Source organism: Tachypleus tridentatus, chromosome 3 (genome assembly GCF_004210375.1).
Source record: "Tachypleus tridentatus isolate NWPU-2018 chromosome 3, ASM421037v1, whole genome shotgun sequence".
Lineage (NCBI taxonomy): Eukaryota > Metazoa > Arthropoda > Merostomata > Xiphosura > Limulidae > Tachypleus > Tachypleus tridentatus.
The window spans coordinates 43,509,149-43,621,827 of record NC_134827.1 but is presented as its reverse complement, the minus strand read 5'-3'; the positions used below and the strand labels follow the sequence as shown (position 1 = coordinate 43,621,827).

The following is a 112,679-nucleotide window of genomic DNA, read 5'->3' as shown; positions in this document are numbered from 1 at the left end:
CACATTCCACATGGAAACAAAATAATGATTTATATGTGTACTCACTATTAGCACCTCACATATTGATCACAGAAACATTAATATGCTACACATTAATATACTACACATTAATATACTACACGACTCACCCACTGTCGCTACCTAACAAGAACAATAGAGCATTCCAGAGAATAAAACTGAATATATGTTACTTCTATCAGACGTAAGAATATTCTATTACACTAAGCCTTCTTTCATTCGATATCTTCAAAAGCCTGTACTAGAGGGTCGAGTACGTTTGTTTGAAATATGTTAATCACCATTTCACGTGACAACTTTAATGGCTAGAAAGTCTCGGATGTAATAATTTGTACAAGAATTGTAGTATTATATTCTTTGGCGTTTCGTAGCAGCCATTTTCCGACACAAAATATTGAAACGTTCAGATGATTTTAAAAGTGTTTAAATTTCGTATTTTGAGTTTCTAAGACGGGTATACCCCTTGTATTTAATAGAAATTATTTGAAAGCAAGAAATGTGAATTAACGTAGGACACCTGGACCATTTACAAAGACAGGTGAAATGAGTCATATTCCAGCCATATTAATGAAAGTGCGACGTCTTGTACCAGACAACAGTCGCAACATAACTGATACACATCTTTATTTAGAAAATAAACTAACAAAGTATTGTTCTATCAAGATAAGACCTTCACTCGTAACCGTCGTTTAATCAAGATAAGACCTTCACTCATAACAATCGGTTCATCAAGAAAAGACCTTCACTCATAACAATCGGTTCATCAAGATAAGACCTTCACTCCTAACAATCGGTTCATCAAGATAAGACCTTCACTCATAACAATCGGTTCATCAAGATATGACCTTCACTCATAACAATCGGTTCATCAAGATAAGACCTTCACTCCTAACAATCGGTTCATCAAGATAAGACCTTCACTCCTAACAATCGGTTCATTAACAATTGGTTCATCAAGATAAGACCTTCACTCCTAACAATCGGTTCATTAACAATTGGTTCATCAAGATAAGACCTTCACTCCTAACAATCGGTTCATTAACAATTGGTTCATCAAGATAAGACCTTCACTCCTAACAATCGGTTCATCAAGATAAGACCTTCACTCGTAACAATCGGTTCATCAAGATAAGACCTTCACTCATAACAATCGGTTCATCAAGATATGACCTTCACTCATAACAATCGGTTCATCAAGATAAGACCTCCACTCATAACAATCGGTTCATCAAGATATGACCTTCACTTATAACAATCGGTTCATCAAGATAAGACCTCCACTCATAACAATCGGTTCATCAAGATAAGACCTTCACTCGTATCTCAAACAGTTAAAGAAGCAAAGTTTTTTTCATGCTATTCAATTTCATATCACTCTTCTTAAGAAATATATGGATTTTTATGTCATCTGTCATCCTCATGCATCACATGTATTAGGGGAATGAAGACTGTTTGTTTGTTCTTGACATTACTATATTTTGACGAAAACTTTTGAATTGTAACTACACAATCAAACTATCAGATATAGCATGACCATTGTAACTACATTGTCAAACTATAAGATACACCATGGCCATTGTAACTACAGTATCAAACTACAAGATACAGCATGACCATTGTGACAACACTGTCAAACTATCAGATACAGCATGACCAATGTAACTACACTCTCAAACTATCAGATATAGCATGACCATTGTAACTACACTCTCAAACTGTCAGATGCATCATGACCATTATAATTACACTGTCAAACTATCAGATGCAGAATGACCATTATAATTATACTGTCAAACTATCAGATGGAGCATGACCATTGTAACTACACTGTCAAACTATCAGATGCAGCATGACTATTATAACAACACTCTCAAACTGTCAGATGCAGCATGACCATAATACCTACACTCTCAAACTGTCAGATGCAGCATGACCATAATAACTACACTCTCAAACTATCAGATGCAGCATGACCATTATAATTACATTTTCGAACTATAAGATACAGCATGGCCATTGTAACTACATTGTCAAACTATAAGATACACCATAGCCATTGTAACTACAGTGTCAAACTGACAGATACAGCATGGCCATTGTAACAACACTGTCAAACTATAAGATACAGCATGGCCATTGTAACAACACTGTCAATCTATAAGATACAGCATGGCCATTGTAACTACACTATCAAACTATAAGATACAGCATGGCCATTGTAACTACACTGTCAAACTATAAGATACACCATGGCAATTGTACCTACATTGTCAAACTATCAGATGCAGCATGACCATTAAAACTTCGCTGTCAAACTATAAGATACACCATGGCAATTGTACCTACATTGTCAAACTATCAGATGCAGCATGACCATTAAAACTTCGCTGTCAAACTATCAGATGCAACATGGCCATTGTAACAACACTGTCAAACTATAAGATACAGCATAGCCATTGTAACTACACAGTCAAACTATAAGATACACCATGGCAATTGTAACTACATTGTCAAACTATCAGATGCAGCATGACCATTGTAACAACACTGTCAAACTATCAGATACAGCATGACCATTGAAACTACACATTTTAGGCGTTATCTATACACCTGTCTATCATGTTATAGTTCAGGTGTTAATTATACATCTTTCTATGATGTTATAGTTGAGGTGTTAACTAAACACCTTTAAATCAGAGAGGATTTGACAGGGTTCGAACTAAATAAACTATGCATTAATTATAAACAAAATCCATTTATTTAACTTAAGATAAACTGCTTAAACTGACCAATTTTAGCTGTCGATTAATACGTAGATGTAGATAAATGGAGCATACATTGTTCCAGATACGTTCCTATACTTCATCAATACGTAATAATCTGGTAATCCAGTTGAAGCAGCTGATTGAGAAACACACTCTTCAACCAATAGCTGAGTTAAATAAAAATTAGGCTTAAAGTGGTTGATTAGAATATATTTAAAATTTTCTTTGAAGAAGTCATTCATTTTGACCTAACAGATCTGAATGGTTAATCAATACGTTTTTTATTTCATCTCAAGTGAAAAGTGGTAGCACGTGCTATTAGTTTACACACAAATAATTTGCACAACCTGCCTTTAACTCTGCTTCGGCGTCATGCGCAGTTGATTTCTTCAGCACAACGCTGCCACTCTCAGAGACTGGGCGTCCTGTATGTTAGAAGTCCTGTTCATGTGTAGACATACTTTTAGTTCGTGAGACTCTAGAAGTTCGTTTCGCTCGTCATGAGAACTGACGTTATTACAGTGTTAACTTGTTTGGTCTTCTGTTCGCTTGGAGGAGGTAAGAGAAATAAATATTGAAAATTGGGGTTGTTATTTCCGTTTGGAAGTAAAGATCTTTTCCACAGCTTAAAGTACATGGATACGCGAAACCTGGTGTTACAATTTATTATTCAGCTAAACAACTGGTTATATATATAATGTTTAATTCAAGTTCTTTATCAAAACGAAAATTTCGCTAAAGGAAGATGACGTAAAGATGTCCTCTGTCTTTTGATTGGCTAATTTTGTTCCCTCAGACTAATTTTGCTAAATTCACGGCTCATCATTGGAAGATAAGTTAATATATTACAATAATGATATTTTATACAGTTTTAATGTATGGTTTTATTCATTTAATTATGACGTAATTACAATAGTGATATCTATACTTCTCTACTAACGAGGTAAGTGTAATGAATATGTCTCAGTTGAAACTACAATCATCCCTAATGTCTCAGTTGAACTATAATTATTCACGAGGTTTAATATGATACTAAAATTGTTTACATAAACATGAGATCTAATGGATCATCTATCAAAATTACCCATCTTTAAACTTTCAAAAAATATATGCCACAGAACGTATAGTGACCGTCACTCTGCGAAATGGTAATGAGGTATTACAAACCACGTTGGTTCAGTCAATACTTTAAGGATATTTCTTCCAGAACAGTCAGTAAGAACAAACATATGGAACTAGTTATGTCAAGTCGTTCAGAACATAGTTCAATGTAAAGAAATACAGGACCTCATCCAACAATATTCACATCAATAATTCCTGGAGGCAGCTTTTAAAAGTCACGCAAACTAAAGGATAAGTTCATTCCATTAAGTCAAAACACGATGTGTCACACTCAGTTATCACACATACAATAAGTAACAGGAAACAATGTCTCTCACTTCGTTATCAGAGATACGTTAAGTAACATTAAGTTCAGAAACGAAGTCCCACACTCAATTATCATAGATATGTCAAGTTACTTTAAGTTCAGAAACGAAGTCCCACACTCAGTTATCATAGATATGTCAAGTTACATTAAGTTCAGAAACGAAGTCCCACACTCAATTATCATAGATATGTCAAGTTACATTAAGTTCAGAAACGAAGTCCCACACTCAGTTATCATAGATATGTCAAGTTACATTAAGTTCAGAAACGAAGTCCCACACTCAGTTATCATAGATATGTCAAGTTACATTAAGTTCAGAAACGAAGTCCCACACTCAGTTATCATAGATATGTCAAGTTACATTAAGTTCAGAAACGAAGTCCCACACTCAGTTATCATAGATATGTCAAGTTACTTTAAGTTCAGAAACGAAGTCCCACACTCAGTTATCATAGATATGTCAAGTTACATTAAGATACAATGTTTCACTCTCTGTCATCAGTTTCCAGGAAAGTTGATGAACCGTTTCCAGTCTTCACAATGGAACCGCCGAGCTATGTACCTTTTCTCAATTCCACTGGAATGGTCATCTCTTGCTCTTTGGCCGGACCTCCGGCGCAAGTAGTGACCTGGAGTAAAGCTGATGGTTCGCCTGTTACAAATATTCCTGGATTACGATACATCCGATCAGATGGAGCTCTTCTTTTTCCACCTTTCGGAGCAGGAGATTATAGACCGGAAATACACAGCACCATCTATCGGTGTATTTCTCGCAGCATATTTGGAAGTTTAGGATCAAGGAATGTCCGTGTGAGAGGAGGTAAGGTAGTCAGAAGGTTAAATATCTAACGTAAAATTTAACCCTAACTTTACAATATACGGTTTATTTTCAAAGTGTTCAGTGATTAACTTCAAATTTATTGTTTATAGCTTAGAATGTTTTAAATTGCGCATCATGCGTTTATAATACTGTTTGTTTGTTTTTAATTTCTCGCAAAGCTATACGAAGGCTATCAGCCCTACTTGTTCCTAACGAGATGGAAGGCAACTTAGTCAACACCACTGTATGAACGACGCATTAGAACGTCACCAATAGCGAAACGGGGAGCATATCAGGTGACAGGTTTCGATCCCACTACCGTACACTTCAGGTCAAGTGGCCTAACCTTTCTAAATAAATATAGTTTAGAACAGCATTACAACTCGAGAATTCAGCATATGAAGCAGGGTGCGGTTGTTAGCGAGGTTTTCATTATCACTGTTGGGGATCAGGTTATGATACAAGAAGAGCATCCGTTCTAGGGACCGTCTCTGTGATATAACATTCTCGGTATTTACTGTTGGGGATCAGGTTATGATACAAGAAGTGCATCCGTCCTAGGGACCGTCTCCGTGATATAATATTCTCAGTATTAACTGTTGGGGATCGGGTTATGATACAAGAAGAGCATCCGTCCTAGGAACCGTCTCTGTGATATAACATTATCACTATTAACTGTTGGGGATCAGGTTATGATACAAGAAGAGCATCCGTTCTAGGAACAGTCTCTGTGATATAACATTCTCAGTATTAACTGTTGGGAATCGGGTTATGATACAAGAAGTGCATCCGTCCTAGAAACCGTCTCCGTGATATAACATTCTCAGTATTTACTGTTGGGGATCAGGTTATGATACAAGAAGAGCATCCGTCCTAGGGACCATCTCTGTGATGAAACATTCTCAGTATTAACTGTTGGGGATCGGGTTATGATACAAGAAGTGCATCCGTTCTAGGAACAGTCTCTGTGATATAACATTCTCAGTATTAACTGTTGGGGATCAGATTATGATACAAGAAGTGCATCCGTCCTAGGGACCATCTCTGTGATTAAACATTCTCAGTGTTAACTGTTGGGGATCGGGTTATGATACAAGAAGTGCATCCATCCTAGGGACCATCTCTGTGATATAACATTCTCAGTATTAACTGTTGGGAATCGGGTTATGATACAAGAAGTGCATCCGTCCTAGAAACCGTCTCCGTGATATAACATTCTCAGTATTAACTGTTGGGGATCGGGTTATGATACAAGAAGTGCATCCGTCCTAGGGACCGTCTTCGTGATATAACATTCTCAGTATCAACTGTTGGGGATCAGGTTGTGATACAAGAAGAGCATCCGTCCTAGAAACCGTCTCCGTGATATAACATTCTCAGTATTAACTGTTGGGGATCGGGTTATGATACAAGAAGTGCATCCGTTCTAGGAACCGTCTCCGTGATATAACATTCTCAGTATTAACTGTTGGGGATCAGGTTATGATACAAGAAGAGCATCCGTCCTAGGGACCGTCTCCGTGATATAACATTCTCAGTATCAACTGTTGGGGATCAGGTTATGATACAAGAAGTGCATCCGTCCTAGGAACCGTCTCCGTGATATTATATTCTCGGTATTAGCTGTTGGGGATCGGGTTATGATACAAGAAGAGCATCCGTCCTCGGGACCGTCTCCGTGATATTATATTCTCGGTATTAGCTGTTGGGGATCGGGTTATGATACAAGAAGTGCATCCGTCGTACGGACTGTCTCTGTGATAGGTCATTTTCAGTATCATTGTACAGAACCTTTGTCTTCTGCATATCTGTCATTTCCCTCTGTGATCACCCTGCACGCAATGAGAAAGTATGTAATGTATTATACTTCACGAGCTCTGCCACGCCCTGGCTGTGTTGAATTTACTAATGACAAAAACCTATGATACAACTGTATTATCCAGGATATGCAGATATAGGGTTATCTCGCTCAAAACAACACAATTAATAACAAAGGCCTATGTTTATAGTTGTAATATCTGGGATACGCAGAGATAAAGTTACCTCACTTAAAGTAAGATTTTATAAATGAGAACGTACTAACATTACAGCTGTATCATCTAGGATATGCAGATATGCTTTCTTCTTTCAGAATAAGACAAGTCAGTTATATGCGTTTCATATAAATCTTCAGCAATGATAAATGATATGAAACTAACACACTGTTGTATCGTTATGAAAATAGTCCGAATTTCCCTGGGGTGTTGTCAAATATAGTGCGTGACGTCACCTTTCTCCTCTTATTTCAGGCTACTTGACACTAAACATTTTAGCTCAACAATTATGCACATTTAAAGTCATTAGTATTTGACGTTGAGAATTTGTACGCCAGGTATTGTAGCGAGGAAATGTTTCTATACGACAATGTAGTTTATTATGTACGATCGATATTTCAATTTAACAACATGTACCTCGAATATTCACTTATTACAAATATCCACCAATGTAAAAACTTTGTATGCGTTTTGAAACAGTAGATTTCAAAGGAAATGGACATGGTTTTCAGAAGTGCACGTGTATATAGTTTTAAAGAATGACTTTAATTTAGTCGTACGAGCAAGACTGTAGGAGATAATAGCATTAATTGACATGTTGCGTGGACTTTATAGTGTGATTTCAGCTCCTTGCACTTAAACCCTACATGTACGTGTATTTATACGTATGGATTTGCAGATAAATGTGTGTTTATATATAGATATTTGTGTACTTGTGGATGTATGTTTACATTTATATATGTGAGAATAGTTGTGGATATATGTGTGCACGTGAGTGTATACGTATGCATGTATATATACATGTATGGGCACAATGAAAGTTCTACTAAAACCAAAGGACCAACTTTGGTCTAAATAGCGTTTGAAACCCCTGGTGGTATGTTGTTTGCTTAGAACAGCAGAGCGCTGCAGTGAAGCCATCTTTTGTATGACAATGTACACAGTACTGGCTCGGATTCTGTTTTCCATTCCAATAGAACTTAGTTCGCTTGCTTAGCAGTTAAGTTATTTGACGAGTGTTGACTTTCGTTAGACACGACGAGGCCCCGAGGACGCTTCCTTTAAAAGATCTAAGCTCGAATTTCTGGTACGGCGAGATGTTATGAAATCAGACCAGCACAATGTGCAATAAGTTAAAAACGACACCCATTCTGTCTGTTTGTTTATCCTAAATACGGTGACGTAAACTTCCGTTAAAGATCATGCGAAAGAGTAAAGAAAAACATATAAAGCTGCAATTATTAATATTGTATAGAAAACAAGAAACGAAACGTTCACATAAAGCTACAATTATTAATATTGTATAGAAAACAAGAAACGAAACGTTCACATAAAGCTACAATTATTAATATTGTATAGAAAACAAGAAACGAAACGTTTTCTTAACAGTACTGTTCTTTATTCTGAAAATATACATTAGCAGTACAATGGAGTGACGTAATACGTAGAAGAAAAGTGTATTAATGTTTAGTACTGTATACGTGCTAAAAGTACGCTGTAGTGAAATAATACATAATAAGAACTTAGTAGTGTTTAGTACAGTATAGGTGCTAGAATACATGTCTGTCGTTTCAAAATGCTGCGTTCTGCCTATGGTTATTACGTTATGTTGCTTAGCAACAGCAGTATGTGTTTTTTGACTATTGTATGATGATATAAAGTGGTATTTTTATTATTATAGGATATTATAGAGGGCTTTGTTTATTGTGTGATGTTATACTATTTTTAAGCTTTTATGTGATGTTATAGAAATGTTTTTACAACCTTGTATTATCGTTAGTTTACATACTTTGATTAGACAGCGAAACTGGAAAAAGTATTTATCGATTTCTTAAATTGATAAATAGCCTTAGTTGAAATGATTTTTCTTGATTTTTCAAATCTTGTAGATAAAGTAGCAAATGGTTTAATTAAGAAATCATTTAGATCTAAAGTTGACTTTGCGTTTTTCTACATATGATTGCACACTGTCTTCAATTTAGGCCTAACTTCAAAAAATACTATATTAGGCTTACTTATCACATCATGATAGAAATAACTAACACCTTAATAATTATATTTTTATACGCGGTAAACGAGCATTTCTAAGATTTTGAGTTCTAGAAAGAAAAAAGAAACACTTTCCCTGAATTTGTATGAATAAGTGTTAATTACGATTGTAAAGAATTGTATGCCATTCGTTTCTAAGCAAATTAGATTGAATACAGTATTTGGGTCCCTATGCAATGGGTAATTCTTGCCACTGGATTCCCCCAATTCATAAAACCCAAATATTCTTGTCAACAGTGAATTGTATTCAGTATAATTTAATTAAAACTGAACAGAACGCAATTTTCCTTATTGAAATGAATTGACGAAATATGGTTATAAATGCCTCCCTCCTTAGACAACCACGCTGTATATATGTTAAATTTGATTTGTTTTGAATTTCGCTCAAAGATACACGAGGACTATCTGCGCTAGCCATCCCTAATTTAGTAGTGTAAGGCTAGAGGTAAGACAGCTAGTTATCACCACCCATCTTCAACTCTTGGGCTACTCTTTACCAACGAATAGTGGGATTTACCGTAACTTTATAACGCCCGCACGACTGAAAGGGCGACCATGTTTAGTATGATGGGGATTCGTACCCGCGACCCTCAGAGTAGGAGTCGAGTGCCTTATACACCTGGCCATGCCGGGCCGTATATGTTAAGATCCAAGACATTTATTTATCATTACTTTTAGAATAAACTATCATTCATTTCCTCCAACAGCAATATGCTAGTTTTATTCATAATATAATTCATGTTTTGTCTGCTGATACAATGACTCATACAGACATATGTATAACAGAATCAAGACCAATTACAAGGCCTAGCACTTAGTAACAAAAAACCTGAAGCCTGGTAGACACGTAATATATACATATTATAACCACAAAATATTCAAGCTATAATCCAAAACACATGAACATGAAATTTAAAAATAATAATAATTTTTAACACGCTGCACATTTTCTTTAAAAAAAGGAATCCCAGGATACAAGCTACGACCTGGGATTATAAAATGTATCCAAGATTTTGGAGGTTACTTCCATGTACGACCCACATTGCGGTGGGGACACATCGTCCTTCAGTCTTAACCTCTTATTCGTTAGTCTCACATGAGAAAATTAAGAGAGAGAAACATGGGTGATTAAGCCCACAACGCCCCACATCTATATCACCCTTTACCGCCTGCAGAAAGTTGTGGGAGGTGACTGGTCTGCCAAGTTCCAATAAGGAAAAGATTAACACAAAAAGGCAAAAAATACATAAATAAAAATTAAAATAAGGTACTGCCATCTGGTGGTAAGTAAGATAAATCTTACCTCTTAAAGTTAGGATTCATAGCATATACAAAAATTGTACGATAATCATATGGAATGAAATAACAAAAACAACAGAATATACAATATATACAACTATGTAAATGAACATGAGAATTACAAAACAATAAATTGAAAAAAATACACACACACACAAAATATTAAATTTAAAAAATGAATCTCTGCATAACAAAATAATATATACTGGTATGTAGATGTAATTAAATTCAAAAATAAACAAACTACAAAAATTGAAGTTGAAAATTACGAATAATTAAAAATACTTACAAAAAGAAATGAAATACAAAGAAAATAAAACTATAACTAGGATTTAATTACAAAGAAAACAACCGTACAAATAAACATTATACAGAACATACAATATGTACATAAATATTAGAAAATATAAATTGTAGAATACAAAATAAATAAATATTACAAACAAAATAGATAAACAATAATAAAAATACAAATAAACATTAATGACATTGAACACAGACGGTCTATAAAATTAGCCTAATCCTCAAGCGTGCACACCGGCAAGACATCCGAACGCCAACGGTGATATAAGTCCCTCGGACTCAGTAACCGATAGTCCGCGTTAAGACGCAGTAACAGTTTGCACCTGGCCTCAGCTGACATCTTAAAGTGCGATACTGGAGCCAGTTCAAAAACAGATTGGTTACGGGTAAGCCAAATAACGTACTTAAACACCTATAGGGTGTGGTGAAATGTAAAGTCCGGGTGACTGGGAACAGAGACCTGCACGTGATACAAAATGGTCTCAGCCGAGATCGATGGGACACGGAAAAGGTGAGTCACCCTTTTCCATATCCCCTCCGATGTAGGACAAAGAGTCTGACACAATGGACATGACTCGGTGACACTGATACCGGAGAGGTATAATCGTTCTATCTCTGGCAGGGTGTTATGAACGACTCACCAGTTGAAAGGCTGAAGATAACTATCAATATGGCACATTACTATCCGACCCCAAACAACGTCCCACGGAAAAGTGGGGTGGTGCTGCTCTATCCTGCGAGTATAGTCCGGACTATAAAAAGAATTGGAGTCCGCCGGAATGTCACGTAACATAGCGTCTGATCTCCGTAACAACGTCAGTATACCAAGTGGGAAGATCAAACCTCATTGGTTCAGTCAGGCCTGGTGAAACACCAAAACACATGAGCCAGTCAGGAAACGAACCTGTTGGCTATAGGAATCGTACTCTCAAGAGAGAGACAGCGATTAGTGGTGGACAGGAAAGAGAAAAATACTTGGCCTGGACACATGGGATGTCCAGTCCTCCCTTGTGGGACGGCTTAACTAAAGACAACCGAGACACTGCCTCAATCTTACCACTTCACAGGAAGGTGTAGATAGCTCGCACACAGCGGTTGTTCAGAGGCAGAATCTCACCAAGATACCATATCAACGAGAGAAGCCTCCTCTTTACCACCTCTGCCAAACAAGTTAGCAGGGCTGTAACAATAATCTTGAACTGACACGTTGCACCATCTCTCTCCAGGCAGCCTCAGGACTCGCAAGGAAGCGAATCTCAAAACATCTGACTGGAGAGGAAGTCCATGCCAGACCTAATGGAGTGTCTGCAGAGGAAGCCCACTTGCCCAACCACCGAGCACTAGATTTAGTGCTCTAGATTTAGACTTGAAGTATTTGTTGAAAATCGCCAGTGCTGAACCCAAGGATGTTTGGTTTTCTAGAAGTAGGTTCACATCACGACTATCTTGATGAACACCCCACCCGGAAAATGAAGGCCACGCACCGAAACTGAGTTTGTTGTGGGGACGCATGGGATGCCCAGTTCTCCTTATGTTGTGGGGACACACGGGATGCCCATTCCCCTATATTCTGGGGACACATGGAATGCCCAGTTCTTACTTGTGTGGCAGCATAACTGAAATATCTATAATGATATCTTTGGTGTTCCTACTTAACCCTCATAGTAATGTTCCATACCCATCCGTATCTGAGAACGGCTGGTATGGGTATTAACACCTTTATTGATAAGAAGAGAACAAAGTTTCGACCTTTCTAGGTCAGGACGTTGCAGTTGGATGTTAGGTTAGTAATTAGTATAGGTATGATTAGTTTAATTTTGGTTTTAGTTGTATAAGTAGGGCTTCTATGATTTTAGGGTTTTTTGTATTTGTTTCACTACTTAGTATCTGGGAGTTTTCTATGGTTATGTTGTGTTTATTTGATTTGAAGTGATCAAAATCATGTGAAGGTGTTTTTTTTTGTGTGTTCTTTGAATCTAGTTTCTATTTTTCTGCTTGTTTCACCAATATAGAAGTCGTGGCAGTTGTTGCATGGTATTTTATAAACTATGTTGGTGTTGTGTTTGTCAGTGTTGTGGATAATGTCGTGAATAAATTTGGTGTTTACTGGAATGTTGGGTTTAGTTAAGTTTGTTTGTTTTTCTCTTAATGTTGGTTCTTTTTCCGCTTATGTCAGGAACACATGGTATACAGTAGTGGAAGATTTTGTAGTTTGTTGGGATTTATTGTTGTTTGTTTGTTGTTAATCTCAGTGTGTGTATAATTTTTTCCACAGTTTTTTGAAGAAATTTGTTAATGTTGATGAAATGTTGTTTTATTTTGTTAATTTTAACAGGTGAACATAGTTTTGTGGTTGTATATATTTTGTTTCTTAATATGTTGAGTTTTTGTTTTGTTTCATGTGCTGAGTCCCAGGGAATGTATAATCCAGTATGGGTGATTTTTCTGTGGACTTCTGTTTTGAATTGTGTATCAGTGCTAGTGATCTTAAGGTTAAAAAATGATATTTGGTTAGTTTTTTCCTGTTCACAGGTGAACTTAATGTCGTAGTGTATCAAGTTAACGTGGTTGAAAAAACCCTGTATATGTTCTGTAGATGTGAATCCAGCAATTGTATCATCAACATACCTGTACCAGTATAGTGGTGAGTGTAAGGTTGAATTGATCACTTGTGATTCAGTCTGTGTCATAAAAATGTTGGCTAGAACTGGTGACACGGGATTCCCCACACTTAGGTAATTTATTTGTAGGTAGTTTTGGTTATTGAACATAAAGTTAGTTTTGGTGGTAGTGAATTTTATAAGGATTGTTTTTTTCGTTGCTGGAGATGTGTATCAATGGGTTAGGGTCTTGAATATAAAGTTCTAAAGCTATCTTGCAGACTTCAGTTGTTGGGACTTCTGTGAAGAGGAAGATTACATCAAAACTGGCTTTATGATTTAGTTGATTAAGAATATATTTAAAGTTAAAAGAGTCTTTGAAAAAGGACCGGCTGATGTTACATATTTAGAAAATGCCCACGCTATATATTTACCAAGGTTGCAGCTAAATGATTCGTAGGTCAATATTATGAGTCGTAGTGGACAATCAGGTTTGTGGGTGCCATATAGTTGTGGTGTGCGTGAGTCGGTCTTTTGTAGGTAAAAATAAATGTTTTCTGAGATTGTGTTTTTTTCATTTTTTGTAGTATTTTGTTTAATTGAGTTTCATGTTGTTGTTTTTTTATATTTCTTTTCCGTGAAACTATGTTGATAGTTTTGTGTGAAAATTCTTTGGAAAGGTTGTTTAAAATACTATTTTGAAGCGTTTCAGAGAAATAGATGTTTTCAGTTCTACCTGGAAAGATAGGTTGTTGAGTATCGGTGGAATTATTGTCAAAGTTGTCTTCTTTCTGGTGGTTGTTTTCCGTTGTTTTGTTGGTGTTTCTGTATAGAGTGTATCACCAGTCCTCTCGCTAGGTCTTCCATGTCGGCTGTCATTCCGACGGATGGAATATTACTATGAAGTTGAGTCCTTTGTTCAGTAGATGTATTTCCTCATTGCTTAATTTTTGGTCGGATCTCTTGATTACGAGGTTCGTTGGTAGTGCGTCGTGTTGGTACCTTAATTTATCTAGTTTCTTATTGTGGTGGACCTTGTTGCTCTTACTATTGAGTTGATTGACGTTATGTTGTATGAATAAATAAATATGTCTCCTCCAATGCAGCAGACCAATTGATAGTCTTCATTCATTTTTTGTTTCTGTAGGTAATTTAGTTCATTATATTTCGAGTTCAACATGGCTTTAAGTAGTTTTTCTGTAAATTATGGATAATGTTTGTGTAAAGTCCTTCGATAGTTTTATCTTAACCAAAGAGCGATTAGTTTTCCTTTCTGCTATTGAAGAATTTTTTATTTAAGTTTCTTGGTTTCGTTAAGACTGCACGAGCGTGAACGGTTACTAATAGAGTAACGTAGGTAAGTTCAAGAATAATGAAGTTTAAAACAGACAGTACAATACACAAACAAACACCCACCTATTACAAACATTATGAAGTTTAAAACAGACAACACAGTACACAAACACACACACACCTATTACAAACATTATGAAGTTTAAAACAGACAGTACAATACACAAACAAACACCCACCTATTACAAACATTATGAAGTTTAAAACAGACAGTACAATACAAACACACCCACCTATTACAAACATTATGAAGTTTAAAACAGACAACACAGTACACAAACAAACACCCACCTATTACAAACATTATGAAGTTTAAAACAGACAACACAGTACACAAACAAACACCCATCTATTACAAACATTATGAAGTTTAAAACAGACAACACAGTACACAAACAAACACCCACCTATTACAAACATTATGAAGTTTAAAACAGACAACACAGTACACAAACAAACACCCATCTATTACAAACATTATGAAGTTTAAAACAGACAACACAGTACACAAACAAACACCCACCTATTACAAACATTATGAAGTTTAAAACAGACAGCACAATACACAAACAAACACCCACCTATTACAAACATTATGAAGTTTAAAACAGACAACACAATACACAAACAAACACCCACCTATTACAAACATTATGAAGTTTAAAACAGACAACACAATACACAAACAAACACCCACCTATTACAAACATTATGAAGATTAAAACAGACAACACAGTACACAAACAAACACCCACCTGTTACAAACATTATGAAGTTTAAAACAGACAACATAAACACAGTACAAGAACGACACATCAACCAGAAAACATGTGGACTCTTGAAGTAATAAAACCATGATATTTTCTCTATTTCACTGTATTAACCAACCAAATCACAGGTGAACACATAAACACTTGACATGGACGTGTACAGACACCAGGACAAGGATATGTCCACAGAGACCGGCTATACACCTGACAAGGACGTGTCCACAGACACCGGCTATACACCTGACAAGGACGTGTCCACAGACACCGGTTATACACATGACAAGGACGTGTCCACAGAGACCGGCTATACACCTGACAAGGACGTGTCCACAGACACCGGCTATACACCTGACAAGGACGTGTCCACAGACACCGGTTATACACATGACAAGGACGTGTCCACAGAGACCGGCTATACACCTGACATGGACGTGTCCACAGAGACCGGCTATACACATGACAAGGACGTGTCCACAGAGACCGACTATACACCTGACAAGGACGTGTCCACAGAGACCGGCTATACACCTGACAAGGACGTGTCCACAGAGACCGGCTATACACCTGACAAGAACGTGTGTTGTATTTGTGTGTTATAGCCATGTGTTGTAGCTGTGACGGGTCTCACGAGTTAATATTCTAACGTTCTTTAGTGCACAGTTTACCTTCCAGGTTGGTTGCTATGGATACGGCCATCTGGCCCTATTCCGTTCGGCCCTGGTCGATTCGTTTTGTGGTCCCCGAACTCGCTGCCGTCAGCGGTTTTTGACGTTGTATGTGGTCAACTGGGAGGTAATGTCCTTGAATGTTTACAACACTTTAGTAGTGGACGCTATTTAGCGTCACCGTCTTTCCCCGCCGTTGCTCATAAATTATCGACCAAAGATGACTTTAACTTTACCTTTAATAGGACTCTATCCATGTTGAGCCAGCGAAACAAAACACCAAGTGGTTGACTGTACATTCCGCACCTTATGAACTAACCCATGACTGCGCCAGGATTGCGACAATATGGGGTGGTTCTAAAAATTGAACACGAGTTCTACCAGACTCACCCTGGTGTGTGTACTGGTAACAGGAGGGTGTGCTACCAGACTCACCCTGGTGTGTGTACTGGTAACAGGAGGGTGTGCTACCAGACACGCCTTGGTGTATGTACTGGAAACAGGAGGGTGTGCTACCAGACTCGCTCTGGTGTGTGTACTGGTAACAGGATGGTGTGCTACCAGACACGCCTTGGTGTATGTACTGGAAACAGGATGGTGTGCTACCAGACTCGCCTTGGTGTGTGTACTGGAAACAGGATGGTGTGCTACCAGACTCGCCTTGGTGTGTGTACTGGAAACAGGATGGTGTGCTACCAGACTCGCTCTGGTGTGTGTACTGGTAACAGGATGGTGTGCTACCAGACACGCCTTGGTGTATGTACTGGAAACAGGAGAGTGTGCTACCAGACTCGCCTTGGTGTGTGTGCTGGAAACAGGATGGTGTGCTACCAGACACGCCTTGGTGTATGTACTGGAAACAGGAGAGTGTGCTACCAGACTCGCCTTGGTGTGTGTACTGGAAACAGGATGGTGTGCTACCAGACTCGCTCTGGTGTGTGTACTGGTAACAGGATGGTGTGCTACCAGACACGCCTTGGTGTATGTACTGGAAACAGGAGGGTGTGCTACCAGACTCGCCTTGGTGTGTGTACTGGAAACAGGATGGTGTGCTACCAGACACGCCTTGGTGTATGTACTGGAAACAGGAGAGTGTGCTACCAGACTCGCCTTGGTGTGTGTACTGGAAACAGGATGGTGAGCTACCAGACTCGCTCTGGTGTGTACTGGTAACAGGATGGTGTGCTACCAGACACGCCTTGGTGTATGTACTGGAAACAGGATGGTGTGCTACCAGACACGCCTTGGTGTATGTACTGGAAACAGGAGAGTGTGCTACCAGACTCGCCTTGGTGTGTACTGGAAACAGGATGGTGTGCTACCAGACTCGCTCTGGTGTGTGTACTGGTAACAGGATGGTGTGCTACCAGACACGCCTTGGTGTATGTACTGGAAACAGGAGGGTGTGCTACCAGACTCGCCTTGGTGTGTGTACTGGAAACAGGATGGTGTGCTACCAGACACGCCTTGGTGTATGTACTGGAAACAGGATGGTGTGCTACCAGACTCGCCTTGGTGTGTGTACTGGAAACAGGATGGTGTGCTACCAGACTCGCTCTGGTGTGTGTACTGGTAACAGGATGGTGTGCTACCAGACACGCCTTGGTGTATGTACTGGAAACAGGAGGGTGTGCTACCAGACTCGCCTTGGTGTGTGTACTGGAAACAGGATGGTGTGCTACCAGACTCGCCTGCCTGTGTGTACTGGAAACAGGATGGTGTGCTACCAGACTCGCTCTGGTGTGTGTACTGGTAACAGGATGGTGTGCTACCAGACTCGCTCTGGTGTGTACTGGTAACAGGATGGTGTGCTACCAGACACGCCTTGGTGTATGTACTGGAAACAGGAGGGTGTGCTACCAGACTCGCCTTGGTGTGTGTACTGGAAACAGGATGGTGTGCTACCAGACACGCTCTGGTCTGTGTACTGGTAACAGGACGGTGTGCTACCAGACTCGCCTTGGTGTGTGTACTGGAAACGGGATGGTGTGCTACCAGACACGCTCTGGTCTGTGTACTGGTAACAGGACGGTGTGCTACCAGACTCGCCTTGGTGTGTGTACTGGAAACAGGATGGTGTGCTACCAGACACGCCTTGGTGTATGTACTGGAAACAGGAGGGTGTGCTACCAGACTCGCCTTGGTGTGTGTACTGGAAACAGGATGGTGTGCTACCAGACACGCTCTGGTCTGTGTACTGGTAACAGGACGGTGTGCTACCAGACTCGCCTTGGTGTGTGTACTGGAAACAGGATGGTGTGCTACCAGACTCGCCTTGGTGTGTGTACTGGTAACAGGATGGTGTGCTACCAGACTCACTCTGGTGTGTGTACTGGTAACAGGATGGTGTGCTACCAGACTCGCTCTGGTGTGTGTACTGGTAACAGGATGGTGTGCTACCAGACTCGCTCTGGTGTGTGTACTGGTAACAGGATGGTGTGCTACCAGACTCGCTCTGGTGTGTGTACTGGAAACAGGATGGTGTGCTACCAGACACGCTCTGGTGTGTGTACTGGTAACAGGATGGTGTGCTACCAGACTCGCCTTGGTGTGTGTACTGGTAACAGGATGGTGTGCTACCAGACTCGCCTTGGTGTGTGTACTGGTAACAGGATGGTGTGCTACCAGACTCACTCTGGTGTGTGTACTGGTAACAGGATGGTGTGCTACCAGACTCGCCTTGGTGTGTGTACTGGTAACAGGATGGTGGGCTACCAGACTCACTCTGGTGTGTGTACTGGTAACAGGATGGTGTGCTACCAGACTCACTCTGGTGTGTGTACTGGAAACAGGATGGTGTGCTACCAGACTCGCCTTGGTGTGTGTACTGGTAACAGGATGGTGTGCTACCAGACTCGCCTTGGTGTGTGTACTGGTAACAGGATGGTGTGCTACCAGACTCACTCTGGTGTGTGTACTGGTAACAGGATGGTGTGCTACCAGACACGCTCTGGTGTGTGTACTGGAAACAGGATGGTGTGCTACCAGACACGCTCTGGTGTGTGTACTGGTAACAGGATGGTGTGCTACCAGACACGCTCTGGTGTGTGTACTGGAAACAGGATGGTGTGCTACCAGACGCGCTCTGGTGTGTGTACTGGTAACAGGATGGTGTGCTACCAGACTCGCTCTGGTGTGTGTACTGGAAACAGGATGGTGTGCTACCAGACACGCTCTGGTGTGTGTACTGGAAACAGGATGGTGTGCTACCAGACACGCTCTGGTCTGTGTACTGGTAACAGGATGGTGTGCTACCAGACTCGCTCTGGTGTGTGTACTGGAAACAGGATGGTGTGCTACCAGACTCTTCCCTGGGGTGTGTACTGGAAACAGGGTGTGCTTTAACATGAAACATCCTGTGCCAAACTACCTCAAGATCAATAACTTTACTGTCTTGGTGAACTACCCTGGCATGCGCCGCAGGTGTCATCGCTGTGGCCTCGAAGACCACTTGTCGGGGACTTGCAGCACTCCTCAGTGCCAAAAATGTTTCGTTTTTGGACACACTAATGACTCTTGTGTAGTAAAGCGTCCCGTATGTAGTGGAGATCACGCGTCTTCGCTGTGTCCAAGGCGTGTGACCTCGTATGTTTTAAAGGTCGCGAGACACAAACTGTTACAGCGGTCATCTTCCACACCATCTTAAGCACTGGTGGGGAGAAGGACTGGTGTATCTTTGTCAATCTGAGAGGGGTTGGAGCCTCTGACGAGGTTTAGGTCTCTTCTCTGGCCTGCTAGGAGTCAGACGTGTGTGAGGTTTCTTTACATGGTGAGAGGGAAGCCTCTGAGGAGGTATAGGTCTCTTTCCTGGCCTGCGAGGAGTCAGACGTGTGTGGGGTTTCTTTACATGGTGAGGGTGAAGCCTCTGAGGAGGTTTAGGTCTCTTCCATGATCTGCTAGGAGTCAGACGTGTGTGGGGTTTCTTTACTTGGTGTGGTGGAGCCTCTGAAGAGGTTTAGGCCTCTTCCATGGCCTGCAAGGAGTCAGACGTGTGTGAGGTTTCTTTACTTGGTGGGGGTGGAGCTTCTGAAGAGGTATTGGTCTCTTCTCAGGCCTGCGAGGAGTCAGACATGTGTGTTTCTTTACTTGGTGGGGTGGAGCCTCTGAGGAGTTTTAGGTCTCTTCCATGGCCTGCTAGGAGTCAGACGTCCGTGGGGTTTCTTTACTTGGTGGGGGTGGAGCTTCTGAAGAGGTTTTGGTCTCTTCCCTGGCCTGCGAGGAGTCAGACATGTGTGTTTTTTTACTTTATGGAGTGGAGCCTCTCAAGAGGTTTAGGTATCTTCCCTGGCCTGCGAGGAGTCAGACGTGTGTGGGGTTTCTTTACTTGGTGGGGTTGAGCTTCTGAAGAGTTTAGGCCTCTTCCCTGGCCTGCGAGGAGTCAGACGTGTGTGGGGTTTCTTTACTTGGTGGGGTGGAGCCTCTGAGGAGTTTTTGGTCTATTTTCTTTGGCCTGCGAGGAGTCAGACATGTGTGTTTCTCTACTTGGTGGAGTAGAGCCTCTGAAGAGATTTAGGTCTCTTTCATGGCCTGCTAGGAGACAGACGTGTGTGGGGTTTCTTTACTTGGTGGAGTGGAGCCTCTGAAGAGATTTTGGTCTCTTCTTTGGCCTGTGAGGAGACAGACGTGTGTGGAGTTTCTTTACTTGGTGGGGTGGAGCCTCTTAACGGACCCCCTTGTCGGGTCATGGGCTGGTTGGGGCCTCTGAGCAGTCTCAGGCCCCCTTGTCAGGTCGTGGGAAGGGTGTTATATTTGTACACAAGACCCATTTCGCCTCTATGAGGGATCGTTTCTCCTTTGTGAATCTTTTCCTGTTCCCTCTTTCTGGTCATTTGGTTGACACATACATGAAATATGGAAACTCTCTTCAACCTCAACTTTTCAGAAAGTATCCTCTCATCACATAGTGATGCTGAAGAGTGGGTTGTGTATGTTAATGTCGTCATTCAGGGTTGTAAAGTCTAGTTTCTTAATGTCTATGTGCCTCTCCAAGGGAGGAAATTGAAGATGTTCTTTTCCTCCTCAGACAGGTTCTTGATAATGCAAGTCGATGTTGTCCTTAGTGGGCACTTTAACTGCATGTTGGATCCCACCTCAATAAGACTGGAGTAGATCCCCTTTCTAGTGATCAACAGGCACAGCATCTACATTCAATGTTGTCGGACTTTGACTTCCTTGATATTTGGCGTGCACTTTACGGGAATACTTTTGTTGCCACTTGGACTGGTCAGGGCGTATCTTGTCGCCTGGACCGTTTCTATGTGACAGCTGCCCTGAATCAGTACCTCGCTAAATCTGCGGTCTATGGGGTTGGTGATGTTTCGTTTCATGTGTCTGACCATCGAGCCTTTTTTATTGTAATCCAAGATTTACCCCTGTTTCTGGGGTCCTGGCGTGTTGAGAATCAATGTTTCCCTTCTCTTTTAGGACTAGATGGAGAATAAATTGATAGCCTTTGTCCGAGGCCTCTGTTACATTAACGCCATTAATGATAAGTGGGCTTCAAGGAAGCCTGTGCCTCCTTACTGAGGCAGGCAGACATGCGGCACTCGCAAACTCGCCGTCTTGCCCTGGGTAATAAACAAGACACCTTAACAACCTTGCTTAGGGGTAGATCAGTAGACCAGTGAATAATTGCAGACATTGAAAGGCTCAAAAAGGACATTGACTTGAAATATGCCAAATTATTCCGAGCTGAGAGCGTTTTCAGTCCGAAGGAGTCTCTTGATCCCAGAAATGTTACTAGGTTCCACCGTGTAAGGCACGGGAGATGTATAATGTTGAGGGAAAATGGTGAGATGTCCTCGGACATTACTGACACCCTCAACACGTACCTTAACAGCTATAGCCGACTACATGGGGTGTCCATCAAGATAGTCGTGATGTGAACCTACTTCTAGAAAACCAAACATCCTTGGGTTCAGCACTGGCGAATTTCAACAAATACTTCAAGTCCAGTGCAGCCCGGTTCAAACTACACTAAATCGGTGGTTGGGCAAGTGGGCTTCCTCTGCAGACACTCCATTCGGTCTGGCATGGACTTCCTCTCCAGTCAGATGTTTTGAGATTCGCTTCCTTGCGAGTCCTGAGGCTGCCTGGAGAGAGATAGTGCAACGTGTCATTTCGGCAGTTCAAGATTAATGTTACAGCCTTGCTAACTTGTTTGGCAGAGGTGGTAAAGAGGAGACTTCTCCCCTTGATATGGTATCTTGGTGTTTTCTCCCTCTGAACAACCGCTGTGTGCGAGCTATCTACACCTTCCTGTGAAGTGGTAAGAGTGAGGCAGTGTCTCGGTTGTCTTTAGTTAAGCCGTCCCACAAGGGAGGACTGGACATCCCATGTGTCCAGAACAAGTATTTTTCTTTTTCCTGTCCACCACTAATCGCTGTCTCTCTCTTGAGAGTACGATTCCTATAGCCAACAGGTTCGTTTCCTGACTGGCTCATGTGTTTTGGTGTTTCACCAGGCCTGACTGAACCAATGAGGTTTGATCTTCCCACTTGGTATACTGACGTTGTTACGGAGATCAGACGCTATGTTACGTGACATTCCGGCGGACTCCAATTCTCTTTATAGTCCGGACTATACTCGCAGGATAGAGCAGCACCACCCCACTTTTCCGTGGGACGTTGTTTAGGGTCGGATAGTAATGTGCCATATTGATAGTTATCTTCAGCCTTTCAACTGGTGAGTCGTTCATAACACCCTACCAGAGATAGAACGATTATACCTCTCCGGTATCAGTGTCACCGAGTCATGTCCATTGTGTAAGACTCTTTGTCCTACATCGGAGGGGATATGGAAAAGGGTGACTCACCTTTTCCGTGTCCCATCGATCTCGGCTGAGACCATTTTGTATCACGTGCAGGTCTCTGTTCCCAGTCACCCGGACTTTACAGTTCACCACACCCTATAGGTGTTTAAGTACGTTATTTGGCTTACCCGTAACCAATCTGGTTTTGAACTGGCTCCAGTATCGCGCTTTAGGATGTCAGCTGAGGCCAGGTACAAACTGTTACTGCGCCTTAACGGGACTATCGGCTACTGAGTCCAAGTGTCTTTTATCACCGTTGGCGTTCGGATGTCTTGCCGGTGTACACGTTTGAGGATTAGGCTAATTTTATAGACTGACTTTATTCAATGTCATTAATGTTTATTTGTATTTTTATTATTGTTTATCTATTTTGTTTGTAATATTTATTTATTTTGTATTCTACAATTTATATTTTCTAATATTTATGTACATATTGTATGTTATGTATAATATTTATTTGTACGGTTGTTTTCTTTGTAATTAAATCCTAGATAATGTTTTTATTTTCTTTGTATTTCATTTCTTTTTGTAATTATTTTTAATTATTCGTAATTTTCAACTTCAATTTTTGTAGTTTGTTTATTTTTGAATTTTATTACATCTACATACCAGTATATATTATTCTGTTATACAGAGATTCATTTTTAAATTTAATATTTTGTGTGTGTGTATATTTTTTCAATTTATTGTTTTGTAATTCTCATGTTCATTTACATAATTGTATATATTGTATATTCTGTTGTTTTTGTTATTTCATTCCATATGATTATCGTACAATTTTTGTATATGCTATGAATCCTAACTTTAAGAGGTAAGTTTTATCTTACTTACCACCAGATGGCAGTACCTTATTTTAATTTTTATTTATTAATTTTTTGCGTTTTTGTGTTAATCTTTTTCATATTGGAACTTGGCAGACCAGTCACCTCCCACAACTGTCTGCAGGCGTAAAGGGTGATATAGATGTGGGTCGTTGTGGGCTTAAGCACCCATGTTTCTCTCTCTTAATTTTCTCATGTGAGACTAACGAATAGGAGGTTAAGACTGAAGGACGATGTGTCCCCACCGCAATGTGGGTCGTACATAGAATTAGCCTCCTTAATCTTGGATACATTTTATAATCCCAGGTCGTAGCTTGCATCTTAGGATCCCCTGTTTAAAAAGTTTTTTCTAAATTTCATGTTCATGAGTTTTGGTTTATGGTTTGAATATTTTATGATTATAATATAATTAATCTGAGATTGGGATTTACTGTTTTTAATGCAGTCCTTCCTCATGATTTTGGTTATTTAGAAATAAATTATTTAATTTCACTAATATATATAGAAATTAAAGCTTTACGTGACAGTATTAAGGTCGTTTATTTGCATTTACGTGTTTCATGCTTCGCTGCGTTATAAAATGGCGGGAAAATACAGAACGTTACAATATTCGATTGCTGATGAGAACGTCATCAGAGTCACGTGATTTGTAAAGTTTATTCTACCACTATTTTAGAGGAATTTCATTTAATTCTAGCTTATATTTTTGGATAAAATGTTTCTCCATAGTTTTTCTGGTTTGCTCACAGCCTTTTCCAAACTCATAGAATAGTATTACACTGAAATTTGGGTGTCTCTCCTTTGCACATTGGTCTAAATATTTACTCGATTCGATTTGTCTCAATTTTGGGTGATTTATCTGTTGTCTGTTGATAGTCATTCTGTTCTTTAATTTCTGCCGAGATGGAATTATCTGCTTAGATCTTTTATCAGTACAACAACGACACATCAACCAGAAAACATATGGACTCTTGAAGTAACAAAACCATGATCTTTTATCAGTACAACAACGACACATCAACCAGGAAACATGTGGACTCTTGAAGTAACAAAACCATGATCTTTTATCAGTACAACAACGACACATCAACCAGGAAACATGTGGACTCTTGAAGTAACAAAACCATGATCTTTTATCAGTACAACAACGACACATCAACCAGAAAACATGTGGACTCTTGAAGCAACAAAACCATGATATTTTCTTTATTTCACTGTATTAACCAACCAAATCCCAGGTGAACACATAAACACTTGACATGGACGTGTACAGACACCAGGACAAGGACGTGTCCACAGAGACCGGCTATACACCAGGACAAGGACGTGTCCACAGACACCGGTTATACACCTGACAAAGACCTGTCCACAAAGACCATCTGACAATTTTTTTCCCTTTTTACAAATTTTGGTTCCCCACAATAAAAATGATTGGCTGTATTTTATAATATTCAATAAGTTTTATGTGGTGGAATAACAATATTATTGTGGTTTTATACAATAACTATAGTAAAACATTAATATTTTAGCTTCATTATTTTTATATATTCGAGTACATCTATACCAACTTGACTGTTTCAGCGAAGAAAGAAGCGCACTTGAAACAAAACACATTCATCCACATCTTTCTTTATCCACACCAAACATTCAGAGTACCAAGATGTTTGGTACTTGAAACAAAACACATTCATCCACATCTTTCTTTATCCACACCAAACATTCAGAGTACCAAGATGTTTGGTACTTGAAACAAAACACATTCATCCACATCTTTCTTTATCTACACCAAACATTCAGAGTACCAAGATGTTTGGTACTTGAAACAAAACACATTCATCAACATCTTTCTTTATCCACACCAAACATTCAGAGTACCAAGATGTTTGGTACTTGAAACAAAACACATTCATCCACATTTTTCTTTATCTACACCAAACATTCAGAGTACCAAGATGTTTGGTACTTGAAACAAAACACATTCATCCACATCTTTCTTTATCTACACCAAACATTCAGAGTACCAAGATGTTTGGTACTTGAAACAAAACACATTCATCCACATCTTTCTTTATCCACACCAAACATTCAAAGTACCAAAATGTTTGGTACTTGAAACAAAACACATTCATCCACATCTTTCTTTATCTACACCAAACATTCAGAGTACCAAGATGTTTTCATCTTCTTTATCGAATCAAGAAAGTAAATTTCAATAATTAATTTGGTAGTTTCATTTGAAAAACTGTTTCACTCTTTCATTCCAGGAGTTGACAAATTCGAAACAGCCTCTCGTAAAGTAATATTTTATTTATTTGAGCGAAAGAAAAACTTCAGTTTGTTACTTCTCTCTAGTGGTTCCTGTGTCGTACCTGGTGGATGTGTCTGACAGTATCGTGACAAGAACCAATACTGCAGTTGTCAGATGTCAGGTTCCCACTGGTGTAAGTCATTATGTGGTCGTATCTGCTTGGGTGAGCGACAACGGACATTCTATTCTACCTGAGGCTGATCCAAGTATGTAGTTTTAGACGTTTATTTACAACTGAGTAGGTTTGATGGTTGTTTTACGCTTTAGTAAGTTAGCTTTTGTGTTTTCGTAGGTTTTTATTTATTTTATGTTATATTAAACTAGTTTATGTGTTTTAATAGGTTTAACAGTTAGACGTCTTTAGTATACTAATTTTTGTGTTTTAGTGTGTCCAATAAGCCAGATTATGTGTTTTAGTTTCTTTAACACTGTTTTATGACTCGCTAAACTAGTTTAGGTGTTTTAGTAGTTTTAACATTGTTTTATGATATACTATACTAGTTTACGTGTTTTAGCAGTTTTAACATTGTTGTATGATACACTAAGCTAGTTTATGTCTTTTGATAGGTTTGGATGTTTTACACATGACACAGTTGTTGGGCTAATTTCACAACTCATATTTGGATGTTTTACACATGACATAGTTGTTGGGCTAATTTCACAACTCATATTTGGATGTTTTACACATGACATAGTTGTTGGGCTAATTTCACAACTCATATTTGGATGTTCTACACATGACATAGTTGTTGGGCTAATTTCACAACTCATATTTGGATGTTTTACACATGACATAGTTGTTGGGCTAATTTCACAACTCATATTTGGATGTTTTACACATGACATAGTTGTTGGGCTAATTTCACAACTCATATTTGGATGTTTTACACATGACATAGTTGTTGGGCTAATTTCACAACTCATATTTGGATGTTTTACACATGACATAGTTGTTGGGCTAATTTCACAACTCATATTTGGATGTTTTACACATGACATAGTTGTTGGGCTAATTTCACAACTCATATTTGGATGTTTTACATGACATAGTTGTTCGGCTAATTTCACAACTCATATTTGGATGTTTTACACATGACATAGTTGTTGGGCTAATTTCACAACTCATATTTGGATGTTTTACACATGACATAGTTGTTGGGCTAATTTCACAACTCATATTTGGATGTTTTACACATGACATAGTTGTTGGGCTAATTTCACAACTCATATTTGGATGTTTTACACATGACATAGTTGTTGGGCTAATTTCACAACTCATATTTGGATGTTGTACACATGACATAGTTGTTGGGCTAATTTCACAACTTATATTTGGATGTTTTACACATGACATAGTTGTTGGGCTAATTTCACAACTTATATTTGGATGTTTTACACATGACATAGTTGTTGGGCTAATTTCACAACTCATATTTGGATGTTTTACACATGACATAGTTGTTGGGCTAATTTCACAACTCATATTTGGATGTTTTACACATGACATAGTTGTTGGGCTAATTTCACAACTTATATTTGGATGTTTTACACATGACATAGTTGTTGGGCTAATTTCACAACTTATATTTGGATGTTTTACACATGACATAGTTGTTGGGCTAATTTCACAACTCATATTTGGATGTTTTACACATGACGTAGTTGTTGGGCTAATTTCACAACTCATATTTGAATGTTTTACACATGACGTAGTTGTTGGGCTAATTTCACAACTCATATTTGGATGTTTTACACATGACATAGTTGTTCGGCTAATTTCACAACTCATATTTGGATGTTTTACACATGACATAGTTGTTCGGCTAATTTCACAACTCATATTTGGATGTTTTACACATGACATAGTTGTTCGGCTAATTTCACAACTCATATTTGGATGTTTTACACATGACATAGTTGTTGGGCTAATTTCACAACTCATATTTGGATGTTTTACACATGACATAGTTGTTGGGCTAATTTCACAACTCATATTTGGATGTTTTACACATGACATAGTTGTTGGGCTAATTTCACAACTCATATTTGGATGTTTTGCACATGACATAGTTGTTGGGCTAATTTCACAACTCATATTTGGATGTTTTACACATGACATAGTTGTTGGGCTAATTTCACAACTCATATTTGGATGTTTTACACATGACATAGTTGTTGGGCTAATTTCACAACTCATATTTGGATGTTTTATACATGACGTAGTTGTTGGGCTAATTTCACAACTCATATTTCCAGTATTAGCGACTGTTTTACTAAAATAAAAATAAACTTATTTTTACTATTTCAAGGGTAAATGATCAGAGAACTAGAAATAAAATGACACTAAACTAACACTATTTACAATAAATCACAAACGTTTCTGTCACTGAACTCGTGTAATACATTTGTATCCTTTTTCTCGATGTTTTATATCATCACTATGACCAGCAGCTTCCTCTATAAAACAACTAAATTACAATATAAAATATATATCTTAAAATGTATGTGTTGATTTCTTGTAATTTGACGTCAGTTCTTCATGCTGACTTTACCATAAACACGTGAAACTAGAGGTTATTTTAATTCTGTCATAGTGGGGGCACATCTTAACCCACTTTTCAAGGGGGTTTAAATCATACTTTTAAAACATTTAAGTTTATTATATGTTAAGAAAATGGGGCTAGCACGTCCAGAGAGTTCGTCTGTCAATTTTTAAAACGAATGTCTGTAGTTTTGAGTGAAATTCTTTTTTATTTTCTCAGACTTCAGTGGAGACAAATATTTAGGCTTCTCAACGGGTGAATTGCACATTCATGATGTCGGAAATACAGACAATAAAAAACGGTTCAGATGTCAGCTGACAAACATTCTAACCGGAGAGAAAGCTTTCAGTTCCTCGTGGGCCAAATTACTGGTAGCAGGTTGGGTATAAATACTTGTATCTTACGTTTGGTCTTCTTCAGGAATCTAAAACTAAAACCGAGAATTCGCAGAATGTATACATTTACTTCGTTGTCTGATTTCTAATAAATGAGTGAACTTCCAACATTTTATAATTTCGGGTTATGTTGTTTCCCTGTAGAACCACGTGACACATTCGCGCCCACAATAGACGAAGAAACTAATGCGGTGGAAGTACATGAAAAACACATCGCTAAGCTTGCATGTGTTGCACGTGGCCATCCTAGACCAGAATATCAGTGGTATCGCCTCGAGAATCTAAAGCTAAGGCCAGTCGATTTGGGGTCTAGGGTGAACCTCTTACATGGGACGCTGATCCTTCGAGACACGAGAATCAGTGACAGTGGTGACTATATATGTGTTGCTAAAAATATCTTGGGAGAACAACGAACACAACGAACTCTTGTGGTAAGAGGTAAGTGGTTGTCTTACTTAAGTAGTGTTAGGTGAATAGTTATCTTACATAAACAGTATTAGGCACACGTACTGTTCCTACATAAAGAGTAAACTTTATGTAAACAGTAAATACTGAATAGTGTTAGGTGAATAGTTATCTTACATAAACAGTATTAGGTACACGTACTGTTCCTACATAAAGAGTAAACTTTATGTAAACAGTAGATACTGAATAGTGTTAGGTGAATAGTTATCTTACATAAACAGTATTAGGTACACGTACTGTTCCTACATAAAGAGTATGTTTTCTTTACTGTAGCTAAACTAACTGTGACAATCATACCGAGATTTCCAAGACTGCTGGTTTTGAGGTACGGTGAAAAAGTTAGTTTGAATTGCACAGTCCAAGGAAACCCTGTAGAAGCGACTTATTGGGTAAAAGATCAGACTGTGAAAATAAGACCAGCTCATGATAGGTGGCTAGTAATAACATCTTTCACAAAGGAAGACAGTGGTGTTTACCAGTGTTATGCCCAAAATGATGTCGACTCTGCCCAAGATCACGTGATCCTGAAACTTGAAGGTGAGTTAGACATTCACGTAACCGTTAAAATTAAAAATGATGTTTGTTTTCACTGATAAAACTTATTTGTATGATGTTTGTTTTGACCAAGACCACTTATTTGTATGATGTTTGTTTTGTCCAAGACCACTTATTTGTATGATGTTTGTTTTGACCAAGACCACTTATTTGTATGATGTTTGTTTTGTCCAAGACCACTTATTTGTATGATGTTATTTTTGACCAAGACCACTTATTTGTATGATGTTTGTTTTGTCCAAGACCACTTATTTGTATGATGTTTGTTTTGACCAAGACCACTTATTTGTATGATGTTTATTTTGACCAAGACCAGTTATTTGTATGATGTTTATTTTGACCAAGACCAGTTATTTGTATGATGTTTGTTTTGACCAAGACCACTTATTTGTATGATGTTTGTTTTGTCCAAGACCACTTATTTGTATGATGTTTGTTTTGTCCAAGACCACTTATTTGTATGATGTTTGTTTTGGCCAAGACCAGTTATTTGTATGATGTTTGTTTTGACCAAGACCAGTTATTTGTATGATGTTTGTTTTTTCCAAGACCACTTATTTGTATGATGTTTGTTTTGGCCAAGACCACTTATTTGTATGATGTTTGTTTTGACCAAGACCAGTTATATGTATGAAGTTTGTTTTGTCCAAGACCACTTATTTGTATGATGTTTGTTTTGACCAAGACCACTTATTTGTATGATGTTTGTTTTGACCAAGACCACTTATTTGTATGATGTTTGTTTTTTCCAAGACCAGTTATTTGTATGATGTTTGTTTTGTCCAAGACCACTTATTTGTATGATGTTTGTTTTGTCCAAGACCACTTATTTGTATGATGTTTGTTTTGGCCAAGACCACTTACTTGTATGATGTTTGTTTTGACCAAGACCACTTATTTGTATGATGTTTGTTTTGACCAAGACCAGTTACTTGTATGATGTTTGTTTTTTCCAAGACCAGTTATTTGTATGAAGTTTGTTTTGACCAAGACCAGTTACTTGTATGATGTTTGTTTTTTCCATGACCAGTTATTTGTATGAAGTTTGTTTTGACCAAGGCCACTTATTTGTATGATGTTTGTTTTGACCAAGACCACTTATTTGTATGATGTTTGTTTTGACCAAGACCAGTTATTTGTAAGACCTAATAGTGAAGAACATGTTCCATAAGTAGTTATATATAAATAAGTTGAAGTGCTCAACACTGATAACACATAAGTGGACACAGACTATTATTAGAACATTCACACGATAAGTTTGTCAATTTCAAGAGAGAAGTAAGAGAGAATTTCAAGGCCACTTATTTGTATGATGTTTGTTTTGACCAAGACCACTTATTTGTATGATGTTTGTTTTGACCAAGACCAGTTATTTGTAAGACCTAATAGTGAAGAACATGTTCCATAAGTAGTTATATATAAATAAGTTGAAGTGCTCAACACTGATAACACATAAGTGGACACAGACTATTATTAGAACATTCACACGATAAGTTTGTCAATTTCAAGAGAGAAGTAAAACTGTTTTCAGGTTCAAAACGGACCAATACGGGGTGAAGGTCCCCCAGTGATAGGACATTACATACAAAAACTGACTATGACAAAACACATCAAATATGGTTTAATTTAAGTTCCATTTCAATATCGAATATGTTTACTCACTTCTTAATGTTTCAATTCTGTACTGATGAAATAATTTCCGTTTTGCAAAGATTTGGTTGATTGAGATACATTTTGTAGTTGGTGTGAAATATCCAATGACTTTAACACTGGTACAGTTATACTGTGATCTTCTTTACTATTTGTAGAGAAACCTCCCATGTTCACACGAGTGTTCCACAAACAGTTGCTAAAGCCAGGATCAGAGGTGTCCCTCAAGTGCGTGGCTACAGGATCACCCCTTCCACAAGTGTTTTGGACGCTAGATGGCGCTGCCCTACCGTCCGGCAGACGATTCCAGACGGGAGATTTTGTCGACGAGAACGGTACTCTCATAAGTTTCGTTAACGTGAGTCACCTTCGTGTTGAAGACGGTGGAAGCTATCAGTGCGAAGCTAGAAATCAAGTGGCCACAGTCAAACATAAGGCTAGAATTGACGTGACTGGGCGTCCTTTCATACGTCCAATGGAAAACTTAACCGTTGTAACTGGACGCTCACTTGAAGTTTCGTGTCCTGTGTCCGGCCACCCTATAGAAGAGGTCTACTTCAAGAAAGGTCAGTGAGATTTTCTAATGAGATTCTGAAGTGAAGACTATCTTTAGTTGAACCAAAGTAAACAAATAGGAAAGGAAATGACAGTCTTTTCTCTGTGAATTCTGGTTTTCTATGTTTTAATTGTCCTCTGCTGGTTTTTAGTAACGCACCTTGCTCTGTACAGTTTTTGTTGTGTGCCTTGTTTGTTCGGGCAATTTATTCTGTATATTGTTAGGTCTTTACTTTTTTTTTGTTTTGTAGTTTGTTTGATATTGTTCCGTACCATGTTTTTGGTACATTGTGTGCCCTAAATTTTATTATTTATTTCAGTTGTCTCTTCTGACAAAACTTGACTACCTTTCATATATTTCATTCCGTAGAAACACATGGTTATGTTCAAACCGGTTACCATCATAAGGTAAAATACTCATTGTTTGTTAAATACTTCCAAAAGTCTGTATAGCTTGTACGTATTTACGTTTCGGATACGAACAAACTCTTGTTGTTGGGAATGTGTTTACACTTCTCTGTTTCCATACACTGAGTGTTTACTACTTGAACGATTTTACAAAAATAAGATACTTCACTCATCAGGATGGCCTACACTTTCCAGGTTCGATACCTTTAATACCTTGTGATTCTAGTTATAATAATTATTAGTTACAGTTAACACTGAAAAGGAAAATATACAATTTTATATTAGTGAAGACAAAGTTCGTTAGGTTTTATACCCAACAATTCTTTAATAACCCGAAGAGTTAATTTTAAATCGTCAATAGTTGAATTTCCTCCTGAGCTTGCGTCGTCCTTTACTAGTTTATCTATATGACTTTACATTACCACTCGTCTATCTAGTTTATCTATATGACTCCACATTACCACTCGTCTTTTTAGTTTATCTATATGACTCCACATTACCACTCGTCTTTCTAGTTTATCTATATGACTCCACATTACCACTCGTCTTTCTAGTTTATCTATATGACTCCACATTACCACTCGTCTTTCTAGTTTATCTATATGACTCCACATTACCACTCGTCTTTCTAGTTTATCTATATGACTCCACATTACCACTCGTCTTTCTAGTTTATCTATATGACTTCATATGACCACTTGTCTTTACTAGTTTGTCTGTGTGACATCATATAACCAACTAGTGCTTTCTTCATTGTTTGTATGACAACCTGTTTGAAAGTAATAACTTGTTTGTTGTTGATTCGAATGTTTGTACCTTTCATTACAAGATACATTGTTAACCCTTCAGATGGACGAACTATTCCAACTTCATCTCGAGTCAACAGTCAAGACAGAGTGCTTACAATCCATGAAATAATAGCAGAAGATGCTGGACTATACAGCTGTATTACTGACAACGGTCAAGGAGAAAGTGCAGTGAAACACTTTGAGTTGAAAGTTCTCGGTGAGTTGAATATCTTAACTTTATTATTTTCATTTCTTTTAGAACCATTACAAAAATAACTTTTCAAAAGTATGATTAGAATAAACTAAACATTTTCAAACTATAAATGTCTGGTAATCTTCTCTAATATGAAATACATTTAGGCCTCTCCTAAGATTATTCATATAACCCCAAACCTACTTCTATCTTGTGTTAATATAACATTATACACATTATTACTTCATTATCACTCCAAACAATTTGTAAACTTACGTAATTTTTATCTTCAGATATGATCACAAAAATCTAAACGGAGAATAATTAGCACGCGCCAGCAGGTAGTTTTTACAACTGTTTATAAAATATCTTTAACATGTAAATAGATATCTATTATTGTTTGCTATTTACTTTGAAATACAACACGAGAAACATTTATATGTTTGAAGAGTATATATTTTAGTATATAGGTAATACGTTGTCATAATCTGTTAAAATTTGGCAGTTCAAATAAATAAACAATAAATACAGTTTCATATGAAAGTCTGTGTGTGTGTGTGTGTTTGTTTTTAATTTCGCGCTACTCGAGGGCTATCTGCACTAGCCGTCCATAATTTAGCAGTTTAAAACTAGAGGAAGGCAGTTAGTTATTGGCACCTGCCACCAACTCTTGGGCTACTCTTTTACCAACGGATAGTGAAATTGACCGTTACATTATTACGCCCCCACGGTTGAAGGAGCGAACATGTTTGGTGTGAAGGGGATTCGAACCGGCGACTCTCGCATTACGAGTCGAGTGCCTTAACTACCTGGCCATACCGAGCCGTGTGTAAAGTATTCTAATAAATTAAGTAATAATTACAGATTTAAACAAAAGTGTGTGTGTGTGTGTGTGTGTGTTTAGACGCTCTGAAGTCAATGTCACTGATATAGACCCGTGGGTCTATATGGCTATATAAGTGGGCCCTATAAAATATATAGTAGCTATGTAAACTTGGTAATCAGTGGTCCTGACACCCACATTTATATAGCTACTATAAACTAGCTAACCAGTGGTCCTGAGGCCCACATTTATATAGCTACTATAAACTTTGTAACCAGTGGTTTTGAGGCCCACATTTATATAGCTACTATAAATTTAGTAACCAGTGGTCCTGAGGCCCACATCTACAGATCCGCTATAATACAAGTTTAATTTATTTAACTAAGTTACAAATGGTGAGTAGTAGTCTTACTTATTTATTAATCTAATATATCACTATGTCAAATATGGGCTCCACTTTTGGAGAATCTCCGCTTTCCCTGAGGGATTGGACAAAATCTTTTTTGTGCGAACCTGGAGGCCGAAACAATTCGTTTGTTACCATTTTACAAGTCGTTGAGCCCTGCAAGTTAGGATGAATTAATTCGTGATGACGAGAAACCCACTTGAAGTGAAAATGTATCTCGCGACTGCTGGTATGAGTTACGTGACACACATATCGTTTTTTAATATTACTGTATACATACTAGCTGCGATAGTTTTCAAGACAGAAGATGTCAGATCGATAAATACTGTTCTGGGGGCTTATAACGCTAGAAACCTGGTTTTAAAACCCGTAGTGCGTAGAGCACAAATAGTTCATTGAGTAGGATTGTGTTTAATTACAAATGAACAAACCTCAGATAATCTGACAAAATATTTACACATAGACAGTGACTTCAACTACACGTAAAGTAAACAACAGAATATAGTAATGATATTCTTAAAATAGTACAGACAATAAACTAGTTATGAGAGTTCAGTGTATCATATCGTTTCACAAGTTCAAACAAACTCGCAAAAACGAATAATAAAAGAGATCAGTAAACAGTAGCTGAAGAGTGTTTGTAGCAGTTTATGAAACGAACTGAAGCTAAATTATTGCAAAGTGATGTAAATGTAAAGTTGTAATGAAGGCAAACTTAGCTGAAAATGCAGAAACGTCTTAATGCGTGTTTATAAAGTGAAAAGCATATGGTTTTGAACGATATACGTATGCGTATGTCAGACCTAAAGAAGTCAAGAAAGTCCATAACAATTGTATTTATTGTCATTTTCTCAGAAAATTACACACTGGTTAAGTGTTTTTCTGTGAAATACTTTGCAACTAAAAAAACTAAGTTTGAAATTGAAGCCGATCGTCACGTGGTAACAATAACATTGTGGACAAACAAAAAAGATAAAGTGATCATGGATGTAAACCCAGTATGCAATCCGGGCTCCTTCAATGAAAGCCTTTCTAACGATATGAGACTTGAATTGTTTGTTAAAGAAATCTGAAATAAAAAATATAGGCAGGCAAACACAAAGGTATTAACTGTATATATCTGTGTTTAGAGTTGATTCTTAAAAATATATAAAATATTTTGTAATATTCTGTTAAAGTGTGGAAGTTGTAACACTTGTAGCATGATAAAAAACGTTTATATTTAAAATTTAAACTGTTTGAAATGTATATATTATGTTTAGAATGTATATATTATGTTTAGAATGTATATATTATGTTTAGAATGTATACACTATGTTTGGAATGTATATATTATGTTTGGAATGTATACATTATGTTTAGAATGTATATATTATGTTTAGAATGTATATATTATGTTTAGAATGTATATATTATATTTAGAATGTATATATTATGTTTAGAATGTATACATTATGTTTAGAATGTATACATTATGTTTGGAATGTATATATTATGTTTGGAATGTATATATTATGTTTAGAATGTATATATTATGTTTAGAATGTATATATTATGTTTGGAATTTATACATTATGTTTAGAATGTATATATTATATTTGGAATGTTTATATTATGTTTGGAATGTATATATTATGTTTAGAATGTATATATTATGTTTGGAATGTATATATTATGTTTAGAATGTATATATTATGTTTAGAATGTATATATTATGTTTAGAATGTATACATTATGTTTAGAATGTATACATTATGTTTAGAATGTATATATTATGTTTAGAATGTATACATTATGTTTAGAATGTATACATTATGTTTGGAATGTATATATTATGTTTAGAATGTATACACTATGTTTGGAATGTATATATTATGTTTGGAATGTATATATTATGTTTGGAATGTATACACTATGTTTGGAATGTATATATTATGTTTGGAATGTATATATTATGTTTGGAATGTATACACTATGTTTGGAATGTATACATTATGTTTGGAATGTATACATTACGCTGTCGTACTCCCATGGAAATTGAACAAGTCATGCTTAATATCCTATTGTACACATTATTAGCTTGGAGAGAAATTATGACACTTTAATCACCGTTTGAGATTGGATTTTCTACAGTGTCTTCGCTACCGGCCCAGCAAGTCCAGATGGTTAGGGCGCTCGACTAAATCATATGAGGGTCGCGGGCGGTTTCGACTCCCTGTCACACCAAACATGCTCGCATTTTCAGCCAGGAGACGTTATAATGTGGTGGTCAACTCCTCTATTTCTCGGTAAAAGAGTAGCCCAAAAATAGCGGTGATTGGAGATGACTAGCTGCTTTACCTTTAGTCTTACACTGCAAAATTAGTGACACCTAACACAAATAGTCCTAATGTAGCTTTGCGCTAAATTCTAAAATAAACAAAAAACCTCAAGTAACTCCCTCTTTCTTTTTGAAAGCCATGAATTTTCACACTCCACTTGCTATTCACGACGGAAATCATGTAGGGGAAGGAAGCTTCCAACTAGTATCTCTCAAATGGAGAGTCTAGCATCATGATAACCAAACCATATTCTTAGAATTTAATGTATCTTACCTTATATTACATAATAAAGCATATAGACTGTAACTTCTAGTTCAACCATTCAGCTTCTAAGTGGTGTCAGGGTTCTGACTGAGCTACTGCTAGTTCAACCATTCAGCTTCTAAGTAGTGTCATGGTTCTGACAGAGCTACTGCTAGTTCAACCATTCGGCTTCTAAGTGGTGTCAGGGTTCTGACTGAGCTACTGCTAGTTCAACCATTCAGCTGCTAAGTGGTGTCATGGTTCTGACAGAGCTACTGCTAGTTCAACCATTCAGCTTCTAAGTTGTGTCATGGTTCTGACTGAGCGACTGTTAGTTCAACCATTCAACTTCTAAGTGGTGTCATGGTTCTGACAAAGCTACAGCTAGTTCAACCATTCGGCTTCTAAGTGGTGTCAGGGTTCTGACTGAGCTACTGTTAGTTCAACCATTCAGCTTCTAAGTGGTATCATGGTTCTGACTGAGTTACTGCTAGTTCAACCTTTCAGCTTCTAAGTGGTGTCATGGTTCTGACTGAGCGACTGTTAGTTCAACCATTCAGCAGTGGTGTCATGGTTCTGACAGAGCTACAGCTAGTTCAACCATTCGGCTTCTAAGTGGTGTCAGAGTTCTGACTGAGCTACTGTTAGTTCAACCATTCAGCTTCTAAGTGGTGTCAGGGTTCTGACTGAGCTACTGCTAGTTCAACCATTCAGCTTCTAAGTGGTGTCATGGTTCTGACTAAGGTACTGTTAGTTCAACCATTCAGCTTCTAAGTGGTGTCATGGTTCTGACTGAGCGACTGTTAGTTCAACCATTCGGCTTCTAAGTGATGTCAGGGTTCTGACTGAGCTACTGCTAGTTCAACCATTCAGCTTCTAAGTGGTGTCAGGGTTCTGACTGAGCTTCTGCTAGTTCAACCATTCAGCTTCTAAGTGGTGTCATGGTTCTGACTGAGCTACTGTTAGTTCAACCATTCAGATTCTAAGTGGTGTCATGGTTCTGACTGAGCTACTGCTAGTTCAACCATTCAGCTTCTAACTAGTGTCAGGGTTCTGACTGAGCTACTGTTAGTTCAACCATTTAGTTTCCAAGTGGTGTCAGGGTTCTGACTGAGCTACTGCTAGTTCAACCATTTAATTCAAAAGAGACAGAGGAGGTCTAAGACTGGGCCTAATAATACAATATATGGAAATCATATTCAACAATTTACTTTCAGGTGTTTCTACCGTGTATACTTTAGTAATATTAATTCAAGAGTTGACTGTTAAACGATACAAATTCCTACAGCCACACAAACACAAAAAGTAATGTTAAGAGAATTATATAGCTGTCCTGAATATTGTTTAAAACTAAAACAATGCACAAAGATTGTATGACCGTCACTGATCGTTGTTTAATCTGAAACAATGCACAAGGGGTGTGTAGCTGTCGTTAAATGTTAAAACAGAAGGTTGAGTCTTTTAATTACTTTCAGCTGCTCCAGTCGTCAGTCCATTTTCATTTCCAGACAGTTTAGAGGAGGGAATGAGAGCAACAGCTTTGTGTACAGTCCTGTCCGGAGACTCTCCAGTGAGACTGGCTTGGTATAAGGATGGACAGCGTATAAAAGACGTTAGGGGGAACATAAGAACTGTGTCTATCAGTGAATTCATCCTCTCTCTTGTCATCGACATTGTTGACCGACAACACGCTGGAAACTACACGTGCGAAGCAAGAAACAAGGCTGCGTCTGTTAATACTAGTGCAGCTATGTCTGTCAGAGGTAAGATTTAATAGACTATCCTACTCTCTGTCAAATCTGCACACGAGGTGACTATTTTAACCTCTACTACTACTTGTACCTCAATTAGTTTTATGTACCAAGTTAAATATTGGAGACTAATTCTAGTTGACACAAGCTTCATATGTAAAGATATTTGTTGGAGACTGGTATTAGTATCCATCAGTATCGTGTGCAAAGTTAGTTGTTGGAGACTGGTATTAGTATCCATCAGTATCGTGTGCAAAGTTAGTTGTAGGAGACTGGAATTAGTGTCCATCAGTATTGTGTGCAAAGTTAGTTGTAGGAGACTGGTATTAGTATCCATCAGTATCGTGTGCAAAGTTAGTTGTAGGAGACTGGTATTAGTATCCACCAGTATCGTGTGCAAAGTTAGTTGTAGGAGACTGGTATTAGTATCCACCAGTATCGTGTGCAAAGTTAGTTGTAGGAGACTGGTATTATTGTCCATCAGTATCGTGTGCAAAGTTAGTTGTTGGAGACTGGTATTGGTATCCATCAGTATCGTGTGCAAAGTTAGTTGTAGGAGACTGGTATTAGTATCCACCAGTATCGTGTGCAAAGTTAGTTGTAAGAGACTGGTATTAGTATCCACCAGTGTCGTGTGCAAAGTTAGTTGTAGGAGACTGGTATTAGTATCCATCAGTATCGTGTGCAAAGTTAGTTGTAAGAGACTGGTATTAGTATCCACCAGTGTCGTGTGCAAAGTTAGTTGTAGAAGAATAATCCTTCTCTTTCATCTACATAAACAATAACATTTTCAAATAATGTCAAAAGATTTGTTATACGAGGTATTCTTTAGTGAAACTATGTTGACTCTGAAATAAACTTGTAACATTGAAAAACATTTTACCAGACTAAAGTAGAGTTCATGTATCTGTAATTGAACAATTTCTGTCACTTTTCTTTGGAAGAAGGGTCACATTAGTCAGTTTACAATTCTATGGAACCTGCCCAATATTCAATAACTGACAAAAACTAACTGACTAACATATCCAATCTTTCAAAACCCGTGGGGTAACTTTATCTGTCCAAGGAGCCTTATTGTGTTGTAAGCTTTCTAATTATTTCTTAACCAACTCAGAATTAATGCAGCCATCTTGTTTCCATTTACAGCCATCTTGTTTCCATCTATCAAATGTTCACTGATTAAACTTTCTTTAGTAAAAACTTAAGGAAAATAAATAAATTTAATAAGCCAACCATCAAATAACCATCTAATAACCTTCAGTCTTTCTTTATCAGTACCTAATCTTCATTCTAACATTTTGTTTACTATTAATGTATTTTCTCATACATCATTTCTGATTCACTAATTTACTGTTTCACCAACTTTCTTGATCTCCTATAATCTTCTAAATCTCCTGTTAAACATGTCAATTTAAATTTCTTAGGTTTATGATGCTTACCTTTAGTTATGTCTTTTATAAGATTAGTGATCCAACCTGGTTTTTTATTTATCAAAACGTTCACCTTGAATATTTAAAAAAAATATTATCCACATCTCATCAGTGTCTCCATATAACTGAGATGTCCAAGTAAAAACAGATAGTTCAGTGTCTCCACATAACTGAGATGTCCAAGTAAAAACAGATAGTTCAGTGTCTCCACATAACTGAGATGTCCAACTCACAACAGATAGTTCATTGTCTCTGTATAACTGAGATGTCCAAATCACAACAGATAGTTCATTGTCTCTATATAACTGAGATGTCCAAGTAACAACAGATAGTTCAGTGTCTCTATATAACTGAGATGTCCAAATCACAACAGATAGTTCAGTGTCTCCATATAACTGAGATGTCCAAGTAACAACAGATAGTTCAGTGTCTCCACATAACTAAGATGTCCAAATCACAACAGATAGTTCAGTGTCTCCATATAACTGAGATGTCCAAATCACAACAGATAATTCAGTGTCTCCACATAACTAAGATGTCCAAATCACAACAGATAGTTCAGTGTCTCCATATAACTGAGATGTCCAAATCACAACAGATAATTCAGTGTCTCCACATAACTAAGATGTCCAAATCACAACAGATAGTTCAGTGTCTCCATATAACTGAGATGTCCAAATCACAACAGATAATTCAGTGTCTCCATATAACTGTGATGTCCAAATCACAACAGATAGTTGTTGTTGCATTCCCCCAGAATTTGTAACCAAAATATTGTTATTCCTTATCTTTATATGCAGTTGTTGTTTTTAATTAAACACAAGCTACTCAATGGGCTATCTGTGCTCTGCCCACCACGGCTATCGAAACCCGGGTTTTAGCGTTATAAGTCCCCATATGAAGCAAAACATCAAATCTAATACAGCAATGACCACCTGCATCCATATGTTCTCCAGCATCCATTCTCTCAATCATTTCTATATTTAACGTTAACATTACATACATAAAATAGCATTGTTCCTAGTAGGTTTCTTGATTAAGTGGTGAAGAAAACCCTTTTGCACACTTTTCTAAACCTTTCTCTCTCACTGTTTGATTCTAGTGTTTCCAAATAAGTATGTATGAAATTAAACTAAATCATAATTATGACTTCATTAACAGCTGAAATCTTAATCTCATTGTAAAGTTTATCACAAATTTCATCATCATCATCAGATGATCTGTTACAAATTCCACTAAAAGTCTTTTTACTTAATATCCACGAACAAATGGATTCAATATCCTCACTGTTATCTCTAATATCCTCAACAGGATTTAATTCACATTTTACATATAAGGCCACTACCCTCTCTTTAACACTCTATCCATATTAAATAGCCTGTAACATTGTATTTAAAAATATCTGTCATTAAAACCATCTACATTTAACCATGTTTCGGTTATTCCAATTACATCAAAATCCTCCATTTCTACTAATGATCTAAAGTCAAATATTCATTTCATATACTTCTACCATTACAATAGTAACAATTAAACCTATCCTTATAACTAATATAAGAAATGAATATTTGACTTCTACCATTACAATAGTAACAATTAAACCTATCCTTATAACTAATATAAGAAATGAATATTTGACTTCTACCATTACAATAGTAACAGTTAAACCTATCCTTATAACTAATATAAGAAATGAATATTTGACTTCTACCATTACAATAGTAACAATTAAACCTATCCTTATAACTAATATAAGAAATGAATATTTGACTTCTACCATTACAATAGTAACAATTAAACCTATCCTTATAACTAATATAAGAAATGAATATTTGACTTCTACCATTACAATAGTAACAGTTAAACCTATCCTTATAACTAATATAAGAAATGAATATTTGACTTCTACCATTACAATAGTAACAATTAAACCTATCCTTATAACTAATATAAGAAATGAATATTTGACTTCTACCATTACAATAGTAACAGTTAAACCTATCCTTATAACTAATATAAGAAATGAATATTTGACTTCTACCATTACAATAGTAACAATTAAACCTATCCTTATAACTAATATAAGAAATGAATATTTGACTTCTACCATTACAATAGTAACAATTAAACCTATCCTTATAACTAATATAAGAAATGAATATTTGACTTCTACCATTACAATAGTAACAATTAAACCTATCCTTATAACTAATATAAGAAATGAATATTTGACTTCTACCATTACAATAGTAACAATTAAACCCTATCCTTATAACTAATATAAGAAATGAATATTTGACTTCTACCATTACAATAGTAACAATTAAACCTATCCTTATAACTAATATAAGAAATGAATATTTGACTTCTACCATTACAATAGTAACAGTTAAACCTATCCTTATAACTAATATAAGAAATGAATATTTGACTTCTACCATTACAATAGTAACAATTAAACCTATCCTTATAACTAATATAAGAAATGAATATTTGACTTCTACCATTACAATAGTAACAATTAAACCTATCCTTATAACTAATATAAGAAATGAATATTTGACTTCTACCATTACAATAGTAACAATTAAACCTATCCTTATAACTAATATATGAAATGAATATTTGACTTCTACCATTACAATAGTAACAGTTAAACCTATCCTTATAACTAATATAAGAAATGAATATTTGACTTCTACCATTACAATAGTAACACTTAAACCTATCCTTATAACTACTTATATACTTACTTCTTATGCTAAACGTTTCTCTGACTCTTATTAGTTTTGCATTTAGTTTTCATGATCCTAACTGCTGACTATTAACCGCTGTCTATTCCTAGTTTAAAACTTTTCTCACAACTGAGTTAATAGTCTGATGAAATAAAGCAGCCTCTACCCTATTTAAATGTAAACCATCCATTCCAAAGATATCCATCCTCCTCTGAACAGATCCCACACGTCCAGCCTGCGAAACATAACTAAGTTTTCTCTAAATGTCTTCATCAACCACTTGAATTACCTCCTCTGACTTACCTTTATTATAAAATCTGCACCAGTTTTATGTAAAAAGATTCATAGAACTACGTTTTCCAGTTTTACACGAAAGTATTTAGATTAATCCATTCCTTATTAGGTCTGTAGTTGAGGTGAGTAATTTTTTATTTTATTAGACAATTTTAATATTGAGTACTTTGTTAGTCTAAATAATCTCTGAATGGAGGATACACAGGGTACTTTCTAGACATGAGATGAAGTTCAAAAATATAGTAATTATTCTAATCTCAGTTCATGTATTATATAATATTTTTTGTTTCTAATTTTAACTCTCTAAATTTATGATCAATATAAGTTTTTATCTGTCCTTTTAACTGTGCAGAAGGCTAGATAAAATATTTGTCTCTAGATTTGGAATATTAGCTTTGTTGGTATAAATTGACAGTCTTATAAAGAACCTTAAACCACTTGTTAAAAATATGATTTTTTTCTCTCTTTTAGCGCCTCCTCGATGGAGAATCAAACCAAAGGAAACACATGTTGTCTTGAGCCAATGGGTAAGACTCGACTGTCAGGCAGATGGCCAACCCAGCCCTGTAATACGATGGAAATACAGTAGAAGTAAGTTGTTTAATTCAGCTCTGTAAGGGCCCGGCAAGGCCAAGCGTGTTAAGGCGTACGACTCGTAATCCGAGGGTCGCGGGTTCGAATCCCGGTCGCACCAAACATGCTCACCCTTTCAGCCGTGGGGGCGTTATAATGTGACGGCCAATCCCACTATTCATTGGTAAAAGAGTAGCCTAAGAGTTGGCGGTGGGTGGTAATGACTAGCTGCCTTCCCTCTAGTCTTACACTGCTAAATTAGAAACGGCTAGCGCAGATAGCACTTGAGTCGTCTGTAATGCGATAAAAATTCAGTCGAACTACTTTGTTTAACCCAGCTCTGTAATACGATGGAAATACAGTAGAAGTTAGTTGTTTAACCCGTAACAAATTATTTTATTCACTGTTTCCTTTAAAGTTAAATACTTAAAATTTAAAACTTCTTTTTAACTTCCAAAAGTTAAACTGTCTTTCCTTCAGAAAGGCAATTTTCTGACCATATAAACTTGAACGAATTATTCAGTCTTCCAGTATTATTGAGAGAAATTTATACATTCAATTCTTAACTAAATGTGCAATAATTTTGTCTAATATTTTCAGAAAGAGGGTCCTCACACTATAACAACATAATCAGTGGACCACACAAGCACGTGCTAGAGAATGGTTCTCTTACAATAACAGGAGTTTCCAGTTTGGACTCAGGCTACTACATGTGTGAGGCAAACAACGGTGTTGGTAACTCTTTAACCGAAGCTGTTCCACTTGTAGTTCATGGTAGGTTGAAAACTCTAGAAGAGAGTAGTCTAATATTGTTTTACTAGTAAAGTCCAGAAGAGAAAAGTAGATTCCTATGAACTAAGTATAGACCATAGGAGGAGAGTAGACTGGGAAGAATTTACTTGGTAAAGACTGGAGGATGAATGTACTTAGTAAAGTTTAGAGAAGAAGAGTAGACTAGAGAGAACAATGGTGTTATAGCTTTAAGTAGAAAATGAGAAGGGAATAAGTCACCTGGGAAATGGTAGGGAAGTATATTTTTTCAAATATCTCTCTGAATACGAGCTCGGTCTATTTGACCAACCACGTGTACAGTTAGTACTCTTTTAAAATCTTTATACATTTGATACTACTAACTTACAATATAGTTTGTACATCTTTACGAAATTTGGTAGTCTATCAGAAAACTTTAGAACTCTTTCACATAGTTATATTTTTAGTGAAATGTTTTAATAAATTTAAAATAAAGGTTTGTCAATGAATACATTGAGTATTTATTTCGAATAATCCATGTGTAAAATAACTTCCGTGTTAAGATTAAAATTCTTTTTTCTTCTCAAAATTTCAAATTTCCTTTCTGTAATTCCTAAAACCTTCTTAATACATTTCAACAGTTTGTTTTCAGTAACAATTTATATCCTACTCTTATTTTCTCTACCCTATATCCATACAGATCGATTAATTTGACGACATCGTAACCACCAAAAGATCTAAATAAATTTAAATTATCTTTTTTTTCCTAGAATGAATTCAGTTTTTAACATAAAAATACATTCGTTTATATTAAGTACTTGTGAAATCCCAACAGTATAAGTGTATTTATAATTAAAATTTTTTGTTTCATTACCAGTTGAACTGTCTAACAAATATTCGTTTCGTGCCATTATAGCTTGTAAATCACTTCGAAAACGCTATCAAATTATGTTACCCACGATCTGTTCTCGAGCATGCCTCATAAAACATTTTTTATTTTATTATTGTTTATTTTACCTAATCTGATTTTAAAAAAGTAAAGAGATCCATATGTTTACATTTTATTACTTTTATAATAATAAATAAAGAATAACTATGAAAACCAATAAATAATATACTCGAAATTAATTAATTTTTTGCTGTTGACTGTCGATAACACTTAACCAGACTTTTTTATGCTTATGGAAATAATTTTGTTTAATCGAATAATGCACCAAAGAACATTAAAAAAGCAGACAATTTCCTGTCATTCTCAAAATTTTCTATTTTTCTTTTGATAGTTCTGCACCCAAAAAAATTAAAGGGTATAAAAATACGGTTTGTCTGAGATATTGAGTAAATTTAAATTTCGCACTTACTGGAGGGATAATGAATAAAAAGGAAAGAAGATATGCCTAAAGAAAATATAGCACTTTTCAGACTGGTGAAAATTGAGGACGTTTTAAATATTGCTTATAAAATAAAAACTTAAAACTAATATGGATTATTAGCTGCAGTTGTATGCTGTAGAAACTGATATAACATAAACAAATGTAGTTTAATAAAATTTTGAATGTTAGCCACCAAAACCTCGTGGCAGGCGCAGTACATGCTTCTCTAAGCATATGGAGATATATGACATCACACTTTGTTAGTTAATGTCCTGTGATACGTTTATTAATATTGTTTCTCAGATCATCCTTTGTACAAACTGTCATTAAAATAGTTGTAACTGATACAAGTAACTGTTGTGATTGCAGTTCCTCCTCAGATTCATATAAATCATGAGGTCGTGGAAGTTAGGAAGTCTGAAGAGGTTATTCTTACGTGTATCATTCATGGAGATGATCCGCTCGACGTGGTTTGGACGAAAAACCGAAAAGCCATCTATACATATAACATAATTCGGTAAATCTGCCTAAGTATCGTGTCGTTTCTTGTTACAGTTAAAATCTTGCAGTAAAATTACAAGTGAAGTTTATCGCTGCGGCAAGTCTATCTTGGTATACCTGTATATTTCGTTTGTGTTTTTACTATAACATACCACAAGTGTTGGCACTGCGGTAAACCTAACAAAGTATCTTTATGTTTTTGTTCGTGTTTCTAAAATAAGGTACTAAGACAGGTGTGTTTACTCAACGGTAAAGTATTGATTCCATCCATAGTAAAGAGGCTCTTTCGTTTAAATTTCATATCTTTCAAAGTTCTATTTAATCAGAAGCAATTTTGGGCTGTTGATGTGTTATAAAAGCAACAGTCAAATCCTATTATTTGCTTACTGTAACTCAACAGTTGGCAGTGTTGAATAACTGTTTGCTTTTCTCTAACAATTTCGAGCAGACTAGCAGAAAATAGTCCTTGCTTAGCAGAAAACTGGCCGTGATAACCGTTGCTTTAAATATATCATGGTTTTAGCTTTCATCTCTAAATCTAATGAATCTATTGTTTTAGTCAAGTCCTTCAACAATTAAAATTAACACAAATAGTTATCACACTATGCCACGTTGTTCCACAATGTACAGTTACCACAATTATTGGACACACTGTCTTACGTTGTCCCTCTATGTACAGTTACCACTAGTAGTCATCACACTGTCTTACGTTGTCCCACTATGTACAGTTACCACGAGTAGTCATCACTCTGTCTTACGATGTCCCTATATGTACAGTTACCACCATTAGTCATCACACTGTCTTACAGCATCCCTCTATGTATAGTTACCACTAGTAGTCATCACATTGTCTTACGTTGTTCCTCTGTGTACAGTTACCACTAGAAGTCATCACACTGTCTTACAGTGTCCCTCTATGTATAGTTACCACTATTAGTCATCACACTGTCTTACGTTGTCCCTCTATGTACTGTTACCACTGGTAGTCATCACACTGTCTTACGTTGTTCCTCTGTGTACAGTTACCACTATTAGTCATCACACTGTCTTACGTTGTTCCTCTGTGTACAGTTACCACTAGTAGTCATCACACTGTCTTACAGCATCCCTCTATGTATAGTTACCACTATTAGTCATCACACTGTCTTACGTTGTTCCTCTATGTACAGTTACCACTAGTAGTCATGACACTGTCTTACGTTGTTCCTCTGTGTACAGTTACCACTATTAGTCATCACACTGTCTTACGTTGTTCCTCTGTGTACAGTAACCACGAGTAGTCATCACACTGTCTTACGTTGTCCCTCTATGTACAGTTACCACTATTAGTCATCACACTGTCTTACGTTGTTCCTCTGTGTACAGTTACCACTAGTAGTCATCACACTGTGTTACGTTGTTCCTCTGTGTACAGTTACCACTTTTAGTCATGACACTGTCTTACGTTGTTCCTCTGTGTACAGTTACCACTATTAGTCATCACACTGTCTTACGTTGTTCCTCTGTGTACAGTTACCACGAGTAGTCATCACACTGTCTTACGTTGTCACTCTATGTACAGTTACCACTATTAGTCATCACACTGTCTTACGTTGTTCCTCTGTGTACAGTTACCACTATTAGTCATCACAAAGTCTTACGTTGTTCCTCTGTGTACAGTTACCACTAGTAATCATCACACTGTCTTACGTTGTTCCTCTGTGTACAGTTACCACTAGTAGTCATCACACTGTCTTACGTTGTTCCTCTGTGTACAGTTACCACTAGAAGTCATCACACTGTCTTACGTTGTTCCTCTGTGTACAGTTACCACTATTAGTCATCACAAAGTCTTACGTTGTTCCTCTGTGTACAGTTACCACTAGTAATCATCACACTGTCTTACGTTGTTCCTCTGTGTACAGTTACCACAAGTAGTCATCACACTGTCTTACGTTGTTCCTCTGTGTACAGTTACCACTAGTAATCATCACACTGTCTTACGTTGTTCCTTTGTGTACAGTTACCACTATTAGTCAGCACACTGTCTTACGTTGTTCCTCTGTGTACAGTTACCACTATTAGTCAGCACACTGTCTTACGTTGTTCCTCTGTGTACAGTTACCACTAGAAGTCATCACACTGTCTTACGTTGTTCCTCTGTGTACAGTTACCACTATTAGTCATGACAAAGTCTTACGTTGTTCCTCTGTGTACAGTTACCACTAGTAATCATCACACTGTCTTACGTTGTTCCTCTGTGTACAGTTACCACTAGTAGTCATGACACTGTCTTACGTTGTCCCTCTATGTACAGTTACCACTAGTAGTCATGACACTGTCTTACGTTGTCCCTCTATGTACAGTTACCACTATTAGTCATCACACTGTCTTACGTTGTCCCTCTATGTACAGTTACCACTATTAGTCATCACACTGTCTTACGTTGTTCCTCTGTGTACAGTTACCACTATTAGTCATCACACTGTCTTACGTTGTTCCTCTGTGTACAGTTACCACTATTAGTCATCACACTGTCTTACGTTGTTCCTCTGTGTACAGTTACCACTATTAGTCATCACACTGTCTTACGTTGTTCCTCTGTGTACAGTTACCACTAGAAGTCATCACACTGTCTTACGTTGTTCCTCTGTGTACAGTTACCACTAGTAGTCATGACACTGTCTTACGTTGTTCCTCTGTGTACAGTTACCACTAGTAGTCATCACACTGTCTTACGTTGTTCCTCTGTGTACAGTTACCACTAGTAATCATCACACTGTCTTACGTTGTTCCTTTGTGTACAGTTACCACTAGTAATCATCACACTGTCTTACGTTGTTCCTCTGTGTACAGTTACCACTATTAGTCATCACACTGTCTTACGTTGTTCCTCTGTGTACAGTTACCACTAGTAGTCATCACACTGTGTTACGTTGTTCCTCTGTGTACAGTTACCACTTTTAGTCATGACACTGTCTTACGTTGTTCCTCTGTGTACAGTTACCACTATTAGTCATCACACTGTCTTACGTTGTTCCTCTGTGTACAGTTACCACGAGTAGTCATCACACTGTCTTACGTTGTCACTCTATGTACAGTTACCACTATTAGTCATCACACTGTCTTACGTTGTTCCTCTGTGTACAGTTACCACTAGTAATCATCACACTGTCTTACGTTGTTCCTCTGTGTACAGTTACCACAAGTAGTCATCACACTGTCTTACGTTGTTCCTCTGTGTACAGTTACCACTAGTAATCATCACACTGTCTTACGTTGTTCCTTTGTGTACAGTTACCACTATTAGTCAGCACACTGTCTTACGTTGTTCCTCTGTGTACAGTTACCACTATTAGTCAGCACACTGTCTTACGTTGTTCCTCTGTGTACAGTTACCACTAGAAGTCATCACACTGTCTTACGTTGTTCCTCTGTGTACAGTTACCACTATTAGTCATGACAAAGTCTTACGTTGTTCCTCTGTGTACAGTTACCACTAGTAATCATCACACTGTCTTACGTTGTTCCTCTGTGTACAGTTACCACTAGTAGTCATGACACTGTCTTACGTTGTCCCTCTATGTACAGTTACCACTAGTAGTCATGACACTGTCTTACGTTGTCCCTCTATGTACAGTTACCACTATTAGTCATCACACTGTCTTACGTTGTCCCTCTATGTACAGTTACCACTATTAGTCATCACACTGTCTTACGTTGTTCCTCTGTGTACAGTTACCACTATTAGTCATCACACTGTCTTACGTTGTTCCTCTGTGTACAGTTACCACTATTAGTCATCACACTGTCTTACGTTGTTCCTCTGTGTACAGTTACCACTATTAGTCATCACACTGTCTTACGTTGTTCCTCTGTGTACAGTTACCACTAGAAGTCATCACACTGTCTTACGTTGTTCCTCTGTGTACAGTTACCACTAGTAGTCATGACACTGTCTTACGTTGTTCCTCTGTGTACAGTTACCACTAGTAGTCATCACACTGTCTTACGTTGTTCCTCTGTGTACAGTTACCACTAGTAATCATCACACTGTCTTACGTTGTTCCTTTGTGTACAGTTACCACTAGTAATCATCACACTGTCTTACGTTGTTCCTCTGTGTACAGTTACCACTAGTAGTCATGACACTGTCTTACGTTGTCCCTCTATGTACAGTTACCACTATTAGTCATCACACTGTCTTACGTTGTCCCTCTATGTACAGTTACCACGAGTAGTCATCACACTGTCTTACGTTGTCCCTCTATGTACAGTTACCACTATTAGTCATCACACTGTCTTACGTTGTTCCTCTGTGTACAGTTACCACTATTAGTCATCACACTGTCTTACGTTGTTCCTCTGTGTACAGTTACCACTATTAGTCATCAAACTGTCTTACGTTGTTCCTCTGTGTACAGTTACCACTATTAGTCATCACACTGTCTTACGTTGTTCCTCTGTGTACAGTTACCACTAGTAGTCATGACACTGTCTTACGTTGTCCCTCGATGTACAATAATATTTCGATAGGCAAGTGAGGAATTTAGCACTTGACTTCTGTAGATGAGATGCTATTGGAGGGAAGTAAAACAAGAATCAGAGAAGGATGTTATATTTACAAGTGGTTCCTTGACAAGGTATGTGGGTAGAATAGTTTGTGGGGTAAACAAGGAGAAAAGAAACGCGTTTCATCACCCAGGGTGGAGGATATAACTGACGTAGCAGGAGGTATAATAAAGAGGGCTGTGTGCTGTTGCTAGTAGAAGTGCAAATACAATTTTAGGTTGTCATATATAATCATACGTAGAATAATGCCTTCAGTCTTGGTGTCCTTAACTTAGAAAAAAACATTGAGTTTTTGGAAAGGGTTCAGAGAAGGATTACTAGAATGATACCTGATATTGTACTTGATGAGAAACTGAAATCTCTTAAATTGTTTTTTCTTGAAAAAAGAAAGAATTCGGTGAATATGAATGAGGTGTTTGAGAGAACTGATGTTGTTTTGGCATCATATACTTTCATATTTAAATATGAGAACAGTAGAAGTACTTAGCTCTAAGATAGGGTATGAGTCACCTTCAAATAAAACAATTCTTTTTATAACATGGTTGGTCCTTGGAACAGGTTTCTTTCAGGTGTACTGGAAGCAGGAAATTCATACGAGTTTTATAAAAATGGTTGTTGAGTATATAAATGATAACGACTGGCTTTAAGAGCCATGTTATTTTTGTTTCACCAAGTTCGTTTAGTATAGAGTATACAACAGCTGAGATGGATGAATTAAATCCAGGTTCTTTCAATATTCTTGTTTCATATCTTCAGCTACAAGATCACAGAAAGAGAACTTGAATCTGAGAAAATAACCACTTTAAAAATTAACCCAACATCAAGAGAAGATTCTGGTGAGTTCAGATGTACAGCTAGTAACCCTTACGGAAAGCAGAGCAAGACAGTTAACGTTCTTGTGAAAGGTAATTCGCTAAACATGCTTTTCTAGTGTTGTGGATATACCCTTTAGACGTTCCGTATACCACAGTTCATTATTAATCGTTACGTAATGTTGTTGTTGTTTCTTTCCCCTGTTTTATATATCATATTTTTAAATAAACGTTACGTAATGTTGTTATTGTTTCTTTCTCCTGTTTTATATATCATATTTTTAACTAATCGTTACGTAATTGTGTTGTTGTATCTTTCTCCTGTTTTATATATCATATTTTTAACTAAACGTTACGTAATGTTGTTGTTGTATCTTTCCCCTGTTTTATATATCATATTTTAAACTAAACGTTACATAATGTTGTTGTTGTATCTTTCTCCTGTTTTATATATCATATTTTTAACTAAACGTTGCGTAATGTTGTTGTTGTTTCTTCCCCTGTTTTATATATCATATTTTTAACTAAACATTACGTAATGTTGTTGTTGTATCTTTCTCCTGTTTTATATATCATATTTTTAACTAAACGTTACGAAATGTTGTTGTTGTTGTATCTTTCTCCTGTTTTATATATCATATTTTTAACTAAACGTTACGAAATGTTGTTGTTGTTGTATCTTTCTCCTGTTTTATATATCATACTTTTAACTAAACGTTGCATAATGTTGTTGTTTCTTTCTCCTGTTTTATATATCATATTTTTAACTAAACGTTACATAATGTTGTTGTTGTATGTTTCTCCTGTTTTATATATCATATTTTAAACTAAACGTTACATAATGTTGTTGTTATATCTTTCCCCTGTTTTATATATCATATTTTTAACTAAACGTTGCATAATGTTGTTGTTGTTTCTTTCTCCTGTTTTATATATCATATTTTTAACTAAACGTTACATAATGTTGTTGTTGTATGTTTCTCCTGTTTTATATATCATATTTTTAACTAAACGTTACGAAATGTTGTTGTTGTTGTATCTTTCTCCTGTTTTATATATCATATTTTTAACTAAACGTTACGAAATGTTGTTGTTGTTGTATCTTTCTCCTGTTTTATATATCATACTTTTAACTAAACGTTGCATAATGTTGTTGTTTCTTTCTCCTGTTTTATATATCATATTTTTAACTAAACGTTACATAATGTTGTTGTTGTATGTTTCTCCTGTTTTATATATCATATTTTAAACTAAACGTTACATAATGTTGTTGTTATATCTTTCCCCTGTTTTATATATCATATTTTTAACTAAACGTTGCATAATGTTGTTGTTGTTTCTTTCTCCTGTTTTATATATCATATTTTTAACTAAACGTTACATAATGTTGTTGTTGTATGTTTCTCCTGTTTTATATATCATATTTTAAACTAAACGTTACATAATGTTGTTGTTGTATCTTTCCCCTGTTTTATATATCATATTTTTAACTAAACGTTGCATAATGTTGTTGTTGTTTCTTTCTCCTGTTTTATATATCATATTTTAAACTAAACGTTACATAATGTTGTTGTTGTATGTTTCTCCTGTTTTATATATCATATTTTAAACTAAACGTTACATAATGTTGTTGTTGTATCTTTCCCCTGTTTTATATATCATATTTTTAACTAAACGTTGCATAATGTTGTTGTTGTTTCTTTCTCCTGTTTTATATATCATATTTTTAACTAAACGTTACATAATGTTGTTGTTGTATGTTTCTCCTGTTTTATATATCATATTTTAAACTAAACGTTACATAATGTTGTTGTTGTATCTTTCCCCTGTTTTATATATCATATTTTTAACTAAACGTTACATAATGTTGTTGTTGTATCTTTCTCCTGTTTTATATATCATATTTTAAACTAAACGTTACATAATGTTGTTGTTGTATCTTTCCCCTGTTTTATATATCATATTTTTAACTAAACATTACATAATGTTGTTATTGTTATTCTCTCCTGTTTTATATATCATATTTTAAACTAAACGTTACATAATGTTGTTGTTGTATCTTTCCCCTGTTTTATATATCATATTTTTAACTAAACGTTACATAATGTTGTTGTTGTATCTTTCTCCTGTTTTATATATCATATTTTGAACTAAACTTTACATAATGTTGTTGTTGTATCTTTCTCCTGTTTTATATATCATATTTTTAACTAAACGTTACATAATGTTGTTGTTGTATCTTTCTCCTGTTTTATATATCATATTTTAAACTAAACGTTACGTAATGTTGTTGTTGTTTCTTTCCCCTGTTTTATATATCATATTTTTAACTAATCGTTACGTAATGTTGTTGTTGTGTCTTTCTCCTGTTTTATATATCATATTTTAAACTAAACGTTACGTAATGTTGTTGTTGTATCTTTCCCCTGTTTTATATATCATATTTTTAACTAAACGTTACCTAATGTTGTTGTTGTATCTTTCTCCTGTTTTATATATCATATTTTAAACTAAACTTTACCTAATGTTGTTGTTGTATCTTTCTCCTGTTTTATATATCATATTTTAAACTAAACTTTACATAATGTTGTTGTTGTATCTTTCTCCTGTTTTATATATCATATTTTTAACTAAACGTTACGTAATGTTGTTGTTGTTTCTTTCCCCTGTTTTATATATCATATTTTTAACTAATCGTTACGTAATGTTGTTGTTGTTTCTTTCCCCTGTTTTATATATCATATTTTTAACTAAACGTTACATAATGTTGTTGTTGTGTCTTTCTCCTGTTTTATATATCATATTTTAAACTAAACGTTACATAATGTTGTTGTTGTTTCTTTCTCCTGTTTTATATATCATATTTTTAACTAAACGTTGCGTAATGTTGTTGTTGTTTCTTTCTCCTGTTTTATATATCATATTTTAAACTAAACGTTACATAATGTTGTTGTTGTTTCTTTCTCCTGTTTTATATATCATATTTTTAACTAAACGTTGCGTAATGTTGTTGTTGTTTCTTTCTCCTGTTTTATATATCATATTTTTAACTAAACGTTACGTAATGTTGTTGTTGTATCTTTCCCCTGTTTTATATATCATATTTTAAACTAAACGTTACGTAATGTTGTTGTTGTATTTTTCTCCTGTTTTATATATCATATCTTCTAACTAAACGTTACATAATGTTGTTGTTGTATCTTTCTCCTGTTTTATATATCATATCTTCTAACTAAACGTTACATAATGTTGTTGTTGTATCTTTCTCCTGTTTTATATATCATATTTTAAACTAAACGTTGCGTAATGTTGTTATTGTATCTTTCCCCTGTTTCATATATCATATCTTCTAACTAAACGTTACATAATGTTGTTGTTGTATCTTTCTCCTGTTTTATATATCATATTTTAAACTAAACGTTGCGTAATGTTGTTATTGTATCATTCCCCTGTTTCATATATCATATCTTCTAACTAAACGTTACATAATGTTGTTGTTGTATCTTTCTCCTGTTTTATATATCATATTTTAAACTAAACGTTACGTAATGTTGTTGTTGTTTCTTTCTCCCATTTATATATCATATTTTTAACTAAACGTTACGTAATCTTGCTGTTCTTTCTTACTCCTGTTTTATATATAAGGTCTATTCTCGATTGTGTGCTATTTAAATTACTTTTGAAATGTTTATTCGTGTTATCGACGGTAACCATATATTGTGCAATCTTTAGTCTCAGCTCAAGTGGAAATAAAACATGAACAGAGACCTTATGTTGTGAAAAATACCAACTAATGAACATTATCATATCCATTTTGATAACATGGTGTCTTTGTTCTTGGTGCTTATTCACTTGTTACGGAACAAGACAAAGCTGACACTTACAGGTGTTATTATGATACAGCGCTCTTTAACTGGCTGAATGACAACCAGTGTTCTCTTACAGGTGTTATTATGATACAGCGCTCTTTAACTGGCTGAATGACAACCAGTGTTCTCTTACAGGTGTTATTATGATACAGCGCTCTTTAACTGGCTGAATGACAACCAGTGTTCTCTTACAGGTGTTATTCTGATACAGCGCTCTTTAACTGGCTGAATGACAGGCAGTTGCAGTGTAAACTCTCAACACTTAACACTTGACTTTACTCTAGTTTAGTTTTATGTAACAGAGAAATGTTTGTACTTTAAAGTCAGTTTATTTAAGTTAATTTTTGATATATGTTTAAAAAGTGATACATACCTCGGACTATTTATTAGTGCTGGACCTCTGTTGGTAAGGTCCGTGCTGTGTTTAATTCTTGTTGAGAATTTGTTTACGTTCCGCCATAATTACTCTTGAACAACATGTGTTTACATACCAACATTAACATTGTTTCACAAATATTGGCTTCAGTTCGTGAAACTCGTAACCAGTACCTTACTTAGTTTTATGCTCACGTGTGTTCTATTTCCAGTTACTCTGTTCGTATGACCAATTGCTGTGGTTGTATCACCGGTTACTAAAGTTTTCAGGATTCGTGTCCCACCACTTGCCCAGTGATACAAATTTAATATATTTTTCACATTATATTTTGACATCTTTTTTCCTGCCCATCTAGAGCCGCCTGACGCTCCTGGCAGGATCACAGTGAATCGAGTAACGGGCACTACCGTTTCGCTGTCGTGGGTGGCATCCTATGCAGGAAATTCACCAATAACTTCTTACACAATAACTTACTGGACTGATAAAGGTTTGTACATTTTCTAACAACTGAGAACTGAATAACCGTCAGAACTTTGATATTTATTAATGTTAACATTTTAACATCTTATTATTTACATGTATATAAAATTGTTACACGTACTGCTTTTTAAAGGTTCGAACGCCACCAAGTGGAAGTTAACTGTACCTGCCTCTAAGAGTACAGCAACAATAACTGATCTCAGGCCAAAGACGACATACCGTTTTAAAATTGTTGCTGAAAACAGTATTGGTGTAAGTGACCAACATGAGGAACTAAAGTTCATTACAGGAATTGAAGGTTTGCAAACTTATCTCAGTTATATCATATAATTATTGTTTTCACTTTGTATCAAGATTTTACACTTTAGTAAACATGGCCACAAACCACACTTCTGTATATCTTAATTTGCATTTTCATTGTCTACAAGAGTTCTCAATTACGTCAATATGCGTTGTTTTGTGTCTACAAAAACTCCGTCAGTACGCGTTGTTTTCTGTCTACAAAAACTCCGTCAGTACGCGTTGTTTTGTGTCTACAAAAACTCTATTGTGTTAATATGCGTTGTTTTGTGTCTACAAAAAACAAACTCTGTAAACATGTGTTGTTACAAAGAGTTCTCTATGTCAGTATGTGTTCAATACATATCAAGAGTATAAACATGAAACGCTTTTCACTGTATACAGAAGAATTGCATTAGTTGTTCTGTTTATATCATACAATAGTAAGATTAGTTACTATTGTACTAGTAAAACAATAGACAGAAAGGCTGTGTTATTCTTTAAGTTACTCTAAGGTATAAAACACATGTTATGGTAGTTATTATTGTACTAGTAAAACAATAGACAGAAAGGTCGTGTTATTCTTTAAGTTACTCTAAGATATAAAACACGTGTTATGGTAGTTATTATTGTACTAGTAAAACAATAGACAGAAAGGTCGTGTTATTCTTTAAGTTACTCTAAGGTATAAAACACATGTTGTGGTAGTTATTATTGTACTAGTAAAACAATAGACAGAAAGGTCGTGTTAGTCTTCAAGTTATTCTAAGGTATAAAACACATGTTATGGTAGTTATTATTGTACTAGTAAAACAATAGACAGAAAGGTCGTGTTATTCTTTAAGTTACTCTAAGGTATAAAACACATGTTATGGTAGTTACTTTTGAACTAGTAAAACAGTAAAAGTGTTATTATCCACACCAGTCGTTTTCAAATAAATTTTCTGTTCAAGTGAACTTCTCGTCATCACGATAAGCGATCTTTAAATTCCATATAAAATAACATTATTAATATTTAACTATTATTTCCAGTCTTGTTTAGGTTTAACGTAAGATTAGAATAACAAAACAATATGTATATTAACACGAAGCAGCTATGGTTTAACTTACAATATAAACTTATTGTTTCTTAACGTCCTTCCTGAAGGTAATATAATACGGTTCGTTACTATACATTACTTATGTATTTACGTCTTTCTTGAAGGTCATATAATACGGTTCATTGCTATACATTACTTATGCATTTACGTCTTTCTTGAAGGTCATATAATACGGTTCATTGCTATACATTACTTATGCATTTACGTCTTTCTTGAAGGTCATATAATACGGTTCATTGCTATACATTACTTATGCATTTACCTCCACTATTTTTCTCGTTTTAATAATATTTCTCATTTCTTTTAGCCCCAAAAAACATACCACGTGACGTCACAGTAATTTGTCTTAATACCAGTTCTGTGCAGTTGTCTTGGATTGTAAGTTTGTAACATATTACAAGTAATAATATGATGTATTTAACCCAAATAAACAAGTTACTAATAAAACTAATAACATCACGTATTCAGTAGTTTGAATACAATAAAATAATCTAGCTGGTACTTACAAACTATGATAGTATTACGTATTCATTCATTTGTATACAATAAAATAATCTAGCTGGTACTTACAAACTATGATAGTATTACGTATTCAGTCATTTGAATACAATAAAATAATCTAGCTGGTACTTACAAACTATGATAGTATTACGTATTCAGTCATTTGAATACAATAAAATAATCTAGCTGGTACTTACAAACTATGATAGTATTACGTATTCAGTAATTTGAATACAATAAAATAATCTAGCTGGTACGTACAAACTGTGATAGTATTACGTATTCAGTCATTTGAATACAATAAAATAATCTAGCTGGTACTTACAAACTATGATAGTATTACGTATTCAGTAATTTGAATACAATAAAATAATCTAGCTGGTACGTACAAACTGTGATAGTATTACGTATTCAGTCATTTGAATACAATAAAATAATCTAGCTGGTACTTACAAACTGTGATAGTATTACGTATTCAGTCATTTGAATACAATAAAATAATCTAGCTGGTACTTACAAACTGTGATAGTATTACGTATTCAGTAACTGATGACAATAAAATGAACTTGTTTGTTACTTGTAATGAGTCATTACAGAGACCACGATACAACCAAACTATCTGTATACATTTAATGTAGTTTCCCCAAAGTGATGAGTCACCTGACACTATTAATGGTTTCTACATCGGACACAAGGAGGACGGAAAGAAGGGGTCGTTCTTGAATCAAACAATGCTGGTTAATAATACAAACAAGAGATGGGAATTTGTTGTTCGAGATTTGAAGAGAGCAACTCGATATAGTTTTGTTGTTCAAGCCTTTAACGATCAGGGTCCTGGACCTCTGTCGATGAAGACCTTTGTTAGAACGTTGGAGTTTGGTAAGTAATAATTCTTTTCTTATAATGGTAGTTGACTGAAGTTATCTCAAACTGAACCTCTTGGGTCAGTTCTTACATAATTATTATGATAGTGCCTGACTCCAGTAATATTGGTGTGTGTCACTTGAAGCCAAATTTATCGAATCGTAACTTACCTAAATAACACAAATAATTTGGTAATTCAAGTTTACTTCGTTATGGATTGTCTAAATTTAACAAAATATGTGGTGATTCTAGTTTACTGAATCGTAAATCAGTTAAGTGTAACAGAATATTGTTTTGGTAGTGAATACTATAAAGAAAATATAAACTGATGTAGTACATAATCTGACAGAATCATGAGACTGGTGATGTTTAATGTCAAATAAATTTTAAACTTGTATAGAATTAGTTCTGGCTAAATCTAGATATCTTTTTGTAGACCATATAAATTTGTAAACGATTATAGAATTGAAACTTTTCATATTTTTGTATTCTCCTGACCAGTGAAGACGAGGTTGATATCCTCAAAGTAGGGTTGTGTTGGTCTTGATAGAAGCTTTCCAGTTTCCTTCTTTAACTTGACCCCTATTTGGAACTGGTATATACATCAAAGTGATGGTCTATCCATGCATTTGTTTAGCTTTCTACTATCCATCTTGGGATCAACACAGAATTTCATCCCCCACTGCCTTTGAGTCAATCTTATATATTATGTTGACAATAGTGGTTTTGTGTTCAGCGAACCAGTAAATAGCTTGTACTATGTCTTCCTGTTCCCTCCTTGTGCTGCCAGTGAAGAGCTTGCCTTATGTCTTCCTGTTCCCTCCTTGTGGTGCCAGTGAAGGGCTTGCCTTATGTCTTCCTGTTCCCTCCTTGTGGTGCCAGTGAAGAGCTTGCATTATGTCTTCCTGTTCCCTCCTTGTGGTGCCAATGAAGAGCTTGCCTTATGTCTTCCTGTTCCCTCCTTGTAGTGCCAGTGATGAGCTTGCCTTATGGCTTCCTGTTCCCTCCTTGTGGTGCCAGTGAAAAGCTTGCATTATGTCTTCTTCTTCAGTTCTTTTTATTCTTCTGGTAGACGTCAATACCACAACAACGTTATACAGGATATTATTGCTGCACAAGACGATGAATGCTAAATCAGCTCCTTTATTATAGCAACTATCATAGGTTATGACATGTGATTGTTCATCAAAAGGGTGCTCTTCCTTCTATAAGTTTATTCCTATAAACCACAAAGTAATCATGTGTTTATAGACCACAAAGTAATCATCTCATCAGCAGCTGAAGAGCACCTTGTCTACTTTCCTGAGTTGTAGACAACTCCTCCTTGAGTGGTGTCAATAGGGCTGTTGTGGAGATATAAATTCCCAGTTAAAAATGGCAGTGGCTCAGTAATAAAGGGTACGATCCTTAGCCTTCAAAGTCACAATGAAGGAATTTACAGAAAACACTGTATTTATTGTACAGTAAACAGTGCGTTTATTATAGACGCGCAGTTAACACTGTATTTAGCACAGATGCACACAAACACTGTATTTATCATAGAGGTGCAGGAAACACTGTTATGCGATTTTAAGTGTACTAGTCCCGTGTAGTTAACTCTATACCATTTAGCGTTATATATTTACCTTGATTTTTATCACGTAAGTCCAGTCCACTGGATGTATCACAAATGTGTTAGCCATATTAAACATGTTTTTAGACCCACCTCACACACCCAGAATGACAGTGTCGGTGTCAACCTCCACAAGTTTGAAACTGGTGTGGGAACTAGAAACCGAGAACAGCACTCCAGTCCAGAGTAAGTTGTTTTATTAAGTTGTCTACTTCTCTTTTCTTTCCTATAAAATAAATCTTCAATTTACATATTAAATTTATATTTTAATAATAAAAAATATGGAAAGAAAAGTTCCATTCTACTGTACGATAATTATTACAGTTATTGGAAGTAACTAGAAAGGCAGTAGTGATCTCATACATGCTGTTTGGATTTGTTGATTTTTCATCTTAATCTAAGAAAAATGCTTGTCACGTCCCACGAACTTATTTTGAGTTTTTATTGTTCAATGTTTAAATAATTGTGTAAAGTTTTTGTCTTTGTAATGTTTCTGTTGTAGGACCGGATCTTTCTTTGTAATGTTTTTTTTTATCACAAAGTGTTTCCTACACTTTCAAGAATATTTTGGTTATTAAGCCACATCAGTCACGTCACTTCATAAACTCCCACTGGCTAACATCGAATACAACATTTAAATTTATACAGACATAGCCTAAAAGGTTATTAAACATCATCTACTATTCTCTTAAATAACTTTTTCTTACAAATTTATGTCACTACAACAGACATTGTGTAAAATTTTATAATAACCAAAATTAATAAAATAATATGACATTTCAGTATAAATGTCACTAAACTTTATGAATCAATTCAAAGTTTTTAAAATAGTAAACTGTAAACTTCAAAAAAATGTTTAAAACCTTGACGAAACTGGTGATCCTGACTTTTAATGAAGACAGCACAAAGGCAGGTTGCTCGAGTCACGCTTCTGCTGCACGTGAGAAAGAACTGTCAACTTTACGTCAAGGGATATCTGCTACTTTCCGATTTTTGGACAGTAAAAAGTTAAACATTTCAAAACACTCTGGGTAAAGTCACAGCTCTCCATCCTCTAAAAAATGAATGGTTAATGACCAGTTACTTTATCCAGTCTTATGGATAATCAGAGAGAATAATGGTTAGGTTGTTTACGTAAATATCGACTTTGATTCAAATTAAACTAAAAAATTAAATTAATTTACATAGTAGCTTAGGAAATCGCTAACACTTAACATGGGCCAATATAACCTTATGTCAGCATTAATACCACTTCCATCCGGTCATCTTTAGTTCTCAAAAAATAAAACACAAATTTTAACCACACGAAGCTCAGGAAACAAAACTAACCTCCACTCTCTCACCTAAAAGAATCACTTGTTCAATAACACAACTAAACACAAACATAGAAAAACATCCACCTCTTTAGAAGAAAGGTATCATAAACACTAGGACATATAAAAACATACAAAACATAAAACATTTTATAATACAATAACAGGTATAGACAGAAGTCAACACACAAAACATTGTTATAATACAATAACAGGTATGGACAAAAGTCAACACACAAAACGTTGTTATAATACAATGATAGGTAATTTTTTGTATTTTAGAACTAATGTATCACCCCAGGGCAGCACCCTATAATCATATACAGGGGTAGTTCCGACACCATATTCTTCAGTAAGACGCCGCACAGACACACCACGATCAAACTTCTGCAATAACAGAAAGTGATTCTGCGTTACTGATGGCGTCAGATGCTTCCTTTTCTGTCTGTTACTTATACTGTGGCTCTGTTTGATATTTTCACGGAGAAATTAAACACAAAGCTTCAAAATAAAAAGCAGGAAAAAATGTCAGCGAACAGCAGACACACGTGTAACCAATAGAAACGTTGCAACACACCTGACATGCCTGCTGGACGAGCAACAGACACACGTGTAACCAATAGGAACGTTACCACACACCTGACATGCCTGCTGAGCGAGCAGCAGACACACGTGTAACCAATAGGAACACTACAACACACCTGACATGCCTGATGAGCGAGCAGCAGACACACGTGTAACCAATAGGAACGCTACCACACACCTGACATGCCTGCTGGGCGAACAGCAGACACACGTGTAACCAATAGGAATGCTACCACACACCTGACATACTGCTGGGCGAGCAGCAGACACACATGTAACCAATAGGAACGCTATCACACACATGACATGCCTGCTGGGCGAACAGCAGACACACGTGTAACCAATAGGAACGCTACCACACACCTAACATGCCTGCTGGGCGAACAGCAAACACACGTGTAACCAATAGGAACCCTGCAACACACCTGACATGCCTGCTGGGCGAACAGCAGACACACGTGTAACCAATAGGAACGCTGCAACACACCTGACATGCCTGCTGGGCGAGCAGCAGACACACGTGTAACCAATAGGAACGCTACCACACACCTGACATGCCTGTTGGGCGAACACCAGACACGATGTAACCAATAGGGAATGCTACCACACACCTGACAGACTGCTGGGCGAGCAGCAGACACACGTGTAACCAATAGGGAACGCTATCACACATTATGACATGCCTGCTGGGCGAACAGCAGACACGCGTGTAACCAATAGGAACGCTACCACACACCTGACATGCCTGCTGGGCGAACAGCAAACACACGTGTAACCAATAGGAACCCTGCAACACACCTGACATGCCTGCTGGGCGAACAGCAGACACACGTGTAACCAATAGGAACCCTGCAACACACCTGACATGCCTGCTGGGCGAACAGCAGACACACGTGTAACCAATAGGAATGCTACCACACACCTGACATACTGCTGGGCGAGCAGCAGACACACATGTAACCAATAGGAACGCTATCACACACATGACATGCCTGCTGGGCGAACAGCAGACACACGTGTAAACCAATGGGAACGCTACCACACACCTAACATGCCTGCTGGGCGAACAGCAAACACACGTGTAACCAATAGGAACCCTGCAACACACCTGACATGCCTGCTGGGCGAACAGCAGACACGTGTAACCAATAGGAACGCTGCAACACACCTGACATGCCTGCTGGGCGAGCAGCAGACACACGTGTAACCAATAGGAACGCTACCACACACCTGACATGCCTGTTGGGCGAACACCAGACACACGTGTAACCAATAGGAATGCTACCACACACCTGACAGACTGCTGGGCGAGCAGCAGACACACGTGTAACCAATAGGAACGCTATCACACACATGACATGCCTGCTGGGCGAACAGCAGACACGCGTGTAACCAATAGGAACGCTACCACACACCTGACATGCCTGCTGGGCGAACAGCAAACACACGTGTAACCAATAGGAACCCTGCAACACACCTGACATGCCTGCTGGGCGAACAGCAGACACACGTGTAACCAATAGGAACCCTGCAACACACCTGACATGCCTGCTGGGCGAACAGCAGACACACGTGTAACCAATAGGAATGCTACCACACACCTGACATACTGCTGGGCGAGCAGCAGACACACATGTAACCAATAGGAACGCTATCACACACATGACATGCCTGCTGGGCGAACAGCAGACACACGTGTAACCAATAGGAACGCTACCACACACCTAACATGCCTGCTGGGCGAACAGCAAACACACGTGTAACCAATAGGAACCCTGCAACACACCTGACATGCCTGCTGGGCGAACAGCAGACACACGTGTAACCAATAGGAACGCTGCAACACACCTGACATGCCTGCTGGGCGAGCAGCAGACACACGATGTAACCAATGGGAATGCTACCACACACCTGACAGACTGCTGGGCGAGCAGCAGACACACGTGTAACCAATAGGAATGCTACCACACACCTGACAGACTGCTGGGCGAGCAGCAGACACACGTGTAACCAATAGGAATGCTACCACACACCTGACAGACTGCTGGGCGAGCAGCAGACACACGTGTAACCAATAGGAACGCTATCACACACATGACATGCCTGCTGGGCGAACAGCAGACACACGTGTAACCAATAGGAACGCTACCACACACCTGACATGCCTGCTGGGCGAACAGCAAACACACGTGTAACCAATAGGAACCCTGCAACACACCTGACATGCCTGCTGGGCGAACAGCAGACACACGTGTAACCAATAGGAACGCTGCAACACACCTGACATGCCTGCTGGACGAGCAGCAGACACACGTGTAACCAATAGGAACCCTGCAACACACCTGACATGCCTGCTGGGCGAACAGCAGACACACGTGTAACCAATAGGAACGCTGCAACACACCTGACATGCCTGCTGGACGAGCAGCAGACACACGTGTAACCAATAGGAACCCTGCAACACACCTGACATGCCTGCTGGGCGAACAGCAGACACACGTGTAACCAATAGGAACGCTGCAACACACCTGACATGCCTGCTGGACGAGCAGCAGACACACGTGTAACCAATAGGAACGCTGCAACACACCTGATATGCCTGTCAGACTGCTGGGCAGCTTGGAATAGAAAACGGCTTTACTGTTCATATCTAATAATTGTATCTTTTTAAACTTTTCCTTCAAGTTGTTTTCTCATTAATTGATTTATTTTGTTACTCTCTGCTATATTTAAAATTTCATGTACGTAAACACACGCACGCACGCTCACACACAAACAGCCAGATGCCATTTGTCTCAAGCTTACATATAGTCGCATACGCTCACCAAATCAAACCTTTGGCAATTACCATAGTAACCAACCTCGGTTTTGTAAACTTGATGACGGTTTTCACGGTTTTATTGCCATCTATTGGTAGCTAAACTCATTTAGTTCTATAGCTTTTACGAAACAAATACCAGCAGAACGTAGCTGAATTCTAAACGTCTCTTCATCATAAATAATGTTCTTTATGTCTCGATATCAATAGTCACTCTAACTAAATCCGGTATTGTATGGATGTTCATAGTAAATAAATGTTTTCGTTCTATCACGAAACTACAAGTCGATCGACTACTGCTACATTCAGACTGTCACAACACTATGGTTGAAACCCTTCCTGCCACCAGCGGACAGTCGTGATACTACGGTTCTATTAGAGTAAGTTAATATATACCTTTTTCTTACCCTACAATTGATTATATTTTTGTGCGAAGTCCCAAGCGAGAGACGCTCATGTATCCTACTCGATATTATGACTCAAAACAACAACTCTACTAACCTGCCCTCCAACTAAAATTCCTTCAGACAGGAGTTGAGTAATTAAATCTATAATTGTCCAATAAGTGAATAGATCGTGTGTGACCTCCTAAGTGCAAAACTGTTACTATATCTGAAATTGTAAAAAATTTGTTTTAAGTTTCTACTTAAAAACCAACCCAGCGCCACGGCTAAAAATATTAATCCACTACAACATTACTTTTATGGCTTTCTGTAATAGCAAATATTAAGCAAGCATTGTATAAACAACAACCATTTTGTCTAACAAACTGTTTTATATCCGTAACCAACATTAGTGAATATTTAGACCTAATAACTTTACTTGTATTACGCATGATCAACTTTACTTGTATTACACATGATCAACTTCCTGGTTCCAGGTTTTACTATGAATTACAAGGAGGAGGGTAATTCTTGGCAATATGTTAATTTACCGTCCAAACCGTACTCTTACTTATTGGACAATCTTCAATGTGGCGCCACCTACCAGCTGTACATAACTGCTGTTAATGACGTGGGTAGAAGCGATCCCAGCGAGGTCATCAAAGTTACATTAGAAGGAGCCAGTAAGACATTTTTTGTACTTATATTACTGATGTTCTTCCTGTTTTAACCCTAAATGAACTGACTATACTATACTAAATATAATTTTTCATCAGACCACGTGTATTTCTTTAACACACTTATTAACAATAAATAATTTAACTTGTTTCTCGTTAGACGATCAAGTTGTTTTCACAAACTTTTTTGTAGATCAAATCGTAGCTGAGATCAGTATAAATATTTATAACCGAACGAGTATGTAACCACTCGTTTATAATTATACACTCAACTATAACTGTTTATAAACATATACAAATTAATGGTTCTAACTACGTCACTTGTTAAAACCAACCCTAACTGTATATACACGTAACCTGTAATGTTAGCTACAATACCATGTATGATGTTATATGTATACAAATCTATAACTTTACTTATCTTCACTATGGAACCTCATTTAAACAATACACTGAAACCGGTTGAAGGAATTGATTCTTTAGTGTTATGTATCTTTATCACAATGTTGTTACTATTGACAGATTGTTCTGTATATTAAACTGTCTAATAGTTTTAACCATTAAAACCATACTAACTATACACACATATCTCTTGAAATATTTCATATTCTCACTGCAAGAAATACTGATTAAATGTATTTAAAACGAGATGTATTCACAAGTTTGTTGTTTTACTGTGTGATGTATTCGTAAGTTTGTTGTTTTACTGTGTGATGTATTCATAAGTTTGTTGTTTTACTATGTGATGTATTCACAAGTTTGTTGTTTTACTGTGTGATGTATTCGTAAGTTTGTTGTTTTACTATGTGATGTATTCACAAGTTTGTTGTTTTACTGTGTGATGTATTCGTAAGTTTGTTGTTTTACCATGTGATGTATTCGTAAGTTTGTTGTTTTACTATGTGATGTATTCACAAGTTTGTTGTTTTACTGTGTGATGTATTCGTAAGTTTGTTGTTTTACTGTGTGATGTATTCATAAGTTTGTTGTTTTACTGTGTGATGTATTCGTAAGTTTGTTGTTTTACTGTGTGATGTATTCATAAGTTTGTTGTTTTACCATGTGATGTATTCATAAGTTTGTTGTTTTACTGTGTGATGTATTCATAAGTTTGTTGTTTTACTGTGTGATGTATTCGTAAGTTTGTTGTTTTACTATGTGATGTATTCACAAGTTTGTTGTTTTACTGTGTGATGTATTCATAAGTTTGTTGTTTTACTGTGTGATGTATTCGTAAGTTTGTTGTTTTACTGTGTGATGTATTCATAAGTTTGTTGTTTTACTGTGTGATGTATTCATAAGTTTGTTGTTTTACTGTGTGATGTATTCATAAGTTTGTTGTTTTCACCATGTGAAGTATTAATAAGTTTGTTGTTTTCACCATGTGAAGTATTAATAAGTTTGTTGTTTTCACCATGTCAAGTATTAATAAGTTTGTTGTTTTCACCATGTCAAGTATTAATAAGTTTGTTGTTTTCACCATGTCAAGTATTAATAAGTTTGTTGTTTTCACCATGTGAAGTATTAATGAGTTTGTTGTTTTCACCATGTCAAGTATTAATAAGTTTGTTGTTTTCACCATATGAAGTATTAATAAGTTTGTTGTTTTCACCATGTGAAGTATTAATAAGTTCGTTGTTTTCACCATGTGAAGTATTAATAAGTTTGTTGTTTTCACCATGTGAAGTATTAATAAGTTTGTTGTTTTCACCATGTGAAGTATTAATAAGTTTGTTGTTTTCACCATGTGAAGTATTAATGAGTTTGTTTGTTTAACAATAAAACCAAGAACTTTGTCTGTGTCATGTTTTGTTGTTCATCAATAGAACCAACAGCTCCACGTGTAGAGAGGTTTGTCACCACAAACAGTTCAAATGTCCAGTTTAACTTGCTTGCCTGGATAGATGGTGGGTGCCCGTTAAGGTATTTCATTATCCAGTACAAACTTCGGGACCAAAAGGAGTGGTCATTGTGGTCTAACAATGTGATTCCAAATCAGAGGAACGTTGTTGTAACTGACCTACGCCCAGGGACCTGGTATGACCTTTTGGTGACAGCTCAAAATGACGCAGGCAACACAGAGGCTGAATATCAGTTCGCAACCCTTACAGAAACAGGAGGTAAAACATAACCTACTGGTCATAACAACCTGCTGTACATAATAACCTACTGTAGATAATAACCTGCTGTACATAACAACCTATTGTACATAATAACCTGCTGTACATAACAACCTGCTGTACATAATAACCTGCTGTACATAATAACCTGCTGTACATAACAACCTGCTTTCCATATAACCTACTGTAGATAATAACCTGCTGTACATAACAACTTACTGTACATAATAATCTGCTGTACATAATAACCTGCTGTACATAACAACCTGCTGTACATAATAACCTGCTGTACATAATAACCTGCTGTACATAACAACCTGCTTTCCATATAACCTACTGTAGATAATAACCTGCTGTACATAACAACTTACTGTACATAATAATCTGCTGTACATAACAACCTGCTGTACATAACAACCTGCTGTACATAATAACCTACTGTACATAACAACCTGCTGTACATAACAACGTACTGCACATAACAACCCGTTATACATAACAGGTTAACAGGTACTTCTAATTACCTGTTGTACATAACGGGTTAACAGGTACTTTAATTACTGTTGTACATAACGGGTTAACAGGTACTTTAATTACTGTTGTACATAACGGGTTAACAGGTACTTCTTATTACCTGTTGTATATAACGGGTTAACAGGTACTTCTAATTACCTGTTGTACATAACAGGTTAACAGGTACTTCTAATTACCTGTTGTACATAACAGGTTAACAGGTACTTCTAATTACCTGTTGTACATAACGGGTTAACAGGTACTTTAATTACTGTTGTACATAACGGGTTAACAGGTACTTTAATTACCTGTTGTACATAACGGGTTAACAGATACTTCTTATTACTGTTGTACATAACGGGTTAACAGGTACTTTAATTACTGTTGTACATAACGGGTTAACAGGTACTTTAATTACTGTTGTACATAACGGGTTAACAGGTACTTCTTATTACCTGTTGTACATAACGGGTTAACAGGTACTTTAATTACTGTTGTACATAACGGGTTAACAGGTACTTTAATTACCTGTTGTACATAACGGGTTAACAGATACTTCTTATTACTGTTGTACATAACGGGTTAACAGGTACTTCTAATTACCTGTTGTACATAACAGGTTAACAGGTACTTCTAATTACCTGTTGTACATAACGGGTTAACAGGTACTTCTAATTACCTGTTGTATATAACGGGTTAACAGGTACTTCTAATTACCTGTTGTATATAACGGGTTAACAGGTACTTCTAATTACTGTTGTACATAACGGGTTAACAGGTACTTTAATTACCTGTTGTACATAACGGGTTAACAGGTACTTCTTATTAACTGTTGTACATAACGGGTTAACAGGTACTTCTTATTACCTGTTGTACATAACGGGTTAACAGGTACTTTAATTACTGTTGTACATAACGGGTTAACAGGTACTTCTTATTACCTGTTGTACATAACGGGTTAACAGGTACTTCTAATTACCTGTTGTACATAACAGGTTAACAGGTACTTCTAATTACCTGTTGTACATAACGGGTTAACAGGTACTTTAATTACTGTTGTATATAACGGGTTAACAGGTACTTCTAATTACCTGTTGTACATAACGGGTTAACAGGTACTTTAATTACTGTTGTACATAACGGGTTAACAGGTACTTTAATTACCTGCTGTACATAAATAATTAACAGGTACTATGAACTAAGTAATGTCTATATTATTAATAAAATATATCATTTTTAACAATGTTTATAAGTTACTTTGAAATACAATGACATTTTACTACACATGTAATTATATCGTTACAAAGCATCGTCTGGTTTCATTAACCGGTTCGGTACACTTGTTTCTGAGTTCAGTTTCTTACACTTCGTTAAATGAATTATATGACAAACTGTGATATTGTTTGAAACATTTAGTAAACAGTCAAAAATAAAACACATATTCAAATTAAAGTACCCAGAGGTTTGTCATTTAAGAAACAGTCGTTAAATGTGTTCCTATGGTAAACCCGTGTAATCGTTACAGTGATACAGCATTGTAACTCTTACAATCATGTATTGTTAACGCTTCTAAAGTTTTATTGTGTTTGTTTAACATTTGTTTACTTTCATATATTGTTTAATAACAGCTGCCACTGTTACAGAATTCTTCAGTTTTTACGTGATGTGATGTTACAGTTGTTACCGTTATGTAGTGTCACAGCTGTTACCGTCACGTGGTGTTGAAGTTGTTACCGTTGTGTTGTGTCACAGCTGCCACTGTTACAGAATGCTTCAGTTCTTACGTGATGTGGTGTTACAGTTGTTACCGTTATGTAGTGTTACAGCTGTTACCGTCACGTGGTGTTAAAGTTGTTACCGTCACGTGGTGTTGAAGTTGTTACGTCCTCCTCTGGTACAATTCTACTGATTTACAACGCTAAAATCAGGGGTTCAAGTCCCTCCGGTTGACTCAGCAGATAGCCCGATGGGGCTTTGCTGTAAGAACACACATACATACAGCTGTTACCCTCATCTAGTGTAACAAACTGTTACACTACATGAAGGTAACAGCTGCTGTAGAAAGTTACTGTTCTTAAGTAAGAGTTATTTACCGTTCTCTAGTGTAACAATTACAGATTTAACTGCTATCAGTGTAACAGCAGAGAAAGTTTGTGATGGTTTTATTAACAGTAGCAGCTGTCAGTGTCATGTATCTTTATGTGTACTGACTGATAGTATTAACTGTATTAACTTGGAAGTCATTCCAATGTGATACTTTTTAATTATTAATCCATCTTTCTATCATACGGATCAATAGTAAATCCACTGAACTCTATTCTCTAGCTACTATATCCCCTTACTCGGCTGTCGACAACCAAAAGTCTACATTTATAAAAGATCCGGCTGTGTTTGTGCCCACTGTATGTGTCATTTTTGTCGTCTTGGTGATTATTTTGGTATCTGCTTTAGTTGTTATATGGAGAAGAAGAGAGAGGGAGCCTGACGCAGGTGTGTTCAGAATAAGGTAGCTTTATAACGGTAGCATGTACTGATTTAAGAATATAGAATGTTTAGTTTGATTTATACTCCAATTAAAGTGTGGATTAAAGATCTTTAGTTGGCCCCTTTGTGTGCCATAGAGTTGTTTCTGATTGTGTAATATTCTGCTTAACTTGTGTTTTAACCTTTACAGAGAGCTCAATCTTTGATATAAAACATTCTAATATGTACCGTTAATAAAGACAAAGATACGTCGTTAAAGTTTATGTTGAAAAAACCAACTATGTTAAAGTTAAACTAAAAATGTATATTTATGCTTAAAGTTTCAAGAAACTACGGAAGCAGAGAGGATAACATTTCCATGAACTCGTATGGAAAGGTAAAGTGCACTACTTCTACTGATGCCCAGAGGGAGCCACTGTATTATCAGTCTCATTACGCCACCACGCATACACCAGCTGAGAGTGCAGACAGAGTTAACCATGCTACCATACGAAGGGTGAGAAGCAGACCGTTAGAATACACCTACGACGTTCCTCACCGACAGGTGTGAAACTGTCTGGTTCTACCATTTGTATTAATTATAAGATAACTGAGACTCATTGTGACTCAATTATTACAAACTTTAAACACACTCAAATACCAAACTAACGATTCTTATATAATAGAAATACACATGAAAACAACATTCTCAACTGACGTTTCAAACACGTTCACCATATTGGTTAAATCACATCGGTTTCCATTATTTAAACAATATTACTCTAAATACTTTATTGTGTTATAACTGGACCACTTGAGGGCGTCCTGTCCAATTATTAAAAACTGATTATAGTATGTACTAATAACTTTGTAAACATTACAAACAAAAGCTGCACACCATGGGTGAGAGTAGCATGTGGACAAGAGTATTTTCAATACTAAATTTTATCTAAATAACTAAATGAAGATAATTTTTAATGTTATCTCCTAAGAGTTCCGTCCTTATCGCTTCTCGGTTTCAATACGCAAATAGTTTTATTGTTTCAGCTGCGTTTTAAACAGTTTTACAAACTTTATTATTTATATCGACGAAATAATGTGAGACAAACAGAAAACTGGTTTAAAATTATGTTTATATTGAGAATTCTTCACAAAATTAAAGTAAAAAAAAAAGATTAAGGTGGCAAAGAATGAAATTCAACCCCCTTTTTGTTGTTAATAAACATGTGTAGCCATAAACAAAAACTTTATTAAACACGATTTTTAAACAGAACGTAGAAGACTCCAAACACCAATATTCAGTTCTATGGAACACCTCTCCAGCTGCCGGGACCCGAAGTGAACAAACGTACGAGAATCGTATTCGAGGTACAGTTTGTAATAAACGTTGGTAAGGTAACGTTAAGGTTTAGTTTGTATCAATAAGTACTGTTCTACTGAACGTGTCAATTGTTTTGTTTACTATGTCTTCCGAATAGAATGGGTTTCAGATTTAATATAAAACTTGAGAGGGATGAAGACAAGCAAAGCTTCACCCTGTGTATCAGTCAAACACCTGAAACGAACATCATATAGAAAGGTAAGGTAAACTGAACATGTTAATAGAGGAACATTACATGAACTAAACACATTGTTATTAATAGAGGAACATTACATGAACTAAACACATTGTTATTAATAGAGGAACATTAGATGAACTGAACACATTATTATTAATAGAGGAACATTAGATGAACTGAACACATTGTTATTAATAGAGGAAGGTTGGATGAACTGAACACATTGTTATTAATACAGAAAGGTTAGATAAACTGAACACATTGTTATTAATAGAGGAACGTTAGATGAACTGAACACATTGTTATTAATAGAGGAACATTAAATGAACTGAACAAATTGTTATTAATAGAGGAACATTAGATGAACTGAACACATTATTATTAATAGAGGAACATTAGATGAACTGAACACATTGTTATTAATAGAGGAAGGTTGGATGAACTGAACACATTGTTATTAATACAGAAAGGTTAGATAAACTGAACACATTGTTATTAATAGAGGAACGTTAGATGAACTGAACACATTGTTATTAATAGAGGAACATTAAATGAACTGAACAAATTATTATTAATAGAGGAACATTAAATGAACTGAACAAATTATTATTAATAGAGGAACATTAGATGAACTGAACACATTGTTATTAATAGAGGAAGGTTGGATGAACTGAACACATTGTTATTAATACAGAAAGGTTAGATAAACTGAACACATTGTTATTAATAGAGGAACGTTAGATGAACTGAACACATTGTTATTAATAGAGGAACATTAAATGAACTGAACAAATTGTTATTAATAGAGGAACATTAGATGAACTGAACACATTATTATTAATAGAGGAACATTAGATGAACTGAACACATTGTTATTAATAGATGAACTGAAGACATTGTTATTAATAGAGGAACTGAACACATTGTTATTAATAGAGGAACTGAACACATTGTTATTAATAGATGAACTGAACACATTGTTATTAATAGAAGAAGGTTAGATAAACTGAACACATTGTTATTAATAGAGGAACGTTAGATGAACTGAACACATTGTTATTAATAGAGGAACTGAACACATTGTTATTAATAGATGAACTGAACACATTGTTATTAATAGATGAACTGAACACATTGTTATTAATAGAGGAACATTAAATGAACTGAACAAATTGTTATTAATAGAGGAACATTAGATGAACTGAACACGTTATTATTAATAGAGGAACATTAGATGAACTGAACACATTGTTATTAATAGAGGAAGGTTAGATGAACTGAACACATTGTTATTAATAGATGAACTGAATACATTGTTATTAATAGAGGAACTGAACACATTGTTATTAATAGAGGAACTGAACACATTGTTATTAATAGATGAACTGAACACATTGTTATTAATAGATGAACTGAACACATTGTTATTAATAGAGGAACTGAACACATTGTTATTAATAGATGAACTGAACACATTGTTATTAATAGAGGATGGTTACATGAAGTTCACTAACACCAAGTGTCTACAAAATTTAGTTTCCTGACATGAATCTATCACAACAAAAGCCGGGAACTTTTATTCACTTTATGTATTAAACTTTTTCTCTGGGCTTCAAACAATCTAAGTTCATATATTTATAAATTTAGGTTTAGGTTATATTCTAAATGTCTGTATATAACTTAATTGTACTACAATTGCTTCCAGGTTTACCACAGTTGCATATATACACGTTTACCACATCTAATCAACAACTACTCCAAGTTTTGATCGTGCTGTTCTTGGACATAATTATATGGATTAACTTAAAAATACAAGTGATAATTGTTGTGAAAGTGTAGGTTTGACTGAACAGTAAAGATGGTGAAAGTCCTTAATACTGTTATGTGTCAAAACAAGAGGAACAAACTGTAAAATATTTTGTTGCATAATGTTGTGCTTGTATAAATTACCAACCAAACTTCCCATCACCTGAGTCAGGTATACATGTAGAAATATGAACTGTTTCAAAGAAAGAGGGCTTATAATCTGTGATTTTATGATTACAGTGCTTTAAGTAGCTAGAAATTTACACAGTAATACCAATCCGTGAGTAAATACTATTGATCCAACAATAATTCATAACTAAATACTGTTAATCCAACAATAATTCTGACTAAATACTGTTAATCCAACAATAATTCATAACTAAATACTGTTAATCCAACAATAATTCTGACTAAATACTGTTAATCCAACAATAATTCTGACTAAATACTGTTAATCCAACAATAATTTATAACTAAATACTGTTAATCCAACAATAATTCTGACTAAATACTGTTAATCCAACAATAATTCATAACTAAATACTGTTAATCCAACAATAATTCATAACTAAATACTGTTAATCCAACAACAATCCATGACTAAATATTGTTAATCCAACAACAATCCATGACTAAATACTGTTAATCCAACAATAATTCATAACTAAATACTGTTAATCCAACAACAATCCATGACTAAATATTGTTAATCCAACAATAATTCATAACTAAATACTGTTAATCCAACAATAATTTTGACTAAATACTGTTAATCCAACAATAATTCATAACTAAATACTGTTAATCCAAAAATAATTCATAACTAAATAGTGTTAATCCAACAACAATCCATGACTAAATATTGTTAATCCAACAACAATCCATGACTAAATACTGTTAATCCAACAACTCTGTACTACCTTGTTTCAGCTGCTCTCCTGCCAACGGTGCCAGATGACATGAAAGAAATAATAAACCGAGATAGCACCAAAAGGTAGTGTAATATCTCCACATGAATTTAACATGTATCACACCAGTTTTTATATGGTTCTATATTTGTTCTAGTATCTTCAGATAACACAAGAAATACTACTTGGAGAGCTAATAGAATTACATGTTTGTTTGTTTCTTTAATAAAAGTTTACTTTAAGGCTGGTAATGTTTACCTGTTTGTTTGTTTCTTTAATAAAAGCTTACTTTAAGCCTAGTAATGCTTACCTGTTTGTTTCTTTAATAAAAGGTTACTTTAAGCCTGGTAATGCTTACCTGTTTGTTTGTTTCTTCTTTCTTTAACCAGTGAGATTCATGTTTCTCTGAACAAGAAACCTACATCGATGGAAACATCAGAAGAATTTTCTGAAACAGAATGTGACCGATACCTAGGTAACGAAACTTTAATATAAACACAATGTGACCGACACCTTGGTAACGAAACTTTAATATAAACAGAATGTGACCGAAACCTTGGTAACGAAACTTTAATATAAACAGAATGTGACCGATACCTTGGTAACGAAACTTTACTACAAACAGCTAAAGTAATTTAATAGCTGCAATGAAATATTAGACGTGAAATATGAACCAATACAGAATCCAATATAGGTCTAGAATATAGAGTTCAAGTGAACCAATACAGAATCCAACATAGTACTAGAATACAGAGTTCAAGTGAACCAATACAGAATCCAACATAGGACTAGAATACAGAGTTCAAGTGAACCAATACAGAATCCAACATAGGACTAGAATACAGAGTTCAAGTGAACCAATACAGAATCCAACATAGGTCTAGAATATAGAGTTCAAGTGAACCAATACAGAATCCAACATAGTACTAGAATACAGAGTTCAAGTGAACCAATACAGAATCCAACATAGGACTAGAATACAGAGTTCAAGTGAACCAATACAGAATCCAACATAGGACTAGAATACAGAGTTCAAGTGAACCAACACAGAATCCAACATAGGTCTAGAATACAGAGTTCAAGTGAACCAATACAGAATCCAACATAGCACTAGAATACAGAGTTCAAGTGAACCAATACAGAATCCAACATAGGTCTAGAATACAGAGTTCAAGTGAACCAATACAGAATCCAACATAGGTCGAGAATATAGAGTTCAAGTGAAATAAAAAAGCATCCTACATAGGTCTAGAATATAGAGTTCAAGTGAACCAATACAGAATCCAACATAGCACTAGAATACAGAGTTCAAGTGAACCAATACAGAATCCAACATAGGACTATAATACAGAGTTCAAGTGAACCAATACAGAATCCAACATAGGTCTAGAATACAGAGTTCAAGTGAACCAATACAGAATCCAACATAGGTCTAGAATATAGAGTTCAAGTGAACCAATACAGAATCCAACATAGGTCTAGAATACAGAGTTCAAGTGAACCAATACAGAATCCAACATAGGTCTAGAATATAGAGTTCAAGTGAACCAATACAGAATCCAACATAGGTCCAGAATACAGAGTTCAAGTGAACCAATACAGAATCCAACATAGGTCTAGAATACAGAGTTCAAGTGAACCAATACAGAATCCAACATAGCACTACAATACAGAGTTCAAGTAAACCAATACAGAATCCAACATAGGTCTAGAATACAGAGTTCAAGTGAACCAATACAGAATCCAACATAGGTCGAGAATATAGAGTTCAAGTGAAATAAAAAAGAATCCTACATAGGACCACAATACAGAGTTCAAGTGAACCAATATAGAATCCAACATAGGACTACAATACAGAGTTCAAGTGAACCAATACAGAATTCAACACAGAACTAGAATACAGAGTTCAAGGTATGGTAAATAAAGGTAATGAGTAAAACCTACAGACAGGCATGGTAAATAAAGGTAATGAGTAAAACCTACAGACAGGCAATGGTAAATAAAGGTAATGAGTAAAACATACAGACAGGCAATGGTAAATAAAGGTAATGAGTAAAACCTACAGACAGACATGGTAAATAAAGATAATGAGTAAACCCTACAGACAGACAGGGTAAATAAAGGTAATGAGTAAACCCTACAGACAGGCAATGGTAAATAAAGGTAATGAGTAAAACCTACAGACAGGGAATGGTAAATAAAGGTAATGAGTAAAACCTACAGACAGGCATGGTAAATAAAGGTAATGAGTAACACCTACAGACAGGCAATGGTAAATAAAGGTAATGAGTAAAACCTACAGACAGGGAATGGTAAATAAAGGTAACAGAGTAAACCCACAGACAGACATGGTAAATAAAGGTAATGAGTAAAACCTACAGACAGACATGGAAAATAAAGGTAATGAGTAAAACCTACAGACAGGCAATGGTAAATAAAGGTAATGAGTAAAACCTACAGACAGGCAATGGTAAATAAAGGTAATGAGTAAAACATACAGACAGGCAATGGTAAAAAAAGGTAATGAGTAAAACCTACAGACAGGGAATGGTAAATAAAGGTAATGAGTAAAACCTACAGACAGACATGGAAAATAAAGGTAATGAGTAAAACCTACAGACAGGGAATGGTAAATAAAGGTAATGAGTAAAACCTACAGACAGGGAATGGTAAATAAAGGTAATGAGTAAAACCTACAGACAGACATGGTAAATAAAAGTAATGAGTAAAACCTACAGACAGGCAATGGTAAATAAAGGTAATGACTAAAACATACAGACAGACATGGTAAATAAAGGTAATGAGTAAAACCTACAGACAGACATGGTAAATAAAAGTAATGAGTAAAACCTACTCACAGACATGGTAAATAAAGGTAATGAGTAAAACCTACAGACAGGCAATGGTAAATCTAGGTAATGAGTAAAACCTACAGACAGGCAATTGTAAATAAAGGTAATGAGTAAAACTTACAGACAGGGAATGGTAAATAAAGGTAATGAGTAAAACCTACAGACAGGCAATGGTAAATCTAGGTAATGAGTAAAACCTACACACAGACATGGTAAATAAAGGTAATGAGTAAAACCTACAGACAGGCAATGGTAAATCTAGGTAATGAGTAAAACTTACAGACAGGCATGGTAAATAAAGGTAATGAGTAAAACCTACAGACAGGGAATGGTAAATAAAGGTAATGAGTAAAACCTACAGACAGGGAATGGTAAATAAAGGTAATGAGTAAAACCTACAGACAGACATGGTAAATAAAAGTAATGAGTAAAACCTACAGACAGGCAATGGTAAATAAAGGTAATGAGTAAAACCTACAGACAGACATGGTAAATAAAGGTAATGAGTAAAACCTACAGACAGACATGGTAAATAAAAGTAATGAGTAAAACCTACACACAGACATGGTAAATAAAGGTAATGAGTAAAACCTACAGACAGGCAATGGTAAATCTAGGTAATGAGTAAAACCTACAGAATGACATGATAAATAAAAGTAATGAGTAAAACCTACACACAGACATGGTAAATAAAGATAATGAGTAAAACCTACAGACAGGCAATGGTAAATCTAGGTAATGAGTAAAACCTACAGACAGGCAATGGTAAATAAAGTTAATGAGTAAAACCTACAGAATGACATGATAAATAAAAGTAATGAGTAAAACCTACAGACAGACATGGTAAATAAAGGTAATGAGTAAAACCTACAGACAGGCAATGGTAAATTAAGGTAATGAGTAAAACCTACAGACAGACATGGTAAATAAAAGTAATGAGTAAAACCTACACACAGACATGGTAAATAAAGGTAATGAGTAAAACCTACAGACAGGCAATGGTAAATAAAGTTAATGAGTAAAACCTACAGAATGACATGATAAATAAAAGTAATGAGTAAAACCTACACACAGACATGGTAAATAAAGATAATGAGTAAAACCTACAGACAGGCAATGGTAAATCTAGGTAATGAGTAAAACCTACAGACAGGCAATGGTAAATAAAGTTAATGAGTAAAACCTACAGAATGACATGATAAATAAAAGTAATGAGTAAAACCTACAGACAGACATGGTAAATAAAGGTAATGAGTAAAACCTACAGACAGGCAATGGTAAATTAAGGTAATGAGTAAAACCTACAGACAGACATGGTAAATAAAGGTAATGAGTAAAACCTACAGACAGGCAATGGTAAATTAAGGTAATGAGTAAAACATACAGACAGGCAATGGTAAATTAAGGTAATGAGTAAAACCTACAGACAGACATGGTAAATAAAGGTAATGAGTAAAACCTACAGACAGACATGGAAAATAAAGGTAATGAGTAACACCTACAGACAGACATGGTAAATAAAGGTAATGAGTTAAACCTACAGACAGACATGGTAAATTAAGGTAATGAGTAAAACCTACAGACAGGCAATGGTAAATAAAGGTAATGAGTAAAACCTACAGACAGGCAATGGTAAATTAAGGTAATGAGTAAAACCTACAGACAGACATGGTAAATAAAGGTAATGAGTAAAACCTACAGACAGGCAATGGTAAATTAAGGTAATGAGTAAAACATACAGACAGGCAATGGTAAATTAAGGTAATGAGTAAAACCTACAGACAGACATGGTAAATAAAGGTAATGAGTAAAACCTACAAACAGACATGGTAAATAAAGGTAATGAGTAAAACCTACAGACAGACATGGTAAATAAAGGTAATGAGTTAAACCTACAGACAGACATGGTAAATAAAGGTAATGAGTAAAACCTACAAACTGGGAATGGTAGAAGAAGGTAATAAGTAGAACCTACAGACAGACATGGTCAAATCAGTTTATTATTAAGTAGGGTTTGTCAAACGCGCTGGTAAAGAAATTGTTACAATTCGAAACCCCTTGCGAGTTTGTTTGTTTGTTTAAATGAGCGGCATGAACCAGTTTTCGGGCACTGAATATTTGTATGTAAATTAACATAATTAATAAAACACATCAGAAATCATTAGTGGAATAAATAACCATTATAGAGTTTATGTAAATAAACATTTATTAAAGTATCTCTTTATACACTTGAATTATTAACTCATGAGAATGTTTCTGTTTACTTCCTAGCAGAAATAAAAACTGTGGACATTGTCAGTAACACACACTAAAGAATTATGTTTTTATAATTGCTTTTTATTAAGGACAAATACATATAATATATGTATGATAAATACATATGATATGTATAATATATTTAAACTTATGTAATACATATAAATATATAAACATATGTAATATATATCAATATATATAATGTTTTTGGGTTTTTTTGGGTGTGTTTATTTCTATCTCTTGCTACTGGTATTTAATATTGAGTTGTGATGTAACAAAATTATTCACTTTCTCAAAAAACAAAACTTTGTGAATTTAATGACATATTTCAAACTAATACATAACTTGTCTTAACAGTAATACTAGATCACTGTTCTCTAGTAAAGAGTTAGTTAACAGTAATACTAGATCACTGTTCTCTAGTAAAGAGTTAGTTAACAGTAATACTAGATCACTGTTCTCTAGTAAAGAGTTAGTTAACAGTAATACTAGATCACTGTTCTCTAGTAAAGAGTTAGTTAACAGTAATACTAGATCACTGTTCTCTAGTAAAGAGTTAGTTAAAAGAGTTAGTTAACAGTAATACTAGATCACTGTTCTCTAGTAAAGAGTTAGTTAACAGTAATACTAGATCACTGTTCTCTAGTAAAGAGTTAGTTAACAGTAATACTAGATCACTGTTCTCTAGTAAAGAGTTAGTTAACAGTAATACTAGATCACTGTTCTCTAGTAAAGAGTTAGTTAACAGTAATACTAGATCACTGTTCTCTAGTAAAGAGTTAGTTAACAGTAATACTAGATCACTGTTCTCTAGTAAAGAGTTAGTTAACAGTAATACTAGATCACTGTTCTCTAGTAAAGAGTTAGTTAACAGTAATACTAGATCACTGTTCTCTAGTAAAGAGTTAACAGTTAACAGTAATACTAGATCACTGTTCTCTAGTAAAGAGTTAGTTAACAGTAATACTAGATCACTGTTCTCTAGTAAAGAGTTACTTAACAGTAATACTAACAGATACTAGATCACTGTTCTCTAGTAAAGAGTTAGTTAACAGTAATACTAGATCACTGTTCTCTAGTAAAGAGTTAGTTAACAGTAATACTAGATCACTGTTCTCTAGTAAAGAGTTAGTTAACAGTAATACTAGATCACTGTTCTCTAGTAAAGAGTTAGTTAACAGTAATACTAGATCACTGTTCTCTAGTAAAGAGTTAGTTAACAGTAATACTAGATCACTGTTCTCTAGTAAAGAGTTAGTTAACAGTAATACTAGATCACTGTTCTCTAGTAAAGAGTTAAACAGTAATACTAGATCACTGTTCTCTAGTAAAGAGTTAGTTAACAGTAATACTAGATCACTGTTCTCTAGTAAAGAGTTAGTTAACAGTAATACTAGATCACTGTTCTCTAGTAAAGAGTTAGTTAACAGTAATACTAGATCACTGTTCTCTAGTAAAGAGTTAGTTAACAGATAATAATACTAGATCACTGTTCTCTAGTAAAGAGTTAGTTAACAGTAATACTAGATCACTGTTCTCTAGTAAAGAGTTAGTTAACAGTAATACTAGATCACTGTTCTCTAGTAAAGAGTTAGTTAACAGTAATACTAGATCACTGTTCTCTAGTAAAGAGTTAGTTAACAGTAATACTAGATCACTGTTCTCTAGTAAAGAGTTACTTAACAGTAATACTAGATCACTGTTCTCTAGTAAAGAGTTAGTTAACAGTAATACTAGATCACTGTTCTCTAGTAAAGAGTTAGTTAACAGTAATACTAGATCACTGTTCTCTAGTAAAGAGTTAGTTAACAGTAATACTAGATCACTGTTCTCTAGTAAAGAGTTAGTTAACAGTAATACTAGATCACTGTTCTCTAGTAAAGAGTTAGTTAACAGTAATACTAGATCACTGTTCTCTAGTAAAGAGTTAGTTAACAGTAATACTAGATCACTGTTCTCTAGTAAAGAGTTAGTTAACAGTAATACTAGATCACTGTTCTCTAGTAAAGAGTTAGTTAACAGTAATACTAGATCACTGTTCTCTAGTAAAGAGTTAGTTAACAGTAATACTAGATCACTGTTCTCTAGTAAAGAGTTAGTTAACAGTAATACTAGATCACTGTTCTCTAGTAAAGAGTTAGTTAACAGTAATACTAGATCACTGTTCTCTAGTAAAGAGTTAGTTAACAGTAATACTAGATCACTGTTCTCTAGTAAAGAGTTAGTTAACAGTAATACTAGATCACTGTTCTCTAGTAAAGAGTTAGTTAACAGTAATACTAGATCACTGTTCTCTAGTAAAGAGTTAGTTAACAGTAATACTAGATCACTGTTCTCTAGTAAAGAGTTAGTTAACAGTAATACTAGATCACTGTTCTCTAGTAAAGAGTTAGTTAACAGTAATACTAGATCACTGTTCTCTAGTAAAGAGTTAGTTAACAGTAATACTAGATCACTGTTCTCTAGTAAAGAGTTAGTTAACAGTAATACTAGATCACTGTTCTCTAGTAAAGAGTTAGTTAACAGTAATACTAGATCACTGTTCTCTAGTAAAGAGTTAGTTAACAGTAATACTAGATCACTGTTCTCTAGTAAAGAGTTAGTTAACAGTAATACTAGATCACTGTTCTCTAGTAAAGAGTTAGTTAACAGTAATACTAGATCACTGTTCTCTAGTAAAGAGTTAGTTAACAGTAATACTAGATCACTGTTCTCTAGTAAAGAGTTAGTTAACAGTAATACTAGATCACTGTTCTCTAGTAAAGAGTTAGTTAACAGTAATACTAGATCACTGTTCTCTAGTAAAGAGTTAGTTAACAGTAATACTAGATCACTGTTCTCTAGTAAAGAGTTAGTTAACAGTAATACTAGATCACTGTTCTCTAGTAAAGAGTTAGTTAACAGTAATACTAGATCACTGTTCTCTAGTAAAGAGTTAGTTAACAGTAATACTAGATCACTGTTCTCTAGTAAAGAGTTAGTTAACAGTAATACTAGATCACTGTTCTCTAGTAAAGAGTTAGTTAACAGTAATACTAGATCACTGTTCTCTAGTAAAGAGTTAGTTAACAGTAATACTAGATCACTGTTCTCTAGTAAAGAGTTAGTTAACAGTAATACTAGATCACTGTTCTCTAGTAAAGAGTTAGTTAACAGTAATACTAGATCACTGTTCTCTAGTAAAGAGTTAGTTAACAGTAATACTAGATCACTGTTCTCTAGTAAAGAGTTAGTTAACAGTAATACTAGATCACTGTTCTCTAGTAAAGAGTTAGTTAACAGTAATACTAGATCACTGTTCTCTAGTAAAGAGTTAGTTAACAGTAATACTAGATCACTGTTCTCTAGTAAAGAGTTAGTTAACAGTAATACTAGATCACTGTTCTCTAGTAAAGAGTTAGTTAACAGTAATACTAGATCACTGTTCTCTAGTAAAGAGTTAGTTAACAGTAATACTAGATCACTGTTCTCTAGTAAAGAGTTAGTTAACAGTAATACTAGATCACTGTTCTCTAGTAAAGAGTTAGTTAACAGTAATACTAGATCACTGTTCTCTAGTAAAGAGTTAGTTAACAGTAATACTAGATCACTGTTCTCTAGTAAAGAGTTAGTTAACAGTAATACTAGATCACTGTTCTCTAGTAAAGAATACTAGTTAGTTAACAGTAATACTAGATCACTGTTCTCTAGTAAAGAGTTAGTTAACAGTAATACTAGATCACTGTTCTCTAGTAAAGAGTTAGTTAACAGTAATACTAGATCACTGTTCTCTAGTAAAGAGTTAGTTAACAGTAATACTAGATCACTGTTCTCTAGTAAAGAGTTAGTTAACAGTAATACTAGATCACTGTTCTCTAGTAAAGAGTTAGTTAACAGTAATACTAGATCACTGTTCTCTAGTAAAGAGTTAGTTAACAGTAATACTAGATCACTGTTCTCTAGTAAAGAGTTAGTTAACAGTAATACTAGATCACTGTTCTCTAGTAAAGAGTTAGTTAACAGTAATACTAGATCACTGTTCTCTAGTAAAGAGTTAGTTAACAGTAATACTAGATCACTGTTCTCTAGTAAAGAGTTAGTTAACAGTAATACTAGATCACTGTTCTCTAGTAAAGAGTTAGTTAACAGTAATACTAGATCACTGTTCTCTAGTAAAGAGTTAGTTAACAGTAATACTAGATCACTGTTCTCTAGTAAAGAGTTAGTTAACAGTAATACTAGATCACTGTTCTCTAGTAAAGAGTTAGTTAACAGTAATACTAGATCACTGTTCTCTAGTAAAGAGTTAGTTAACAGTAATACTAGATCACTGTTCTCTAGTAAAGAGTTAGTTAACAGTAATACTAGATCACTGTTCTCTAGTAAAGAGTTAGTTAACAGTAATACTAGATCACTGTTCTCTAGTAAAGTTAGTTAGTAAAGTAGTACTAGATCACTGTTCTCTAGTAAAGAGTTAACAGTAATACTAGATCACTGTTCTCTAGTAAAGAGTTAGTTAACAGTAATACTAGATCACTGTTCTCTAGTAAAGAGTTAGTTAACAGTAATACTAGATCACTGTTCTCTAGTAAAGAGTTAGTTAACAGTAATACTAGATCACTGTTCTCTAGTAAAGAGTTAGTTAACAGTAATACTAGATCACTGTTCTCTAGTAAAGAGTTAGTTAACAGTAATACTAGATCACTGTTCTCTAGTAAAGAGTTAGTTAACAGTAATACTAGATCACTGTTCTCTAGTAAAGAGTTAGTAATAACAGTAATACTAGATCACTGTTCTCTAGTAAAGAGTTAGTTAACAGTAATACTAGATCACTGTTCTCTAGTAAAGAGTTAGTTAACAGTAATACTAGATCACTGTTCTCTAGTAAAGAGTTAGTTAACAGTAATACTAGATCACTGTTCTCTAGTAAAGAGTTAGTTAACAGTAATACTAGATCACTGTTCTCTAGTAAAGAGTTAGTTAACAGTAATACTAGATCACTGTTCTCTAGTAAAGAGTTAGTTAACAGTAATACTAGATCACTGTTCTCTAGTAAAGAGTTAGTTAACAGTAATACTAGATCACTGTTCTCTAGTAAAGAGTTAGTTAACAGTAATACTAGATCACTGTTCTCTAGTAAAGAGTTAGTTAACAGTAATACTAGATCACTGTTCTCTAGTAAAGAGTTAGTTAACAGTAATACTAGATCACTGTTCTCTAGTAAAGAGTTAGTTAACAGTAATACTAGATCACTGTTCTCTAGTAAAGAGTTAGTTAACAGTAATACTAGATCACTGTTCTCTAGTAAAGAGTTAGTTAACAGTAATACTAGATCACTGTTCTCTAGTAAAGAGTTAGTTAACAGTAATACTAGATCACTGTTCTCTAGTAAAGAGTTAGTTAACAGTAATACTAGATCACTGTTCTCTAGTAAAGAGTTAGTTAACAGTAATACTAGATCACTGTTCTCTAGTAAAGAGTTAGTTAACAGTAATACTAGATCACTGTTCTCTAGTAAAGAGTTAGTTAACAGTAATACTAGATCACTGTTCTCTAGTAAAGAGTTAGTTAACAGTAATACTAGATCACTGTTCTCTAGTAAAGAGTTAGTTAACAGTAATACTAGATCACTGTTCTCTAGTAAAGAGTTAGTTAACAGTAATACTAGATCACTGTTCTCTAGTAAAGAGTTAGTTAACAGTAATACTAGATCACTGTTCTCTAGTAAAGAGTTAGTTAACAGTAATACTAGATCACTGTTCTCTAGTAAAGAGTTAGTTAACAGTAATACTAGATCACTGTTCTCTAGTAAAGAGTTAGTTAACAGTAATACTAGATCACTGTTCTCTAGTAAAGAGTTAGTTAACAGTAATACTAGATCACTGTTCTCTAGTAAAGAGTTAGTTAACAGTAATACTAGATCACTGTTCTCTAGTAAAGAGTTAGTTAACAGTAATACTAGATCACTGTTCTCTAGTAAAGAGTTAGTTAACAGTAATACTAGATCACTGTTCTCTAGTAAAGAGTTAGTTAACAGTAATACTAGATCACTGTTCTCTAGTAAAGAGTTAGTTAACAGTAATACTAGATCACTGTTCTCTAGTAAAGAGTTAGTTAACAGTAATACTAGATCACTGTTCTCTAGTAAAGAGTTAGTTAACAGTAATACTAGATCACTGTTCTCTAGTAAAGAGTTAGTTAACAGTAATACTAGATCACTGTTCTCTAGTAAAGAGTTAGTTAACAGTAATACTAGATCACTGTTCTCTAGTAAAGAGTTAGTTAACAGTAATACTAGATCACTGTTCTCTAGTAAAGAGTTAGTTAACAGTAATACTAGATCACTGTTCTCTAGTAAAGAGTTAGTTAACAGTAATACTAGATCACTGTTCTCTAGTAAAGAGTTAGTTAACAGTAATACTAGATCACTGTTCTCTAGTAAAGAGTTAGTTAACAGTAATACTAGATCACTGTTCTCTAGTAAAGAGTTAGTTAACAGTAATACTAGATCACTGTTCTCTAGTAAAGAGTTAGTTAACAGTAATACTAGATCACTGTTCTCTAGTAAAGAGTTAGTTAACAGTAATACTAGATCACTGTTCTCTAGTAAAGAGTTAGTTAACAGTAATACTAGATCACTGTTCTCTAGTAAAGAGTTAGTTAACAGTAATACTAGATCACTGTTCTCTAGTAAAGAGTTAGTTAACAGTAATACTAGATCACTGTTCTCTAGTAAAGAGTTAGTTAACAGTAATACTAGATCACTGTTCTCTAGTAAAGAGTTAGTTAACAGTAATACTAGATCACTGTTCTCTAGTAAAGAGTTAGTTAACAGTAATACTAGATCACTGTTCTCTAGTAAAGAGTTAGTTAACAGTAATACTAGATCACTGTTCTCTAGTAAAGAGTTAGTTAACAGTAATACTAGATCACTGTTCTCTAGTAAAGAGTTAGTTAACAGTAATACTAGATCACTGTTCTCTAGTAAAGAGTTAGTTAACAGTAATACTAGATCACTGTTCTCTAGTAAAGAGTTAGTTAACAGTAATACTAGATCACTGTTCTCTAGTAAAGAGTTAGTTAACAGTAATACTAGATCACTGTTCTCTAGTAAAGAGTTAGTTAACAGTAATACTAGATCACTGTTCTCTAGTAAAGAGTTAGTTAACAGTAATACTAGATCACTGTTCTCTAGTAAAGAGTTAGTTAACAGTAATACTAGATCACTGTTCTCTAGTAAAGAGTTAGTTAACAGTAATACTAGATCACTGTTCTCTAGTAAAGAGTTAGTTAACAGTAATACTAGATCACTGTTCTCTAGTAAAGAGTTAGTTAACAGTAATACTAGATCACTGTTCTCTAGTAAAGAGTTAGTTAACAGTAATACTAGATCACTGTTCTCTAGTAAAGAGTTAGTTAACAGTAATACTAGATCACTGTTCTCTAGTAAAGAGTTAGTTAACAGTAATACTAGATCACTGTTCTCTAGTAAAGAGTTAGTTAACAGTAATACTAGATCACTGTTCTCTAGTAAAGAGTTAGTTAACAGTAATACTAGATCACTGTTCTCTAGTAAAGAGTTAGTTAACAGTAATACTAGATCACTGTTCTCTAGTAAAGAGTTAGTTAACAGTAATACTAGATCACTGTTCTCTAGTAAAGAGTTAGTTAACAGTAATACTAGATCACTGTTCTCTAGTAAAGAGTTAGTTAACAGTAATACTAGATCACTGTTCTCTAGTAAAGAGTTAGTTAACAGTAATACTAGATCACTGTTCTCTAGTAAAGAGTTAGTTAACAGTAATACTAGATCACTGTTCTCTAGTAAAGAGTTAGTTAACAGTAATACTAGATCACTGTTCTCTAGTAAAGAGTTAGTTAACAGTAATACTAGATCACTGTTCTCTAGTAAAGAGTTAGTTAACAGTAATACTAGATCACTGTTCTCTAGTAAAGAGTTAGTTAACAGTAATACTAGATCACTGTTCTCTAGTAAAGAGTTAGTTAACAGTAATACTAGATCACTGTTCTCTAGTAAAGAGTTAGTTAACAGTAATACTAGATCACTGTTCTCTAGTAAAGAGTTAGTTAACAGTAATACTAGATCACTGTTCTCTAGTAAAGAGTTAGTTAACAGTAATACTAGATCACTGTTCTCTAGTAAAGAGTTAGTTAACAGTAATACTAGATCACTGTTCTCTAGTAAAGAGTTAGTTAACAGTAATACTAGATCACTGTTCTCTAGTAAAGAGTTAGTTAACAGTAATACTAGATCACTGTTCTCTAGTAAAGAGTTAGTTAACAGTAATACTAGATCACTGTTCTCTAGTAAAGAGTTAGTTAACAGTAATACTAGATCACTGTTCTCTAGTAAAGAGTTAGTTAACAGTAATACTAGATCACTGTTCTCTAGTAAAGAGTTAGTTAACAGTAATACTAGATCACTGTTCTCTAGTAAAGAGTTAGTTAACAGTAATACTAGATCACTGTTCTCTAGTAAAGAGTTAGTTAACAGTAATACTAGATCACTGTTCTCTAGTAAAGAGTTAGTTAACAGTAATACTAGATCACTGTTCTCTAGTAAAGAGTTAGTTAACAGTAATACTAGATCACTGTTCTCTAGTAAAGAGTTAGTTAACAGTAATACTAGATCACTGTTCTCTAGTAAAGAGTTAGTTAACAGTAATACTAGATCACTGTTCTCTAGTAAAGAGTTAGTCTAGATCACTAAGTAAAGAGTTAGTTAACAGTAATACTAGATCACTGTTCTCTAGTAAAGAGTTAGTTAACAGTAATACTAGATCACTGTTCTCTAGTAAAGAGTTAGTTAACAGTAATACTAGATCACTGTTCTCTAGTAAAGAGTTAGTTAACAGTAATACTAGATCACTGTTCTCTAGTAAAGAGTTAGTTAACAGTAATACTAGATCACTGTTCTCTAGTAAAGAGTTAGTTAACAGTAATACTAGATCACTGTTCTCTAGTAAAGAGTTAAAGTTAACAGTAATACTAGATCACTGTTCTCTAGTAAAGAGTTAGTTAACAGTAATACTAGATCACTGTTCTCTAGATCAAGTAAAGAGTTAGTTAGTTAACAGTAATACTAGATCACTGTTCTCTAGTAAAGAGTTAGTTAACAGTAATACTAGATCACTGTTCTCTAGTAAAGAGTTAGTTAACAGTAATACTAGATCACTGTTCTCTAGTAAAGAGTTAGTTAACAGTAATACTAGATCACTGTTCTCTAGTAAAGAGTTAGTTAACAGTAATACTAGATCACTGTTCTCTAGTAAAGAGTTAGTTAACAGTAATACTAGATCACTGTTCTCTAGTAAAGAGTTAGTTAACAGTAATACTAGATCACTGTTCTCTAGTAAAGAGTTAGTTAACAGTAATACTAGATCACTGTTCTCTAGTAAAGAGTTAGTTAACAGTAATACTAGATCACTGTTCTCTAGTAAAGAGTTAGTTAACAGTAATACTAGATCACTGTTCTCTAGTAAAGAGTTAGTTAACAGTAATACTAGATCACTGTTCTCTAGTAAAGAGTTAGTTAACAGTAATACTAGATCACTGTTCTCTAGTAAAGAGTTAGTTAACAGTAATACTAGATCACTGTTCTCTAGTAAAGAGTTAGTTAACAGTAATACTAGATCACTGTTCTCTAGTAAAGAGTTAGTTAACAGTAATACTAGATCACTGTTCTCTAGTAAAGAGTTAGTTAACAGTAATACTAGATCACTGTTCTCTAGTAAAGAGTTAGTTAACAGTAATACTAGATCACTGTTCTCTAGTAAAGAGTTAGTTAACAGTAATACTAGATCACTGTTCTCTAGTAAAGAGTTAGTTAACAGTAATACTAGATCACTGTTCTCTAGTAAAGAGTTAGTTAACAGTAATACTAGATCACTGTTCTCTAGTAAAGAGTTAGTTAACAGTAATACTAGATCACTGTTCTCTAGTAAAGAGTTAGTTAACAGTAATACTAGATCACTGTTCTCTAGTAAAGAGTTAGTTAACAGTAATACTAGATCACTGTTCTCTAGTAAAGAGTTAGTTAACAGTAATACTAGATCACTGTTCTCTAGTAAAGAGTTAGTTAACAGTAATACTAGATCACTGTTCTCTAGTAAAGAGTTAGTTAACAGTAATACTAGATCACTGTTCTCTAGTAAAGAGTTAGTTAACAGTAATACTAGATCACTGTTCTCTAGTAAAGAGTTAGTTAACAGTAATACTAGATCACTGTTCTCTAGTAAAGAGTTAGTTAACAGTAATACTAGATCACTGTTCTCTAGTAAAGAGTTAGTTAACAGTAATACTAGATCACTGTTCTCTAGTAAAGAGTTAGTTAACAGTAATACTAGATCACTGTTCTCTAGTAAAGAGTTAGTTAACAGTAATACTAGATCACTGTTCTCTAGTAAAGAGTTAGTTAACAGTAATACTAGATCACTGTTCTCTAGTAAAGAGTTAGTTAACAGTAATACTAGATCACTGTTCTCTAGTAAAGAGTTAGTTAACAGTAATACTAGATCACTGTTCTCTAGTAAAGAGTTAGTTAACAGTAATACTAGATCACTGTTCTCTAGTAAAGAGTTAGTTAACAGTAATACTAGATCACTGTTCTCTAGTAAAGAGTTAGTTAACAGTAATACTAGATCACTGTTCTCTAGTAAAGAGTTAGTTAACAGTAATACTAGATCACTGTTCTCTAGTAAAGAGTTAGTTAACAGTAATACTAGATCACTGTTCTCTAGTAAAGAGTTAGTTAACAGTAATACTAGATCACTGTTCTCTAGTAAAGAGTTAGTTAACAGTAATACTAGATCACTGTTCTCTAGTAAAGAGTTAGTTAACAGTAATACTAGATCACTGTTCTCTAGTAAAGAGTTAGTTAACAGTAATACTAGATCACTGTTCTCTAGTAAAGAGTTAGTTAACAGTAATACTAGATCACTGTTCTCTAGTAAAGAGTTAGTTAACAGTAATACTAGATCACTGTTCTCTAGTAAAGAGTTAGTTAACAGTAATACTAGATCACTGTTCTCTAGTAAAGAGTTAGTTAACAGTAATACTAGATCACTGTTCTCTAGTAAAGAGTTAGTTAACAGTAATACTAGATCACTGTTCTCTAGTAAAGAGTTAGTTAACAGTAATACTAGATCACTGTTCTCTAGTAAAGAGTTAGTTAACAGTAATACTAGATCACTGTTCTCTAGTAAAGAGTTAGTTAACAGTAATACTAGATCACTGTTCTCTAGTAAAGAGTTAGTTAACAGTAATACTAGATCACTGTTCTCTAGTAAAGAGTTAGTTAACAGTAATACTAGATCACTGTTCTCTAGTAAAGAGTTAGTTAACAGTAATACTAGATCACTGTTCTCTACAGTAATACTAGATCACTGTTCTCTAGTAAAGAGTTAGTTAACAGTAATACTAGATCACTGTTCTCTAGTAAAGAGTTAGTTAACAGTAATACTAGATCACTGTTCTCTAGTAAAGAGTTAGTTAACAGTAATACTAGATCACTGTTCTCTAGTAAAGAGTTAGTTAACAGTAATACTAGATCACTGTTCTCTAGTAAAGAGTTAGTTAACAGTAATACTAGATCACTGTTCTCTAGTAAAGAGTTAGTTAACAGTAATACTAGATCACTGTTCTCTAGTAAAGAGTTAGTTAACAGTAATACTAGATCACTGTTCTCTAGTAAAGAGTTAGTTAACAGTAATACTAGATCACTGTTCTCTAGTAAAGAGTTAGTTAACAGTAATACTAGATCACTGTTCTCTAGTAAAGAGTTAGTTAACAGTAATACTAGATCACTGTTCTCTAGTAAAGAGTTAGTTAACAGTAATACTAGATCACTGTTCTCTAGTAAAGAGTTAGTTAACAGTAATACTAGATCACTGTTCTCTAGTAAAGAGTTAGTTAACAGTAATACTAGATCACTGTTCTCTAGTAAAGAGTTAGTTAACAGTAATACTAGATCACTGTTCTCTAGTAAAGAGTTAGTTAACAGTAATACTAGATCACTGTTCTCTAGTAAAGAGTTAGTTAACAGTAATACTAGATCACTGTTCTCTAGTAAAGAGTTAGTTAACAGTAATACTAGATCACTGTTCTCTAGTAAAGAGTTAGTTAACAGTAATACTAGATCACTGTTCTCTAGTAAAGAGTTAGTTAACAGTAATACTAGATCACTGTTCTCTAGTAAAGAGTAACAGTAATACTAGATCACTGTTCTCTAGTAAAGAGTTAGTTAACAGTAATACTAGATCACTGTTCTCTAGTAAAGAGTTAGTTAACAGTAATACTAGATCACTGTTCTCTAGTAAAGAGTTAGTTAACAGTAATACTAGATCACTGTTCTCTAGTAAAGAGTTAGTTAACAGTAATACTAGATCACTGTTCTCTAGTAAAGAGTTAGTTAACAGTAATACTAGATCACTGTTCTCTAGTAAAGAGTTAGTTAACAGTAATACTAGATCACTGTTCTCTAGTAAAGAGTTAGTTAACAGTAATACTAGATCACTGTTCTCTAGTAAAGAGTTAGTTAACAGTAATACTAGATCACTGTTCTCTAGTAAAGAGTTAGTTAACAGTAATACTAGATCACTGTTCTCTAGTAAAGAGTTAGTTAACAGTAATACTAGATCACTGTTCTCTAGTAAAGAGTTAGTTAACAGTAATACTAGATCACTGTTCTCTAGTAAAGAGTTAGTTAACAGTAATACTAGATCACTGTTCTCTAGTAAAGAGTTAGTTAACAGTAATACTAGATCACTGTTCTCTAGTAAAGAGTTAGTTAACAGTAATACTAGATCACTGTTCTCTAGTAAAGAGTTAGTTAACAGTTAACAGTAAAGAGTACAGTAGAGATCACTGTTCTCTAGTAAAGAGTTAGTTAACAGTTAACAGTAATACTAGATCACTGTTCTCTAGTAAAGAGTTAGTTAACAGTAATACTAGATCACTGTTCTCTAGTAAAGAGTTAGTTAACAGTAATACTAGTTCTCAGTAAAGAGTTAACAGTTACTAGATCACTGTTCTCTAGTAAAGAGTTAGTTAACTAGATCACTGTTCTCTAGTAAAGAGTTAGTTAACAGTAATACTAGATCACTGTTCTCTAGTAAAGAGTTAGTTAACAGTAATACTAGATCACTGTTCTCTAGTAAAGAGTTAGTTAACAGTAATACTAGATCACTGTTCTCTAGTAAAGAGTTAGTTAACAGTAATACTAGATCACTGTTAGTAAAGAGTAGAGTTAACAGTAATACTAGATCACTGTTCTCTAGTAAAGAGTTAGTTAACAGTAATACTAGATCACTGTTCTCTAGTAAAGAGTTAGTTAACAGTAATACTAGATCACTGTTCTCTAGTAAAGAACAGTAACAGTAATACTAGATCACTGTTCTCTAGTAAAGAGTTAGTTAACAGTAATACTAGATCACTGTTCTCTAGTAAAGAGTTAGTTAACAGTAATACTAGATCACTGTTCTCTAGTAAAGAGTTAGTTAACAGTAATACTAGATCACTGTTCTCTAGTAAAGAGTTAGTTAACAGTAATACTAGATCACTGTTCTCTAGTAAAGAGTTAGTTAACAGTAATACTAGATCACTGTTCTCTAGTAAAGAGTTAGTTAACAGTAATACTAGATCACTGTTCTCTAGTAAAGAGTTAGTTAACAGTAATACTAGATCACTGTTCTCTAGTAAAGAGTTAGTTAACAGTAATACTAGATCACTGTTCTCTAGTAAAGAGTTAGTTAACAGTAATACTAGATCACTGTTCTCTAGTAAAGAGTTAGTTAACAGTAATACTAGATCACTGTTCTCTAGTAAAGAGTTAGTTAACAGTAATACTAGATCACTGTTCTCTAGTAAAGAGTTAGTTAACAGTAATACTAGATCACTGTAGTAAAAGAGTTAGTTAACAGTAATACTAGATCACTGTTCTCTAGTAAAGAGTTAGTTAACAGTAATACTAGATCACTGTTCTCTAGTAAAGAGTTAGTTAACAGTAATACTAGATCACTGTTCTCTAGTAAAGAGTTAGTTAACAGTAATACTAGATCACTGTTCTCTAGTAAAGAGTTAGTTAACAGTAATACTAGATCACTGTTCTCTAGTAAAGAGTTAGTTAACAGTAATACTAGATCACTGTTCTCTAGTAAAGAGTTAGTTAACAGTAATACTAGATCACTGTTCTCTAGTAAAGAGTTAGTTAACAGTAATACTAGATCACTGTTCTCTAGTAAAGAGTTAGTTAACAGTAATACTAGATCACTGTTCTCTAGTAAAGAGTTAGTTAACAGTAATACTAGATCACTGTTCTCTAGTAAAGAGTTAGTTAACAGTAATACTAGATCACTGTTCTCTAGTAAAGAGTTAGTTAACAGTAATACTAGATCACTGTTCTCTAGTAAAGAGTTAGTTAACAGTAATACTAGATCACTGTTCTCTAGTAAAGAGTTAGTTAACAGTAATACTAGATCACTGTTCTCTAGTAAAGAGTTAGTTAACAGTAATACTAGATCACTGTTCTCTAGTAAAGAGTTAGTTAACAGTAATACTAGATCACTGTTCTCTAGTAAAGAGTTAGTTAACAGTAATACTAGATCACTGTTCTCTAGTAAAGAGTTAGTTAACAGTAATACTAGATCACTGTTCTCTAGTAAAGAGTTAGTTAACAGTAATACTAGATCACTGTTCTCTAGTAAAGAGTTAGTTAACAGTAATACTAGATCACTGTTCTCTAGTAAAGAGTTAGTTAACAGTAATACTAGATCACTGTTCTCTAGTAAAGAGTTAGTTAACAGTAATACTAGATCACTGTTCTCTAGTAAAGAGTTAGTTAACAGTAATACTAGATCACTGTTCTCTAGTAAAGAGTTAGTTAACAGTAATACTAGATCACTGTTCTCTAGTAAAGAGTTAGTTAACAGTAATACTAGATCACTGTTCTCTAGTAAAGAGTTAGTTAACAGTAATACTAGATCACTGTTCTCTAGTAAAGAGTTAGTTAACAGTAATACTAGATCACTGTTCTCTAGTAAAGAGTTAGTTAACAGTAATACTAGATCACTGTTCTCTAGTAAAGAGTTAGTTAACAGTAATACTAGATCACTGTTCTCTAGTAAAGAGTTAGTTAACAGTAATACTAGATCACTGTTCTCTAGTAAAGAGTTAGTTAACAGTAATACTAGATCACTGTTCTCTAGTAAAGAGTTAGTTAACAGTAATACTAGATCACTGTTCTCTAGTAAAGAGTTAGTTAACAGTAATACTAGATCACTGTTCTCTAGTAAAGAGTTAGTTAACAGTAATACTAGATCACTGTTCTCTAGTAAAGAGTTAGTTAACAGTAATACTAGATCACTGTTCTCTAGTAAAGAGTTAGTTAACAGTAATACTAGATCACTGTTCTCTAGTAAAGAGTTAGTTAACAGTAATACTAGATCACTGTTCTCTAGTAAAGAGTTAGTTAACAGTAATACTAGATCACTGTTCTCTAGTAAAGAGTTAGTTAACAGTAATACTAGATCACTGTTCTTCTCTAGTAAAGAGTTAGTTAACAGTAATACTAGATCACTGTTCTCTAGTAAAGAGTTAGTTAACAGTAATACTAGATCACTGTTCTCTAGTAAAGAGTTAGTTAACAGTAATACTAGATCACTGTTCTCTAGTAAAGAGTTAGTTAACAGTAATACTAGATCACTGTTCTCTAGTAAAGAGTTAGTTAACAGTAATACTAGATCACTGTTCTCTAGTAAAGAGTTAGTTAACAGTAATACTAGATCACTGTTCTCTAGTAAAGAGTTAGTTAACAGTAATACTAGATCACTGTTCTCTAGTAAAGAGTTAGTTAACAGTAATACTAGATCACTGTTCTCTAGTAAAGAGTTAGTTAACAGTAATACTAGATCACTGTTCTCTAGTAAAGAGTTAGTTAACAGTAATACTAGATCACTGTTCTCTAGTAAAGAGTTAGTTAACAGTAATACTAGATCACTGTTCTCTAGTAAAGAGTTAGTTAACAGTAATACTAGATCACTGTTCTCTAGTAAAGAGTTAGTTAACAGTAATACTAGATCACTGTTCTCTAGTAAAGAGTTAGTTAACAGTAATACTAGATCACTGTTCTCTAGTAAAGAGTTAGTTAACAGTAATACTAGATCACTGTTCTCTAGTAAAGAGTTAGTTAACAGTAATACTAGATCACTGTTCTCTAGTAAAGAGTTAGTTAACAGTAATACTAGATCACTGTTCTCTAGTAAAGAGTTAGTTAACAGTAATACTAGATCACTGTTCTCTAGTAAAGAGTTAGTTAACAGTAATACTAGATCACTGTTCTCTAGTAAAGAGTTAGTTAACAGTAATACTAGATCACTGTTCTCTAGTAAAGAGTTAGTTAACAGTAATACTAGATCACTGTTCTCTAGTAAAGAGTTAGTTAACAGTAATACTAGATCACTGTTCTCTAGTAAAGAGTTAGTTAACAGTAATACTAGATCACTGTTCTCTAGTAAAGAGTTAGTTAACAGTAATACTAGATCACTGTTCTCTAGTAAAGAGTTAGTTAACAGTAATACTAGATCACTGTTCTCTAGTAAAGAGTTAGTTAACAGTAATACTAGATCACTGTTCTCTAGTAAAGAGTTAGTTAACAGTAATACTAGATCACTGTTCTCTAGTAAAGAGTTAGTTAACAGTAATACTAGATCACTGTTCTCTAGTAAAGAGTTAGTTAACAGTAATACTAGATCACTGTTCTCTCTAGTAAAGAGTTAGTTAACAGTAATACTAGATCACTGTTCTCTAGTAAAGAGTTAGTTAACAGTAATACTAGATCACTGTTCTCTAGTAAAGAGTTAGTTAACAGTAATACTAGATCACTGTTCTCTAGTAAAGAGTTAGTTAACAGTAATACTAGATCACTGTTCTCTAGTAAAGAGTTAGTTAACAGTAATACTAGATCACTGTTCTCTAGTAAAGAGTTAGTTAACAGTAATACTAGATCACTGTTCTCTAGTAAAGAGTTAGTTAACAGTAATACTAGATCACTGTTCTCTAGTAAAGAGTTAGTTAACAGTAATACTAGATCACTGTTCTCTAGTAAAGAGTTAGTTAACAGTAATACTAGATCACTGTTCTCTAGTAAAGAGTTAGTTAACAGTAATACTAGATCACTGTTCTCTAGTAAAGAGTTAGTTAACAGTAATACTAGATCACTGTTCTCTAGTAAAGAGTTAGTAATAACAGTAATACTAGATCACTGTTCTCTAGTAAAGAGTTAGTTAACAGTAATACTAGATCACTGTTCTCTAGTAAAGAGTTAGTTAACAGTAATACTAGATCACTGTTCTCTAGTAAAGAGTTAGTTAACAGTAATACTAGATCACTGTTCTCTAGTAAAGAGTTAGTTAACAGTAATACTAGATCACTGTTCTCTAGTAAAGAGTTAGTTAACAGTAATACTAGATCACTGTTCTCTAGTAAAGAGTTAGTTAACAGTAATACTAGATCACTGTTCTCTAGTAAAGAGTTAGTTAACAGTAATACTAGATCACTGTTCTCTAGTAAAGAGTTAGTTAACAGTAATACTAGATCACTGTTCTCTAGTAAAGAGTTAGTTAACAGTAATACTAGATCACTGTTCTCTAGTAAAGAGTTAGTTAACAGTAATACTAGATCACTGTTCTCTAGTAAAGAGTTAGTTAACAGTAATACTAGATCACTGTTCTCTAGTAAAGAGTTAGTTAACAGTAATACTAGATCACTGTTCTCTAGTAAAGAGTTAGTTAACAGTAATACTAGATCACTGTTCTCTAGTAAAGAGTTAGTTAACAGTAATACTAGATCACTGTTCTCTAGTAAAGAGTTAGTTAACAGTAATACTAGATCACTGTTCTCTAGTAAAGAGTTAGTTAACAGTAATACTAGATCACTGTTCTCTAGTAAAGAGTTAGTTAACAGTAATACTAGATCACTGTTCTCTAGTAAAGAGTTAGTTAACAGTAATACTAGATCACTGTTCTCTAGTAAAGAGTTAGTTAACAGTAATACTAGATCACTGTTCTCTAGTAAAGAGTTAGTTAACAGTAATACTAGATCACTGTTCTCTAGTAAAGAGTTAGTTAACAGTAATACAAGATCACTGTTCTCTATTAAAGAGTTAGTTAACAGTAATACTAGATCACTGTTCTCTAGAAAGAATTAGTTAACACTAATACTAGATCACTGTTCTCTAGTAAGTAAAGAGTTAGTTAACAGTAATACTAGATCACTGTTCTCTAGTAAAGAGTTAGTTAACAGTAATACTAGATCACTGTTCTCTAGTAAAGAGTTAGTTAACAGTAATACTAGATCACTGTTCTCTAGTAAAGAGTTAGTTAACAGTAATACTAGATCACTGTTCTCTAGATCACAGTAATACTAGATCACTGTTCTCTAGTAAAGAGTTAGTTAACAGTAATACTAGATCACTGTTCTCTAGTAAAGAGTTAGTTAACAGTAATACTAGATCACTGTTCTCTAGTAAAGAGTTAGTTAACAGTAATACTAGATCACTGTTCTCTAGTAAAGAGTTAGTTAACAGTAATACTAGATCACTGTTCTCTAGTAAAGAGTTAGTTAACAGTAATACTAGATCACTGTTCTCTAGTAAAGAGTTAGTTAACAGTAATACTAGATCACTGTTCTCTAGTAAAGAGTTAGTTAACAGTAATACTAGATCACTGTTCTCTAGTAAAGAGTTAGTTAACAGTAATACTAGATCACTGTTCTCTAGTAAAGAGTTAGTTAACAGTAATACTAGATCACTGTTCTCTAGTAAAGAGTTAGTTAACAGTAATACTAGATCACTGTTCTCTAGTAAAGAGTTAGTTAACAGTAATACTAGATCACTGTTCTCTAGTAAAGAGTTAGTTAACAGTAATACTAGATCACTGTTCTCTAGTAAAGAGTTAGTTAACAGTAATACTAGATCACTGTTCTCTAGTAAAGAGTTAGTTAACAGTAATACTAGATCACTGTTCTCTAGTAAAGAGTTAGTTAACAGTAATACTAGATCACTGTTCTCTAGTAAAGAGTTAGTTAACAGTAATACTAGATCACTGTTCTCTAGTAAAGAGTTAGTTAACAGTAATACTAGATCACTGTTCTCTAGTAAAGAGTTAGTTAACAGTAATACTAGATCACTGTTCTCTAGTAAAGAGTTAGTTAACAGTAATACTAGATCACTGTTCTCTAGTAAAGAGTTAGTTAACAGTAATACTAGATCACTGTTCTCTAGTAAAGAGTTAGTTAACAGTAATACTAGATCACTGTTCTCTAGTAAAGAGTTAGTTAACAGTAATACTAGATCACTGTTCTCTAGTAAAGAGTTAGTTAACAGTAATACTAGATCACTGTTCTCTAGTAAAGAGTTAGTTAACAGTAATACTAGATCACTGTTCTCTAGTAAAGAGTTAGTTAACAGTAATACTAGATCACTGTTCTCTAGTAAAGAGTTAGTTAACAGTAATACTAGATCACTGTTCTCTAGTAAAGAGTTAGTTAACAGTTACTAGTAATACTAGATCACTGTTCTCTAGTAAAGAGTTAGTTAACAGTAATACTAGATCACTGTTCTCTAGTAAAGAGTTAGTTAACAGTAATACTAGATCACTGTTCTCTAGTAAAGAGTTAGTTAACAGTAATACTAGATCACTGTTCTCTAGTAAAGAGTTAGTTAACAGTAATACTAGATCACTGTTCTCTAGTAAAGAGTTAGTTAACAGTAATACTAGATCACTGTTCTCTAGTAAAGAGTTAGTTAACAGTAATACTAGATCACTGTTCTCTAGTAAAGAGTTAGTTAACAGTAATACTAGATCACTGTTCTCTAGTAAAGAGTTAGTTAACAGTAATACTAGATCACTGTTCTCTAGTAAAGAGTTAGTTAACAGTAATACTAGATCACTGTTCTCTAGTAAAGAGTTAGTTAACAGTAATACTAGATCACTGTTCTCTAGTAAAGAGTTAGTTAACAGTAATACTAGATCACTGTTCTCTAGTAAAGAGTTAGTTAACAGTAATACTAGATCACTGTTCTCTAGTAAAGAGTTAGTTAACAGTAATACTAGATCACTGTTCTCTAGTAAAGAGTTAGTTAACAGTAATACTAGATCACTGTTCTCTAGTAAAGAGTTAGTTAACAGTAATACTAGATCACTGTTCTCTAGTAAAGAGTTAGTTAACAGTAATACTAGATCACTGTTCTCTAGTAAAGAGTTAGTTAACAGTAATACTAGATCACTGTTCTCTAGTAAAGAGTTAGTTAACAGTAATACTAGATCACTGTTCTCTAGTAAAGAGTTAGTTAACAGTAATACTAGATCACTGTTCTCTAGTAAAGAGTTAGTTAACAGTAATACTAGATCACTGTTCTCTAGTAAAGAGTTAGTTAACAGTAATACTAGATCACTGTTCTCTAGTAAAGAGTTAGTTAACAGTAATACTAGATCACTGTTCTCTAGTAAAGAGTTAGTTAACAGTAATACTAGATCACTGTTCTCTAGTAAAGAGTTAGTTAACAGTAATACTAGATCACTGTTCTCTAGTAAAGAGTTAGTTAACAGTAATACTAGATCACTGTTCTCTAGTAAAGAGTTAGTTAACAGTAATACTAGATCACTGTTCTCTAGTAAAGAGTTAGTTAACAGTAATACTAGATCACTGTTCTCTAGTAGTAAAGAGTTAGTTAACAGTAATACTAGATCACTGTTCTCTAGTAAAGAGTTAGTTAACAGTAATACTAGATCACTGTTCTGTTCTCTAGTAAAGAGTTAGTTAACAGTAATACTAGATCACTGTTCTCTAGTAAAGAGTTAGTTAACAGTAATACTAGATCACTGTTCTCTAGTAAAGAGTTAGTTAACAGTAATACTAGATCACTGTTCTCTAGTAAAGAGTTAGTTAACAGTAATACTAGATCACTGTTCTCTAGTAAAGAGTTAGTTAACAGTAATACTAGATCACTGTTCTCTAGTAAAGAGTTAGTTAACAGTAATACTAGATCACTGTTCTCTAGTAAAGAGTTAGTTAACAGTAATACTAGTAATACTAGATCACTGTTCTCTAGTAAAGAGTTAGTTAACAGTAATACTAGATCACTGTTCTCTAGTAAAGAGTTAGTTAACAGTAATACTAGATCACTGTTCTCTAGTAAAGAGTTAGTTAACAGTAATACTAGATCACTGTTCTCTAGTAAAGAGTTAGTTAACAGTAATACTAGATCACTGTTCTCTAGTAAAGAGTTAGTTAACAGTAATACTAGATCACTGTTCTCTAGTAAAGAGTTAGTTAACAGTAATACTAGATCACTGTTCTCTAGTAAAGAGTTAGTTAACAGTAATACTAGATCACTGTTCTCTAGTAAAGAGTTAGTTAACAGTAATACTAGATCACTGTTCTCTAGTAAAGAGTTAGTTAACAGTAATACTAGATCACTGTTCTCTAGTAAAGAGTTAGTTAACAGTAATACTAGATCACTGTTCTCTAGTAAAGAGTTAGTTAACAGTAATACTAGATCACTGTTCTCTAGTAAAGAGTTAGTTAACAGTAATACTAGATCACTGTTCTCTAGTAAAGAGTTAGTTAACAGTAATACTAGATCACTGTTCTCTAGTAAAGAGTTAGTTAACAGTAATACTAGATCACTGTTCTCTAGTAAAGAGTTAGTTAACAGTAATACTAGATCACTGTTCTCTAGTAAAGAGTTAGTTAACAGTAATACTAGATCACTGTTCTCTAGTAAAGAGTTAGTTAACAGTAATACTAGATCACTGTTCTCTAGTAAAGAGTTAGTTAACAGTAATACTAGATCACTGTTCTCTAGTAAAGAGTTAGTTAACAGTAATACTAGATCACTGTTCTCTAGTAAAGAGTTAGTTAACAGTAATACTAGATCACTGTTCTCTAGTAAAGAGTTAGTTAACAGTAATACTAGATCACTGTTCTCTAGTAAAGAGTTAGTTAACAGTAATACTAGATCACTGTTCTCTAGTAAAGAGTTAGTTAACAGTAATACTAGATCACTGTTCTCTAGTAAAGAGTTAGTTAACAGTAATACTAGATCACTGTTCTCTAGTAAAGAGTTAGTTAACAGTAATACTAGATCACTGTTCTCTAGTAAAGAGTTAGTTAACAGTAATACTAGATCACTGTTCTCTAGTAAAGAGTTAGTTAACAGTAATACTAGATCACTGTTCTCTAGTAAAGAGTTAGTTAACAGTAATACTAGATCACTGTTCTCTAGTAAAGAGTTAGTTAACAGTAATACTAGATCACTGTTCTCTAGTAAAGAGTTAGTTAACAGTAATACTAGATCACTGTTCTCTAGTAAAGAGTTAGTTAACAGTAATACTAGATCACTGTTCTCTAGTAAAGAGTTAGTTAACAGTAATACTAGATCACTGTTCTCTAGTAAAGAGTTAGTTAACAGTAATACTAGATCACTGTTCTCTAGTAAAGAGTTAGTTAACAGTAATACTAGATCACTGTTCTCTAGTAAAGAGTTAGTTAACAGTAATACTAGATCACTGTTCTCTAGTAAAGAGTTAGTTAACAGTAATACTAGATCACTGTTCTCTAGTAAAGAGTTAGTTAACAGTAATACTAGATCACTGTTCTCTAGTAAAGAGTTAGTTAACAGTAATACTAGATCACTGTTCTCTAGTAAAGAGTTAGTTAACAGTAATACTAGATCACTGTTCTCTAGTAAAGAGTTAGTTAACAGTAATACTAGATCACTGTTCTCTAGTAAAGAGTTAGTTAGTAATACTAGATCACTGTTCTCTAGTTAACAGTAAGTAAAGAGTTAGAGTAATACTAGATCACTGTTCTCTAGTAAAGAGTTAGTTAACAGTAATACTAGATCACTGTTCTCTAGTAAAGAGTTAGTTAACAGTAATACTAGATCACTGTTCTCTAGTAAAGAGTTAGTTAACAGTAATACTAGATCACTGTTCTCTAGTAAAGAGTTAGTTAACAGTAATACTAGATCACTGTTCTCTAGTAAAGAGTTAGTTAACAGTAATACTAGATCACTGTTCTCTAGTAAAGAGTTAGTTAACAGTAATACTAGATCACTGTTCTCTAGTAAAGAGTTAGTTAACAGTAATACTAGACAGTAAAGAGTTAGTTAACAGTAATACTAGATCACTGTTCTCTAGTAAAGAGTTAGTTAACAGTAATACTAGATCACTGTTCTCTAGTAAAGAGTTAGTTAACAGTAATACTAGATCACTGTTCTCTAGTAAAGAGTTAGTTAACAGTAATACTAGATCACTGTTCTCTAGTAAAGAGTTAGTTAACAGTAATACTAGATCACTGTTCTCTAGTAAAGAGTTAGTTAACAGTAATACTAGATCACTGTTCTCTAGTAAAGAGTTAGTTAACAGTAATACTAGATCACTGTTCTCTAGTAAAGAGTTAGTTAACAGTAATACTAGATCACTGTTCTCTAGTAAAGAGTTAGTTAACAGTAATACTAGATCACTGTTCTCTAGTAAAGAGTTAGTTAACAGTAATACTAGATCACTGTTCTCTAGTAAAGAGTTAGTTAACAGTAATACTAGATCACTGTTCTCTAGTAAAGAGTTAGTTAACAGTAATACTAGATCACTGTTCTCTAGTAAAGAGTTAGTTAACAGTAATACTAGATCACTGTTCTCTAGTAAAGAGTTAGTTAACAGTAATACTAGATCACTGTTCTCTAGTAAAGAGTTAGTTAACAGTAATACTAGATCACTGTTCTCTAGTAAAGAGTTAGTTAACAGTAATACTAGATCACTGTTCTCTAGTAAAGAGTTAGTTAACAGTAATACTAGATCACTGTTCTCTAGTAAAGAGTTAGTTAACAGTAATACTAGATCACTGTTCTCTAGTAAAGAGTTAGTTAACAGTAATACTAGATCACTGTTCTCTAGTAAAGAGTTAGTTAACAGTAATACTAGATCACTGTTCTCTAGTAAAGAGTTAGTTAACAGTAATACTAGATCACTGTTCTCTAGTAAAGAGTTAGTTAACAGTAATACTAGATCACTGTTCTCTAGTAAAGAGTTAGTTAACAGTAATACTAGATCACTGTTCTCTAGTAAAGAGTTAGTTAACAGTAATACTAGATCACTGTTCTCTAGTAAAGAGTTAGTTAACAGTAATACTAGATCACTGTTCTCTAGTAAAGAGTTAGTTAACAGTAATACTAGATCACTGTTCTCTAGTAAAGAGTTAGTTAACAGTAATACTAGATCACTGTTCTCTAGTAAAGAGTTAGTTAACAGTAATACTAGATCACTGTTCTCTAGTAAAGAGTTAGTTAACAGTAATACTAGATCACTGTTCTCTAGTAAAGAGTTAGTTAACAGTAATACTAGATCACTGTTCTCTAGTAAAGAGTTAGTTAACAGTAATACTAGATCACTGTTCTCTAGTAAAGAGTTAGTTAACAGTAATACTAGATCACTGTTCTCTAGTAAAGAGTTAGTTAACAGTAATACTAGATCACTGTTCTCTAGTAAAGAGTTAGTTAACAGTAATACTAGATCACTGTTCTCTAGTAAAGAGTTAGTTAACAGTAATACTAGATCACTGTTCTCTAGTAAAGAGTTAGTTAACAGTAATACTAGATCACTGTTCTCTAGTAAAGAGTTAGTTAACAGTAATACTAGATCACTGTTCTCTAGTAAAGAGTTAGTTAACAGTAATACTAGATCACTGTTCTCTAGTAAAGAGTTAGTTAACAGTAATACTAGATCACTGTTCTCTAGTAAAGAGTTAGTTAACAGTAATACTAGATCACTGTTCTCTAGTAAAGAGTTAGTTAACAGTAATACTAGATCACTGTTCTCTAGTAAAGAGTTAGTTAACAGTAATACTAGATCACTGTTCTCTAGTAAAGAGTTAGTTAACAGTAATACTAGATCACTGTTCTCTAGTAAAGAGTTAGTTAACAGTAATACTAGATCACTGTTCTCTAGTAAAGAGTTAGTTAACAGTAATACTAGATCACTGTTCTCTAGTAAAGAGTTAGTTAACAGTAATACTAGATCACTGTTCTCTAGTAAAGAGTTAGTTAACAGTAATACTAGATCACTGTTCTCTAGTAAAGAGTTAGTTAACAGTAATACTAGATCACTGTTCTCTAGTAAAGAGTTAGTTAACAGTAATACTAGATCACTGTTCTCTAGTAAAGAGTTAGTTAACAGTAATACTAGATCACTGTTCTCTAGTAAAGAGTTAGTTAACAGTAATACTAGATCACTGTTCTCTAGTAAAGAGTTAGTTAACAGTAATACTAGATCACTGTTCTCTAGTAAAGAGTTAGTTAACAGTAATACTAGATCACTGTTCTCTAGTAAAGAGTTAGTTAACAGTAATACTAGATCACTGTTCTCTAGTAAAGAGTTAGTTAACAGTAATACTAGATCACTGTTCTCTAGTAAAGAGTTAGTTAACAGTAATACTAGATCACTGTTCTCTAGTAAAGAGTTAGTTAACAGTAATACTAGATCACTGTTCTCTAGTAAAGAGTTAGTTAACAGTAATACTAGATCACTGTTCTCTAGTAAAGAGTTAGTTAACAGTAATACTAGATCACTGTTCTCTAGTAAAGAGTTAGTTAACAGTAATACTAGATCACTGTTCTCTAGTAAAGAGTTAGTTAACAGTAATACTAGATCACTGTTCTCTAGTAAAGAGTTAGTTAACAGTAATACTAGATCACTGTTCTCTAGTAAAGAGTTAGTTAACAGTAATACTAGATCACTGTTCTCTAGTAAAGAGTTAGTTAACAGTAATACTAGATCACTGTTCTCTAGTAAAGAGTTAGTTAACAGTAATACTAGATCACTGTTCTCTAGTAAAGAGTTAGTTAACAGTAATACTAGATCACTGTTCTCTAGTAAAGAGTTAGTTAACAGTAATACTAGATCACTGTTCTCTAGTAAAGAGTTAGTTAACAGTAATACTAGATCACTGTTCTCTAGTAAAGAGTTAGTTAACAGTAATACTAGATCACAGTTCTCTAGTAAAGAGTTCTCTTAACAGTAATACTAATACTAGATCACTGTTCTCTAGTAAAGAGTTAGTTAACAGTAATACTAGATCACTGTTCTCTAGTAAAGAGTTAGTTAACAGTAATACTAGATCACTGTTCTCTAGTAAAGAGTTAGTTAACAGTAATACTAGATCACTGTTCTCTAGTAAAGAGTTAGTTAACAGTAATACTAGATCACTGTTCTCTAGTAAAGAGTTAGTTAACAGTAATACTAGATCACTGTTCTCTAGTAAAGAGTTAGTTAACAGTAATACTAGATCACTGTTCTCTAGTAAAGAGTTAGTTAACAGTAATACTAGATCACTGTTCTCTAGTAAAGAGTTAGTTAACAGTAATACTAGATCACTGTTCTCTAGTAAAGAGTTAGTTAACAGTAATACTAGATCACTGTTCTCTAGTAAAGAGTTAGTTAACAGTAATACTAGATCACTGTTCTCTAGTAAAGAGTTAGTTAACAGTAATACTAGATCACTGTTCTCTAGTAAAGAGTTAGTTAACAGTAATACTAGATCACTGTTCTCTAGTAAAGAGTTAGTTAACAGTAATACTAGATCACTGTTCTCTAGTAAAGAGTTAGTTAACAGTAATACTAGATCACTGTTCTCTAGTAAAGAGTTAGTTAACAGTAATACTAGATCACTGTTCTCTAGTAAAGAGTTAGTTAACAGTAATACTAGATCACTGTTCTCTAGTAGTAACAGTAATTAGTTAACAGTAATACTAACAGTAATACTAGATCACTGTTCTCTAGTAAAGAGTTAGTTAACAGTAATACTAGATCACTGTTCTCTAGTTAAAACAGTAATACTAGATAACAGTAATACTAGATCACTGTTCTCTAGTAAAGAGTTAGTTAACAGTAATACTAGATCACTGTTCTCTAGTAAAGAGTTAGTTAACAGTAATACTAGATCACTGTTCTCTAGTAAAGAGTTAGTTAACAGTAATACTAGATCACTGTTCTCTAGTAAAGAGTTAGTTAACAGTAATACTAGATCACTGTTCTAGTAAAGAGTTAGTTAACTAGTAAAGAGTTAGTTAACAGTAATACTAGATCACTGTTCTCTAGTAAAGAGTTAGTTAACAGTAATACTAGATCACTGTTCTCTAGTAAAGAGTTAGTTAACAGTAATACTAGATCACTGTTCTCTAGTAAAGAGTTAGTTAACAGTAATACTAGATCACTGTTCTCTAGTAAAGATCACTGTTAGTTAAACAGTAATACTAGATCACTGTTCTCTAGTAAAGAGTTAGTTAACAGTAATACTAGATCACTGTTCTCTAGTAAAGAGTTAGTTAACAGTAATACTAGATCACTGTTCTCTAGTAAAGAGTTAGTTAACAGTAATACTAGATCACTGTTCTCTAGTAAAGAGTTAGTTAACAGTAATACTAGATCACTGTTCTCTAGTAAAGAGTTAGTTAACAGTAATACTAGATCACTGTTCTCTAGTAAAGAGTTAGTTAACAGTAATACTAGATCACTGTTCTCTAGTAAAGAGTTAGTTAACAGTAATACTAGATCACTGTTCTCTAGTAAAGAGTTAGTTAACAGTAATACTAGATCACTGTTCTCTAGTAAAGAGTTAGTTAACAGTAATACTAGATCACTGTTCTCTAGTAAAGAGTTAGTTAACAGTAATACTAGATCACTGTTCTCTAGTAAAGTTAGTTAGATTAACAGTAATACTAGATCACTGTTCTCTAGTAAAGAGTTAGTTAACAGTAATACTAGATCACTGTTCTCTAGTAAAGAGTTAGTTAACAGTAATACTAGATCACTGTTCTCTAGTAAAGAGTTAGTTAACAGTAATACTAGATCACTGTTCTCTAATACTAGAGTAAAGAGTTAGTTAACAGTAATACTAGATCACTGTTCTCTAGTAAAGAGTTAGTTAACAGTAATACTAGATCACTGTTCTCTAGTAAAGAGTTAGTTAACAGTAATACTAGATCACTGTTCTCTAGTAAAGAGTTAGTTAACAGTAATACTAGATCACTGTTCTCTAGTAAAGAGTTAGTTAACAGTAATACTAGATCACTGTTCTCTAGTAAAGAGTTAGTTAACAGTAATACTAGATCACTGTTCTCTAGTAAAGTTAGTTAGTAATAACAGTAATACTAGATCACTAGATCACTCTAGTAAAGAGTTAGTTAACAGTAATACTAGATCACTGTTCTCTAGTAAAGAGTTAGTTAACAGTAATACTAGATCACTGTTCTCTAGTAAAGAGTTAGTTAACAGTAATACTAGATCACTGTTCTCTAGTAAACTAGATCACTGTTAGTAAAGAGTAACAGTAATACTAGATCACTGTTCTCTAGTAAAGAGTTAGTTAACAGTAATACTAGATCACTGTTCTCTAGTAAAGAGTTAGTTAACAGTAATACTAGATCACTGTTCTCTAGTAAAGAGTTAGTTAACAGTAATACTAGATCACTGTTCTCTAGTAAAGAGTTAGTTAACAGTAATACTAGATCACTGTTCTCTAGTAAAGAGTTAGTTAACAGTAATACTAGATCACTGTTCTCTAGTAAAGAGTTAGTTAACAGTAATACTAGATCACTGTTCTCTAGTAAAGAGTTAGTTAACAGTAATACTAGATCACTGTTCTCTAGTAAAGAGTTAGTTAACAGTAATACTAGATCACTGTTCTCTAGTAAAGAGTTAGTTAACAGTAATACTAGATCACTGTTCTCTAGTAGAGATCACTGTTCTCTAGTAAAGAGTTAGTTACAGTAATACTTACAGTAATACTAGATCACTGTTCTCTAGTAAAGAGTTAGTTAACAGTAATACTAGATCACTGTTCTCTAGTAAAGAGTTAGTTAACAGTAATACTAGATCACTGTTCTCTAGTAAAGAGTTAGTTAACAGTAATACTAGATCACTGTTCTCTAGTAAAGAGTTAGTTAACAGTAATACTAGATCACTGTTCTCTAGTAAAGAGTTAGTTAACAGTAATACTAGATCACTGTTCTCTAGTAAAGAGTTAGTTAACAGTAATACTAGATCACTGTTCTCTAGTAAAGAGTTAGTTAACAGTAATACTAGATCACTGTTCTCTAGTAAAGAGTTAGTTAACAGTAATACTAGATCACTGTTCTCTAGTAAAGAGTTAGTTAACAGTAATACTAGATCACTGTTCTCTAGTAAAGAGTTAGTTAACAGTAATACTAGATCACTGTTCTCTAGTAAAGAGTTAGTTAACAGTAATACTAGATCACTGTTCTCTAGTAAAGAGTTAGTTAACAGTAATACTAGATCACTGTTCTCTAGTAAAGAGTTAGTTAACAGTAATACTAGATCACTGTTCTCTAGTAAAGAGTTAGTTAACAGTAATACTAGATCACTGTTCTCTAGTAAATAAAGTAGTTAACAGTAATACTAGATCACACTGTTCTCTAGTAAAGAGTTAGTTAACAGTAATACTAGATCACTGTTCTCTAGTAAAGAAATAGTTAACAGTAATACTAGATCACTGTTCTCTAGTAAAGAGTTAGTTAACAGTAATACTAGATCACTGTTCTCTAGTAAATAAATATCTAACAGTAATACTAGATCACAGTTCTGTAGTTAACAGTAATACTAGATCACTGACCTCTACTAAAGAAATATCTAACAGTAATACTAGATCACAGTTCTGTAGTTACAGTAATACTAGATCACTGACTCTACTAAATAAATATCTAACAGTAATACTAGATCACAGTTCTGTAGTTACAGTAATACCAGATCACTGTCCTCTAGTAAAGAGTTAGCTGACTGTAATACTAGATTACAGTTCTGTAGTTACAGTAATACTAGGTCACTGACCTTACTAAATAAATATCTAACAGTAATACTAGATCACTGACCCTACTAAATAAATATCTAACAGTTATACTAGATCACAGTTCTGTAGTTACAGTAATACTAGATCACTGACCCTACTAAATAAATATCTAACAGTAATACTAGATCACAGTTCTGTAGTTACAGTAATACTAGATCACTGACCCTACTAAATAAATATCTAACAATAATACTAGATCACAGTTCTGTAGTTACAGTAATACTAGATCACTGACCCTACTAAATAAATATCTAACAGTTATACTAGATCACAGTTCTGTAGTTACAGTAATACTAGATCACTGACCTTACTAAATAAATATCTAACAATAATACTAGATCACAGTTCTGTAGTTACAGTAATACTAGATCACTGACCTTACTAAATAAATATCTAACAATAATACTAGATCACAGTTCTGTAGTTACAGTAATACTAGATCACTGACCCTACTAAATAAATATCTAACAATAATACTAGATCACAGTTCTGTAGTTACAGTAATACTAGATCACTGACCTTACTAAATAAATATCTAACAGTAATACTAGATCACAGTTCTGTAGTTACAGTAATACTAGATCACTGACCCTACTAAATAAATATCTAACAATAATACTAGATCACAGTTCTGTAGTTACAGTAATACTAGATTACAGTTCTGTAGTTAACAGTAATACTAGATCACTGACCCAACTAAATAAATATCTAACAATAATACTAGATCACAGTTCTGTAGTTACAGTAATACTAGATCAATGACCCTACTAAATAAATATCTAACAGTTATACTAGATCACAGTTCTGTAGTTACAGTAATACTAGATCACTGTCCTCTAGTAAAGAGTTAGCTGACTGTAATACTAGATCACTGACCCTACTAAATAAATAGCTAACAGTAATACTAGATCACAGTTCTGTAGTTATAGTAATACTAGATCACTGACCCTACTAAATAAATAGCTAACAGTAATACTAGATCACAGTTCTGTAGTTACAGTAATACTAGATCACTGTCCTCTAGTAAAGAGTTAGCTGACTGTAATACTAGATCACTGACCCTACTAAATAAATAGCTAACAGTAATACTAGATGACAGTTCTGTAGTTCAGAGTAATACTAGATTAGTTTATAAATCTATTATGACTTATTTAGTATTGTAATAGTGTATCAAGTTTGAGTTATAAATATATTATACAATATTTGTTATTGTTATAGGGTAACAAGTTCAGTATACAAACCTAATATTCAACAATTAGTATTGTAATAA

At 34.6% G+C, this 112,679-nt stretch overlaps 1 protein-coding gene across 1 annotated transcript; it reads left to right on the top strand.

Annotated features, from left to right (window-relative positions):
* The first annotated feature begins 3,214 nt into the window (after positions 1-3,214).
* LOC143245824 (cell adhesion molecule Dscam1-like) lies at positions 3,215-78,042 on the top strand. The gene is made up of 26 exons (XM_076492079.1): positions 3,215-3,341; positions 4,715-5,032; positions 26,089-26,250; positions 28,807-28,965; positions 29,127-29,420; positions 29,721-29,984; positions 31,811-32,218; positions 33,465-33,620; positions 38,865-39,152; positions 44,071-44,190; positions 44,773-44,946; positions 46,662-46,809; positions 52,101-52,249; positions 56,757-56,888; positions 57,015-57,179; positions 58,568-58,638; positions 59,400-59,640; positions 61,325-61,423; positions 66,834-67,019; positions 68,840-69,133; positions 71,972-72,136; positions 72,451-72,674; positions 73,381-73,477; positions 76,405-76,468; positions 76,772-76,857; positions 77,939-78,042. Exons 1-26 carry the CDS (start codon positions 3,284-3,286, stop codon positions 78,040-78,042), a joined length of 4,626 nt encoding a protein of 1,541 aa, XP_076348194.1. The 5' UTR covers positions 3,215-3,283.
* Positions 78,043-112,679: the final 34,637 nt, after the last annotated feature.

Coding starts and splice junctions, on each gene's coding strand:
- LOC143245824 (XM_076492079.1), top strand. CDS start 3,284: ATGAGAACTGACGTTATTACAGTGTTAACTTGTTTGGTCTTCTGTTCG. Junction 46,810..52,100: donor TATACATATAACATAATTCG/GTAAATCTGCCT, acceptor TCATATCTTCAG/CTACAAGATCACAGAAAGAG. Junction 76,469..76,771: donor AACCGAGATAGCACCAAAAG/GTAGTGTAATAT, acceptor TTCTTTAACCAG/TGAGATTCATGTTTCTCTGA.